Below are 115,728 nucleotides of genomic sequence, written 5' to 3'. Positions count from 1 at the left end.
CCTCCTTTTCCTATCCGGTATCTCAATCTCATAATTACTTTTGAATGTCACACATGGTACCACAACGGAAACACTGTTTAAAATAAAACATGACCGATTATTTGCTTATTTACTACTAAATGAACATCGTCAAATTGAAATGTTATTTTCCACATGTAGTAAAGCTGATGGGAAAGAAAAGTAAGGGAAATGGTCCAATCTCCTTTTCTGCAGGGATTTCTGAAAAGAAATCATCGCAAATGACTTGAAATATGCATTTTTTCCAAAGAAAGACAGGAGCACATTCCATGAGGCAGGGAGGATTTTGAAGGCAGCAGAGTGTATGCGGTGTTAGAGCTGAGTACGTCCTTCCAACTGCGATTTCGAACTGGTTTACCAGTTCTTTGGTTTGGAACTAGCTTACCACCTTGATCTTCACGTTCAAAGGTTTTCTGCAAAGACTTTGGTTTCTGCAGGCTTTGGAGCAGCCCCACAGTAACCCAGTTCTTTATGTCAAGCATGTGGGAAATATTTGGCCTAAATTGGTTTACTGGTTCACCGCAGGGAGGAAGAGGATTCTTGAAATGTAGGTATCTCCCTGCAAGATTTTGGATGCAGCTGCAGCTTAAAAATAAAGAAAACACTCATAAATCTTGCAAGTTACTGAATTTTTTTAATCACGGTCACACAGATCCATACTGGGAGCTATGAGAAGCCCCAACTGGTGCGATCCCCGCTGGATTCAGCTGAAATTCCCAAATAAACCTAGTCCCAAGGGATCACCTTGTAAAGAGTGAATTGTTAAAATGCTTAACTATCCAGACTGAGCGAGCAGGTCTGTCCAGCTTTCCTTTGGACAGCCATGAAGCCATAAAGCATTCCCCAATGGTTTCCAGGGGCAGGCAAAATTGCAGTGGGCCTTGTTGACATGCTTCAGTGCGTCTCAGCTCACCCCATAGCCCTTGTTTTAGGGAACATGATGTTGTTAAAGACAGTTTAACAGCATAGAAGTAAACCCTACATTAAACCAGCTAGCAGCCACGTACGCCTACTTCACCGCCACTCGGCTGTACAACCTTCCCTATGTAATGGGCATCGTTCTCTGTGCAGGAAAATCCTTCCCATAAATGCTGTTAATCTCATTCTAACCATACTTCTGTAAATACAATGACATGGCCGATGGTCCCACTGAGACCACATTTCCCAATAATGAGGGAAATGGTATTTACAGGAAGGACTTAAATATTTCTTTTGTACTGGAGCATGCATTTTTGTACGTAGTATGCGAACCCCCTAATACAACTATGACTAATGTACCCATCTAATTAAATTTTTACAGCATTCCAGCATGTCAGTGTCAAATGTTTGCCTCCAGTTACCCTCCTCGTAACACTGTCAAATAAACTTTTGCTTTTTTTTTTTAATTTAGTGTCTGCCTCCCTCCTTCCACACCATGTGAAATCTAGGCAGCAGCATCATCTTCACGAAGACAGGAAAACTGCCTCCTGCTTCCTCTTGTCCCAGCAGTGACCCTGAGCTTTAACTTGCCATTTCGGATCTGCTATTCTGCACGAGGATCCCAAGTACTGTTACTCAATGCAAGGATTAGAATTTGGAGTTAGAAGACGATATATGCAAATAAAAGGGAAAAAAAACACGTATAAAACTTCATTTGGTTCATTTGCGGTTTTCCCTGCAGAAAAGTGAGGCTTCCCCGCTGACCAGATAGCTGCTTGGAAACAATTCGGGGAAAGATAAAACAGGAAAACAACAAGCTTAAGGCTGGTTACTGTGAGGACATCAAAGCCAGGTGAAAAGGTCCGTAAGGCACCTCTAGGTTATATCCTTCTCAATAACAAAAAGGTTTATGTTTGGGGATAAAGTGGGATTACTCCCCCAAATCAGGCATCACCAGAAAAATAAAGACATTGTTTAGTTCACTCTGTTTAATCATCCCTTTACAACGCAGGCAGGTCATCGTGCAATCTCCCCGAATCCCCAGGTAAGCACTAAGTTGTTGCCTTTAATTAGTCTGCAAGTTACAGTTTAAATGCAGCGGCCTGACATCTCAATTAGGTATGCAAGATAAGAGCCCAATAAATGATTTCTTAAGTCTAATATTCTACAGTGAGGCCTTCTGGAGTACCGACACAATGGGTATTCTTCTCGCCGTGCAGCAGATGCAAACAGTGCATGTCGTAAAGGGGCACCGCATACTGCTTTAATCCCTGAGTTTAAATGCTTGCTATTTGAACAGGTTCTAGAAAATAACCCTTCATTAATATCATTAGGAGCAGACTGGGGCCAAGCCCATTAGCTGCCTAGTAGCTCTAGATATTGTTGAATCTGCATGACAATAAAACGTTGTTTTGGGGAGTTTATCAATCAACTGCAAATGAGCATTTCAGGTTGAAAAGTTTCTCCGGCAGCAGATTTTCACCAATGAGTAAACCAAGATGAAATCCAGGACTTGTGGTGGTGCCAGTTCTCCCCTCCTCACGGGGAATATCACAGACCAGGGTTTGACACAAACCTGAGCTCCGTGCCCCAGGGTTTGCGTTTCATTTTTAGAGAATTTGGGACACTTATTTGTCTTGAAAATTGTTGAGTTTTTGCCACTTACAATAACCACCAAGCAATATCAAAGGCATTTGTAAGTATGATGGGGCTTTTCGTAGAAGCAACTGGGCAAAATATAATCCAAGAAATTATTACAAACAAGTCAGGCTTGTTCTGAGGAGGCTGAAGTCTTTTTTCACTTGGACCACAAAACAAGCTTTAGGTTATGTCAAAAGAGATTAAGAGGCAATAACGCAGCTCCTAAAATCAGGGTTCTGTATAATCTTGAATTTGGTGCTTAGGTTGCCAGGTAAAGTGTCTGCAAACTGTTCAGTGCCCAGGAACGGGATTCATAGAGGTGGGGACAGTCAGCAGGGGACTGCCTATGCGGTCTTAGAGGGAACGCCAAGGGAAGGCGTGGACTTTTTAAAGAGTTAAGTGTCTCCCTCTGGACCAAACAGAGAGCTTTCCTTTTTTTAAAAATTCATGGGTTTGGATCTTCCATGAACATTGGAACGCGGAATCTCCCAGAAGTGGAGAAAGGAGAACTCTTCTCAGCCCGTAATGGGGCTGGAGGGACCAGGCTGGGCAAGGCAGGATGCTGAGAGCACCGCTTCCCTCCTGTCCTCCGCCTGAAGGCATTCAAACCCACATCTCTTACCTCACCCTGCTCAGCTTCCTCCCCACGCGAGGACCATTTACCGCCCTCCCCATGGAAAGTGCCCCCCTTCATACGGAGCACCTGCAGAGAGAAGGAAACCCATGCCAGGACCCCAGCAGATTTTAGGTTGCTTCAATTTAAGGAGGGGGAAACACAGAGCATCTTAAACCAGTGCATGAAAAACCCAAATGCTATCTACAGTTCAACATTTGGTGATTAAGTCCTTTGGAGAGCGTACCCGAATTGCCGTGTCAGTGGGTAAGCAGTAAGCTGGTTCGAACAAACAAGTGCATTTCAGCAGGGGCTTACTCATAAAAATTTTCATATCTCATTAACTAGTTGATTCTGCAAACCTCCCCCGCCCCTTAATTTTTTTCCCCCATCTCTTTCCCTTGGCATGCTTCCTATTTCTCACAGCAGCAGCTGCGCACAGTTGAATAGTAAATCAAACACCCTAAAAACTGTTGTTTTAATACAATGTCTAAGATTTCCCAATTCTCTTTTCCCCCCTTATTTTTCTTGATAACCATTCTGGCTCATCTTTGTCTGGTAGTAAAATAACTAAATCTGGTAGCAAAAGCCTGACCTGTATTTTTATTTTTTGTAGAAATTAGTGGGTAGGTTAGTAAGTGAAAAGCAAGTAATCCACAAGCAGTTTAGATAAGTGGATATTACAGGCTTGTGTTGTTAATTGGTATTAAATACATTTTTTAAATTACATTTCAGTAGCAAATGACTTTTCTCATCAGACTCTCTTGTGGCAGAGCTATTTCTTTCTTCATCGTGGTTAAAAGTCTTTGGAGAAATCAGTGTACGCATCCCCCGCAGCCTTCATTTCATCCTCTCCCTGGGCCGTGCCATCTGGCAGTGTCATCTTTCTCTGAGTCTTCGGGTGCCTCTGTTGGCCTGAAAAACCTTCTGAAAGCAGGTTGAGTTCACCACGTCTTAAGAGACGTCCTCTCTAGGACAAAAGTACCTTCACGGGTTCCCGAAGGTGTTTGGAGGCTTCCCAGCCCATGGTGCAGCTTCAGAGGTGGCTTCCTGGCTCGAGAAAGGCTGAATGAATCCCCACCGGCAAGGCTGCAGCTCTTTGAAGCAGATAGCTTGCAGTAATCAAGAGCACAATCTGCTGAAGAAGTTATTGAACTTTTGTTATCTCTGTACAGCTTGGTTTGTCTAGTGTGGGACGCGCAACTTCGGGGTTAGTGTTCACATCTCTGATTACACACAGCGCTAAGGGTTTGGGTTTTTTTTCTGGTTTGTTTTTAATCTGGGCTGTGCAGTGGAACCAGCCAATGGTAAATCCCTCTCGGAGAAATGCTGTCTGTTATGAGTTAGGAGGAAAACTGTTTTGATTACGCTTGCGACGTGCCAACTGCAGATGCAGTGCCAGTGACACCCTACTAGTGCGGTGATACTGCGCGCGGGGGAGAATGTCCTTCCCTTCACGAACAGTCTTTGTGTGCCCTTCTCCTGTGAGAGGGGGGCTGTGGACACCGCCGGAGGCAGGGGCAGAGCGTGGGGCGGGGGTGTACACGCAGCAATCGCATCACGTTCGGCAAGCAGCCTTTTCTAATAAGCCTCCAAGAGCAGCGGCAAAATCCCCGTGTTGCTGTCAGTGCAGCTGGGCAAATAACATGGCCTTTGCGACACGCTCGCTGACAAAAGCCAGGAAATTCAAAGATAAGGCCAAGACCACATCCTTGACTCCAGCCATTCAGAGAGAGAAGAAAAAAAAAAAGAAAAAAGCAAAAATGTTGATGACAAGCCTGAGAGAGGAAACACCAGCCCTAGCAGTGGGTCCTCGCAGATTCTGAGGACGTCCCTCAGAGCTGGGCAGGGAGGAGATAGCCACGGCCACGGGGAGCGCAGCGCTGTGGCTGTTAGTTGTCTGCTCACTCCTGTAAGATGGCTCTGGTGGGAACAGAAGGAGGTGCCCAGTACCCACTGGAAGCCAAAATCTTCAGCATAGTCCACACTGCAATTCTGTATGCCCTGGCTGAAGCTGGGAACCCTTATGAAGGGCTGGAGAGGCTCTAGGACCAAGAGAAGATGTGGAAGTGTAACGTAACCTCCTGGCTGCCCACTTCTCTCTTTTCGTAGAAAGGCATCTGGGGAAATCACTACTGCTACCTCTCTTCGTGCTCCTGCTCCCTTTTTGTGGGACATTATGCTTTTTGTGGCTTTTGGTCTTTTGAAGTTAAGTTTGTTATACAGTCTTGGTGAGTGCTTTGTGGCTTGTGGCGGTGTGTAGGCGAAGAAAAAGGACAGGGCTGTGCCGAAGGCAGTTTGGTCTCTGTTGGTAGAACCGGCTGTTAAAATCAAAGCCAGTTTCCTAAACCATCTTTAAAAACCACTCCAGCAAGCTCTGCTCCCTGCTGCTCGATGTCCCTGTCTTCTCGAAGCCACACCACCCATGCTTGTCTTGGCAAATGGCTCGCTCTCCTCCTCCTTTGCCTACTGAAGTCGTAATTCCAAAGCCTCCACCCATGGTCCCATGCCTTGCACCGGTTTCTGCTGGTCTGGCAGCACGGCCAGCAAAAGATCAGGGTCGGGAAAGGTCTGCAGACCTTTCTGGGCTAAATATCTGTTATGTGGGACTGGACTGACCGACCGACCTGAAGTACATGTGTTAACAGTGTACGGTACTGCAGCCAACATTAATGATTTGTGGACAGGCCATAGTATTTCAACTAACCAGATTAATACCTCATCTGGTAAACAAATTCTGTGTAGCAGTACAAGTTGCAGGCTGTCCCCAGAAGACCATAACAACCGCTCTACAGCCATGACCATCTAACTAGCAAATAAATATTTGGGCACGCAGGCTCATTTGAAAATGTGGATTATTTCCTGAGAGGCTGTGATGGCTCCTCTAGGTAAACACTAGCTCAGGGCACTCTCTATAAAGCAGTTTTTTGACCTGGTGGACCTTGGCTGGCAGGCAGGCATGTGTGCCCGGGCAGCGAGCCGGCAGGCTGGGCTTCGCTGGGAGGACAGCAAGCCCCAGGCTGGGGGAAACGTCTCGTTTCATCAAATAACGTGTCTTCCCCTTCCTGCCTGGCTCCTCGCTTCTTCTCTGTTTCTCTTCAGAGAAGATAAAGGTACTTTTCCAAGCAAGGAACTAACGACATGAGTATTTAAAAAGCTTTAAAAAATGCTTTAGAGTTTCAAGTTAGAGTTTGTCAAATGAAGCTTTAAGAAATAGTATATTGGGGGTCCTTTTCCAGGGATGTTAAATTTTGCTTTTGCATTTAAGGGTTGTGTTTCAGCGGACAACTGCCTTCTCCTTCGCCCCTCGCGGGACACCTCCATATTGGCTCTGGAAGGCTCTTTCCCTGCGCTCCGACATTTTGTCAGTCGAGTTGCTCCAAAAGACTTTTCCAAGGCAGAGGGAAAAGTTCCGGAAATAGGTTAAGCATTATGCTCCCATTAAAAAGATTGATTTGGTATTGAAGTTAGGGAACCGGATAAGCTCAGAGGAATACGAGCAAGATACGGAGCTCTGGCTCCCTTAGTGGTGGCTCCCTCAGTTAGGGCTTCGGTGGCTCGTACCCTAATCCCCGCAGACTGTCTGGTGACTACACTGACATCAGCTGGCTTCGGTCCAGGGCACGGGGAGGTGTCCGTATCGGAGGATTCTCCACCAAAACAGACTCCTTTCTGCTGAAATACCCCTTGAATCCGAGATCAGAGCCCCTGGCAAACGGCTAAGCACTGTCCTTGTTTCTGTCTGTCCTTAGAGGAATAATCTTCATGCCACAAGCACAGAAGAAAAATGTAACCCCTGAAACCCGAAGTTGGGTTTGTTGGGACAGGTGATATTCAGAGATCCTCGGTATTCTGCACGGTCAGCACAAATTGGATTTGCGACTCTGAAAATTAAGGCACTCGATTTGTGTCACTAAACACTGAGATTTAGGGCTTTGCTTTAAAAAGAGGTTTCAAAGATACCCAGAAAAGGACAAGCCTGTTTTAGATGATGTTAAGTCCTAACTGCCCTTCTGTGGTTTTGAAAGATCTTTCCCACTCTCCCTAAATTTGAAAACATTGTCTTCAAGTGCTGTCAAGCTAGAGCTCCTCAGTAATGCTAGAATTCACTTGAAAGAATGTGTTTAAAAATGAATACGCTCAAAGATTATGCATGGATTCATATGCATGGATTCAAAGACATTGTCTCATAGACAACAACGGCAGCACATTGAATCTCATATTGAGGAATCATTTCACAGTGCTTTACTGTAGGTTTTAGTCCTATCTCTTTGCATCTTTATCAGAAGCCCATATATGTCATCATTCATCTCTCTCTCCCCGAAACAACAGAATTACAGAATTTGCTTGCTGAAAAGTGTTGAGGTAAACTTTTTTTTTTTTTAAAGTGATCCCTCTGGCTCTAGAAGAAGGGACCTGCGTGGGGGTTTGCCCTTTGAGGGAGGTGAAGGGTGCAGCTGGAGTTCAAAACCATCCAGATTTGGGTTTTATCTCGTTCTCCCCGGGCCTACAAAAGCACAAGAAATCAGGTGAATTAATCTGTCGTGGAGTGGCGGGGGGGGAGGACACGCTTTGCCACAGACACCAGATACACAGTTGTGCTCAGGATGTTTTTTGCTATGAGAATTTACACTCTGCAGGGAAGGGGAAACAGCGGGAGGAGGGCCAACTCTCGTCAAAAAACTCAAGTCTTTGCAGATCTCCCCTGCATCCCCGCATGGAAAGGGTTCTTGGGGAGATTTTTAGAAAATCAACAGCAAGAGTCTCTTCTTCCCAGCAGTATTTCTTGATGATGACAGAGCCCCTCTTTCCCTTCCCCCCTTGCTATCAGCTGGCTAATCTGCCTGCACATTCTGACACACAGCTGCGAGAGATGAAAACTGTACTGTTGATAGATGAAACTTTGGATAAGATTACATGGTTTTGAATATCTTGATGACATATTTGTCTGAAAAGTCTTTTAGAGGACAGCCTAATATAAATGCACGGAAATGTTTCTAATGACTAGCATTTGTCTACGTACTTGGTTTGGAAGATTAACATTCACGTGTTCTTCGACTGTCATTTGCATTTGTATGTGGAGGCAAACTTTTCAATAATCACTTCTTCATGCCGAGAAGAGTTAACAATTTATTCAAAATACACAAGGCCAAATTAGTCCCTTCTGTAAGGCTGGGAGCTCTGGTGGAGTTGCACCAGCGGTGGATTTGGCTTCCCTGCGCCCTGCAGCAGCCGCGGCTACGTGCCCGGGAGACGGCACGCACTGACCTTGCTTGTGGTAAGGACGAAAATCCCCCCGTTAGAAAGACAGCGCACGCTGCAGAGCAAAATGGGGGCGGGGGAGAAAACCCAACCACCCAAGGTCAGGTCAATCACACCTTTCCTCTGTTTTGCTGTGCTGAACTCCGGGTTGTCTTCTGTTTTGCACTGACAGATGAATGCAGTGAGACTTATTGTAGTGGTTTTATTCTTATTTTCACAACACCCAGTAGTGTGGTTGGACCTCCAGAGGCCCATTGTTCAGCTCGGGGGAGGGCACCTTATTTTGACAAGTATTGCCACTACCAGTAAGAGTGTGGCTCCTGGGTGCTTTTCAGTCCCGCCCTGGCCTAAAGTTTTCTGAATTGTAGGATTTCGGGTGCCTCGGTCATGTTAGACAATTCGCCTTCAAAAAGTCTTGAAGAAAAGAAGCTTCCATTCCTAATGTATGGAATTACTTCTGGAAACCTGGCCCCATTCAGGCCACAGCCGGGATGTATCTCTATTTGTTCACCTCAGTTTTGCCCTGACGCAACAAATGTTGATGGAGGAACTTCTTTACTGAGGGTCCGAAAGGGGCTTTGGTGGACCACACATTGACGTGGACCTTTACATTGTCCACTAATCATGCAAAAAATAGCTAGAGCTCGTCTGTGCTGCAGTCATGTGAAGTCTCCGCCCTCCTCCTTCCTGCAGGCAGCATAAAATTAAGATACTCCTCAAATCTGGCTCCTAGATGATACATTCCAGATGTCTGGGCTAAAAAAATGTAACTCAACACTATAGAGCTGCGCTTCTGAGATGGTGGGGTGTCCTCCCCAAGGGCGTGCAGAAAAGGGGGCTGTGGGGAGCCACTCCATTCACAACACCGGACAGGACTCAGCACAGCTGGGAGAGGAGGCGGCACGTGGGAAGGGGAGTTGCAGGGCTGAATATTTTATGAAACATGGTTGGGGTGAGGAAAGACAAACACTTGCAGAGACTGGTGGAGCCGTGCATCCCCGAGGGCTTTGGCCAGTTGCTTAAACATAAGTGAACCCTTCGATCTGCCTTTAGTGAGCTCAAACCAACTCCACGAAATCAGCAGGTACCATCGTGCACCACGAGCCTTGTTTGTGTACTGATGCTGTGGCAGATACGGTCCTTTGGTTACGGGAGAAGACTCTCGCCTTGGTGTTTGTTGCTGGCTGCTGTTCTGAGCTGCGCGCAGGTTGTGCAAACCCTTAAGGAGGATGCTGCACCCTCCACTGACTGGGGAAAGGCGGGAAGAAAACCTCTCAAGACCATCCTCTGCGTGAGGAGAGTGGTGAGGAGGACGGCAATGCACATCCCAATGGGCTGTTCATCTGTCCTCTTCTTTAACACGCACTAGTGCGTCATTTTCCAATCACCTAGTCTTACTACTGTGAGACTTCTGGTTACAGATGAGGTATTTTAGCACAGAAGAGTTATTTAGAGATAAACTTCCCTTAATACTTGAAAATATCACAGTTACCTGGTTGCTTCCTCTTGAATACTGCACGTGCTTCTTAAAAGCCTTCTGGGTTGAGGGTGTCTTTGTCTGGCGGTGCTGTGCAATCACAGATACATTTTGATTTTTGCTGTTTCTTCACATACCACCGTGTCTCTGTAGACATGCACTGACACTCTTTCCCCTTTCGGAATATGTTGACATCTTGATGTCTTCTCCATCGACTCACACTGACACAGTGTTAGGGACTTTGTGATGACACTGCAGCCCACGTTAGTGAATGGTGAAATAGCCCTGTCACAAACTATATTATGAAATATCAAAACTGTTTAAAAATGTAGTTTTCCACACACAAAAAAAAAAAAAAAGGAAAAAAATTCCTGAGGGCCTTGAGCTTACCTTGAGGACGGATCTGCTCAGTTCTATGTGAATATGGATACTTAAGTAGAGTGTTTAACCTATGACAAATATAAAGAAGGGTTTAATGCCTATACATTATCAAAATTCACAGTAGCTAGGAATGATGTTCTTGACTTGTGCATGCGTCTTATGATATTTGTCCAACACAGGCACTTTAAAACTCTGGTTGAACTGATATTTGATACTAAATGTTTTGGGTTTTTTCTTGATATGAAGCGTAATAACCAAACTTGAACTGGCCAAAACCTGGGTGGTTTGTTTTTTTTTTCAGTTATGAATACTCTTTATGATAAATACGGAATCAAGTCTTCCTCCTTTCAGAAATGGTGGCATAAATTACTCCAGTGCACCCAGTTAATTTCTTCTGAAAATGACTCCAGTACACATAATTAATTTCTGCTGAAAATGACTTTGATGCTTGACAGGGTTTTGTCAGAGTTTATTAATGAAGACCTCACTGTGTATGGCAACAATTGGTTTCTCTGTTTCTTTTGACAGTTATGAGAATCTAAAATAGGTCAGGTGAAGATGGGTGAGATTACCCAGACTTTCCTTCTTTGCTACTCTTTTTAACCATTGAAAACTGCAACCAGTACGACAGAAGCCTGAAGAAAATAATAGCTCTAAAAGAGGTGCAGCTGTTACAGAGGATTTTTCCCATTAATATTCGGGACCGTCATTGGATCTGGGATGAGATAACTTGGACAAATCAACAAGTTAAGACAAATAGTTTTGATTTCTTTGTTTGTTTATGGAAAAAAACACACATTTGCTTAAGAATGTTGGAGAGGTGATTTTTGTCTCTTAATCCAAAAAGTGATTAATAGTAGGGCAGGCAGACATGCAGTTGGAATTTGACCACGCAGGACAGAGTTCATGAGACAAATTCAACCCTAGTTTAAATGCTACATGGTCTAACGAGCCTCAGTATCTAGTTATTTTCTCAAATGTCTGCCTCGCAGACACCTCGGATCTGGAATCGGAAAATCCAGCTGTGCTCTTGCTGCTTCTCACAACACAGTGTAATTAGAACGCGCTGATAACTCTGTTGATGCATGAGAGATAAAAATCCATTCTACCTCATGCTGGTGGTAAAAACGTGGTTTCATCAGGAAAGAGAGCAGATATGAATTAAAAACACACAGAAGACGACAGTATCATTTTCACCAACACACTTCTCTGACACCACCACCGTCAGCACGTGTTGTACGCTGCCGCTTGATGCCTCGCACGGCATCCGTCTCGGCCATGATTCAGGACACCGCTGAGAATAGAAAGAAGTGTCCGCAGCCCTGGAAACCCTCATGTCAAGAAACCATCTCCCCAGTGGCTCCTGCGGCAGAGGTCTTCATGAAGAGCTCCTGCTGCTCCGGAGTCAAGCCTTTCATGGAGCTGATTTTTCTTGTTCATCCCGGGACAAACTCGTCACACGGCTTTTTTATGAGCAGGGGACATGATATTTAGTCGGTTTTTCCATGCTAAGAATTTCATGTTACCTATTGTTAAAGACGACTGAAATAGGTTATGTACACATCAAAATGAGTGAACTTTTACCTTTCCTATTGCAAGTTATCCGTGACATCCTTGGAAATCATTGACTTCTCAGCTATTGACATTGTTGGGGGAAGGGGAAAAAGGTTCATCTTGCAAGAAATGCTGACTCAGAGATTTCTCAAGAAAATCTACTTTCTTAGCTGAAGAAGAAAGATTCATTATTTGCCCATCTTGGCGAAATCTAATTGTGATATTTATATTCTGTATTAATTTGATTCGGTAAAGATTTCCAACGTAGGCAAAGAAGCCAATCGTAATAATTTGTTCTGAAGCTTTTATTACTATTGTGTTTTGAATGCAGGTATTAAAACAGCAGTGGAGCAGCAGATGCTATCCCTTGCATATTGCTAAAGATGCTACCTATGCAATTCCTAAAAGCACGAGCCCTTCTGATGGGAGGAAGCAGCAAAACTCCCCTTGACTTCAGCTGGGTATGGATTTCATCTAGTACATACGGGGCGGCGTTACTTGCTAAGGAACAGTTAAAGTCATTTGCAAGGTTTACAGTAGCTTGGACTTCTCCTTTATACTTTGTACTTTACAAAATAGAGTCGCATCCCATATATAAAAGTGACTGCTTTGCATTAAAGACAAGTTTTCCTTTTCAGTTGAACGAACCTGCTTAAAAAGAGGAGCCGGTTTGTACCAGTAGCTGTGGCTATGTTTTTTCTACACTTCCAAATACTCATTACAATTCCTACTTATTTTATAGCAATATGACACAATAAACATTTCTTTTCTGATTAAGGGATTGAAGGAGAACTGAATTATAAACAGTATTAATAGAAGAGGGAATTTCTATCCTGTGCTCTGTGGGCCTGAGTTTATATGACCTTAAACAATCAGTCTGAAGAAGTCACATCAGCTGCTGTACACATTCCACATTACTGAGGAATTAAATTAAGCAGCTTTAATATCTGTGAAATGGCAGAGGCCTGAAAGAGAATCGTTCCAATTTATGGACTTTGTATCTGATTTACTAGTGCATGTCTAGCAATTTCGGAGCCACCAATTGCTTTAAGACCACCTCCAAAGTGTTTTTATCACTTACAGTAAATGTGATAGCATAATGTTTTAATTAAACATTTAAAGTGCATCAAACAAATTTTATTGATGCTGCCAGAAAAAAAAAAAGGAGAAGGGAAAAAAGAAGAAATTCTGCTATTTGCAAAATAACCTGATCTACGCACCATGTTGTGACCCCGGTAAGATTGCTCTTAAACACTTCAGCTGGTGTCTATAAATTAACAAAAAGCTTCCCCTCCCCTCCAGTTCCCTCATTTTCCATCCCCAGCCTCCAAATCGTACTTTGTGCATAAAAACGTGGTAAGAGCTTGTTGAAAGCTATTCAGCTATAATATCAAATGGTTGTGAACACTGCATTTATTTTTGCTCCTTGAACACAGGCCTGATATTGAAATGATATAAAAGTCCCAGCAGCACTTTATATTGATGTTGGCATTAAAAATGCTTTTTTCCGTTAGTGAGAGAGGAGTTCCCCCTTAAAAAAATAAAAGCCAATACCAGGCCTATCAAAACTTTATCATCCTGTTACCACTCGGGCACCGTTTTAAATATTCACAGCTGAAGCTGGTTTTCATTAAAAATCCTTTTCCCTTTTGCACTGGGGATCACAGACCTGACAGGGATCCAGAATTCCTCGAACCCTTTAAAAAAAGGAGAAAAGCGGGCATTGCGTTGACATCACCTGAAAAGACGCGTTCGGATTTCGGCCCAGTTCGCCCCCAGTTTCAGGCGTGCAGAAATGATGCGGGTTGGCAGGGGCAAAGATCGGCCCTAGGAGCACCGCGGTCCTTCTCACCGCCTCCTCCAGTTCTGCTCGGCGCTTCCCAAGAAGGTGGACCTCGGGGAACGTGGCACAGCAGCTCAGTGCAGAGAGGCTATTTGCAGAGGGCTAAATTATGATTTATGCTTTATGGCACCAAAACTACAGGCATGTTACTTGTGTACATAATCGAACTCGGGTTTTCCTAGCGAGGGGATGAGTATTTTGTCTTCCTGAGTAAGCATTCATTTTAGAGACTGATAATCATGGCAGGTTCGCTTTCCTACATGTCTTTTCTTACGTACATCTGTCGTTGGGTATGAGAGAAGAGCTAAATACGGTGGGTCATAATATGAATGGAAAGCATATTTCTGTACCATACCAAACAGACTTACAGATGCTGGGGCCTGGAGGTGGGTTTCTAAGCAATTCTTGTTAAGGTCAGTACTGCCTGCTAACAAGCTGATACACAAATATAAAGTGCATTTCATGTGTATTATATTATATTATGTATCATAGAATCATAGAACCATTTAGGTTGGAAAAGACCCTTGGGATCATCGAGTCCAACCATCAACTCCACTCTACAAAGTTCTCCCTTACACCATATGCCCTAACACCACATCTAAACGACTCTTAAACACATTCAGGGATGGTGACTCCACCACCTCCCTGGGCAGCCTATTCCAGTGTCTAACCACTCTTTCTGTGAAGAATTTTTTCCTAATGTCCAGCCTAAACCTACCCTGCTGCAGCTTGAAGCCATTCCCTCTTGGTTCTGTCACTAATTACCCGTGAGAAGAGACCAGCACCAACCTCTCTACAGTGGCCTTTCAAGTAGTTGTAGAGAGCGATGAGGTCTCCCCTCAGGCTCCTCTTCCTCAAACTAAACAGTCCCAGCAACGTACCATCCACAATTCAATTTGCTCCATTTTTTTCAAACCCAATGACTATAAACACCGTGCAGTTGGAAAGGAAAGGAGCGAGGAACCCAGTAGCTGTTGGATCTGCCAGGAAACGATAGGCAAGGCAAAATGCCATCGCAGAGCCGAGAACTGGCTGTTCCTGGGAGGCTGGTCTTACTTTTGTTAAGAGGGGAAAAAAAAAAAAAAGAAAAAGAAGGAGAAGTAATTTCATCATTAGGGACCAGAACCCTTATTTTTGCATGTCGTTCAATCACGGGTTGCATGAACGCTGCCGTGTTGTCTAACACAAGGCAGGATAATTATTTTAATGGCGGTAATTCAGCGATGTGAGAACCACCACAAACTCTTCATCCTTTGTGATCGCCGGTCATGTACTGACTCACCCCAGCTCCGCTTGACTGTGCCTCGGAAGACAGATCGGCGGCAGGGTGTTCCTGTGGCTCACGGTTACCTTGCGGTCCACATCTATTTTTGTATCTGTTGTCTCCTGCTTTATATTTAGCTCTTTGGGCATTCTAGAATTTAGCATAATGGAGCCCAATCAATGATGTGAGCCACTGAGCAGTAACACAGGGTGAATATGAAGAAATAATAATTGTGGCTTTCAGCATGAAGGTGGAGACGTTTTTCTAGAGAAAAGAAATAAAGACCTCAGAAGAGGGGTGCAGCATTTCGCTTCATATTGCTTCATCGTGCATGATTTACCATTGTGTTCTAGGGGACTGATTTTCAAAAAGAATGAATTTTGCATTAAATTCTGAGTATGGTTACTGCAGAAGATAAGATATTTGCCTATTCAGATGATGAGCTGGTTGCATAAGTGATCACATCAATGGGTAATATGCACATTCAGTCATAAGGAAAAATTTGCATGCCCTATAAAGACCTAAAAGTTGAACATCTGGCCTTTTCTGTGGCACCTCAATTTTGTGTCAACGTCTTCTCTTCTTTGAAAGGTTTATTCCTAAAACCGTCAGATCATCACTGTCTTGATACAACACGCGCTGCACGCTGCTCCCAAAGGAGCCAAGCTCAGCTGGGGTGGGAACGACTTTAATTGTTCGGCGTTACAGATGTTGTGCTAGCCCCAAGGTCCTGGAGTTGCACCTGACTGGACACGCGTGGAAGGAGAGCTGGTGCTGTTCTCCTGCCATGCAGGTGGGACTTAGGACAGTCTGTATTTTGTCCTAATGGAAAAGCGTCACTAAATTTCTATGGTGGCATGCGCTTTATGTAGGATTGGTAGCCAACGGGTATCAGACAACAACTCTTTCTCATATTTTCCAGAAATATATAGTTAATTGTCAGTATGAACTGTGAGGAAAGAAAACCTAAAATGAGGTTAGATTAAGTCCCAGGAGCCGTTCCTTTCCTCTTAGTTTTGCCCTGCAGCCTGCTCACCTAACCGGTGTCCCATCCTGGAGCTTTCTGCTAGGTTTTCTGCTAAGACCAAGAGCTACACCCATCCAGGATGCTGTATATTGCGATATTATTTTTCTATCCTATTAATTGGCAAGCATGGTGATGAAAAACGCTCCTAGGCAGAAAGACTGATGTACCAAGCACTTCTCTCGTCTCTGTTTACTACTACCTGGCTGCTGCTGCTGAAGAGCATTGATATGCTACGGGCGTTCCCTCCTCAGAGCAAGTCTCACGCATCTTGCTGTCTTTATTTTTGTAATTTTGCCTTTACCCCAACCACTCCAAGCCTCTGAAGAAGTTTGGACTTGGACTTTGCAGCTCTGGTTATGAGTCATAGCAATATTTTCACACATCCCAGTATATTAGTTAGGGGACTTGCGAAACAGAGGAAGGACGGAGAGTTATTAGCTGAAATTCCCAAATGAAGGGCCAAACGCTGCAAAAATTCCTCTGCTTTTATTCGGCCCTAGCTGAGACAAAACTCTTGTGTAGCATCAATAAATAGTTATCTGCTAACTAATAAAAGATAGTTATCTGCTAAGTTCCACTCACCAGACGTTCAGCCTGGGTGGCGATGTTAGGGGCTCTCGGCTCTTAGACTCCCAGCCTGGGTTTGCAGGACTACCGCTCAGGAAATTAAATCGTGTTAGGCTTGAACCACATTTTTTAAACGTTTAAAATGATGAAGAAGCTACTGCTCCTGATTGGAAGCCCTGCTTCTAATCCTGCTGGCTGCCGTCAGAGTCTAAAGGAGGAGGATTGTCTCCAAACCTGGGTATTGTTAAAAGTGGGCGATATGGAAGATAACGAGGGGGGTGGGTGGGTTACGCGTCCCGCTTATGCAGACTCTTTACATGCTTGTACTTCTGACCCCAAGATCAAGGTGCAGATAGCGATGTATGTGAAGTTTAGTTATCTTTCAGAGAAGCCACAAGAAGCCTAAAACCGAACTTTTTTTTTTTTTTTTCCATGAGGAAATCCTGTAGCAGCCCAGCTCTGCTGCGGTGGCTGCAGCTTTGCAGCACCTTTGCTGCAAATGGGCGTCGCAGGAATTCACGCTGGGTTGCTGGCTCGCCTCGCCGTCAGAGTGAAATTTCTACACAGACAGAACAAAAAGCCTCTCTGAAGAAGGGTGCTCCGGGGGAAATGAAAGGACAGGCCTGCAGGAACTGTCACCTCCGCTGATCTAACAGCAGTTTGCCCAGCTGAGGCTTGCCGTGAAGTGTTTACTCATCTGCCTTAGCCCCTGGAAAATGAGAAGGAGGTTAAAAATTAATCTTTGCAGCTGGCAACTGCTGGAGTGAGTTGACAGGGTGGTGCAATTTTTTTTTTCCGATACCAGGAATGGTATGGAGCAGTGGAGTGACCAGACATCAGGGTTCGCGTGTGGTAGCCTGACCCATACAACTCAAGGCACTACCTGACCTTTGTGGAATTAAGTAAGTGCACCTTTTTTTGCGCTGACCTGTTTCATTTTGGTGACACGAAGGTGTTGGTGTCCTGGTTCTTCACCATGACAGTGCCCATCCAGCTACGGTCAGCCTTGCATTCCCAGCTGTACTTTGCAGAATAATGTGGCACGATGGATATCTTTCCTTTAAATTTGCAAGGGCAGATTTACTAATAGCAGGCTATTTGGGTCGTCTGGAAAACTATAGAAACCTTATGGTATATCACCCCCCTTATTAGTGGCTCCTAGCGCTTGATTTTTGGATCGTCGCCTGCGAAAGGACACAGCCAAGTGCTGCTGGAATCAACTTTAGGCTGAACCTTGAATTTCAGGCAGATAGAAAAAAAAAATAAATTCCTGTTAGAAGAGACTGCAGGGGATGGAATCTAAACCTGCTGGGGCTAAACTAACACCGGCAAGCGCTCGCCTGCCACTACGCGAGGCCAGTCTCTAAGTAGTTCGGTAGTTACCTTAACAGCTATAAAAGGTGTAAATCTGTAGAGGGGACAGAAGGAATAAAGAGAGGAACTGCCCTACCCGTCTCCTGCTCCGCAGGGAATAACGCAGGCTACATTCACAGTAACTGATCCCAGGAAATGCTCTAAAGGGAGAGAAAAAAGCTGTGACTGAAATCTCTGTACAAATTACAGGGAGACAAGTCTGTGTCTCCTGCTCGCTCTCTCGGTTTAATTCCTGTGCTGTGCAAATAAATGAGATCCACCATTGCTAAAGACCTTTAAGCCCCTTCATACCTCATATTAAATACAGAACTAAACAACTTCAGGTACGGAAAGACCCCCTCCGGCAGCACCACGAGGTTATGACTGTTTCCCCAAAACAATAAATGCATTTAGTGTCTGATAGGTGTGTATTGTCTTAAAAAACATCTCAGGCTTTATATGAAGAAGAGGGAACAGACCACCTTCTTTTTGTTACGAATACAGGTAGTTGTAGAAATGTGTTCACGCCCTCTGTGGATGCCTCCCGGGGGCAGGGGCAGTAGTTTTTTAGCTTTCCACGAGCCAAGCTGATCTCGAGAGCAGCGGAGAATAAAGCTGAAATGGGTAGTTACGTTTCAGGCACACAGAGCGTATCGCGCGCGGCCATTAGGGCAGGATTAAATAAACATAATTAGAGAGATTCCCTTCTGAAAGATGGTTCTGCAAAAGGATTCAAGTGCACACCTATTCTGCACCCTGCTTGAAGTACTGATGCTGCTCCACCGCTGGAAGCGAACGCCTTTTGAAGGCAGTTCAGAGCCACCGTGCAGTCGCTTAGCTTTATAGTTTGCTAGCTGCATGTCACCTTTGAAGGCCGGGAAATTGCAGTGGCAGTACCGTGGTTCCCAGCCGAGTGAAGCAGACACTTGACACATTTCATCCCGTGCAATTAAGGGAGAAAAGCAGAATCGGGGGGAAATTCAAGCAGCATTTTAGCAATAGACCACTCCCTTATCAAGACGAAGTACAAGCATCAGCCACAGATATATATATATATATGGAGGACTGATGCTAAGCACAGACAGTAATAAATGCATGTGAACTTTGCATGAGAAAGCCTCACACTTAGAAGACTTCGTTTATTGCTCTTAGTCATTTACACACATCCTTCTAAAGCGAGGAAGCTCAAACGTAATCAAAGCCTGTGTGCAAATTACCAAGTCAAATGCTGTTGTTCTGTTCTGTTCTCTTTTAATATCGGAGCGCAAACCTCCCGGTGCAAAAATAAAATCTTGTGATAAAATGACTAATACATGACTAAAGCCATTTTTCCATTGTGCAGGCATAGCTCTGGGGATCATTTGTTTTTCATGGTAGATCCCTCAGACAGTGAATTCCTCTGGTGGTTGGGATTATATTAATGACCAGGACTGTTAGTCACCTCAAGGGAGCTGAAATAGGATGCCACTCTGGTTGCCATTATTAATTCCAACTGCAGGTGTGAAAATTAATTTCGTGGGTATTTTTATCATTTCCTTTTAGTTAAGGATTAGAGTTTCCGAATGACCCAGACTCCGGATGGAGACAAACCTGAACCGGGTCTGCCCAGCGCTGCCGTAACAGTGAGCTAATCCTGATGGAGTAGGAGTTAAAAAAAGGGCTATAAGACTTTCCATCCCTTGCTTGGTGAAGACAATTAATGACACTGAAAGATATCAGATGTCATCATGATATACAGTTCTTTGCACCAAGACTCTGTAAAGCAATCCAGTAAATTGCAGGTTGTTTTCATTTCTGTGGAAGAATAACACATTTGCCAATAGTGGGAGAAAAAAAAAAGGAGAAGTTAAATATATCAAACCAAATCAAATGTAGCTGATTAGAAAGCTACAGTTCCCATTTGCTGGCACCGGTGCTGTTTGCACATAGATTTTCTGACAGATGCTGCTCTATCTCCATAGTCAAGAAGACGGGCCAAGCTTCTGCCACAGAAAGCAAACCTGGCGCCGTTGACCATCGGTGGAGTTGGGCCGTTGACTGTGGGGAATGGGAGGGGAAAGGCTGGGAGGGGAAAGGCTGGGAGGGGAGCTAGCTCAGCTTGGCTGGAGAGGACAGGAGATGTCATCAGCTGGATCCATTACGGAGGGGCAGGCTGGGAAAGGGGGAACACCATCCTCCCCCCCCCAGTTCTGCCCATGATTAAGCCTTAAGTCCTGCCAGTTCAACCGGCGAAGGTGTTGGCTCCAAACCTGTCCCGTATCCATTGACACCTCCCCTGCCAGAGCTGGATGAGTAATGCCCAGAAGATAAGCAGGTTAGGCCAGATTCACTCAGATAATTAAAGGTTGGAGGTAACGTAAGATCCTTACGTGCTCTTATACGTACAGCTCATCTGGGGTTTTGATTTATAACACGTTACGCTCGCAACCACCTTTCATCCTACAGCTCTCATCACGTCTGAGGCATCCCTGCCGCGTGGGCACGCGCTCCGCCTCCTCCAGAGATGGACGCTGAGAGGACCAGAGGTCCTGTCCGGCCCCCTTCTCGTCTGCCACGGTCAACCGCCCCCCCCCCCCCCCCCCCGCCCCCATCTGTCTTTATCCTAAGCCTCTCCTTATTGCTGCCCTGCAAAAGCCTTTTCGACCCCATCTCTCTCCCCTCGCAGCCGTTCCCGAGTGCACGGCGCGGGGAAAAGCTGCCGTTCGGAATTGGCTTCACTTTGCAGTGACTGCGAGAGACGGGGAGGGCTCCACGCCAGCCCTCCGCCCTTATAATGAACCTTTTTAGGTCATCTAAGCCAAGAACCTTGTGTTGCTAAAGACCCCATCAGTTACTTTGAGCAGCTATCGTATTTTACTGTTTACACTGAATAAGCCCGGAGCGTGGCGCGCAGCCCATCGCATGCAGTGCAGTTTATCACCAAAAATTAATGTCCGTGCCATCTCTCGCTTCTAGATGTTAAATCACGGATTTGTTTAAAATGTACTGAAGTCTGTAACTTTTAATAAAGACCATCTCAACCTTCGCGGTTACACATCAAAACACCACGTCGGAATCACGCCCTCCTCACCACTTGCTGACGGCTGACTTTGAGAACGAGATAGCACACAAAATTCACTTATTTTTTCATGCTGCCGCTGCAACCGTTCCTCACTCTTGAAACAACTTAATACGGAGCGGAAGGGAGAAAAGCAGCGAGGATTTTTCTGAGCTAAAAAACAGGCACAAATGCAGCGTATATGTCGCGGGGCATTGTCAGGACAGCTCAGACACGTAACATTAATGTAACTGCTTTATTCGCTTCCCTTAACTAACATTAGCTTTCTCCTTCTGTACAGTTTTCAGGTGAATTTGTGCACGAGTTTTTACCACGTTCTTAATTTACCCGCTTCAGCTGATTTCAGAGCAAATGCCACACTATATAACCGAACGTGATCATCCCAGTTATAAATGATAAATTCCACCATAAAGCTTGATAAAAATCTTTATTGCGGTTTCAGATTTTATTTCTTTTAGATAAATAGAGATTTTTATTTTTTTTTTTTTTTAGGGTCAAAACGTCTTCATTGATTTTTACATTTAGGCAAAGCCGTTCTTGAAAAATTAGTAAACCAGGACGTGCCTGGTTGAAACCGGCACCGTACAAATCTTGTGACACCAACCTTTAGAGTCACCTGCAGCTCTGCAGTTGCAGCTCTGTGCCGTCTTCCCTTCGGGCAGAGGAATCCTTTCTGGATCCTAGGAAGTGATTTGGAATATTTCTAGCATTTTACAAACGTCAGAAGCAAGCAAATGAAAATATCCTGACTGCTAAAAAGCTGGCCCTTCCTTCAGGCTCTGGGTACCCGGAGCAAATTCACACTCTCAGGTGTAGCATCGATGCTAATGCTTCCGTATAGTGACTCTCAGGTGTTTGCGGGGGAATAAAATCAAAGCAGCTGATAACACCTCGCAATTCCTAGAGCTAAAACGCAAGCCCTCTCGGATGCTACACAAAAGCAAACCAAGAAGTGTGTTTAACCCTGCCTCTTTCAAACTCCTTTTTTCCTAATTTAGCAGCAGAAACTTCACACATCAATGAACAGAGGTTGTATATTTAGGGTCTGTGCAGACTGGCCAAACAGGAGGCTTTATAGGACAAAAAAAACCCCACTTTTTTTTTTTCTCTCCTTTTGCCCAGATTTCAAACGCGGCAAGTCTGGTGGATGCGGTAACACTAATGCAAAACTGGAAAGTGAAGAGAGAGGAGAAGCAAGTTTCATTAAGAGAGAGAATTCTACATAAAATATACCGGAGCTGATGGAGGAAAGGAAGAGACAGCCAAGATGTTCAGCTGCAAGTGGAGTCCAATTTGATGCTCAGCGTGAGTTTAAAGGGAAGATTTTCTCAGCCTTAAAATAAAAGAGCAGTATCAGCCGCGTACGGGGCAGAAAACTGTCGGCACAGAAATGGATTGTACCAGGCTCAGGAAAAACCGAGAGTGGCAAAAGTAGCTCATTTTGCTGCGCTACATTTATAGATGTGCTCATTTGAATGCTCCCAGGAGGACTTGCTTTTATGCATCCAGACAAAATACACAGGCATCCTCGCACGCAGCATCGCGATGAGCAAACCCGAGCGGAAGGGCCATCCACCACAAGTTAACCGGGAATTTTGCCTTTGCATTTTGGGGAGCAGACCGGATCTCCTGCCAGCAGATGCGCTCATGTCTTTCGTTTCTCGCAGCGCCAGCCCTTTGGCATAAACAAATTGCCAACATCAAGGACCCGATCCTGCTTCCACTGAAATCAATGCAAGTTTTGCCGTTGGTTTCAACGGGATCAAGGATTCGGTCCTGCAGTTCTTCACGTTGATAGGGCCGGGGTTTTCTCTGCATAAGGAAAGTTGCGTTAATACTGCAAACTAGGCGTAAATTATATTGATTATTTGGACTTAGAGCCAAGCATAAAAACAGGATTAAGGGCAAGAGGGAAAGAAATGTTTGAGAACGTGAGTTTAGAGCAGCGTACGTTGATGGTGTGTGCCGGGCCGGCAGGAACTGAGCCGGAGCAAAGGCTGCAGTGGCACAGGCTCCGTCAGCCAACTCCATCGGGAACTACTTGGGGGGAACAGGGAGAAGAAATTCCCCGTGGAGATCCTTTTCCATCTGCTCCTTCTAAAACAAACCTTCGAGTCACTCACTCTCTATTAAAAATAAAGAAAACATTGACAGAAGGAATTATTGTCACATATATACACACGCGTAGTAATTGATGCTCCTTCTCCGCCTCTGCTGCTTTTCCCTCTTCTCCGACGCAGGGTTGTTCGGCGTTTCTGTAGCACTACTGGCAAATCAGAATTTATTGTGCATATGTTTGTGTTCCACTTAATAAAAAATATACCTATATTTTCAGATAAACTTTGTTAGTAATTCATGAGGTAAGTGACTATTTATGCTAATAAGGGAGAAATATATTCTCAAGCATAATGCATTACATAAATTTGAATGCAAAATGTTCAATTATGAAGTAAATACAGGTAATGCAAATAGTAAATTACATCCAATAAAAATATATAAAGAATGTGTCTTCAAAGGGAGAGAGGCTTTTATTTGCGTCTGTGAGTTGTTTAAAGAGAAAAGAATTAATAAATACTGAATTACTCTTACGATGATTTAGCTCATAATTCACCAATCCATAACGACTCCCAGTAATCAGACTGTTGTTTCATACCCTCCAATATCAGGCAGGACTGTTTCCTCAGCAATTTTATCCCTACCAGATTATCTCGTCTGATTCTATTAATTCTCTCCCATAAATCTGCTAACAGTGATATGTGATTTACTTACCCTGTTAACTGATCTGAAGACTGTTAAAAGGATTTATCTAGCCCTGCACCTAGAAGCAGTTTATGCCTTATCACTCTGTTACTCTGAAGAAGTCTTTCTGAAATCAATTTGGCCGGTTTCATAGTTAAATTCAGCGGCCACTGTTTAGTTCTGCACCATAAAATAAGACACTAGACAAACAAAAGCAGCAGTAACTGTACGTAATGCGTTGGTCTTGATATGTGTTTAAGTTATAACAAATGACACTCTGAGTCCATATAACTCATAACCTGCACGTTCGCTTCAGCTAAATCTTCTGCGTTAGGGACACATGCTTCAGCCATGGAAGGTCTTGCACATGCTGGTCCCAACGCAGGGCGATCCGAGTGTATTTGGAGTTAATGTTTCACGTCCCCACATCCCCCCCCCCTTCCCCCCCTCCCCCCCCCCCGCGTGATTTGTCAGGAAAACTCTCCCGCAATAAATATACATTAGTTTGAAGGCTTAGGAAGCAGGTCAGCGGTGAACCGGGAGCAAGCAGGGCTCCACGTTATGTCGTCGAACAAAGATGCTTCAAAACAAGCCGGAGCAAGAGGCTGTGAGAGGGACGCTGGAGTTTTCCCTCTGCCTGGCTCGGGGCAGGGTTGTTCCGAACAGCGCTGGGAAAAGGGAGCAGGCTGGGGGAATTGGCCTGCGCTAACTGTGGAAAAACCGAAGGCTGAATAGCTCTAATTGAAATGAAAGTGTGTGATTGTTATGGAAGAAACACTGTTAATAGAGGACTGTAAATGTTTAGACACCCATTGTGAATAGCCAAATAATAAAGAAAAATACTACTAAAATGAGAATTATATAGCGTAGGGAGGAGAATGTTGCTTCTGAAGGTTATCCAAAAATTGCTAATAATCTTTTTTTCTCTACTGCGCTGAACAGCAGAGACATTTTGGTGCAGCAGCTCTGTGCAACAATCACACGAGAACAATATTGTACAACTAATAATTTTACTTGCTGTTCTGGTAGGTCAGAGCTTCAATTTAATTTGCAGCACTTGCTTACATTGGTACCAATTAAGAGATGGTCCCCATTAGCTCACACAATTTCATACTCTTTGTCTAGAGTTCAGAGTTTACTCAGGAAATTTACTCGTTTGCAAATGTAGCACTTTGAATCCTCACATCCAAACAAACTATTTTATGGGGCTGGAGCCACATTTCCACAGCCATCTATCAAACGGGCGAGCGAAATACCGCAATTGTACGTTCTGAAAAGCAATAACCTTTTCATTTCAAAATATTAGCACGCATTTTATGCCTCTCCTAGGTGAGCATGTTAAGTGATATACAGTACCACATTCATCTTGCTCAGGGAAAAAACAAATACAGGGAATTGGACTGTCCTGGGGGAGGTTTATGCTGGGAGCCTGGAAGTTTTGTTGATTCCAATGACGTGAAGGAATAGGAAAGCCAGCCCGAGTAGTTAAGTTGTATTAACTTTGTCATGAATCGCAATCTGTAAGATAAAGCTAGCAGATGTCCCCGGCTCTGTGTGTGCGGGTGTGTTTCGGGACCATGGCAGAACTATGTTTTAATTTTGCTAGCAGCGTCGGCAGCATTTTTTTAGCTTCGCGGAATTGCCTCTCTGATCACTTCTTGATGTAGTTATCTTCCTAAATTTGCAGTATGCCCTACCTATTTTAGCTGCCAGGAACAGTACATGCTGTATGACTTTCAGATGTTAGTACTGGCACTCGTGCCGATAATGGCATAGTCAGAAGATGTTATCCATTCGTAAATCCACTAGCCAAGTACTATTTCCTAAGCAGAGATTCTTTGGCTATTGCAAATGATGGTTTTCACAGTCGGTGAAAAATTACCCGGAGACTTGCCCGCACCTACAAAGTAATACCCTGCGCGCAGTTATAAATAGCAAACTCCGAGGGGGAAGGGACCGGGAAAGGGGAGAAGGAAGGATTTGAAGTACAATGTTCAAGAAGCTGGTTTAATATATGACCAAGTGTCAGAAGTCAGGTTTCTGAGAATTACTTTTCAGATAAACAACTTTATAGCACCGCACTTAATCTTACTTACTAGAGACATCTCATTTATCACGGAATTACAACTAACTTTAATTCTATCGATATTCCCATAAAGCCCGGTCGGAAAATCGAGCCTGGCAGCCCCGGAGGCTGCGGGTTTCCCCGGTTCCCCGCGGCGGGGGGGGTGTGTGTGTGTGTGCAGCCGGGGCCGGGCGGGGACCGCGGGGGTGTCCGTGCCCCCGACGGCGGGGTCGGTCCCGGCTCCCCGCGGCCCCGCACCGGCCGGTCCCGCCTCGCCACTGACCTTTCGACGAGAGATGGCGCTGTCGAGGTTTAAACCGAGCCGATCCGCCGCTCCGCGTCCTGCCCGCCGCCGCCGCCGCCACCCCCCTCGGCCCCGGCCCCAGCCCCCTCCCGGGGCGGGGGGACGGGATGGGACGGATGGGGGGGACGCGAGCGGGAGGGGAGGCTAGAGTAAATACAATTAGTTCTAAATGTATTAAATTAATTAGTCCGGGCCAGCAGGCCAAGTGCGCGGGGTTTGCAAACTTGCAGGGCTTTCGCACCTCTTGGCGGGGGGGGGAGGGTGGAGTTTTGGCGGAAGGATGGAGGAATCGATGCCCCGCAAAAAAAATAAAATAAAATAAAAATAATAATGGGTAAATGAGCGGGGCGCTGCGAGGGAGCGGAGCGGAGCGAGTGACCCGGTGCCGGCCCGGGGGAATCACCGGCCGGCGACAGGTACCGGCGCCTGGCACGGCGGAGCCCCCGCCACGCCGCGTCCCCGCCGGGTCCCCTCATCCCCTCCCCGGCTCGGGGAGCTCCCCCGCGCCCCGGCAGCCCGCCCCGGGGCAGGAGGAGCGTCCCCCGCCGCCGCCGCCCCGTCCCGCAGCCGCCGGGGCGGTGAGCGGGGCGGGCGGGAAGGGGTTAAGGCGGTCCCCAGCTGACAGTCAGCTGATGGGGCCCTGATTGACAGCCCCGAAAAGTTTCCTTGTTTCTATTATGCTAATGAGGGCTGGGACGGCGGCCGCCCATTGGTCCGGCCGCCGAGTCAATTTCCCATTTGACGTCAGGAGCGCTATAAAACTCAGCAATGCTTTTAAACTCTCCTGCTGGATGAAACCTTTAAAATATTTTTCATCTTCTTGCTGTAGCTTTGGGGTCGAGTTGTTTGTTGGGTTTTTTTTCCCTCTCTCTCTTTTTTTTTTTTTAACAATTATTATTATCATTATTTTGGTTGCGATATCGACTTTGATTTTTTTTTTTTTTTTTTTTTTTGTCTTCGCTCTCTTTTTCCCTCCTCCCTTCCCCGATGAACCTCTCTCCTCGCTCTGCACTTTGCAGGAGAAAGCCCAGAGGAAAGGCACCATGAAGTGTTAAAAATAACAAACCAAAAACAACAACAACAACAACAACAAAAATTTTCCTCGCAACACCGCCAGCTCTAACACTTCCAGCTGCAGTTTGCAAGCTGCGAAAGAGAGAGAGAGGAGAGAAGGGAGGGAGAAAGGAGGAAAAAAAAAAAAGAAAGAGAGAGAAAAGCCACCACCACCCTTTATGCAAAAGGCGAATAGCAAGAGCCCCTCGCTCTGATGCATCAGCGGCAGCGGAGACTCTGCGAAGGATAACGCGGAGCGGCAGCCGCCGGGGCGGATCGGAGCGGAGGCTGCGCGGGGCCGCGGCGAGAGGCAGAGGCGGGAGAGCGCGGAGCGGAGCTCGCCAAAAATCAAGCTGGCTCACCCGGTGGCAACTCAGAGCAGTCCCCTCGCTCCCGGAGCGCACCCTTTCTGGAGGACTGTCAGCAGCAAAAGGATGGCATCAGAACTGGCAATGAGCAGCTCCGACCTGCCCACCAGTCCCCTGGCCATGGAATATGTTAATGACTTCGATCTGATGAAGTTTGAAGTGAAAAAGGAGCCGGTGGAGACCGATCGCATTATCAGCCAGTGCGGCCGCTTGATCGCCGGGGGATCGCTCTCTTCCACCCCGATGAGCACGCCCTGCAGCTCGGTGCCCCCGTCCCCCAGCTTCTCGGCGCCCAGCCCCGGCTCCGGCACCGACCAGAAGACCCACCTGGAAGACTACTACTGGATGACGGGCTACCCGCAGCAGCTCAACCCGGAGGCGCTGGGCTTCAGCCCGGAGGACGCGGTGGAGGCGCTGATCAACAGCAGCCACCACCCGCTGCCCGGCGCCTTCGATGGCTATGCTAGAGGGCAGCAGCTGGCCGCCGCCGCCGGCGCCGCCGGCTCGGTGCCGGCCGAGGAGATGGGCTCGGCGGCCGCCGTGGTGTCGGCGGTGATCGCCGCGGCGGCGGCGCAGGGCGGCGCGCCCCACTACCACCACCACCACCACCACCCGCACCACGGCGGCGGCGGCGGCGGCGGCGGCGGCGGCGGCGGCGGCGGGCACCCCCACGCCGCGGCGCCGGGCAGCGCGCCGCCCTCCTCCGCCTCCTCGGCGGCCGGCTCCGGCGGCGGCGGCGGCGGCGGAGGCGCCGGGGGGCTGCACCACCCGCACCACGGCGGCGGCGGCGGCGGCGGCCTCCACTTCGACGACCGCTTCTCCGACGAGCAGCTGGTGACCATGTCGGTGCGGGAGCTGAACCGGCAGCTGCGGGGCGTCAGCAAGGAAGAGGTGATCCGGCTGAAGCAGAAGAGGAGGACCCTCAAAAACAGGGGCTATGCCCAGTCCTGCCGCTTCAAGAGGGTCCAGCAGCGGCACGTCCTGGAGTCGGAGAAGAACCAGCTGCTGCAGCAAGTGGAGCACCTAAAGCAGGAGATCTCCAGGCTGGTCCGGGAGAGGGACGCCTACAAGGAAAAGTACGAGAAGCTGGTCAGCAATGGCTTCAGAGAAAACGGATCCAGCAGCGACAACCCTTCCTCTCCAGAGTTTTTCATGTGAGTTCCCACAGCCTTGCCACCTTAACTAAAAGTTCTCCCTGTGAGTTTGTTGTTGGGGGCTTTGCTAGAGCGACAACCCAGCTTGCCACCTTGTATTGCTTTTTTTTTTTATAAAGAAAAAAAAAACAAACAAAAACTCAAAACAATTTTAAAACAAAGTTGGTTTTTGGGTTGGTTTTTGTTTTGTTTTGTTTTTTTCTTTTTTAAGGTGGGCTGGCTCCGTGTTGGCCAACCTAAAGTTCTACATGAGTTTCTCTTCTGTTTATTATTATTATTATTTTTTTATTTTTGTGGGGGCTTGCTGTTGTGGTTTGTTGTTTTTTTTTTTTTTTTTAAATTTAAAAGATCCAACTCGCCACCAACTCAGTTCTTCATATGAAGCTTGCTCTTCTTTGAAACCTGCCATCCACATTATATATATATATATTTTTAAGTTCATGAGGGTTTTTTTTTTCTTTTGAGCTTGCTGTGTCCAAAAAAAGTCAGTTTTTTTTTTCTTTTGCCATCCTGAGTTCTTCATATGAGATTTGAGCTTTGCGAAAAGAAAAATAAAATTTAAAAAAATACAAAAAAAAAAACAAAAACAAAAACAAAAAAATACAAAAACAATGTGAAATTTTTAGACTCCAGCTTGCTGAGTTCCATCAGTTTTTAGCGTTGTTGTGCAAAACTAGAGATATGCCTAGATCAACCTGCCAAAATCAAGCCTGCATCAACCTTCGGTGTGTTCATGTGAGTTTTGGCCTTAATCTGCCAAACGTGAGACTTTAGTCTGCCATTAGAATCCCATACTCATCTCATGCATTACGCTTGCTATTTTGTCTTAGCAACAATGAACTATAACTGTTTCGAAAGACTATGAAAAAGAGACATTATATTAATAAAAAACCCTGCATGCTGGTCATGTACGGTATAATTATTTTTTTTTTTCTTTTGCTTGGAAATGGACTTTTGGAGACTATTATGGCATGGCATTCATCCTTTTGTTTTATTGCCTCATCACTTTTTTGGGTTGAAAGCAAAAAAGTGCAACCTTTGATCTTCCTCCTCCTCTTCCTCCCCATTAAAGTTTGCATCTGCTCTAAAACTGCTTTGAGTTACTGAAAACTTCAGACTTCCTTTTAAATGCACTGAAGCATTCCCTCTCAAAAAACCTGCCAGAATGGATTTTGATAACCTAATGTGGCAAAAAAAAAAAAACATGTAAAAAAAAAAAAAAAAAGACACAAAAAGAACTTTGGAAAGACGTTCAAAAACAAAATTCACATCCCACTTGGGGGGGGACATTGAAACCATGCTGTTGCCTAAAACAGTCTAAAAATTGATTTTAAGTGATCTGCCCCATATTTTATTTTTTTTTTCCTTTTGCATTTGGTCATTGTCAAATGTGGAATGCTCTGGGTTCCTAGTATATAATTTAATTCTAGTTTCTGTCATCTGTTAGCCCAGTTAAAATGTATGCTACAGATAAAGGAATGTTATAGATAAATTCGAAAGAGTTAGGTCTGTTTAGATGTAGATTTTTTTTTTTTTTTTTAAGATTGATGCACTAAATTGTTTACTGTCGTGATGTAAAGGGGGGTAGAATTTGCAACGGGACTGTTTTAAAAAGTAGTTTATGCAGCATGTGCTTGCAACTTAAATATAAGTTGGGTATATGTAGTCCTTGCTATACCACTGACTGTATTTGAAAACCAAAGTATTAAAAGGGGGAGGCACCCCTGTTTATATCTATAGGGGTATTTTACATTCAAAATGTATGGGTTGGTTTTTTGTTTTTTTGGTTGTTTTTTTTTTTTTTCTTCAAAATTGAAGTATTTGGGACTGAATTGCACTAAGATATAACCTGCAAGCATATAATACAAAAACAAACAAAAAAATTTACGAACCTGTTTAGAACGCTAATACAATTTATGCAGTTATAAAGATGGCATTACTGCACAGTTTTAAAATGATGCAGATTTTTTTACAGTTGTATTGTGGTGCAGAACTGGATTTTCTGTAACTTCAAAAATTCCACAGTTTTAAAGGCAATAATCAGTAAATTTTATTTTCAGGGACTGATATCCTGTCTTTTAAAAAAAAAAAAAATGGAAAGTAAATCTTACCACAATAAATATAAAAAAATCTTGTCAGTTACTTTTTCTTTTACATATTTTGCTGTGCAAAATTGTTTTATATCTTGAGTTACTAACTAACCACGTGTGATGTTCCTATGTGCTTTTCTTTCATTTTCGACTCTATGGTTATATCAAAAGAGAGAATAATCTACAATAATAAACTGCATTTTTTTGATTCCGTACTCAGTTTCTTAGTCTGTAGTTTAAAGTTCGGTAACTCCGAGAGCGGTACTTCAGCGTACTGCCTGGCGAAGGGGTGATGCTGATGGGAGAGCTGGACTCCGTAATGTTCAGGCGGGGAGAAGGAAAAGGGGTAGCTTCGTGTAAAACAGAAAATTTTCGCCCGCTAGAAATCAAGCGATCTTTCAGGTAGATGAAAAACGTGAGCTTTCAGGTGCTGCTGCTGCCGCTGCTGCCTTCTCGCTACTGCAACGGGCTCAGTTTCAGTGACTCAGATCATCCCACCAGGTTTTAGGAGATCTCAAAGGGGAGGTCTGCTTAAAAACCTGATGACATGATACGGCCCTGTATTTTGATTGTTTTATGATGGAGTGAAGTGAAAGGGAAGACTTCACATCCTCTTATCATCTGATCCCAGCAAAGCATGCCTGTCTCTACTAAGAGATGACACCGCATCAGGCTTGGCTTGTCACAGAGCCACTTAACGCTAGATTGAAAGATTTCTTGCCATTTGGGTCCATGCTGCCTCCTTTTTTTCTTTTCTTTGCTTTCCCCCTCCCCTTCTTCTTTCATTTGCCCTGTGGTTTTCTTTTTCTTCCTTTTCTTCTTTTTTTTTTTTGTTTATTATTTTTGCTACAGGCCTTAGAAAGCCCAGAGAGAACTGAGGAGCAGAGAAAAAAAAAATAATTCAGAGGACTTCCTCCAACTTTTGAGAGTTACTTGTCCTAAACAATCAATCCAAAGGTTAATGTGCTAGAAATGTTCGGGTCTCCGAGCCCCTCTTCGCCGTGGTTCTCCATGTCAAAGGGAGTTTCGACTTCGAAAGGCTCCTCAAACCCTCGACCCAGTTCGTTTAAAGCCACCTTCCCCGAGAGCCTCCGAGTCCCTTTGCAGAGCCCTCTCCCCCTCTTTGACCGGGATTGTCTGCCCAATTTATTTGAGAAGCGGGGGCCTCTCCGAAGGATGCTTCAGCCGCTCCCAGATGGGGGTTTTCTCTCAGACCCCAGCTCATAAACCCAGCACTTTTTTTTTTTTTCTTTATTTTCCGCCTCCCTGCTGTTGGTGCAACTTCTTCCCAGCTGTAAGGTCATCCCTGCCGGGTGCTGGTGGCACTGAAAGGAGAGGACCTGTTGCCATTGCTCTGCCCGGCTGGTCCAGCCCGTGTCTCGGACCCCATCCTGCCTTGTGTGCCGAGGTCAGGATGCGGCCCCGACTCCCCCCTGTGGCGCCTGCACCCACGAGTGCCTGCGTTAGTGGGCTCTGGGTGCTGCTGGAGGTCAGCCTGCTCCTGCTGAGGTCCCCGTGGAGGGGATGGATGCCCGGCCCTGGTGACAGCCAGCGTCGGTGGCTGCGGTCCCCAATGCCGCACCTCTCCCCTCCCCGGCACCGGGCCACCAACCTGCCCTTTGGCATCTGACCTGCTGTTGCACCAGGGTTTGAGTAATGGTTCAAGCTCCAGATTCTGGTTAATTCGAGTTCCATTTTCTGGTTAATGTTTAATCTGTGGGTAAACTGGTTGCTATTGGCCGGGCAGAGAATTATCTCCTCTCGTAAAGACAGGGCTGCTTTTTTATTTCTTCTTCCACCTCTGGGCTGAGCCTTTACTGATGCCCAGGTTTTTTCACAGGGGGTGACTTAGAGGCGTCGCTGCCGCCCTTGCCGAGAGCTCCCGAAGGAGCCCTGCCCTAAGGAAGGGAAGGGACAAGGCCTCTCCGCGGCAAAGCCCCCGCCGAAGCGGGGCTGCGGCCCCCGGGGGTGCAGGGAGCCCCAGGCCCTCGCAGCGGGACCCGCTTCTGGTCCAGCCTCATCCCCGCCGCCCCTCTGCGGCTCCGGGTTTCCTCGCAGGCAAAGTTATAGGAGCAGGCGCTAGGATTTGAAAGGTCTTGTGAATCGACTGAGCCAGGGGAGCGCTGCTGCCTCCCTGAAGTATCTTCTTTCTCAGAGGAAAGAAAAAAAACCCCAGCACCCTGTTTGAACAGTGATAAGAGAAATCCTTCCTAGAAATAGCCCGAGTGCAAAAGGGAAAATTCCCATCACACGCCCAACCTGAGAGGGAAGAAAAAGGCTCTCTCCCAGTTTGGCATCGTTACGACATGTGGCAATCTTGCTTTGCAAATTAAAAATACAAAAACGCAGCCTTCCTTAGGCTGCGCTTGAATTTCAGCCTGACACGCGCCAACTGCCCAACTGAAGTTGGGGGGGGGGGGAAGAGATGCAGGTTTTAATGTTCACTAAAGCGAAGCGAGTGTTGGGGTTCTCTGTGTGAATCGTTGCAGGGGAGCGCCCACCTTTGCTTGCTGAGGACTAATTGGAACCGCTCTGCTCTGAATAACCTACATTCATTAATCACCCCTGGCTTGACTCTGGCCTCGATCCTGCTCCCATTGAGCTCGGAGGTACAATCCCTGGGGATTTCAAAGGGGAGCAGGATCCTGCTGTTCTCCCGCAGGTACCTCTCCGGCTAAAGCCAGGGGAACGCTGCCCGAGCCAGGCAATCCTGTGTCAAAAGGTGCGCGGGGTCTTAATCCCCCCCCCCATCACTAACGACATCCTATTTCTCCCATAGTCCTATGGTGCTTTCCCATTTATTAACTACATTACAAAGAACTTTCATGTGACCGGTGCCGGGAGATACTCGCACGGAGAGCGGCCCTTTGCTGGCTGGGAAATGGCGTGTGCTGCGGCTTGGCCCCCTCCGGCCTCCCCATCCCACCTTACCCTTAAGCCTTTTTTTATTCCCCCCCCCTAAAACGAAACATAACCCTCTGCCCAACCTCCGGGCTTCTGCTGAGCAGGGTCCAGGAGTATTTTTATGTTTGTGCTGCAGCGTTTTCCCTGCTCGAGAAATGTCATCCCGGACCGCATCCGAGAGAGAGAAAAAAAAAAAAAGAGGGGAGAAGGGAGGGAAATATCCACCAGTGTATATTTATTTTTTGAACAATTTCTCGCCACTGCTGGGCAGGCGCTGTGCGAGAAGCGCCCCTTTGCAAACGGCAAATTTCTATTTATTAGAAAGTCTTCTTCACCTCTTTAAACCAAAAAACCCCTGCGCTGAATCAAAATGCCACTTGCAAACTACCCCCACGCGAAACATGGCAGCAAATTTTTAGTTTAAAAGATGAACTTTCCTAGCTCTTTTTTTCCTTTCCCTGCCGAAAGCTTTTGCGCAGCTGTTTCCTCCCCCTCCCTCTGCGTGGTGTGTAGGAAGTTCTTGATCTAGAATCATTCATAATTTTAATACCAATTTCTATTTGACATAATATACTAATATCAGATAGAGAGTGTAGCTGCTTCCTGGATTTAGGGAGGAAATGATGCATATATCAGAATTATCTGCTCAGATGCCAGAGCTACATTGGTGTCATTTCAGCATGTGCTGTATTGAAAGGAAATCCTCTATATTTATTACTCCCATCATCAGAGGAGCTAAATGGACCCACTGTTTCTGACACCTGTTCAGATGGCTGAATTTAAGATTTCACGCAGGGGGGGAAAAGAAAAAAGTAATAATCCTACATGCTTCAATGTTAGGAATTAAGATTTTTTTTAATAAACTTTCTTCCCTCCCTCTTGCCGAATCGCTGTGTTACGAGCGGCTGCCATGAGGCTTGGGCATTCCAGGGGTAGCTATGGAGAGTGGGATAGATTTTGTTTGCTCAGCCAGGACAGAAAAAACCCCAATCCTGCTTGTACACACACACACTCGAGCTGTCTGTAGTCAAGTGCTTCAGATATCTGTTTTAAGTGCAGGTCTCGGTGTGAATAACACGAGGTAGCACACCCCGGGACACGGCAGGGGTGAGCGGCTGTTGAAAGAATTTGTCTTTTCGGGAGGGAGCTGAGCCACTTCACCGCTTCACACTTTTAAGGCTCCTCTAATGAATTTTTTGGGCACGGCAGATACAAATCAATAGATTAAAATACTGTACACTCTGCCGCATCTAATTCTTGACTGCCTGAAATTGTGGGGGAGGACCGAGAATAACATTTGTCACTCTCTGAGGGCTGAGTGCATTCAGATTTGTGAGCTCTAAGCCGACACCAGGCAAAAAATAGTCCAGGATGTGACTTAACTTTTCAAGTGAAAAGCAAAAGGCCAGGGATCGGGGAGGCTGAAGCCGGGTGTAACGGCAGATAGGCAGCTCCAGCCCCAGCCCCAGCTATCTACCACCGTATCAGGTTGACCTGGCACAGTCTGATAACGTCTCAGTGCCCTCGATGGAAGCCGCCTGTATCTTATCGCTCTCTGAAGTGATCATTGCTGTACCCACTCTTCTTTTATTTTATTTTTTTTTTCCCCCAAAGTCTTAGCTTTTAAACCCGTGCCACTTCCGACGCAGGAGTGTGCAGGCCCATAGTTGTGGTGCAGCGATGGGGATGGAGATCGCTCTGCCTCTCTCCTTGCTTGCTTTGAAGCGCTGTGGGCTTTGTGACGTGATTTCCTTTATTATATTTTTATATTTTTAAAATTTTTTTAATGCATCTCTAGAAGATGTCTTGCAGGGAGGGAATGGAAGCCAGAGCAGAAGTTTGCTGGAAGTGGTGTTTCTGCACCACGCAGGGAAAAAAAAAAAAAAAAAAGGAAAAAAAATACACAGCAAACAACAAATCGAGCAGTGTCTTCGAGTTTCCAGCGGGGGTAGGGAATGGAGTGTCCCTGGTTGCCGCTCTCAATTGTTAATTCATAAAGAACCACAGTCCTGAAAAATGTTCTCAGCAGCTTGTCCCCCGTTAAGGCAGAAATGTCAATGGCTGCGCACGGAGGCGTTAAGGCTCAACACCCCGTGTCAGCGCCAGCTCTGGCATCTCCCTGCCTTGGGTTTGGGTGTTAAACTGGGGTGTCCCCGAGGGCAGCGGGGTGTCGGGGAGAGCGGGGTGCCCTGGGGGTGGGGGGGGGACACACACGCCTTTGCCTCCCCGCTGCCCGCCGGCCGGGGGAGAGCGGCACATTTTGGGGGAATACTGGTAGGGATTTTTTAAACCCCTGCTTCCAGCAGCTCGAAAATAACCTGGGCGGGGGGGGGTGTCTATCTAAGGGTGTGAACCCCCCCCGCCTTTCTCCCCCTCCGACCTCTCTCCATCGGCAGCCGCGGGGTGCTCGGCGGGACCCCCGAGCTGCAGCCGCGGGGTTGGGGCGGGGGGCGGCCGCACGTCGAGGGGGGGGACAGATGGTTTCCCCGACCCCCCCCGACCCCGGGCACACACCCACCCCGGGCCGGTAGCACCGGAGGTGCTCACACACACACGGGCTGGGGGGCTGCCCCCGCCCCGGGGTCCCAGCACAGAGCTGGGGGGGGGGAACACAGGGACCCGGGCGGGGACGGGCGGGAGGGGACGGGGAAGGGTGAGGGCAGCAGCCTTTGTTTGTTTGTTTGCTTGTTTGTTTGTTTCTAAATCCAATTCCTGGAACAAAAGGGGAGTCTGTGCCTAACTAAAGGATCCCTCCGCGCATCCCAAGCTTAGCCCGGTGTGTCCCTTCAGCTGGCCGGCCGGCCCCTAGGTATGTCACGGAGCACTTCCCGGGGATTCTGCTCACAGTCTTCCTTTTTTCTCTTTTTTCTTTTCTTTTCTTTTCTTTTCTTTTCTTTTCTTTTCTTTTCTTTTCTTTTCTTTTCTTTTCTTTTCTTTTCTTTTCTTTTCTTTTCTTTTCTTTTCTTTTCTTTTCTTTTCTTTTCTTTTCTTTTCTTTTCTTTTCTTTTCTTTTCTTTTCTTTTTCTTTTTTCTCCCTTTTTTCCTCTCCTTCCTTTCTCTTTTCTATTCTCATTCTTAATTTTCCCCCCTTTCCTTCTTTTTCTTTTTTCTTCCTTTTTTTTCTTTTCACCTGTGGTCACATGGAGACTAACCTAAACCCCACTGCAATCAAAGGGAGCTTTTAAAATGACGTTTTGGATCAGGCCCTGAGGTCTCTGCAGGGAGCAAGATTGCGGGGGGGCAGGCAGGATTTACATTTCATGGCTTTTCAAGAATCTGAAGTATGGAGAACAGCGCTTTCTGAGGCTGAGTTTCCCAAGTCTATGTGGACGTATCTCGGAATGTGGATGCGATTGAGTCTAAGGCTCTTTTCTATAAGAAAGCAGGCAGATCCGCTGCCCTGCAGCCCGAACCCCGCTTCTCCGATTTTGAAAGAGAAGTTCTCGCCAAGGCCTTGGCCGTGGGCTGTTGTGACGCTGAAGAGGATGGGGATAGAATCAGGTTTATTTGTCGGTATCAGCTTCTAAAGCTGCGGTGCTCTCTGCAAACAGCCCCTGCTCCCTCCCGTGCTCGGAGCTGTTGCAGTGAAACGTTAGTGACAATGACAATGAGCCCGAAAGTGAACCAAACAAGACCTAACATTTTTTTTTTCTCTCTGCTTCCAAATTCCCTGATGAAAGCATTTTAATATGCAGGAAGAGCTGCCGGAGCCTGCGATGCGATTCAGTGTTTTGTGGTGTGGGATGAACAGATTTTTCCTTTCCGTAGGGTTTCCTCCTGCAAAGTCATTGTCAAGGAGGGAATGCTGTAAGATTAAATCTGGTTAAAATACTATATTCATGTCACACCAGATACGGTCTCCAGACTGTGCACAGTCTTTCAGCTTCCTTTATTGTGAAATCCTTTTAAAATAGCACAGTATAGAGTAGAAAACTTATTGAAGTATAACTCTTGCACCAACTCTGTCAGATAAAGTGAAGGGAAGTGATCGGCCTTCTTAAATTAATAAATCTCCTTAGCGTCTCTGACTGCCTTCACACTGTCTTACTTTCTTTGACTCTTTTCTTATTAATAAAGTGATAGTTAAATAAAGCATCACTAAATAAGTCGATGCGCCTTGCCGGCGAAAGCGGGTTGGTGCCATCCCGGTCCAGGTCTCCTGCCGTGTGGCTGGATGGCAGTGGGTTTGGAGCAGGGGTGGTCACAGCAAAGGCTGAGACTGCTAAGAGCAGGCTGACCGCATCGCTTCCCGGATGCTCTTCAGGTGCCAGGCCGGAGCACCGATTCCTCTCCAGCCCCCGCGCGTTCATAAGAGGATGGATTCACCGATTGGCACGAAAGAAGAGGTCATCTTGAGGGAAAACGACAACAAAGGTTTACGGGAGGCACTTGCTTTAAGAGATCCCAGGCCGCGTGCCAAGCGTTGCATTTAAGGAAGCATTGTCCCCTTTCTCAAAAAAAAAAAACAACCCACCAAAAAAAAAAAAAAACCCAAAAAGAAAAAAAAAAGGGAACGTTGCTTTCAGCAGCATGCGGGGAGCGTTTCGGCGCGCCTGTCCCACCTTTGGGTGGGATGCAGGAAAGGGATCATTCAGCCGGCACCAGACCTGCAGCGGACTTTTGTTTGCAAAGCCGCGGAGCTGATCTGGAATCAAAAAGCTGAAAAAGCACCTAGAGTTTGTCTCGCTTCTTTTTTATCTATTTGTTTATTTATTTTTGTTATTTTTAATTCAAACCGATGAGACTCGTGGTTTATCCTTGCTCTGATGCTGCTGTACGCTTACAATAAATGGATGGAGCTGAAGCGTTCCTGCAGGCAGTTTATAGGAAATATATGTATATGCCCGTGTATGCACACTCGGGGAGAGCAAGTTAACTGTAAGGGACACACAACAAAATATCCATATTTAAGAAATGTGGATTGACTCGCTGACTTATCTCACTTATTGTACAAAGATTCACTCTGCGTTGAATTTTTTTTTTTTTTTTAAATTAGATTTTAAATATGTGTTGACAGGGTGAATTTGTACAGTGTGAGTAACCGCAGGGAGAAATGACAGCTCTGCTTTTGTTATTAAACTACTGTCTGGAAAATAATGGAGTGTGTACAAAAATTGATTATTATTTTGCCAATTACATTAGTGCAGCTAATAACAATCATTAAGAAAGAAATACAGAAAGCTACAGGCTTTCAGGTCTTAGAAGCTGATATTCTCTGGTGAGGCAAAAATATGTGTTATTAAGGTAATTTGTCAGTAAGAGTCTCCTGTTATTAATGAGAAGTAAAGACTAGACGTGTGAGCTAGAAATGTTTCACTTCAAACTGTGTTAATTTCTTCTTCACTCGCTCACAGTTAATAAACAGTACGAGAGACTTTCTAAATTTAATTTAGGATTTGAATATAAAAGGTCCTATTCCGTACCGTAGTGGCATGACAGACGCGTTTTAAAATGTTAAAAAATTCCTCCTAATAATGGTTTATTTTAATATATTTACTAAATTAGGTACCCGAGAGAATCATCTACAACGGTGATGTGAAAATCCCTGTTACCTGAGGTCCAAAAAAAAAAAAAAAAAAAAGGTATGTTTTCATTTTCATTAGTAATTTCAGGAGGGGGTGGGAATTTCACTGCTCTGTTTTCTGCTGCGAAGAAGCTGCTTTTTGGTCCAGCCCCAGGGAGCCAGTGACAGTGCGTGGTGCAGCTTCCCGGGCTCTCTCGGCTGAGGCTGACTTTCGGGTGCCTACAAGAACCCTTTGCAGTGATGGGGCTTTGTACTTCTGTCAGCCAGGCAGCTCTCCCGCGTCCCGCATCTCACATATAATCCTTTGCAAATGTTTTCTTTCCTTTTCTTCAAATGCTAGCGTTCAGACATCAGCTACGGGGATTAAGGCTGGGTCTTCTGAAGATCTCCCTCAGATCTTGACGAAAATCATGAGTCTGCGTTAGGCGACTTCTCTACTTACAAATTACAATAGAGTTTAATTCGCGGCACCGCTTTCCTCGGGAAATTCGCGTTCGTTCAGTCTGTCAACATTGACCGAAAAATACGCCGCTAATGAAAATGTGGGAATTAAACTTCCAGTCCCTTCCCCTGCCAGACTCAAACGGGCGCTTTATTTTTTCCGTGGAATCTGATTTTTATTGACTCTAAAAAATACTAAGTGGCTTAAACGAGCACCAAGGTCGCAAGGACAGGTTCCTGTGTGACTTTTTTTTTATGAAACCTCCTGTTTTAGTTAAAAACACAGGCTGCCGTACGGCCTGCCACACTTTGATCAACAGTTGTGTGCTATTAGAAAACAGCTGAATTTGATTAGCTCATGGAATTAAGTTTGGTTTATTATTTGCTATTTTTTATGGTTTAAAATTTGAGTGAGGGCAGGGAAGATGTAATTGGTGCTCTAGACTCTACGTTAACTGGCACCGAGAGGAGTTTTTGGAGGCGTGTAGGCTGCGGGAATAAGTTTCTCAAGGAGTACCAGAAGAGGTTCATTTTGAGCCTGATGCTCCTCTCGCTTCCCCGAGGAACACCCCGGGTAGGGTTTTGCCCGCAATGCCTTTTTTTCCCCCTGTATTTCACCCCTATAAATAAGAGGGAAACCAGACCACTTGGGTTCTTTTGTGGGGGCTTAAAGCGCAAGATGCTTTTTGCAAGAACAGAGCCAAGTCGTGATTCAGCTGAAGTAAATACATTAAATACGTATTTTCATTGCAAAGGTGCAGCACATGTTCCACCACCCTGTTCCTGGTGCAATGGTTCTAATTTCAATAATCCCGTAGGAAAACTTTTGTGGTTCCTGTAATTTATATATGTGACTATTAGATTTATATAAATAATCTAAGTGATATGCGTTCTTGTTACCAATATAATAAAAAAGTAAAAAAGTTTTTTTCCTGATGGACACTTGTGATCTCAGGACTGGCTTAGCCTGCTGCTCTCTGGGACAATTCCTTGTGCCTTCATTCCAATATTTTGTGGTTACGCTTTCACATATTCTAGGAAAAAAAAAAAACCAAACCAACCCACCAGCAGCAAACCCCGTTACTTTTAAGCAAATAGCTCTCGGGTCTCGGAAGAGTTAACGAACTTTTATGGCAAGGTTCAGACAGTTCTGACCCCTATGGTAATATTTCATCTAAGGTTACTGTTGGGAGAGAAATCAAATTTCAGCTGTGAACGTGATTGACAGGTGAAAGCAAGAGAGAGAAAGACATCTGGTCAGATGGGGAATTTGGGAAGGAGAAGGACAATTCAGGGAAGTGTCTCTGTGATATTAGGAATAATAAGCTTAGATATAAGAACTCCAGTCCTCTGCGCTCTCTGGAGGCGCTTTTACTTGATATTCATGGTGGTGGTTTGGTTGGGGGAATTTAAGGCTGTACATTTATAGTAGTGGACAGTGGTCTCCGTGGTCTAACTTACTAACTCGACTCCTTTGAAGGAATTATGTTATTTCTGGCATACTTTTAGCATTTCAAGGCAATTCATTTTACGAGTGTGACTGGAATACTTGGCGGTTGCTGTTTGAGAGGTTCTCGCCACGATGTCTCTGGCAGGTCAGACGGCAGCAGGTCCGAGCAGGTCAGTCGGTGGTGTCGCTCCGTGCCCTCGAGCCCGGGGCGATTGCTCGGAGTTTTCAGATTAAGCGCTGCGGGATGAAATTTGTGTTTATGATATGCGCTGTTATACCAATAACAAAATTAGTTGCTATCCCATAAAATACCACCAAGGGTACATTGTGGGATTTTACAAGGCAACTGTTATTTTCCAAGGGCTGTCTGTTGGCCTATTCCATCTCCTAGCAGCTCCGGCGAATGTCCCTCACAAAACGTACATAACCCCAGGCATATTCTATTCTACTTCAGTGTATTTTGTTTGGTGCAGAAGAGCTTTTCCATCCTCCAACAGTGTAGAACCAACAGGAACAAAATATCCCTCTAATTATTTCCTGATCAGTGTGATGATGTCGGAAAGCAGAATTTGGTTCTGGCATAAGAAAATGTAGCTGCGATTTTTTGCATTCCCTTAAAAATGGAATGTGAGAAAAAAAGAAAAAAACCAACCAGGTGGTTTTTATCGCTGTATGTAACACTTAATGTTTCAGTTTTCGAAGAGGCTCTGAAGGACTTTTGCAGAGGTCCAAGGGCAGGATGTGGCAATGGTGGACCCTGAGATCTAAACTGCATCCTACCTACATCTCAGGTGGGAGGAAAGGTCCCAGGTGGGCTCCTGGCCCCACTGCAGGCTTTGGTAAAGTCCCTGTTGAGTTCCTGGGGGCCACGCTTCCACCACAAAGGGAATGTCTACAGGGAAGTCTGTACTAATAAAAAGCAAGATTTAAACTCCTACCACGGTCGCTGCACTGTGAATTCCCTGGATGTCCTCATTCATGAGTCAGGGTGTATTTCTCCCCCTCCTCAATGTAGCTTAGACTGATTTCAAAGTAAAAGAAATTAACTGGGAAAATCCACTTTTACTCTAGAGTAGGAGTGTCCTCCCAGGGAATGGATAGCACTGCAGTATAGTTTACTCCATAATTTCCCCATATGGATGAGCCCTAAAACTAAGGGGAGAATAAGGAGCAGTAAAGAACAGAAATATATTTTCCGTTCCTTTTCCAGTTTACCTCTAAGACCTTTCACACAGGGGAAATCATGGCACTCTTAAAGTATACATTTACTTACTTTTCACTGCTATTCCTGCCTTCACACATGCATTTTTAAAAGAGATTTGTGTTTTGTGCAAGCCCTTTTGCATCCTCATACCGTTCGTGTGTATTTTTGATGTGCAATCCAGTCAGACTGTTGTTTGTGACATCATTTTTCTTTTCCTGGCAACAGCCCGTGATGTCAAACCGCCCAACTTTACTATAAACCAGACCTTGTCGCCTGAGTTTTATTCTCAGACCATACATCTGGTAAAACTGGAAATTAAAGCGAAGAACTGTGAAAACAATCAAATTTCTTTGCGTATGAGTAAGTTATTTTTGACTTGCCGTTGTTGAATTAGAGCTCCCTTTAAAACGTCTTTATTTTCTGAAGCTGATATCAAGATAACTTCCATGAAATATTATTGGCAAGTTTCCCGCTGCCGTCAATGGCAGCCTTGTATGTATTTTTCAAGCAGATGTGCTATATTAAGTCTAAATGAGAATCTTTTATTTCAAATGGGGTGCAATATGTTATTCGTGATAAAAAAAATGGGTAGTGACCTCTCTCCCTTCCTTTTCTCTCCCCAAACGTATTTTGTACAATTTACAGGTCATTTTACGCAGGTAAAAAAATGTTCTCAAGTATGTAAAAAAAGCGAAACTTCACTATGTCTCAAACTCTTTTCTAGCTCATTCCTATGAATTTGAAGTATGAAAACATCATGAGTCTTTATGAGCGAGAGAAAGTACATGCCGTATGTGACAGTTTTTACTCCCCCCAAATTCCCAGTAAAGTAAATTTAATAGTTTTCCCTGTGTTTAGAATAAGCTCTAAAATATTTTCCAGTGATGTGGCTTTTGCTGTTGTTTAGTTCTAATAGAGGATTTTAAGTTCGGTGCTAAAAAAAAGAAAAAAGATTGAAATATTTTTAACGTCTCTTCTGGGTTTTCTAATTTGTGCCGCTTACCAAATGATTCACACTGTACCAAAATACAGGAGATTGATGAGACAGGAAAAGTACTGATTTAACATCCCACATATAAAATTACTTCTCAGGCTTCCACATATAGTCCCGATGTTTAGAGAGTGAAGAAACCGGGAGCTGGGAGTTACAGTCTGACTCACTTGTGAGACTTTGACCCAGTTATTTGATTCGAGATTCAGCAAAATACTGAAGCACTTTAAACTTGTTATCTTAGGTTTCTTCTAAAGGTCTGTTACCGTTGATCTCTTTATATCTCGGTTTACACGGTTATAAACCTAGATAATTAATTCTTACCTTCTAGGCTTTTGTGGGAATTAAAAAATAGCTGTAATGTTCCTTGAAGCCTTTTAATGAAAGCTGGTGTATTGCAGTACTTGTCATTCACCCTCGCGCATACCCGAGGATGAGAAACCCTTGGTGTTGCCCAAGTCCCGTGCACCGGTTCTGCCGGGATGAGAATTTCGTCTCCCGAACGCACCGGGCCACGAGGACAAAGATCAGGTGCTTCGGGATTTCGGTTTTCTGAATTACACAGGAATCATTTGAATGAGTCAAACCGTAAGCAAAATCACGGCTCAGTTATGTGCCCCCCCCCTCTCTCTTAAACGCAATGTGTCCTTAATACCTATATGCGCACACATATATATGGAATAACTCTTGTGCACCTGCAAGACACGCAGAGGTCACGCTGTCCTTGTAATTCCTCCCCTTCCTGCCATTACCTTTATTTCCCAAGGTTCGAGCCATTACCATTCAGCAGTTGTGCAGCTTTTCTTTTCTTCCGTCTCCAAATTATTATTGTTTCCCTCCTACCCCTCCCGATCCGTAATGGAGTCCTCAGCTGTAAATTTGCTAACGGTAAAGGTTTTTGCTTGAAATGTTTTGAAAATGCCGTGGGAAAAAATAAAAATAAAAATAAAAAAATAAGAAAGCCTATGAACAACACGCTGTGCCATGCTCCGGCGTTGCACTTCCACGGGCAAGATAATAAAGATATTAGCACTCATATAATTTCAGATAGGAAATGAAACCAGACATGAAAGAAACACTAGCTCCAGCTGTTGAGTGGGAATCAAACTAGCTTTGGGAATTACAGGTACTGTCACCGGAGACAGCCCGACTTCTGAGAAATGACCTCAGGTGTAGGAGCTTGCTGTGGCCCCTTGCAGATATTAACACCTAATTAACAATCTGCGAGAGCATCCTACATCTTAATCACCAGTGAGGTGAGAATGACAATCACAAGGAGGAGAGAAGGAGAAGGGAAATGGTAATTTTTCCTCGGCATGCGTCGTCTAATAACCGTGGTTATTCAGATGCAGCTAAATGCGATTTCCTTTTAGTCATTTCTGTCTATTGGAAGGCACAGTAAGTTCATTTGCTAGCAGGTAGGCAGCGGAGGTGAGAATTGAATTGATCTGAGATACTCTGAAAGATTGACCCCGAGGTCATTCCTAGTTTAAATTGGGAAGTAAGGCTGAGCTCGCGTCTTCCCTTTCTTCTCTCCCCACTCCCCCTCTTTCTGTGTTTCCCGGCGTGTTAGGCTGTATTGTGTAATTATTTAAACATACTCTGATGGTGGGGAACCTTGTTCCCTCAAAGTTAATCAAAATAAAGGGAGCTTTTGTTAGCGGTGATAGGTAATTAAATAGCTGGCTCGGTGTTGTGCAGAGGCATTGTGCTGGGTTATTGACGGCCCAGAGCCAGGATCCCCAGCCCTTCTCTGCACAGACCAGCCCGTCAAACTCACCGAGATTAAGGCCCAAGCTCAATTAAGGAAGGAGGGTGTGAAGGTGTGTAAATGATTAACGAGGCCAGGCTGTAAAGGAGAGGGGTGCGTGGTGGTGTATCCAGAGCCTCCCAGAGGAAAGGCTGTTTCCCTTGGGAGGGCTGAGCCTTTTAAAGAGGAGAAAAGCACGTGTGGCATTTCTCCTTTGTGCCTGCCATTTCTCTGGCTGCGCTTTTCGACAGGGAAGCGTTGGATGGGAACAACCCACTTACCCAACTTCAGCTCCACTGTTGACACCTGGGGCCACATTCTGCTCCCAATTTACCCCCTGCAAGTGGTCAGGAGCGTGGGGGAGCTGATGGAGAGGCTCCAGGCTTAGGCCCGTGCTGGAGGGCTGGTGAGAGCAAAAAGGCAGCAGGAAAGTAAAGCAAAGGCTGGTTTTCCTTGGTCCCACCGAAGCCAAGGTAAGAGCGTCTTCCCTGCGCTCCGTGGTGGTGCTTCGGCTCCCTCCTGTATCATTTGGGCAGGATGCAGTGGGGTTCTAATGCAATGCCTTTTAATGGATGCTTTTATGGGCGCTTCCAAACAGCTTCTACTTCCAAACAGCTTTACGATAGAGTTAAAAGGAGAGGCAGGCAGGCAGGGAGCGAGGAATACATATGCGTGTGCATCTTGTGGACCTCATTCTGCATTGGCTCTACCCCCAGCACTCCCTTTGCCACGCTCAGTAACAAGCTCTTTTCATATCACTTGAACCGAAATTATATTATAATAAGGAAAGAATGGCAAAGTGAAGACAGCATTATATTAACCACTCAGCTTCCATGGAAACTCCCATCATTTTCTTTCCCAATGACAAGAGATAATCGCTGTGTTTTCTGTTATGCTCACTTCTTCACCCCTTTGAGCTTTGTTTTCACGTGTTGGCCTTGCACTAAAAAATACAACTTGACATCTTGTGTCTTCTCAGCTAAAAAGGTATCAGTTCCTGGACTTAATGTCAGCTGTACCCAGATCAAAGGCAAGAAACATAAAAGTTGACATATATTATTTATTTCATGGTTTACATCAATGATGTTCCTCTCTCCTCTTTTTTTTGTTATTATTGCTGATGTTTTGCCCATAATGTTGCACTCGCTTCTCAAAAGTGTTTGTCCCCTACGGACAAATATTCATATTAATGTAATCCATCAGCAGTTAACAAATGCCATCCTGCTTCGGCATTTCCCGTACACCCAAAACTCCCATTGTTTTGGCAGGAATCTTTGGATTGGGCCCTTGGGTGGGAATGTCGGAGCCGGAGACTCTCTCCCCCAGCCCCAGCAATGCAGGGGGTCGGAGCAGCGCTCCCCGCGGAGTGGGAGATGCTGCATTCTCTCCCTGCGTTGTGAGCCGCTGCAGAGGCGAGGCAAATGCCAGGCTTTGAGGGGAGCAAGAGCTCGAAAAAGACATTTTTTTTTTTTTCCCCCATTTGTTTGTTTTTCCCACCCCCTTACCTTTCCCCATCTTTTTTGCCTGCCTTCGGAGTTCTGAGTGAGTCATACAGGGGCTGACTTATAATTGTGGCCAGAAAAATCATCTGAGATCGGTCAGAAATGCTGCTCCAACCAGTGCATCCCTCTGACCGCCCAGTTTAGTGTAAAACTTTCCTTCCCCCCCCCCTCCTTGTCAACAGCTGTGGCAGGTTTTACTTCCTGAGTTCCAGAATCAGCTGAAATGCTGAGTCTGATTTTTTGCCCCCTCTGCCACCACCCTCCCACAAGCTATTTTTTTTCTGCAATGAAAATAATAATGGTCGAGAGAGATCCTTGGGATTTTTCGGGTTTGGGGTTTCTTTTGTTTAGTTTGGTTTTATTTTAAAGCTTGCTGACAATTGTCAAATGCTCACTCTAGCAAAGAAGTGCTCGGAGGGTATAGCCCCGCTCTACAGCCGATGAGTAATTTGCAGCCCTCCTTAGAGCCCAGCTATTCGGCCAATGTGTGTTGCTTTACTATTTCTTTAAAATTTAATTGGGATCAGGCAATCGAGTGTCTCCAAATTTATATTTTTTTTTTTTTTTGCCTCTTCAGGCCTGCAATAAAGCCACTTATAATTTATAATCAAAGTTTGGTCTCGTTAAACTAAACTGTAAAACCGACTTCGGGGTTTCAGTTGTAAAATAAATATATGATAAATATTGCGGTGGGGCTTGAGCAGCACAGCTAACAACAGCACGGTGAAAGCATATACACGCACATATATATATATTTTTGTGTGTGTGTATGTGTATACGTTTAGTTCCAGAGGTAAGAAAGATCTAAATAATAGATAACTGGAAAGTATTCCTTCTTGGTAGAGCAGAAGCTAAGATAGATTTATAGCCCAAGTAGTTATTTTAAATGCAAAATGAAGTGTTAATTTATTAAAGTCATTTATGCATCAACGTTATTTTTATGTCTTTATTTATATTTTTCGGTAGTATGGAGCGATGTCGTATGCATCCTGGGTTTCTCTGTCTGTTGACTGTAGCGTTCCTTTGCTTAGATTTTTTTTCTAACAAGGCAGCTCATTTAGAAAGAAATGTTTATGTGAAGTGCTTGTCAGTTGGCATTTTTACTGGTGTGCTAACCCAAAGGTAAAATATAAAGGCACGTCTTTTCCTTGCTGGCTTGTTGCTACTAGAAGGGTTCCTCCCTTGTTAGCTTGATAAATAATTTTACTAGCGGGAATCTGCTGAATTTTTATGCTTGCTGTCTATTTTCTGCTTGCTGCAAATAAATTCCAGCACTCAGAGGGCACTAAAACTCCAAACACATGGTATTTTCCCATTTTGTTGCTGGTTGCCTAAAATATTTATTTCATCTTGTGTTTTTAATTAAATCCCTTCTTTTTAAAAAGAAAAGGGGGGAAAAAAACTCTCAAGTTTTGCAGTTATTTCCAAATGAAGGTTTCAGTCCAGATTGTCCTTAGTGTAGTCTTGAGTTTAAATAACACGTTATCCCAGGTAAAGTAAACGGGGAGTGTTAAATCAGTCATCATTCCAACCACCTAATGGTTTTCAGATTAAGTGCAAGGATTATTGATTGACATATCATCCATTCAAGCATTTCTTTCAATTTGTAATGTACTTCTAGTTTTCACAGTTTGCAATCAAGAAAGCTGATTTAACTCGCAAAATAAATACTCTAGTTCGGCGAGGCAATGCACCAAAAAGGTTTAGATTATGGATTGCCATGGCATATACAGCAGGAAAAAGTTTGCAAGACATTAAACTGGGGAGGCGCAAGTGGAAGAGGCATTGGTTAACTTCTTTCATTTATTTTTACGTTTTTCTTAAAGGGATTTTTTTTTTTTTTTGCAGTTGATGAAGCTTTATGCATGTTAAAATTGAATTTAATTCAAGCAAGCGAGAACCAACCCCCAAAATCCTCTACTTCTTCCCCCCTCATAGCAAACTCTGCATGTCGGAGGGTGCATCGCCGCTGTCGCACATCTGGAGGCTCACTTCTCCTCGGCAGCATATCCCGACTCAGTGTCCCGTGTTCCGGGTTTTGGGGAGCTTTGCAGACCGGAGTGGGTTTAGGAGCTGGCTTTTGCGAGGCTTTGCCTTCAGTAGTGCCAGTGTTTTGATCTGCCTGAGGTCAGTCCCTCCGGCGATGCTGCTGGTGGCAGGGAAACAGATTTTTTTTTTTTATTTTTTTTTTCCTACCAACAGCATCCTTCCCTGTGGCTTCTGTGGGGCAGCCCCACGTTTTCCTAAACAGTCGCAGGGATGCAGGCAGCATCGCTCCCTCACAGGTCTGCACAGTGCAGGGGACGAGCACTTAAAGGACCAGGATGCAGAAAAGGTGGATAGGGACTCTTTGTCGGGGGGTGTAGTGACAGGACGAGGGGTAATGGTTTTAAACTGGAAGAGGGGAGATTTAGATGAGCTATTAGGAAGACATTCTTTACTGTGAGGGTGGTGAGACACTGGCCCAGGTTGCCCAGAGAAGCTGTGGATGGCCCATCCCTGGAGGGGTTCAAGACCAGGCTGGGTGGGGCTTGGAGCAACCTGGGCTGGTGGGAGGTGTCCCTGCCCAGGGCAGGGGGGGGTGGAAATAAGTAATCTTTAAGGTCACCTCCAACTCTAGCACATTCTATGATTCTAAGCAGGCTCGTTACACGGCTGCCCCGTCCCATGCCCACCCCATCCCCACCAAGAAAAGCCTGGCTGGGGGCAGGAGAGTCAAGCAGCGTGCCCCGTTCAGGCTTTCCCTCAAACAGTAGAAAGCCACCTACCCTTGAAGATGCCAGGCAAATCCACTCAAAATTTTAGAATTATTTACGTATTTTTAGCACAATTCGTCTCAAAGCAATCCTCAAACTTTGGCTCAAATTCTTACATTCTTACACCAACCACCCTCCCATTCGTTTACTTATTTCCATAAGAATGAGGTGACAGATCCGAGTGGTGTAAGCCCATGCCGGCAGCCCTGCAGAAATTCATTTATGTGATCACATCCCAAAGCAAGTAATTGGGTAGTGGGAAGAAGTGATGCGCCAGCACTGAACAGATAAGGGAAAAGCTTGGGCAGTGGGGAAAATTACCCTCGGGGGCTCCGCCGTATAAAATCACAAATGAAATAGGGTTACAAGAAATCTCAGGAGTGATGTAATCCATCCCCGCGCCACGAGGCAGGGTCAGACAGACCTGCGTTATCCCTGACAGATATTTGCATAACCTGTCGTTAAAGCCCCCCGCGGAGAGCGTGACGCCTCCCTGGCAGACCTTCGCCACCGTCCCTTCTCAAAAGCATTTCTCCTTGTCTAACCCGTGGCGCGGGTCCCTTATGTCCTGGTCACCGCTGACACCGAGGACAGCCCATTCCTTTCCTCTTCACGCTGACCCTTTGCATACTTGAAGGCTGTTGTTATGGCTTGCTGCAGCCTCCTTTGCTCCAGACTAAACAACTCCACGTTTTTCAGCCTTTCTTCATAGGTTATGGTCATGACTTTGTTATTTAATATCTCGTCTGAAGGGTCCACGTACAGTCAACTTGCTGGAATTCAATTTACCTGTGTTGAAAAGGACTGTGAGGATGCTGCCCGGAGGCTTTACAACGTCTGAAAGGGGAATAATTTAATTCTTACTCCGATAATTTTTCTTCTGCAGGATGGAGGGTAGGGAGCATTTCTTTACCTGGGAGTGTTAACTGTAGTCTCCCCGCGAATTTACTCTGGTAACAGGAATATTGTAGTGCAACGTACAGCCAGCGTTTACTGACAGGCTTTAGGAAACGTGTTTTAACATTTTATAATTTTATGTATAAAAGTAGAAATGGCAGATAGGGTGCAGCCTCTACAGTTGCAGGCAACACCTTGGGGTGTGCCTTCAAGGTGCTACGTGCATGCAAGCTTTGTCACACAGATTTCATTAATTTCAACAGCAGCCCCGCAGCTACAGCCACCACCTTTCCCTCTGCTGGTGTTGCTGGTTGGCTCCAGTGTTTCAAAACCTTCCAGCTTCGACGTACGTTCGGATAGATCCAACTTTTCCTTCCTGAGAGATGGAAGTTTTCCCAAAATGCCACTGATGAAGGTGGACCAAAAGGGATTTTTCGGCCATCTGCACAGACCTGGGCTTTGCTGTTGGCTCTAAGTCGCTTTTTTAAAAGTTGGAAAAGACACTAGTGCTCTTTCTATGAAGATTAGCTTTGCTCCTTGGAAAAAATGAGGGGAAACAGATCCTGCTAATTCTGCTCTTCTCGTTGTATTCCAGTGTCTTGTCTGGGAGGTTGGCGGGGATATGTCCAGGAGCAAAACAAAAGAATTTATTTGCAAGAAAATATTCCCCAGGCACTTTGTAGGGGTTTTTTTGTGTGTGTGTATGGTTGGACTCAATGATCCCTTCCAACCATGAAGATTCTATGATTCTATGACTTTTCTTCTGGGACGTGCTGGTACAAATTGCCTCGCAGTGGGATTAATCAGCACGGCAGAATACCAGGGAGCAACTCTTGGAAGTGGTTTTAATTTTTGCAGGATTTTAGCTTCCTGATTTAAGTCTTAACCAAACCCTGTGTTGAAAGGTGCTAAGAGGGTCACAGTGGGACACACTGCCACTTCACTTGTATAGGCCACACGGCAGTTCTGGAGATGGGATGTGACAGTTTTTACAAATAATGGATGAAGTTTACCCTTGAAGGACAGTCATGATTGGGGCTCATAATACGCATTTGCGAGAGGAAGATAAAAATGTCCCTTTGTGATACAAATATCCATGATACCATCTCTCTTGCTTCATCTGAGGTTCCACCTCTACTTTGCGTTGTACAGCATCCTCTTTCTTATAAAACCTTTGTGGACATCTGTATCGTTGTACAGCATCCTCTTTCTTATAAAACCTTTGTGGACATCTGTATCCCCTCAGCAACCTGTCTCAATCAGCTTAAAAAGTTGTCTCATCCAAAAGTATAAACTCTCTGTACACAACGAAAGCGTATGCAAAATCAGGAAAAGCGGCTGACAAATCAAGTAGACATTTTAGCCTAAGTATTTTCTGGCTCTAAAGAAAGATCTCATTGAGAGATATTGGTGGAGCTCAGCTACGTAGGAAGTAAAAGGAGAGTGACCTTGCTGAGCCATTGGCTCAAATCAGAGATGTAGCAGCAGAAGTGAAAATATATGCTTCCTTCTCTAAAGAATGGAGTTAGGGACCAGTTTTTATCACAGGGAAGAAGAGAGAGAAAAATGTATTGTCTTCCTTTCAGTAGTTCATTTTTCTTTGCAAAGTGATTAATGCATTACTATAGCGAATTTATTGTATAGCCTGATTACCATTGCGTAATAAATCTAAACAACTGTGACTGTCACGGTGATAAGGCTGGCATGATTTTGTCTCTTTTAAAAAAGCTTTATAAGTTAAGCTTAACTTTCAGCTTTCTGTGTTTCTGGGATAAAATTTATTTTGGCCATTACAGCTCTATCTGTTTGAAACTGCACCAAAAGGAAATAAGTTGTTCAAAAGGATGGTATATTATTGGGAGAGTTTTACCTTCACTCAATTTGCAAAAGAAACTGAACATCAGCATTAAAATGGAAATGGAGTTCAGGAGAAAATAATAACTCAGTTGTTTAAAAAAAAAAAAAAGTTGTAGCATTTAAAAGGGATTTTTCAAATATCAAGGATGGACAGCCCAATTAAATTAACTGCATTATATTCACAGCCGTGAACACCTCGGGCTGAGCTTTTCTCAGGCTAGTGGAGTTCACTGAGGGCTTGCCTGTGCCTGGATGAGAGACTTCCAGGGAGCTGCGGGAAGAAGAGCTTGTGACTAATTAGAGCCATTTTCTCTGAATCGTGGGGAAATTGATTCTCCAGCGTTAGTGCTGTTACTGTGCCGAACCAGAGGCTGAGCAAGCACTGGGTTCCAGAAGGTTCTCTTGGCCGTGTGGGCATTACCTGCTGTCCAGGCTCCGCTCCACTCCGTCGTTCTGGACGTGCAGACGGGTTTTTTCTCTTTCCTGCCCTCTCTCCATGAACATGCACGAAAGGGCATGGCACCTCTATACTAGAAGCCATTCATGTATGTTCTACCTGAATGCTGTGGCGAGGGCTACTCTCGTGAAAACACCCAGCCTTTAGGAGGGCGTGATGTGGAAAGAGATCTAGTACCCAAGCATGTAGGTGTCCGTTCAGGCAATGCATCTCCCATCAGCGAGGAGGTACCGATGCAAGGCATTAGCAGGGTGTGTTGGTGCCAGGGGAGCTCCCATGTCCTGGTTTTTCTCCTCCTGCCCGTGCTTGTCTCTTCCCCTCTCCCAAGGCTCCTGCCCACCACCGTGACGCTCACCCTCTTCAGAGCAGCACCAGCTGCTTTGATGGCAGCAGAGAGCACTCAGGCGTCTTTGTACCTCTTCGTCTGTCGTTGCTTTGTCTCCCTCCAGGTCTTCTGCACAAAATTTGGGATGACGGCAGAGCGTGTGGGCAATTTAGCTGGTAGAAAACTCGTCTGACTCCCAAGCTGGGTAACAGCTGTAAGTTGGAAGCTGCAAATTGCTTCCAAAAAGGTGCAGGTGAAATTTCTTGCATAGTTGTATGAATTCTGTAGTGTAAAGAAAGACAGCAAACGGATCAAGAGTCACTCCAGACTTCAACTAAAGCCTGTTGCAGCTGAACTCTAGGAAAAACACATTTGGATTGGGAGCTCCAGAGCAATTTTTTCTTTTGTAGTGAGGACGGGAAGGTGGTAAAGGCGACAGTCTCTTCTCTAGCCTCTGAAACCCCTGTATTATCTCTTTGTGAAGGAGGTGTCTTCGTTTTCCATCTCCGAAGTCCTCCCGCCCCACAGACTTCTTGTTTCCATGGGTGTATTCTTGATGGCCACGATGGGAAGTGATCCCCCATGGTGATTGTGAGGTGGTTGGAAGACCTTTCACTTTCCAGTACCCAGGTGACACCGTGCCCATTCACAGTCATCAGTGTTGCTTGATTTGGATCGGCAATACTGGAGTTTGGGTCTGGGGGACTGAATTTAGCCTCTCAAAACCATCAAGGATTGCAGCCAGGACTGGCACTAGCTGGTAGCTGATTTTCAGAAACTTGAGTGTCTTTGCCTGATTTTAAGTCCCTGGATGCCTGGCATGTGTTTTTTCTTCTTTCACTTGTCCTCAAGTTACATTGTAGACTATCTTGAAGCCAGTAGGGTTCAAGGGTTCAAAAGGTCTCTATTTAGATATGAATTACGCCTTTCAAAGAAAAAAAAAAAAAAAGAAGGAAGTTACTTGGTGGTACAATCTGGTGCAGTCAAGGATCATGAAGGGGGGGGAAGCTAAAGCTTTTGCACAGGCTTCCAAGGGCTCAAAGGCTTCTTTTTTTCCCCAGCTATGTTGAACATCTTGAAAATAAACCAGCATGTTTCAAAAGAGAAGATAGATGCGTCTGTTCAAATAGGCATTGCGTTTGGAATCGGTGCCTCTGGTTGTTAAACAGAATCCTTGTTTAACATCCTCATTAAGAACTGTGACTTGCCACCAGTTTTATGAAGATCAAGTCATTTACTTTTAAAGTAAATTAAAGCAAATTTCTCTGTGGTGACAAGTCAATAAAACAATGGAAGGCTCAAGATTTTCAATCACCCAACATCTGTTCCTTGTTTTCCTCTAGATGTAAATGCCCTGTGTACAGCAATAGGTGAACAGAGCGAGAGCCAATCGGTGTAACGTTGGGGTTTTTTTTTTGGTTTTGGGCAGTTTTTTTGTTGGTGGTGGGGGAAGCGTGAGTTTGGGGTTTTTTTTTTTGTTTGGGTTTTTTTTTCCCCAAATAACACTGTAAGCCCTGTCCGTTTTTGGAAAGGGTAATTTTATAGCTTCCTGTGGCAGCAGCATGTTCAGAGCTCCATCGACACGGGAGCGGCCACAGTTCTGACGCTGTATTTCATTGCTGGAAGCACAGTAAGCTGTTGTAAGTGGCGAACCATTTCTCAGAAGCCCAGTCAGCGCAAATGAGATCCCCCATCTTTTGTCCGAGCCACCCACACCACCAGCAAACACCTCCGAAGCAGAGGGTACTCGGATGCTCTCTGAGCCGTGGTGGGAACTAGGTTGTATAAAACCTCATTGAAACCACTTCCACGTTGTACCCACGCTCAACCTGTTTGTCTTGAAACGCTGTCTCAGAGAGAAGCCAGCAGATGAAAAACAAGGTATTAGACCCATTTTACGTTTCAACAAGTGCAGGATGCATACTGCAACAGTGTTTGTTTTAAGTGTTCTGGAGGTTTTGGCATTTGGTGGTGTGAGAATTGGCTCCCCGCGGTGTGAAGTATTCACATGTGGATTCGGGCTGCGTGGGAAACGCTGGCACCGTGGAAAAGAGAGGGGGAAGCTCTGCTGGGAAAGTGAGAGGGGGCTGGATGTTAGTCACTTGGGGCAGAAGTCTTTCCCTATCTCCTCTTAAGAAGGCGGTTTGTCTTGGACAGCGTAGCATTGCCTTTTGGAGTGGTTGAGGAGGACAGGAAGTCATTATTGGATGCACATGGAAATTAGAAGCTCAAATCATTTTAGAGATATTAAAAAAGGTCAGTGAATGTCCAGAGGCCTTTGCTGCTCAACCTATCCCACCCTTTGAAATCTGCCTGCTCTCACACATAGGGTTATGGACCCTGCATTCGGAGGTGTAGGTATGCCTTTTATCTTACGGTGTCTTCTTCTGAGTCCTCAGGTTCAAGACCTTTGCTGGGAGTGGTTTGCCCTCACTCAGATCTTTATGGGGCCAGGAAATGGGCTGCTCTACTTTATGGGAAACCAGTAATTAGGTCTCACCAAATTCAAGGTAGCTGGCTGTGGGGAGCAGGCAACCTGTCCTTCGCTAGTTCTTCTAGAAAAGGGCTGAGAAATTCTTTGCATGCTTCTGTGATGCTATGCTAGATTTTAATACACCCAAGTACATAGATTCTTTGAGCAATTCTGAAATCTCTGTTTTCTCCAAAGGATAAGGATGTTGTGATTGTATCACCATATTAAAAAAAAAAAAAAAAAAGCCCTATGAGATTTTGAATGACAAAAAAAAAAATAAGGTAGCGTTTGGTACATCCCTAGAAATTTTTTGCAATTGCTGTCTGTATCGGTGCCTTTTGCAGCTTAAAGACTGAATATGGGAGGTATAATTTTAAATAGCTTTCTCTGCTTTCTTCTTGTCCATGTAAAGTGATGCCACGCTTAGCCAATGGCAGAGGCAGATGAGTCACCCAGCCAAGATACAGCTTTCTGGGGTATGTTGCTCACGATCTGTCATGCAAAAAAAAAGTGATTGTGTTTGGATATAGGGGTTCCTCCTAAATCCCTCTTTTCCATAGTTTCATCGGACTTTGGATGGATCCTTTGCTTGCAACTGTTGTCATCATGCTCAGGCTCGTGATATCCAGGAGACGTATGTCCAAAGGCAATGCACAGATGCATCTTTGTAGGAAAAGTGCCTCCTGGGCAGCGCTGGCTGCCAGCGATGTGCCGTCAGCGCAGAGAAGGAGCCCTCTGTGGGGAGGGTCATAAACCACTACAGGAACAGCGATGCTGCTCCCACCGGGGACATCCTGGCAGCTTCTTGCACCAGGGCCCTGGCAGCACTGAGGCCAGGTCTTTTTAAGAAAGCTCCTTTAAAATTGAAAGCCTTTATTTTATTTTTTAAGTGTCACGGTGTTTTTTTTTAGATGCCAGGTAGAAACCAAGGGGATCGGGCCATCCAGGGCCAACTTCCTTCATCGTACTGATGACAAATAGAGACGAACTGCCAAGTGCAGCACACAATGACCTTAATGGAGACCTCTGTCTTTCCCATGAGGTCAGAAGCCCCGATCATTCCTGATGTGAAATGGCCTCTGAGAGGTTTCTCATCAGGGAGGAGGTCTCCTTGCATTGTGCAGTCAGAAGCACTGAGGTCTTCCTCCAAACTGCGCAGAGATCTCTAGGCCTTGGCAATCACTCTACATCCTCATGGTCCCCGTGGCCTTCCCAGAGCATCTCCACTGGCGTTTGATTAACAGGAAGGTGTCGTAGCAACAGCTCCCAGTTTGGTACTCCTTATTGCCATTTTTATTATTACTATTTTGTTAATTTTACAGGGCCAGAGGTGCGGGCGTCCATCCTTGGCTCTGACCCTGGCACCTCCTCTATATCTCTGTACTTCTTGGGCTAGCTGTGTATATAGAGGGAAACTGTGTGAAGACCTCAGAGCCAGCCACTGCCCACTGCTCTTTCTGCTTCTCCTTTCAGGATCAAATCAAACTCTCACTATAAACCCGGTGGAAAAGCTTCTTTTGACTTTGATGTGATAGTCCTGAGCTGTTACCATGAACATGGAATAGGTGTGTTAAAGCACAAATGAATTTTCCTCAAAGGCAACCCTCGTTTTGTGAGTAGCTGAGCGTTTCCTGCCCCAGGGGAGGCTCCCTTGATTTCTCTTGGCTTGAGTGGGAGCTTTGGTGCTCAGCTCCTCCTGGGAGGCGCTCAGCCTTGGACAGGATGGGGCCTTTTTGTGTGGTGAACCATTTGGGGAGCTAATGCTGAAATGCAGTCATGTAGCTGTTTGAATTCCCAGGTCATACAGTTTATCTGGAGATCCGCTCAGAGGCGAGCGTGAAATAATAATGCCTTGCACTTCCTGGGTGCCTTTCATCTTTCCAAATATTTATTAATTAGCCCTCAAAACGCCCCTGCGAGGCAGATAAGAGATGGATGGATACGGCTCCTTTCACGCACCAGTGGAACCGAGCAGCTGTCTGGCTGTATAAAACAACGCTGCCCGCAGATTGGGGCAGATTAGGAAGTAGATAACAAACCTGGACCTTGTTGAGGGTGCGGAGAGAATTTAGCTAGGCAGAATTTAATTACCACTGCTGGAGCCTGGCCAGTAAGTCAAGGCTCACCTCCCTCCTTTCAGCGCTTTCGCTGTGGAAGTCTGTAAGTCCATCAGGTCCTCGTCCCCTCCAAGGGGTGATCTGGCACCTTGGTCTGGCTTGGGTGGGTGTAGAGCTGGGACCAGAGGATGCTTCCTGGGGCTCTTGTTTCCCCAGAGATTCTCCCCGGTGCCTTCTATCGCGGCAAGTGAAGCCCTGTCCCTTGCACTGGGATTCCCCCTCTGGTATCCCCAGGGCAATCCGGAGCCGCACAACACCAATTCCCTTTTGTTTGCTTTTGCGGCATGTAATTCTAGAGCATAAAAACGTTGAAGCTAGAACTCCAATTTTACCTATTTTGTGTTAATGCTTTTTTATAAATCTCCAGACTCTCTTTAAAGCTTCACAGAGTGCAATTTATTGTAAAACTACACTTACTCCATTTTATGCCCACTGTAATTGCTTGTTTCATCTAATTCAGATTATACTCCTGTATAAGAAGGACTAGCCCAAGACAGAGAGAGATGAATTATTAACTGAGAAAGTTTGGGAATTAAGATTTTAAACATACATACTAGATATATGTGTAACATTCAGAAATAGATCTGAAAGGCCGTATGCAATATGCTTTAATCAAATTTTGAAAAGAAAATGACCAACACATCAAATCTTGAAAAGGAATTGACCAATGAATCAAATCTGGAAATGAAAGTGACAGATAAATCAGGTTTAAAAAAGCAAGCAACCAATACATCGAATTCACAGTGTGTTTATTAAAGTGAGGAATTGCTTGTCTGTGACTGAATCTGCGTGCTACAATCATGCAATTAAATACTTGAAATTCTTCACGAACGCATTATCTGTGCAGGTGTACACACACGTGCCTCTGTATACGTACACAAAGTAAACACACCTATCTCTCTGCAGCGCTTTGAGCCACACTAACAGCGTACAGTGTTTGCTTAAGTCCCTTAGGTGTGCCAAGGATTTCAGTTTGAAGTCTCTCCATTTCAATATGCGCGTGATACTAGACCTGAGCAGCTCGTGATTCCGACTCTTTTAAAAATGGTAATTGTTTGTATAGCCCAGATTTTAAAAGGTGTGAGACGTGCCTCGCTCTGAAAGCGTTCTGCTTTTGTTTTCTGATTCTAATTGTACAGTAGCAGCAGCACAAACTCCTGTGGCTAATTCAAAGGATTTTGACAGACAGCTTGGGCCCAAAGCATATTTTCAAGATCAAGACTATAAAAATCTCACTATGGAAAAATCATCATTTGCCTCGCTGACTTTGATTTACATCTGTGTTACAGAGCCATGAAATTTAAAATAAGATGACCTAAATTGTCCTGTAATAATGTGGGCATGAACGTATACTCCTGGTGGCAGAGTTTCTCTGTCACTACACCAAATGAAATCTAGTTTTTAGTGCCAATCAGTTAGGCATCATTAACCCTTTAAGAAAGTTATTAGCATTCTCACAAAGCTTTTCATCATGTAACAAATGTTTTCAGACTAAACTTGTCGAGGTCAAAGAATCCAAGCCAGTAAGATTTAGGACTTTTTTGTCCTCTGCAATAATCTGTATACGCTCTCTATCATGCCGGATATAAATTATAAGCAGTGGTTTTAAAAAGCTTGCAAAAACGTAGCGTTTAAGTTAAAAAAGCAGTCCTTCATAAGCTGTCCCCAACTTCTACTGGAAATATGTGCTCCTCCCCCTCATCCCTTTTTTGCTATATAGTAGAAAAATTGCTCTGTACATGAATCCTTCAGGATCCAGGAACGAAAATTGCTTTGCATTTGCTATTACATTATGGCGCTCTTTCCATTCTGATTTTTTTTTTTCTCTTCCTCAGTTCATGTTGTTCTTTTCGCAATAAGTGTATGTTTGAATTGAATTGAAGCGCGGCATATTAAAGAACTGGTTTTCATAGCTGTTTATGTCCTTTCATCCAAAGAAGTGTGAGAAAAGCAATCAAGGTTTCAGATTGACATGCTAAAGCAAGAACTATCAGAGAAAGCATCTTGCCGTTGGAGTGCTGAATATTTGCATAACTAGTTTGTTTGAATTAGTCCAGCCTAAACCAAGCTATTTATAGAACTAGCTTCAGCCTGTGGTCAGGCCTTTAAAGAATAACTGATTTAGTTTCAGGTAAAGAAATTATTAATCTGTTCCCCCCAGCTTTACACCTCTGAGTATGTCAAAATGTAGCATCTATAACCCTGACTCAGTGCGTTATTCAGACTTTCCATCACTCTGTTTTTCAACAGATGGCATCTAGGTGACTTGCAGTCTTACGGGTGGGATTGGTGATGTGAAATAGAGGAGCTTAAAAAGCAATTGCGGAGACAGGAGGAAAAACTAGAAATTAATATCACCGTAGGAAATGCAAGGCAGCCTCACATGGAAGTGAAATTCTCGATTGGAAGCTTTTACATCCAAAGCGGTGTTTGGTTTGTATTTATTGCAATATAACTATAGTTACGTATTGTGCTCGGTAATTTCTCTTGCATTTCGCTCACTTGGGATGAGCTTCCCGCGAAAGACAAGTGAGTAAGAAGCTGCGTGACTCGCTGCTCCTCGGCTCACAGAGAGCACCGCATCCTGCAGCCAGGATTTGGGAAAGATGGTGCTTGTGCAGCTCAAGGAAAACATCCTGTGGTTTTTGGTTCGGAAGAGCTCACGTTAACATTTCGCTGATGAATCGATGTGACCCACGGGACAACCTGGATTACTCACTGAAACACTCAATGTGAATGTGTGTGAATTCAGGCTGGGTAAACAGTCACTTTGAAGGGAAGGATGAGAACTTAGAAAATCAAGAGTACAATTCACATGGCTGGCTGAAAGAGATGTTCAAGTGCTGTTGATGAAGCTAAGCAGTATTTATAATGGATTTTCGTAGTAGTAGTAACGCAGAGAGTAACTCTCTCTGTGAAAGGGGCAGTGGTAGCGTTAAAGCGTCAGCGTCGTGGGCTACATCAGCAGAAATAAGTTGCCACGTTTGGGCTAGGACATAATTTAAGGCACCACTTTCCCTTCCTAGCTTAGCTCTGAGGTGGTATTCAGTATGAATCCTGCATCATCAGTGAACAGAGATTCATAGTCAACTCCAGGTAATCGGTGCTCGGAGTCCTACAGAAATTCCCATGGGAATACGTTCACCTGTGCTTGCTGGATGTGTGTTAGCACTGTGGGGCACTGAGGGCTTTGAAAGAAAGCACGGATACGATGGGTGATTTGCTCTTCCCAGTGCTAGCTCTGCTGCTTTTGTGGACCAGAATTCCCAAGTAAATAAAAATGTAAGTTGATCTCCAGCCCCTATGATTTCGGTAAGACTCTGCTTTATGCGGCTAAAAGTATGGACTTAACACTTTAATGAATCAGGATCTAAATTCACATCTTAGTAAGACCGATGCTCAAGAAAGAAGAGGTTATTTGTCTGTCCTAGTGGAATTCTTTTTGGCACAGCACATTTTACAGCTCTATGTAAATTCGCAGTGGTGTATGAAATACTTTTCCCCGTCATAGACTGTCTTTGTCACTACCTTCTCCTAACCTTTATCTCAGCAGAAAAGAACGTTTAGAAAAGCACACTTAAAAATGTGTGCTAAAAACTTACTGCCTGAAAACACAGAAATTGTTTTAACTAAACCTTTTTGAGGCTTAAGGAACTTCAAAAAGAAGTTGGGAATCATAAAAAATTCTGAAGGTATTTCTGGGGTGGGTTTTTTTTTTTTGTTGCTGTTTGAAAAATGAAAGTAATGGCTTTAAAATACGTGCGCTGAAAAGATGAGGCTTTTGTTCTGACAGCTTGTACATCAAGTTTCAGCGTGATGGGGTTTGAAATGGTAAAAGTTAGAATTTGATAAAACAAGCTTTTGGGGGTTCGTTCTCTAAAAGATTCCTGCATGCCGCATGAATTCAGAAAAAAAATCATGGAAACGGAGTGAATTTTTTTAACTGTATGCAGCTGTTAAGAAAGTAAGAGTGCAAAATGTACTTGGAGATATTGTAATGGCAGGAATTTTGCGGTAATATTGTCACTGTTGAAATCAGTTTATTTGCTGCGGTTCTTTAAAATTTAGTGTGTAATTTCAACCTTTCCCCAGCACGGAAAAGAATGTTTTTGAAGTTTGATTAGTTTCCTCCATTTTTGTACTCTTTCCGCATTTCCCAAACAGCGTGGCAATACCTGATAAAACGTGAAAGGTTTGGGGTTTTTTTTTCTAAGTGGTTTTTAGAAGTTTTCCCTGCTGTTTAACATCACTGGGATGAAATACCTCGCCATCAATGAGCAGAACAGAAAGATACTTTTCCCGTGTCAGCGGTTATCACCCAGGTCCCAGGGCTGGGGGCAGAGGGTCCGTGGGGTCCGGTGGCAGCCGGGGAAGCCGACATGGGTTTGCGCGACGTGAGCGGTTCCTGGGGAAGAGGCAGTGCCTGAACGGGGCTGAGGAGAGTGCTTGGAAATTTAGGGCAGGTATTTCGAGAAGCGGAGCCGTGATGCTCAGCGGGAGCGCGGGGCTGGAGAGGGGCTGGGGGGGCAGCCCTGCTGCGAGCCAGGGAAACTCGTTTCTTCTGGCTGGTGCTAATCGCTTGGGCGGTAGGGAGGTCAGGGGACGTCCCCTGTCCTCACCTCAGGTCAAGAAGAAGGTGGAAGGCAAATAAACCTGTTCTCCCCTCTGGGGTGATCCAGGCTGGTGGGTCGGGTCCTCCCCAAAGAGGGGAAGAGCAGAGCCTGAATTTCAGGGGCGGGGGGGGAAGGGGCTGGAGACGTCCGGCCAATATCCATATTCCTTTCTTCTCAAAAAGCTTAGCAAAACAAAATCGAGAAAGAAAAGGCTCCAGCAGCAGGGAGTGAACGGCTGGAATTTCCTTAATATTAACTGAGCTTTAGGCAGCGAGCCTTAATGTGGAGAATTATTTTTAATTAATAGCTTTTCCCCTACTTTGGAGCTCAGCGGGAGGATCTTCTTTGCATTGCACAAGGAGGGGAGATAGGAGCGGTCCTGGTTTTGTAACTGATAACTATTCCAGGCCAACTGCATTGCCTGGAATAACTTTGTATTCAGAAAAAGAACAAAATGTTACATCAAAAGATACCTCCTTCTGGTTCTTGGATTTAAATCGCCTCTCTAGATAAACCCCGCAGCCCGGCCAGGAATGAGTTGATGGATTTTTAAGAGTCTCCTGGCCAAATTATTCTCCCTCTCCCTCCCACCCCTGTGTTATCAGCATGGCATTTAGCCCTGCGAGGGGACCTCTGAAGGATGCTGGGCAGTCACGGCTGCGCCAGGGTCCGAGGGCACGGGGCTTGTGCGGGGCGCCGGGGTCCTTTGCCCCCCAAGCTAGCCCAGATCCAGATGGAAAAAGAGGCAGGAAGGTGTTGTGAATTTGTATTACTTTAACACAATGGGTTTGTTCAGAGACAGTTTTCAGGCAATAAATGGCTCCTTTGTGTTACTTCCCTCCCCGCGGTAGCTTTCGGAGCCGTATATGTGCATATCATTTTGCTTGTGTATTAACAAGCAGGAAGGCTCCCCAGCTCCAGGCTCCCTCCTCCTCCTCTCCTCCTCCCTCTTCTTCTCCCCGTCTTCCAACACCCCCCCTGCCCCAGCACAATTAGAAAAATAATAACGACTTGGAGGGGGGGGAATAAATCCATTCTCCTTGCTTCTCTTATTCTGAGGACTGTCAGAGTCTGGGTAGCGCGTCTTTTTATGAGCGCCTTCATGGGAGTCGGGACATTTGCTTGTTATCCTGTGGCACTGTAAGAGGGTGATCGTCATGGACTATAAAGTAACGGGAAGTCTCACAGCCCCTCCAGCTCTGTAATGCAGTAGCTTGCTCACACAGGAGAGAGGGATTTATAGCGTTGCCTTGTATTTTTTAACTTTTTTTCCCCCCCCCGCTTTTTATTTACAACCTAGCCCAACAGTTCTCACTTTGTCCCCTGTCTCCCCTCCCCTCCTGTCTTCATTCTGCCTCTTCCTTTTGGTGTATCGGAGTCCCAGCAGGGTCAAAAAAAAAAAAAAAAAGTCAGTTTAGGTGGAGGAGCAGCACGGATAAAGGTTGAACTTTGAGATGTGCACATCCCCCTATGTCTTGCCTAAGTAGAAGCAAGTGAGGGATAAATATCTGTTTTTCTAGGCTGTGGGGAAGGCAAGGAGAAGGATGGAGCTGGGAAGGCGAGGAGAGAATATGAAAAAAAGAGTGTGTTCCTTGTTATCAAACTTGTCAAGCTATCTTCCTTATGAGCTTTTGTTAAAGCCCAGTGTCTTTCTCTCATTTAAATAAGTATAATCTCTGAAGGAGTTTTGAGTTGCAGCTTTTCAAAGCAGTGGGGTGTAGTTCCGTTTTATTAGCTGTCATTGAAGATCTGATGCAGTCACGTCGGAGGCTGTAAGTGCCTTGATGCTGTCAAGCCAAAGCGGTTGTGAGCGAGGGTGGGCGCCTGCCGTCCCCGGCACTGCCTTCGGAGCCAGAGTTTTCCAGCTGCTGGGGGGCACGAGCAGCGCTTCCCAAATCTTGGCCCGGATTCGGCGGCATTTGTGTGGTGACCATGCCCTGGGGTGGTTGAAGCATTAGTAAAGGTAGAATTGGTATTTACCAGAGGGAAGACTGTGAATGATGCAGGCATCGCCTTAATAATTAAGCGGCTTTTGGGAGACATTGTCTCCCTGTTAGCATTGGAGCCTGGTCCCCAGGTCCTTCCCGTTTGCTCTGATAAAACGGCGTGGCATTGCGTCGCTGACTGCGCCTCGGCTTTGGTATTATCTGCTCCCATTGAAACAACTCCCCCAGAGGCTGCGGCCACGAGTTAACCATCTGGGGTCAAGAAGAGGACATTAAATATAATCAGCAACTCTCTTAATCTTAGGAGGAGAATCCTCGTTTGCTTGAACGTGTGTGCTGATCAAAGTGTGATAGGAGCCAGGATGCCATACAGTAACAGCTATTTCCCAGGAAGGGGTGGTGTTTTTTTTTTTTCTTCCCCCCCACCTCCTCTTTGTAAGGGCAGAAAGGAACACCAGGAATTTTGAATCGGTGGAACTTTTCCTCTTGTGGTTCAACTAATGCGGTGTCTGGAATCGACTGCACCTGACCAGCGCTTATACATGTTAACTATCAGCTAACATAATCCGAAGCCTTAGGAAAATAGGTTGTAGCACAGATGTAAGACACTGAAGGAAGACAGTAATTTTTTCCTGTAGATGGGAAATGCATATGTTGCCTCACTCACTTGTCATTACTGAAACTATAGGTAGGGACAAAAATAGAAACTACTGACAGCTTGATTTCTTCATGCTGGCACCGAGCTACAGCGGAGCTCTACAAGACCCTATAAATATGCAAGCGAAGGGAAATCCTACACAAGTGCTATCATACTGCTATAGGACTGAATAGAATTAGCTTTATTGCAACCAAACAGTATGGACAGAGTCTGCTTTTCAGAGCTTCCCTATCTCGCGAACAATGTAAAATGTGAACCAAAGGCAGCTAATCTGGCCTGTTTACTGGGAACAGTTCCAAAATATATTGTTGGAAATGACTAGAAAAAGCTTTGCACTGCACAGCCCTTATGGTGCAGCCCTTTCTTCCTTTTAAAGTGAAATGTCCTTGCAGAAATTAAACACTTTTTTTAAAAAAAAAAAAAAAAGTGGGGGGCAGGGGGAAAGGAAAGGGAAAGGGATCACTGTGGCTTAAAGCACTTATTAAAATTTGTGGAGGATGCAGTGTGCATTGAAAATGCTCCCCCTCCCCCCCCAAACCTAAACCAACAAAAACAAGCCAACCCCATGAATAGCTCTTCCTAGCTTCCTGCACGTTGAATATGTATGTTAAAGGACAAGGAGCCAAGATTCGCTCTGTTTTGCTTTGCTTGGAATATTTTTGCTCGTTTGATATATGAAAGTCAGGGGCTATGCCAAGGAGAGGCTGGCGAGCTGGCCATCGCCGAGATTTCTGCTGATGGTTCACAGTGGTGTGCAGAAGCAATATGTGTCCCACTGTGTAAACGATGCTTCCTGCACCTACGAGTAGGGTTCAAAAGGTTTGCACGGCAAGAAGAGGAAAAAATAACTGCTGCTGGGGCTGTGAGCAGAGCGGCTGGGGTGAAACAAGAGTCAAGCAGAAATCAGAGGAAAAGGGACCCCCAAAATAGGGAAGGACTCCTTAAGCGTGGGCTCCTGGAAGTTTTCATGGTTGTTCTTTCGTATTGTTCTCGACAGAAGACATTATTTGTGCCATCTCGTGAGCCCTGCCAAGTATGTCTCCTCTCAAGAGGACTCCATAATCCTCTTACTTTCATTCACATCTCTAAAGCGGCTACATCTCCCTCATTTTTATAAGCTGCTGTTGTAAGTTTGCTGCGTGATTTAGCTGCTCTCGCTTTTTTTCTTTTTTTTTTTTTCCGAGATGGCAGCCGATTTTGGGCTCTTTCTTCCTTGTTAGAAACGAACGGTGTACACAACTACAGAGTAAACATTTCTATCTTCCTCCTGGTTCAAGCAAAAAAAACCTTGACCCCCGTGCTGGTGGAAGTGAAATGTTTCCAAAACACACAGGCGACTGGAGAAGTGACTGTGTTTAAACCCCTCCAGTTTAAACACAGTTATCCAGGAAACCATGACCAGGAGAAGATGACTAGTCCCCGATGAGAGGTTCAGCTCGGTAATAATTTGTTGGCCAACTTGTATGTTATTGTTTTATTGTCAGTACCACGGAGCACTTCCCTCTTAATATGCACGATAATAAAAATCCCACAGAAGTTTAAATTGGAGTAAGGCTCAGGGATCAGGCTTAGCTGTGATCTGGGCTCGTTGATTCTCATATCAAATCATGTCACCTTCATTAATAACTGAACCATTGACCCTGAAACTCAAGCAGCTTTCCTCCGATTTCCTAAAATCATGAGTTTTCATTCTGTCAGCTGAAAACTCTTAAGGGACAGCATGATTTCCACCAGCTGAGGATTTGAACCTGTCCTCCTCCCTGCTTCCCAGCTTTTCCGCTCTAAGCTGGTTCTTGTCTTTTTCCACACTGGTGTATTCTACCCCAAATCATGTGAGCGGGGCGATAGGAGGAGGGGTAATGGTTTTAAACTGGAAGAGGGGAGATTTAGATGAGATATTAGGAAGAAATTCTTCACTGGGAGGGTGGTGAGGCACTGGAGTAGGTTGCCCGGAGAAGCTGTGGATGCCCCATCCCTGGAGGTCTTCAAGGGCAGGCTGGATGGGGCTTTGAGCAACCTGGTCTGGTGGGTGGGGGGTTGGAACTAGGTGATCTTTAAGGTCCCTTCTAACCCGAACCATTCTGTGACTGTCGTGTTGTCAGTGCCGTACATCTACCATCGTGTGGGGCTGAGCGAGGGCTCCTGCCCACCCAGGGGTGCGGGATGCTCAGCGAGGGGCTGGGTATTACACCCAGACCTTTAAAAGGCCTGAAGGGAGCATCGCCCCTCTCCCTTTTGGGTTGTCTTTTTTTTTTTTTTTAAGAGGTGATCTTTTCTTCTCTTTTAGAGAGCTGCCGTTTCTGAATTGGTCTGGTTGCTGTCAGTATTCATAGCGGGGGGAACGGACGCACCTATTATTTCATTGTGCTGTCCCGTGCGCTCCATCCCTCCCTCCAAATGTCTCCAGAGCTGCTAGAAGTGGAGAGAGTAGTGGTTTAATTTTCTGTTGTCTTGCCAAGTTAGAATGGGATTAAATGCTCTCAAGGTCTCTGGACTATCACTTTACCCAAAACATCCATCCCAAGCATTCAAAGAGGCATAGAGACTCTGCATAGCTATTTATTTTAAATGCCTGATTAAAATTTCATGAAAACAGGAAGTCAGGGGAAAAGAATAGATTGCAAGAACGACGAAATCCAGGGCTTTGTCATTTTTAGCTCAACAACACACAACAATGAAGGAAAAACCCAACACCCAGCACGTTCAATTGTAAGTACGGGATATTTTCACAATCGGACCGAGGCCACTAATAGCATATTTTGTCATTGGCAGGGGAGTTCATGAACTAAGAATGAAACAGATTTATTTTTTTTTTTTGCTTATTACACAATTTTGATTCTGTTTATAAATTGTCACCTTAAGGGAACCTAAAGCGGCTATACATAAACCCCGCAAACATTTTTGGGGTTTTTTTTGATGCGCCATTTTCTTTTTTTTTTTTTTTTTTTTTAATCTCAGCAGCAATAAATATTGCAATACCACATCCTTACCAGTGCTGCAGCTCTTCTGTCCCGCTATCTTTCTGGCTTTTCCATTCTTAAGCATAATCTACCAATCTGAATAAAGGAGGGGAGGGACACCAAAGACTGATTTTTCTAAAAATCTGTCACATGCAAAGGATCTTCATGGTCTGTCTGCCTTCTAGAGAGCGTTTTCCTTGTACGTGGCTTCTGTCCTTCTTTTACGGGGAAATATCCTCTTTGCTGAAAAAATATGAATCGGAAGTAATGTTTAGACAGGCTGCGTTATGAAGGAGTTCAGAGTCCGTTGAAGTCGTCTTGCCTTTTGAGGCTTTGGGTGGCAGGACCTCCATTAACAGGCTGCAAATGCCCCTCACCCGTTTTCCAGTACCTTTGTCACTTTGGCTACCCGTAGGTAGTCGTGGGGCACTTCGGCAACCGCGGTGTCCCAATCTGTCCCAATCCCATCAAAAAGAGATGGGCGTTAAAATTCTGCGTTAGGCTCTCGCTGCAAAGACAGCATATGTAGGGAGCTCAGCTAGGGCAGCCGTTGGCTCTGGGTATGGTGTCATTATCATTGCTTAATGACAAAATAAGTTTTCACTTGCCGGTGTCAAATTAATCCTGTCGGTATAGATGTCACTGCGAGTGCATTGCTCAGTGTACCTTACAATGTGCATAATACCACGTCTCCTTGCTTCTGCTTCACATCATGTGGTCCTCTTGGTGCAGATGCTGTTCAGCCACTTAAAGAGCTGTAACACTACCAGGGGAAAGAAGAAAAAAAAACAAAACAAAAAACAAAAACCAAAAACCAAACCAGTATGACATACTGGAATGAATATGATGAGCCTAAAAGCTTGGAAGTCTTCCTTTGTACATCATTCTTGCTGCAAACAGTCGCAGCCTTGTGGATTCCTCTATTATTTCAGGTGTAAAAATCGTCTTGAAATTTGACGGGGAATTATTGCTAGAGTTAGTTAATTGGCTGGCTAGGTCTATGTGTGAGTAGAGGTAGCAGGGAGTCCACAAATGACCTTTTCCCTTGTTAGATCGCTCCCTGGCCAGCTGGGCGTTTGGTATCCTGAGGTGAAGAGTTTTTTTTAAATTATAGTTTCATGGCTTTGCCCCCCTTTACAGGGCCGCAAGTTCCCCTGCGCTCATTCATCGCAGCGAAAAGGGGAAGAGAATCAGCTGCAGCAGAATGTCCCTTACGCTTTAAGAAAGCATGGCGATAATCACCGGGAGACTTTTGCAAAGCAAAATACCGTGTGGCTCGGTCCACGCCTGCACACTCCAGTCGTCCCCGCTCCGTGCCAACATGTCACAGGTGCACGCCACAAGGGACAATGCAGCAAATGTAATTGGGAGGCAGGTGGCGGTAGCTTGGACTCCGTAACACATTCATCCCAAGGTGCACTTGTGCATCTGTTAATAAATAAAAAAAAAAAAAAAAAAAGACGACTTCACTTTCTAATTCAGTTGGTTTAAGAGAGATTTGAGGCGGAGGAAAACAGTTCCCATCTCCTAAATACAACAGAGAGAAAGTTCCCAAAGGTCCTTAGAGACCGGGAGGAGCTCAGGGAAAAAGCGAGGGGTTGGAGGTTCACATAGAAGCGGGTCAAGTGTTTTTTTAGGAAACTTGACAGGGCTTTTCCCTCCTTTGCTATCGCTCTAATATCAGTGCGAGCTTTTCCTTTTTAGATATCAGCCTTTTGTAACCGTGTTAGCACAGCGGACTCTCTGCTCGCCTGTGCTCAGCCTTCCCTGCATCTTTCCAAGAGCCAGAGCCGAGCCTCTCCTTATGGGAACCTTTGTATTTCTGCTCCGGGTCCTAACAAACTGTCTTTATTCCTTCTCTAAAACAACGACAGGACCCCAAAATGCCTGAAAGTAGATCTCCCAGAGCCGAACTGCAGCGCTCTCTGGGGTGGAGTATAACAGCTATAGCGCGGCATACAGCATCCCTCTATAGGGGAGGGCGACTGGTGCCAATTCTGGCCAAAACTATGGGGAATGGGATTCAAACGAGCGCACACGCGATGTTGCTGACGGACGAAAATGAACAGCACAGTGCTGCAAAAATGCGCGTAGGTTTTAGTAGCCTTTGGTGGACAAAATCCTGCTTTTATATGAAGGATATGTAAACAAGGCAAACAACATAAAAAATACATCACACGCTCTGAATGCCAAATGCTCCATAATCCCTAGGAGGGGGGTTTCCCGGCTGTTTCGGTTCTGAACTCGGCTGCTCAGCTCTCCTTTCAATCTGGAGCGGGGTCTGGCCGTATTCTGCAGCGACGTGGGGGGATTTGTGCGGGGGGCTGCCGGGAGGGTCCCTTTGCTCCTCTCTCCCCAGCCCAGCTCCAACCTCTCCCGGCCGTTTGCAGACTTTGTCCCCCCCTCCCGCGTTCCCCAGCGACTCCTCGGCTGGCGGGGCAGCCAGGTTAACCGAAAGTGGAAGGTTTTGATAACCCGCGGCAAATGTTTTCTGTCTCCCAGAAGAGCGGCTGCGCTGGCAAACAATTTGCAGAAGACAGAAGCGGAGATCTGGTTTCATTTTTTTGGTGCGGCTCCTACGGTTCCTAGCTGTAAACCCTTATCAGTGGAGTCCTTGTATAGCTGCTCATCAGCAGAGACCCTGCAGGCGAACGCAGTATTATTGCTGCATCCCATGTGGCTTTTTTTTTTTTATTTTTTTATTTTTTTTTTATCAGTGCTGTTCTGACTTCTCAACCTTCTGGAGACACTGTAATTGGGTACTTTGAGTGGCTTGGCTTCTTTTATAGCCCACGTTAAGTTTTTAGACTGGGCTTTGGAAATAAAACATAAAGTATAAAATAAAGAAAATAAAGAATAAAATAAATAAAAATAATAAAAGAAAATAAAATGGCGGGGGGGAAAGTAACTGTCTGTAGTTAGAAGAAAAGAAGTTCCTAATAAATAAAATTCCGCTTTTATTTCTTGGCGTGATCTAGGACAGCTGATGGAGATTGACACTCTAAGTTACATGAATGTTTGAAACGTGTAAAGAATCCTTTATAAATTCAGCTCTGTTTGCGATGATGCGCTTTCCAAATTAGGATACTGCGGAGCAGATTGTGAAACGATGATTTACATGACTTGAGGATTTTGCTCCCTGTGATTAAACACAATAGCACTTCCCTTGGTTCCCTTTAGAATGCATTTTTTAAAAAAATGTATTTAAAAGTATGTATAAATGTATTTAAAATAGAGGTTACTTCAACAAGAGTAAAAATATCGGGCAAAAAGGGCATTATTGAGTGCTGCGTAAAGTACTGCAAAGCACCTCTAGAATTGCAGCGTTCTAAATGTGGAAATAAATGTCAAAATTACAACTAAGAACAATATTCAACACGCTGTTTTTTTTCTTTCTGGCAGGAAAGTGAAAGCATGGAGTTTTGTTGGCTCCTCCTTGCTTTTGCAAAGGCTTTAGCGTTGAGCTTTTACCTAGCTACGTGATACACTGCAGTGAAATGCGGAGAAATTCGGGATTAGATGTGAGTGGTAACATCGAGTCAATTTTACGTTGGGAAATTTAGAGCGTGCCAAACGGCCAGCTACATGGACAAAAGACTAACATGAATAGGTTAGAGAATTATTAGCCTCTAATAATAGATGATATACTATATATCAAGTAATGACTACTTATTATCCTGCGTTTATCTGTTGCACGATGTCCTGTTTAATTACCTACCCTGCCGCCACCGAGGCAGCTGGTGCAAGAAACGCTGCAAAGCTCATGCCTTCTTCCCTCGTAAAATGGAAATATACTCCCAGGCTGTGCCCTTATAGTTGTTAGACGTGGGTTTCCCAGGAAAAAAAAAAAGCATCCAAAGCATGTCTTTTTTGGACAGTAGTTTTTAAGGGAGGTTGATCTTACTGAAATCTTCTTCAACGTGCTTCGAGCCGGTGGAGAGAAAACTCCACCAACTGACCCCGACTGCGGCTCTTCCCTTCAGATTTTAGTTCCTTCTGCTGCTTGTCTCGGTGAGGAGCAGATAAAAATAGATTGTTAGATGAGGCTGTTGCTTTTAATTGTATTCATAACGAGCGTTTGCCATCCTTAATTCAATAGTGCAGTGTAACAGGGGGGAGGGCAGGGTCTTTTAACCTCGTTTGCTAAGGAAATGAGGCATAGAGCATCCCACCACCCACCCACCTGGCCCCAGTCCTCTCCTAACAACGCGTGAGTGCCTTGCAGGTGGGTTTGAGAGGGGAAGGACGTTACAAAGGCCTCATGAAAGCAAGAAAAAGCTCCATGTTGGTGTCTGCGCCAGGGACCAGGTAAATTCAGTCTTTATCTATGCTGATGGCAGCCCGCGACCAGTCGCATCCCCTGTTTGCTGGGGAAGAGCAGGACCAGGGGAGGCGGGCATCAGGTTTGCTGCTGGAGCTGGGCTTTGGGATGGGCAGCACAGGGCATAACTGGAGAAAATCACTTCTGCTCACAATTTATTTTCCGGAAGGAGCATAAATTCTGTGAACCTCTTTTTGTGCTAATTCTCCCCAGAGTACCGCCAGTGCAGGCAGCCTCCTTACTTTGATGAAATCAGGGCAAGAATGAGGAGCTGGCTTGCTTTCCGGGAGCAGGACAAAGCTCAGCTGAAAGTTTGCTGCCGTGCTTTCGGACCTGCCATGTGGCAGGGCACCTTTCCCTTGCTGTGCCCCGAAAAGAGCAGCTCTCCTCCCTGCTCCCCTCCCTCCTCCATCCGCTCCCGGAGCTGGCAGCGCATTAATAAAAAAATGTAAGTTTTACGGGACAAAGTAAATAAGGCAATTCATATATCATTCCTAAGACACACAGAAAGGAGGCAGAGAAAAATAACCACCCGATATTTCATAGGAGGATATTTCCATGAGTCAGCTCGTTTTCAGGTTTCTGGGCTTCCAGCTGCAAGCTCTGCTGTGTTGGCTTATCTTCTACTTGAGGCCTGGCATGTGCCAGAAGTAGCTTATAATTGGCTGTGTTTCCCCTTTGTAAATGGTAATAATAGAGCCTTTATCAGCAGAGAACGGCGAAAAATTTGGATGTCTTTAATTTCATCACAACTGCTAATTTTTTTCAGGCCTAATATTACACGCCTAGATCTCACGGCTCCTTGTTCTGGTTGCAGAGCTGGCAACGGAGGGGATGATTTTTGTAGGTGGGATATTGAGCCGCCCTTCAAATGCTCCCTAAGCTGCGGCCATAGAGCTGAATTTATCCCTTAACCCTTGTGGCGTGGGGTTCATTAACCCCGAGGCTTATGGAAAGTTGCAGTTGTTGCTGCTCGGCTTGGCTGAGAGGGGCTGACGCATTTCTTGTGGCAGCCCTGGTGCTTATTGCAGGGCAAAAATGCAAGGTGTTTTGAATGTATTTTAATTCATTTAAGGGTATTCAATGAACCGACCTCAGCCTTCTACACACCTCCTGAGATTGCTTCCTGTGGATTTCAAAATGACTAAATTTAACTGGGAAAAAAAACCCAAACCAGCTAATTCAGTATGATTTTTAAAGACAACTATGCAAGCTTTATGGAAAATGAATTTTACATTCGTACACGTTAGAAGAATATGGTTGATCACAGGCGAGGAAGGATGTCACAAGTTTTATTTGGCCAGCCACAACTTGAATTTTGAATAAATCTTTTCAAGCCGTTAAAAAAAAAAAAAAAAGTATGGAAATACATCACTTGATGCATTCGAATCACAAATATGTTTGAGGGGAACTGCAATCTGCTCGTGGATGTTCTGTGAATAGAAAAGATTTCACATGTGTTTAATATATTCTTTTTGGGGAATTAATTGTCCACCAGCACTGACAAGCGTGGGGGATGGAGGAGTGGAATGGGAGCGATTTGCAGTTCTTAGTGGGAATTAGTGGCATGACTATATTATAACAATCATAATTAAGCTTTGTACTTGAACAGTGCCTTTCCTTGGGGAATCTCAAGGCACTCTGTCAAATTTATGGGGAAATCCCGGGGAAATAAGTGATTTCCCTACAGATCTGCAAAAATTCAGTGGCGGAGCTGCAAGCAGACCCCAGGTCTCCAGGCTCCTGGGCGCTGGCTGGGGCTCGCTCCCAGCAGGAGATGCCTTATTCCTCCGTCACGGCCCGGCTCTGAGCTTGGGGGTGCCATGTGTCGCGTCCCTGCGGGTGCAGAGCGGTGTCCCCCCTCCCGTGGGTCTGCCTGCAAGGGACACAGGCAAGGGGTGGTAGGGAGGTGCAGGCAGGGACAGGCAGCGCACAACACAAGGCCCTTTCGGCAGCAGCCTGAGCTTAAATGGGCTGAAAATACCAGTGGGAAAATGCACTTTGTCACTGTATAACCCTAGGGAGGTCCTGACTCCCCCAGGCCTCAGTTTACCCCCCTATACAGCTAATATGATGGCACTGCAGGGGGGCTTGTGGAGATTTTCATTCTCTTTGCCACAAAAAAAAATTAAAAAATTGGGGAATCTTATCTAGGAACGTGGTGCATTCACCGTCACTCAAAGTACTTCGTCAAGGCCGAAGTGCTTACCAGAAAAATATAGAATCGTAGAATCTTCATGGTTGGAAAAGGACCTTTGAGATCATGGAGTCCAACCAAACAACCTACAGTCTCTGCCACTAGAGCATGCCCTGAAGTGCCACATCTAGACGTTTCTTAAACACCTCCAGGGATGGTGACTCAACCACCTCCCTGGGCAGGCTGTTCCAGTGCCTGACCACTCTTTCAGTAAAGTAATTCTTCCTAATATCTAATCTAAACCTCCCCTGCCACAACTTCAGACCATATGTTCTACTTTATCTCAAAATTTAGGGTCTGTGCAAGAAATACACAGGGAAATTATTTGTCATGAAGGAGGAACTGATGAGTTGATCGCAGGGGTCTGTTCTGTTTTAAATCCCCAGGGTCAAAAATCTGTGCAGTTTGATGTTCCTAACATGTTTTGAGATCTTCAGAGGCAAGGTCCCCTTGGAATCAATAGGATGAATTAGCCTCCTTGGGTAAGCTGATATGAACTTTGTGCATTAAGACAAGGAACATATTATGTTATTGGTTTGTTTGTTCCCCTGGCTGCTTTCACCAGTTTGTGCAGCCTGGTGAAAAATCGAACAAATTCACTTTTGACTCCACGGGCAGAGCAGAGCCGACACTAAGTCCTGCGTCTAAGTGGCTGCAGAGGATGACAAAGTGTTTAAAAGACAACTGGACTTATATTATTGAGCACGTTTAAAGTACGCAGCAAAACCTTAAGCACTGATTTGGTGTTTTACTGGAACCAACAGAGAGATTTAAAAATAGTGGTTACAGGCTGAAAAGCGCAGCTGCGATGAAAATCCCTGTATTTGTGCTGAATAAATCCTCTCCCTCCTGGGAGCGAGCTGTGTGGGGAGGGGAACACAGTTCCTCTGTTGATAGGTCCAGGCTTGAATGGATGGTTTTGGGTGCGTGTGGAGGAGCCTGTCAAGAAGCCATGGGGAATGCTCCTCTGGATGGGAGCACGTGGGATTTTGGAGGGAGCTGTGTGGAGAAGTCCCTCCCCTCTGCCCCGGGACCAGGGGTCCCGGCGGTGGCATGGCGAGGGGCATCGCTCTCCCGCGGCGCTGCTGGCATCTCCTCAAGCCCTGGGGCAGAGGACCAAGGGTATCCCACCAGAACTGGGACAGTTGGCAATCCTCGTTCTTGTGCAGACTGTGTGAAATGCACACCATTCCCCAGAGCTTACAGGCACAGTTACAAACGAAGCAAAGATGGCAGGAATGACATTCCCTTGCTAATTATAGTGTGGTCCCATCTGTATATTTGGTGTTATGTCACCGACTCCAGCCTGCTTCTTTTCTAGCAGGGGAATACTGCTGCAGGTCGAGGCTCGGCACAAAAGGCTCCAGACCTCTAGTAATGTTATAGTTATTTGTTTAACAGAGGCGAAACAGCCACCACTCTATTTTTAAGGGCTATTGGCTGGAAATCTGAGAGTATAGTGGCTAAGGTGCTTTTTTGGATAACTCAGCAGTCCATATTTAAAAAGCACTGTGGTGTGGATAAACACAACGGAGTACAGTGGCAGCGCATGTCATTGAACCTCGCTGGCTCCAGCGGTGACTTGCGCGTGGCAGCGAAGCTGTGAGGCCCCGTCCGTCCCTCCTGCGAGGAGAAGGTGGGAGAGAGCCAGCTCCCTGGCCATCAGTGTTCTTCTTGCCCGCAGACTTTTTGGGGCAGTGGATAGTCTGGCAAGAGTTTGGGCTGTAGGACATGTGCATCACCCTCCAGCAATTCCCCCAAAAGATAGGAGGACAGACTGGATCACCCCATGGGGTGTTTCCATTCAGTCTTCTTGAGGCTCTCATGAGACCTCCTTGGACCCCAGATAGTCCTGGAGTCCACATTCTAGTTTCTGCTGGTGGAAATTCCTGCCTCCTGACAGGAGTCCATATATCAAGATACATGTTTGTGCTTTAAGACCTTAAATTTGCCGATGTAAGGTGTCGTGAGTCCCTCCAGAGGAGCCCATGGGGTGCTTCGTTCTTGCACGTCGTACTTATGAGCCATACTGGTAGGCCTCGTGCTAAATCGTATAGGACTGAGATTTTTAATTAGGGTAGAGATGGGAGCCTCCAGATCTCATGTGATTAGAGAGTTCTCATAACTTTTACATTTATTATAAAGCCCAATTAGCATATTTCTTACTTTAATGTCTGTATTGCCCTGTTCAGCATTGGAAATCCAAAAATAAGAGCACTTTGCTAAAACTTGAAAGCATGAAGTGAAAATAGACCAGAAACAGAAGTAAAAATGAGCGTTCCTAATTTAGTCCATTGTTTTGGCTAAGACCAATGAGCAAAACATAGGCAAAACGAGGAAACACCATAAATAATGACAAGGAAACTAAAATCTGAAAACCCTCCACCTTACAGGTTGTAACAGAGGTAGAAAGGGTTTTAAAAAATGAGTTACCTAAGGTTGTAAGCCATCCCAAGCGCAGGCTTACAGGAGGAGGTGCAGAAGCACCGTGCAAGGCTGCGTCTCTCCGGGCTTGCACCTGGACCTGTCCCCTAAGCTGGAAGCCCCTCTGGCCCCAGGGGGGATGCTGACCCATTGCAGTGGAGCTCCTGTGGCAGGAGGGGAAACAGTCATTGAGCCATTTTATGGGTGAGGAGCTGGAACATGAAGGCCGCGGTGTCTCTTAAAGTCAAGGAGAATTTGTACCAGCAGAAATAGGCTTTGGTTTCTCGTCATGCAGGAAGCCGTTGGTGGAGTAGGAATTTAACAAGTTCACAACTTAACAAGTCCCAGCCTAGTGTCTGGACTACCAGAATAGATTTTTTTCTCAAATACCCCCAAACGCTCAATGCTTTTGTCAAATTTCTGTCTCTCTGTACTCGGTGTCAGCCTCAGCTTAACAATGAAGGTAGTCCCAGAAAACTTCTCACAACTAAGCAACCTATGCTCCCTGTTATGAAAGCAACCTCCTGCTGTCTTGTATATTAATTCTGTGCTTGCGGGGCACTGTAGAGGTTAAATCTTCTCTGCCTGGCGTGGTAATTTTCATTACTTTCATTTTTTGGGAACTTTCTCCAAGTTTCTGAAAGGCTTAACGCAAGCTATGAAGGCTCCACCTCTTTCTTGGCCCTGTAACCCATGAGCAGTTCAGCTGAGGCTAGGGGATTTGTGTATAATGATTTGGAAAAGTTGTGAGTATAAATAGAACGGAATTTGAGATGTTTTTCCCCTCTGTAATTCAACACTCAATAGCTTCCCCTTCCACCCTGCACATAAGGTGCTGTACCAAAACCATGGAAAGAATTTGTGGAGCTTCGGATCAAGGAAGTTCATAAGCTAGCCGGCTTTTCTCTCACTTGCTCTTTTTTTAAAATCCGATCGTGCTGTCTCCCCTGGGGAAGAGCATGGCCGGAGGACCTTACAGATTTTCACCAGATCCTCTCACCAGGAGCATTTGCCCCGGGGCAGGGCCGGTCAGGGCAGCCCTCTGACCTTCCCTTACGCACAGTGCGGGAAGGGCAGGAGCCTGGAATAAATGTTCAACCTGGGCTTTTTCCTTTCTTTTTTTTCTCCTTTCTCTGCCGGGTAGCAGTTACTGCCGAGGGAACGTGTTCAACCTGCTCTCAGCTCCAGCCCCAGCCTTCCTTTGCCTTCCCCGTCTCTCGGGCACGGCGTTGGGTTGCAGCACCTCTTGGCCCAAGCTCTGTGATGATGATGTGCCCGTCAGCCTGGGGACAAGCCCTGGGACAGGCATCCCGAGCTCAGAGGTTGCCGTCCCATCTGGCAGCAGCGCTTGGTGCTGGGGAGCCCTGGGCAGCTCGGTGGCGACCGGCTTGTTCTGAAGTGTCCCTTATGTTCTTTTCTTCTCTGTAGTCATCTTTGTCTTAATTTCTCCTGTGCTTTAAGCCCTGCACACAAATACAACGTAAGCCTTAAAGAGCCTCACTTATTCTAACAGAAATGTCAATGCGAACTCTGTGTAGCCCCTGTGATTGCAGCGCAGCGATGGGGCTCGGTTCGGCACGTCGTCCCCAAAGCCTGGTTTAACCCCCTCGTGCAGCTCCACAGTGACGGCCGCCTCGGGCACAGGGGAAGGGCCATCGCGGCCTATATTCGTGTACATTCATTGCCAGGCGTTTTGTTTTTTGAGTCTCGACTTCATTTTGTACCATGCTATTTGGGCAGGCAGATTTGCAAATCAGGCCCCGGCAAATATTATTTAAAGAACCCTCCACGCTTTCGGTAAAAACCTGAGTAAGTATTTGTTATATTTAGAGGCAATTCTGCTTATTGTCTCTTCTTACAAGTAAGCTTTTCACTGACCTAGATTTTGCTATGCCGTTTTCCATTTGCTGTCCCACGTTACATTTGCACAGAAGCAAAGTCTTTTGTCTTTTAGTGTTCCCTTGCACTTGCTATGTGGTCCACCGGCCAGAATCACGCTCGCTGGCCTGTGATGGCACGATCAGCTTCGCTGGAAATAACCCGTATCATTAAGGATCTTGGCTTCAAACTGAAAGTAAAGTGCTATTGTAGGGGAATCCTTAAGCTGAGCAGACCTGGAGGACCAGCCAGCAGCAGAAGAACATGCAAAGAGAAGAGGTTTATTTGTTTTCCAGCAGTAGGACTTTACAGAAAGAAAAGAAACGCGGGACAGAGTCAGAAACTGGCTTCCTTTCGGTCGAAGGGAGTAGTCCTCTCCCTGGGTGTACATTACAGCCAGCACTAAAAACACAAAACTACATCTCGGGTTTAATTCTGCTCTCAGTTTTAACATGTCATTAAGGAGATACCTGTATTGACAGGAAGAGTTGTAATGCTTTTGGGGAGTTGTTATTATCGTATTACACGATGATGGTGTTTATTGCGGTAGTGCCTTAGGGCCAAATTTACAAACATTGTGGATGGATTACATGGGTATTTTGCTGCGCAGAAACATTTTGCTGTGTGTTCATGTTGAAATCCTGTGAACTGGACAATGTAAACAAATTAACATTATCAGGGAAAACCTGTTTTTTAAGTCAACTTTCCCTGCAGACTAGACTTGGCCAAAGGACACTTGCCATAGCTTTCACATCTCCTGCGTCTCTGCGGTGTTCAAAAATGTTTTTACTAGCATATGTTAACCAAAAGCTCTTCCTTTTTGGGAAAAAAAAGAAAAACTAGGCATGTTTAAAAATGCATTTGATCCGACTAGCTAGCATATTTTTAAACACAGCCGTGTTATGTTTAACAGCGTGTTAGCACGTGTCAATTAACTTGTTTCCGCCGAATGCTGACAGAAGTGCCCCCCCGGCCCCGCGGGGCCCCGCAGCTCGGCCGAGTCACTGGAAGGCAGTGAGTGCCCACACCGCCGGCCCCACGAAATTCCCTCCCGCCCCCGACTTCTCGCAGGCAGTGTCAGGATGCTGGGCTTTGGGGGGGGGTGGGTGTGGAGGAATGTCTCCTTCTGCTGGCTGCGGTCTGGGGGTAACCACCCCCTGGCCTGGGAGGGGGGACACCCATCGAGGCTCATCTGCGAGCACCCCGAACGATGTCTCCTCTGAGCGCGTGGGCTGGGAGGCTCTCGCTGCACCCAACGCCCTTCCAGACAGAATAAATAGAGACTTTTTCTCACACTGTCATGAGATCGCACTCCTTCCCCGCGCCAGATATAGATGAGATGGAGGAGAAAAGGCGCACGTGCGCGTAGCCCCTCCGTCTCGGCGGTGCCCAGCCCAGGTGGCTGTGCCTGGCTGGTGTGCTTCGTGTGCCAGGTCCTATCTGTGGCCACGCAGGCTGCTCGCCTCTCCCGCTCCAGTCCACGCTGGCCCATGCAGGGGGAACATTTTAATCCCTTGTAGGAAGCAGCGGTGAGGTTTTTTTTGTCCAGGAGGCTGTCGCAGTCTGCCGGGTAAAGCCCTGGAAGCGTGTGAAGTAACCAGTCTTTTCCTGGCAGGACCTTCTTCTGCATCCTGGTCATGAAATTGTGTGTGATGAGAAGTAAGCGGGGTGGGAAGTTCACAACTCAGGTCTCAGCAGCAGCGTGCTGCAGGGACGCGCTGCTTTCCCACGAGGATGTGCCAGTGCCCATCCGTGCATGGTGGCTGCAGAAACCCAGGCGGGTGTTTGGCGGGGGCTCATCTGTCACTGCACGCATGGAGGGTGCGGGAAGGGTAAGCGCGTGGACATGCAAAAGGCAGAGGGAGGGATGGGAAGGAGGTGGAGAGGGTTTTTGCTGGTAGTGGAGGAGCTGTGCGGTTGTGTGTTATTGGTGAGCACCGAGGAGGAGGTGCTGGAGGGGTGGGAAGCTGGGTATCTTCTGGGAAGTCACGTTGGTGGGGAGACCAAAAGTCTCCTGGGCATTTACCCTGGGAATTTCTGCTGCAGTGGTTCGTGTAGTCATCCCCAGACTAGTACTGGCAGGGCTGGTGTCCCTCGTCCTGCTGCTCCCCCGGGGAGTCTGCATCCCTGTGCCCTGAGGCTGCGGGCTGTGTGGGGAACCCGTGTCCCAGCCGGACCCCGTAGGCGGGAGCAGCCCCCGGGCAGACAGACCCACCTCTGCTCCCGCTCCTCATCCGGGGAATGTGGGCAAACCGCCTTTCTCGGTTCGTGATTAGTAAATGCATGAATGATTCCCCTGTGTTCTGGTACAGCGTTAACAGGATCGGTAGAAATACCTAGCATAGACAGAGTCCAAAAATAGGTCCCCTGTCTTGCCAATGTCTTGCACATGTCCTTAACTTTCCTGCCCTGGGAAGGAACTCCTGGCACCCCGCAGGGCAGGAGAGTTTTTCCATTCACTTCAGCGGGTGCGGGATTTTATTCTGCGTTATAGACCGAGGGCTTTTAAAGGGGACCGTGTCCACTGGGCACAGTCAAGCCCTTTGTAGGGTTGAAGCGCTTTATATTTTTAGCGTTGACACGATGATCATGAGGGAAAAGCGTATGTTTTTCCCCTGCTCGGACGGCGCGGTCGGACGTGCTGCTCTGCCTATAGCTGCTCAGGGTCAAGTTGTTACTGGCCCTGGACCATTTCTTTCGGGTGCTGCACCTTCCTGCCACGCAGCTTGGCTGCCGTAATTGGTGTTGTGAAGCTGACCCACACTGGCCGAAACACGTTTTTGGAAGTGGTGTTTTATAAATAGAGAGTGTGGACAAAGGGTGTCTGCTCCGGAGTGGTTACGGGGCCGAGGAGAGGCGCTCGGGGCAGGGGAGGGAGCCCAGCATCTCCAGGTGAACCGGCACAGCCCTCTTCAAAACCGGCGACCGCGGTGCCGGCGGAGACTGCGGCAAGCCCCAGGCGAAGGGAAGGACGGAGAGGCCATGACCTGGGGTGTGGGCGCTTGGCTGTTTTCTCCCCGTGAGACCGGCTCCCAGACCTTTGCTCATGCAAACCCTGACAGATCCCGTCTAAATGAGTCGCTGGGAATGATGTGCTCCCGCCCTGGGCTGGGCTGGGGCTGGATTTCACCTACTGGGCTCAGGGAGTCGGTTTTGCTACGGAACGTAATTAAGAGCATCAGAACCTGGCACTGTGGGATCTAACCCATCCCTGGTAGTCGGGGTGATTGACGTTGGATCCTTTGATTTCTCCGGAGGCGTCATAATATTTTAAACTTATTATTAATTACAAGTGTATTAATCTCTGAATAGTATTAACAGTATTTCAAAATATTATAATTTTATCCTATCTGACCCGCTGGGGAAAAAAAAAAGTAGTTTTGGATGAACTGAACAACTTTATAGACAGTGTGCTTTATAACCAGATGGATTTTCCCTAGTTACTTCCATTTCTATCTAATATTGGCGGAAGATTAAAGATACTGAATCAATGGCTGTAAAAGCTCACATTAAAAATTTGCAGTGAATGAGAAGAGGAAAATTTCATTAGAGGCATAAATTGTCGCAACTGGAAAGCACGCAACTTATTTTTAGTATTCTACTGACAGTCATCCTTGAAAGTCTTTTTTTTTTTTTTTCCAAAATGTTTTCTTTTCTCAGATGGGGAAAAAAAAAATGAAGAAAAGAAAAATATGACCTCTAATATTTTGAAATATAGAACTAATTACAGTAGGGAGTGATCCTGATCCCACTGAAGTCAACTGTGGCATTCTTTATGACATTGCAGGATAGTGCCTCTATTAAGAAATAATAAGGAAATGAGATACTTTAAAGACAGGGGTTTAAAATGAACTGGCTCTGTTGGCCTCTTTTGTAAAAATACCTTAGAGCCACTTTTATCAAGTCAAAAAGGTTCATTGAAAAGAGAGAAATTAAAAGATGCCGCTCGTGGAGCCTGGCAAAATATGAAGTTCGCAATAAATATCTCTCCAATCCAATTATAACATTCAAATCAAGGAGAAAAAAAAATCATGAAATATAATGAAAGCTTGCTTTCTACTGAAAAAGTCTACTTGGAGGTGTCCAGACCTAAGGGAATTTCCAAGTCAGCATTATAGTGGGGAAAAAATGTAATGTAAATGAGAGTGAAATAATCAAATTTTTCTGGTGGAAATAAGTGCAGTTGTTTGATGTAATTTTGACACGCAGCATAATTTCAACATCAACACTGAAGTTTAAAGGATCAGTGTGTCTTCCTGAGATTTCTATGCAGAAAAGCCGTTCAACGGGAAAATCTAAATCAGACTTCGGTCTGCACGTTGGGCTGCGCTACGATAGAAAGCCTTGTATTATAATAGTTGCAAAGAGAAAAATAGAGATAACCCTTTTTTCCGTAATTTCTAGGCACCCTTTCCACTCGAAAAGCCGGCATGGTTATGGCACCTAAATCACAAGAAATGCGATGTGTGAATGTTTCCGTGCTCACAAAATCGAACTTTGTTTTGTGCCTCTAACGCCAGCTCAGCCATTTAAAGATGCACACCGGTTTGACAGTGAGTTAGCTACACTGGGCTCATGTCACCATGATCGTTGCAGATGTAATTTTTAATATCATGGGGATTTATTCCAAACAATTAAAACAATTAAAGCAGGGCACGTCTTCAGCATTTTACTCAATCTTGTAGCCTGTATGAAATATATTGGTAATTTTGGGTTCATTTCCAAACGGAGACCGATTCACACACCCTCACAGCCAAACTCAGCACGAGAACCAACAATTAAATGAAGCCTGAGATCCAGTCCAAAGCAGGCATATACTCCATTTAATTTTTAAATAGCTTAATTAATAGTTTCAGTTAAAGCAAAGAAGGGAAAATGGGTCAAACTATGTAAACATTGGTTAGAAAAACACACTGTCCAGCCAAAGCATTGTAGAAGTGCTTTTAAGAAGAATGGCCTTTAAATTTAATTTAAACATGGTTTTCTAACTTAGGTAAAAGCCCAGTTCAGACAAGGCCCAAGCCACTTCTTATGCCACAAAGAATTACCGAGGCATGCTAAGAGTTTATTTAGTCTTTGCTTGTTCCGAGGCGGTGTTTCACTCTGCAGTCATCATTTTCTCCTCGCTGTCAGCACGTTGTTACCTCTCGGCAGCTCGGAATTCACCGAGAGCCTCAGCACGTTTTGAAGCTGAGTTTAATCGCCGGTGGGACCTGTACGAATGCTACAAAACATTGTTCACAAATATTTACTGGAATTTTGAAATGAATTGGGGTAGACTCTGCTATTGCACTCGTAGTGTTTGCTTTCTGCAAACACCGAGGTTCAAGTTCTTATTGACACGGCTGTGATGGGTGGGCTCCCTTACATAAGTCCCAAGGCCAGGTGGGTGCTTCTGCGCCGCGGCAGTCGGGCAGTAGAAGCAATACCACGTGCCTTATCCGACCAGTCGCCGCCAACTAGCAGCCCTCAATTAATGAGTAGATACAGTTACTGATTTCTTGGTGGCTCCTGACTTCCAGAGGGGAAAAAATTATAAAATTCAGAAGATTTCTCTCTCTGTCCCAGAGAACGTCTGTATGCAGCGAAAGCGACGTTCTTTACTCACAAAATATTTTTTTGCAAAATTTCTCTTTGGCTCTTAAGTTTTGATTTAAATGAAACAAGGATAAAATCATTTGGAAATGGTTGAGAATGTTGTTTTTAAGGATTCTTTTATTTATTATGCAGTAGCATTTACATGACTCTCTCTCTGTATCTTTGTAGTTTGAAGTTTCTGCTCCAGTGAGGACAGTGAGTTCTTTGTAGATTTGCTGATTTACAGTTAAACTTCCAGGATCTTAACTTTTTGGTTAGGTCCATTTGTTTGGTTTTTTTGTTTGCTTTAATCTGATTAAGCTAACAAAAAAGCAGAAGAATGAAGAAAAATCATAGGTGATAACTATCAAGACTGGCTGGGGTTTGGCATTACGGTGCATTGCTTTAGGAAGCTGTCCCTGACACCCCCTTCAGCAGCACCTCATACTGGTATGATAAACTTTGGGAGTTTGAACCTAAATTTTGGGCAAGTTGTATCACACGAAAACGTTCCTCAAATTCTCCTGTTGCACCTCGATGTGTGCAGAGCAAGTCATGCAGCGCAGGTTGCCAACGTCTGAAGGTATCGCTGCTCTATGCCAGCCATCCCCTTGGGATGGTGAAGTCAGGTTTGGGGGAGAAAATCCACTGTCGGTGGCTTTTTATGGAGTTCATGGTTGGCGACTGAGACTGATCATTGTTTCGGCCTTCCTGAACCTTTGCTTCTGTTGTAAGGGACAGCGTATTCTGCACAGTGGAACGACAACACAGCTGGTTCTTCTCCCCACCTGCAGAACATCTGCAGAAGAAGGGAAACTTGATAAAGACCTTCATACTGAACGACATTTTTTACTGAGAATGTTCAAAATGCAAAACCGCAATGGGAGACAACATCCTTTTCATGGGAAACAAACAAACGAACAAACAAACAAACAAACGTTTTGGGTTGAAGAACAGCCCAGACGAGCTGGTCTTCTCCAGCTTGTCCATAAAGTCAAATGTGTCAAAGGGTTCTCTGCTAGGCAAGGGAAAGATGTAGGAGAGGATTTTATAAATGGCAGTTGGGCAATTAGTGTTAACCATCAATATCAGAATGGCTTAGATTGCATGATTAACTAGTTAGAGTTTTGAGCTGGCTGGTAATTTTAGATTAAATAGCCAGGCTGCCAGTGACTTGAATATTGATGAATATCCCGTGTTTTATTAATATGCATTCTCTATAAATTAGAGGCTTAGTACACAAAGAAGAAACCTAATGCTCTTGCTATTTTTCATTGCCACAGGTAGAGCTGAATAATTCATAGCAATTAATTTATTTCACTGATTTAGCCTTTTAGGGCGGGGGGAAGGAGGGGGAAGTTGAGCACAAGTAGTCTGCAGGTAATTTTTTTCATGTTTATTTATTATCAATAACTCACCAAAAACATTTGAAGACTAATTCTTAGTTGCAGAGCATTTTTTGTGTTCTGAAGTTGAAGAAATTGAGAGGAACTTGGTCAGAACTGCAAGCAATCCACCAGTCATTACAAGAACCCAAATGAATTTTAAATGGCAAAAAAAAAAAAAAAATCAGAGCTAATTGCAAATACAACCCAGTTAGGATCGGACTCATGTTGATCTGTATTGATTGGTGCCATACTGGTTACATCGCATATTTCTGCTCGTCGTTTGATTGATTGTAATTCTTTAAGACCAAGATTTTCTTGCAAATATTTTTACATGCACAGAGTTTTCGATCTGTAGTTAGTCTCTAATGCGTTTAAAATAGAATAGGTGAAATGTTGCCCCTTTTGAAACCAAGGGGAGTTTTACCATGGAAGACTTTCCATCTACGGATGGAAACGTTCCTGAAAATATTTTTTGTGTAGATAGAGCAATAACACGTTCAACACAAATGACATTTTGTAGTTGTGCAAAGCGTCAGAGTATGCAAATATAGATTTTTTTTTTTTTTATTTTTTTTTTTTTCTAGGTAGGGGGGAGGTGGTGCAGCGTTAAGTACGAGGTGAAATGTTGCAGCGCAAAGATAATTTGCCAATCCTGCAGCTCGGGGTGGCTGCAGCCCCGTTTCAGTGTCACGCAGTCATATCCAGAGCAGGTAATATCCAGAAAGACATGAGGAGGAGGAGGAGGCTGGATGATTACTGCCTCTCCCTTCTGCTGGTTCTTACAACACGCTGCACAGCAGTGAGAGTTGCATAGCACGCAATAAATCATTGCCTCATTATGCTCCTTCTGTAGGTTTGTTTAGGGCACCTACTCTAGTACCAGCTCCAGAGGATTATTTGTTCTTCCCAGAAATTCCTCTCTGACATAGACTTCTGTTTTGATTTGCAGAGGGGAAAAAAAAATAATATCTCCATGTCTTATTTTTAAAGTAATTTCTCAGCGTACCCCACGATTTGCATTACAGAACTGCCCAAGAAAATAATTCAGGCAATGTCTGGAGATGATTTTAATTTGTAGGTGGATGATTTTGTCAAGAGGAGGCAAGAGGTTAAAAGATGTTTTCATGTTTTTCTGACTTGTCAACATGAAATATTAGCAAATGAAACACAGGGTCTTCCTCCCCTCCTTTCTTCCTTCCTCCCTTCTTGCCTGCCTTCCTTTTTGCTTTCCTTCTTCGCTTCTTTCTTTCTTGTGTACACAGAAGCTGCTGATCCCTTACCTAACCAGATTATGCTGAGTTGTTCTCCATTGTAAAAGAAGCCTAAGTACCTCATTAAAAAATATTGTGAGGTCCTCATTCACTTTTTTCCGTATGTCTTTAGCCAGCCCTAGTCTACAGCTGGTGCAGGAGGGCACCGGTCTGGTTGATAGAATAAGGATTTTTGACACTTGGTTTTGATTTAAGCAGACAAATCCTCTTAAGAAAATGTGTTCATTAGTTGGCCTAATTTACTAACGAGGAGCGGTATTCAGCATTGCTGAGTTTGATAAAACGGTATTTATTTAGCATTGCACCAAGCGAATGCTGGAATAACCTAGATTGTACCTGCAATGAATTTGAACGGCTGGAGCCGAGACGTCCGCGAGCAGGTGGGTACACTGCAACACGGCTGGGTTTTGCTGCAGTGTGACAATATGATCTAGGATCCGATCCAGACTCCTTGGAAATCAATGGAAATTCTACCCTTGACTTCAGTGGGCTTTGGAACCTGCTCCAGTTGTGACAAAGTGGTAATGAAATGACTCCAACTTGAGGCGGGGAAAGAATTTTCTGGCTTAAGAGATTCAGCGTTTTGCATTGGTAGCTTTGTTTATGCTGAGGGGCCCTGACTTCCAATTTGAATGGTTTTCACACCTGCCTTGCTCAGGTCCTCCCTCCGCAGTTCCTTGAAAAGCAGTAGGATTCTGTTCCATGACCACTAACAGACATCCCAGCTGGATGGTAAAATTTTGTAGATGATTATGATGTGAAACTCAAAATCATTGTAAACTTGCTCAAAATGTGACCTGCCTTCACGCAAAAGCTCCTTGCGCTTTCTGAACCTTACAGCAAAACTGGATGTGTTCAAAGCCATAATGAAACCTAAAAGTAAGTCAGTTTTGTGTAATTTGGGGTTTCATTATACATACTTCTGCATCAGTGTATCTCAGAGACCTGGGTATAATCCTTATTTGATCTTAAACTCTTGCAAAGGACCTAGGAATAGAAGATGTGCTGAGGTCAGGACCAGAAGAGACTTTTTTCAACACCTCCTGCAACCTGAGTCCCCCATAAACATTTAGGACTCAGCGAGAATTGTACCCAGCTCTTCTTGATGGAAGTACAATGGTGACCTTCTAGATTGATTAAAGATGTGACATTGATTGACTTTGAAGGGAGCCACATCCACCCTTCTTCTGCCAAAAAGGCAGTGGCTGCAATGTGAAGCCTCAAGAATGGGGCACTGCTCCTCCAAGTACATGGAAGACATCCAAGGGTAACGGGATAATGCAGATAATGGGATAGGGTTCCTCCCCTCCTCTCCCTCAAATACCATATAGCTAGATTTTAGCTACCCAGACTCAGGCCGTAGGAGACTTTTCTCTGATAGCTATTTAAAAGACGAAATAGCTGAGGAAATGAGCTCTTTTTATAGGTTATGTAGGATGTTCAGTGGTTGAGAAAGTCAAAAAGGACTGGTAATGTTGACTCTGCAGGGACCTTTAATGGCGATGGGGGGGGATGACGCTGTAAGGAGCGGTGTGAACAGCACGGTGGAAGCGACGATGTGGTGGGGAAAAGAGCTTTATTCCTCCGGCAAACCCACCCCTCATGATTTTACATGCTGCCACTTTGGGGTGTCTAATTTGGGAGGTGCTAAAATGGCCCCGTTTTCTACAGATAAGCAGTATCTTAGCAATATCTGGTCTCTTCGAGGCACGTTGGGCTGGCACTGAGAAACATTGGCCTCCAAAATTACCACTTTTGAAAATCTAGGCCACTGAACCTGATATGAACTATCAGAAAGCAGAGACAAGGGAGCATTTATGTCGGAGAATGCGTAGTGGCTTGAAAACTACAAATCAAAATAATTCACCCTTTTATGTGTAAATCTCTTTCTCTTTGATACAAGAATTGAAAAGCTGTCTGGTTTCCTTGTAGTTTCCGTAAGAAAGCAGCATGCCACTGTACCCTCTAGAATGCTATTTAAGCGTTATTTAAAGTGCAGACCTGTTAAGGTCAAGCAAGCTTATTTGTATGCTAAAACTGAACACACCAAACCTTACACCTAAAACCAGCCAGCGAGGAGGTCTTGAGTTCCGTGGTTCCCTCCTGACAAGGGTACAGCGTGACAAATGGTGAAGCACCAGAAGATCAAAGCGCTTTTTCAGGGATAACAATAAAATCAGAGACAGAAAGACACCGAGTCCTGGTGCGGGGGTCTGCTGTTCCAAAAGCAGTCTTTCTCAGGTATGACACCAGCAGCCCGTTGCAAGGGGACGCAAATTGGCAGTAACAGCATCAGCAAATTTAGATCCGGTGTGGAGCTTTTTTGAGCCAGTAGAAAGAGTGAGGAGTCACTGCAAGAAGCCCACGTGGAAGGGATTACTGTAACTCACTGAATTTACCGGGAGCAGATTGAAAAGAAACTTTTCGATGCAGATATGGAAAGACAGTGTGATGTGTTTTGCTCATATTCCAGAGTCGCTTTCCTCTCTCTGAGCGCCTTAATCCAGATCCTGTTGAAGTCAATAGCTGTCTTGCCTTTCAGAAGGATTATGCCCCTAAATAGCTACTTTAGGAAGTGTACTTTGCTTGGTGATAACACAAAGCAGAGGGTGGATGATTAACACCAATTAGGATTATTTACGAGAACCTAGAAAACAATAGGTCCATAAATCATTGTCTTATCAATTGTAGTTCCTCCTGCGTAATTTAGTCATCATTGGGCAAACTGTGTGTTTCACTGTTGGTTAAGTAGAGATCTGACTGATGTTAGCTGAAGTTTGTGGAAATGTTGAAGGTATGATATGGACGAGGAAAACAGCAGTGTTACAAAAAGCTTCGAGTGGTTTTCAACATTGTTTATGTTATAAATCCCCTGCAGTTTTCCCCTGGGTATATTTAGTGTATTTAAGGCAACTGACAATAGTCCTGCTGCTCTTGGGTTACGCTTCAGTTGTGTCTCCACTGGTGTCTCAGTTTGGAGCATGGGGTGGTTTGCAGTGATCCCCTGGTTGTCTCCATTTGCTGGGCACTAGTCCAGCTGCAGAGCAGCTTCCATGCACACGGATTCCTTCCAGAGGCGGCCCAGTAGGGTGCTCTTTCGAAAAGCAAGCCAGGGCTTGGTGGGACATCCAGCTCTGATCCAAGGGGTCAGCCACACCACCACAAAGTCCTTCGGGGTGTACATAACCCTGCTTTGCAACAGGAAGGCTGTCAAACTGCCCAGAGCTCCCATGACAGCCTGGAGTAGAGCTTGTGCTATAGAGAGGGTCAAAATGCTTTATGTGACGCCCTTTTTGCTGGTGACTGTCAGCACTTGTGACCGCTGCTCCTCTTTCTTCCACCAAGACTTCTCCTGGTTCATTATCCTTTCTGTTTATTAACTGCTGCATCTTCTGTAGCTGTTCCTCCTTGCTGCTGTCCTTTTTTCTTCTACTTTTATCACTTTTTGTGATCCCTTTTCCAATTTCCAACCATAGTCTCCCAGAAGACCTGGAGTGGTGACGCCTGGATGCAGAGGAGATCACACTGCTTATAAATCTGCACCTTGAGGAGGCCAAAAGTTTCTTCAGCAGCAGGAGGTAAGCCAGGACTGCTGGTGGGTGTAAGGAACAGAGAGCAATCCCACACACACGTGAGAAGATGAAGTCAGCGTTCTTGAGGATGGAGACTTTGGGGCAGTATGATGGTCCTGTACAGAGAGCTTGAAGAGATCTTCAGGTGGGAACACACCACCCAACCAGCCGCCTGTTTGATTTAGTCCATGGACCTCTGGGTTCTGCACACCAGAGACTGAAAACTCTTGACTTACCCTAAATTTCCTCTTTGTGGACTTCTGATGTCATAGGAACGGCACAAAAAATTCCATATATCTGCTTTGCCATAACGTTTTCAGCCTGCTAACTTTCCCAGGACTACTTTCTGCACAAATTACTGGAACTTAATTACATGAGGCTTAATTTCAGTTGCCTGGCCAGCTTTAAAAGCATATATTCAAATTCGAACCACAAGGGCAGAATTTGGGGAGCCTCTTTGTCCTCTCACTTTGTGTTAGTTTAAATGAAGAAACTGTGCCTGTGAATCTCTGCTTTATGACACCTATTCCAAGTCAGTCTCCCTTCTGGAGAGACCTCCCAGGCTCCCAGCAGTTTAAGGGGGGAGCACAAACTACCCCTGATGTTATAGTTCATGTTTTTGAAACTGTGCAAACAATAGATATTTGTCTCCTGCTTATGCATTTTCTTGTAAATAAAATGTATTGAGACCAGAGATGAAGTTACACTGACTTTACACCAGATAAGAATTTGTATTGACCTTTTACACAGAAGTGTTGTGTTATCTGTACATTTCTCAAACAGATCTTGCAATGTTTAATTGCAACAAAAAAAAAAAAGAACGGAGATGGAGAATCCACGGAGGGGCACGGAGGAGAAAGGAGGTAAAAGGACACAGATGGGGAATGGTGGAGTTGGAGGATAACACCAGCTATCAAAGCATTATCTGAGAATTCCTGTGATTAGGGTTTATTATCTTCCTGACCCCACTGTTTCATTATAATCTGCTGCTTAGGTGATCAATAATGAATGGCCTCCAAATTTCATTACGTTTGCTCCCTTTCCGTAGAAGATTTTGCATCAGTTTAGTCCCCTCCATAAGACCTTTTTCCTCTTAAGGTGTGAAGACTTCATGTTTCTGCTGGGGTTGACTTGTTCTTTTGGTATATCAATGTTGTTATTTAGCCAGCAAGTGTCCCACAGCAGTTCATCGAGTAACACTTCCATCTATCACATTGGGATGGTCAAGAATACATTGCAGCTGATGTGCAAACACTGACGTATATCTGGAGTTGGGCACCCGCCTCCAACTCAGCAGATAAAAAACCCCTCCGAAGAGCCAACAAAAGAGGGCTTTTTTTAAACACCCCAACCGGCTAGTGGATTATCCTTAATGCGTTGGCAGCATGCCCCTTCTTTCCACTGCAGGAATGCTAGCCTGGCCCTGCAGTCCTGGCTGGTTTTTGTGTTACAGCATGCAGAAGAAATAGTGGAAGACTGATTGGTAACAGTTCATGGCAATTTTTTTTCTCTACAGCCCGAGATCACCTTATTTACCTCCAAAGAGGCAAGTATAGTGAGCAGCACCTCTCTCTGGGGAGCGGTCTTCCCTGGTCGGCGTGGCCATGCAGGAGAGGGCTCCTTGTAGGGCTGGCTGTTGTTTCTAGGAGCTCGCTGACATATCTTCGAGAGCTGAGGGCTCAGCTGCTTCTGCGTGAGAGAGGAGAGGAAATGACCTTCACCCAGCTGAGCAGGGAACAACAGGAAACCCTCACGGTCCCAAGCTCCTGCCATTTCCCACCCCCCAGAATCCGGCACATGGGGACCGTTTTGACGAACTATCAGGGGTTCTGTCAGGGTTTAGCCGCTGCAAAGATATTAGCAAAGTATGTTGATGATTCATGGCGAAATGGTGTGCGCTGATTTAAGTGATGGACTAGTCATTCTGTAATGGATTTGAGAATTCCCAATCAGATTGTACTTAGTTTTATCAAGCAGGAAGCTGGCAGGCTGTGTTTTAATCAACTGATAGCATCGCTTGGCGATTGGCATCCAGCTAGTGAACAGAGTATTTCTCAAAGACCAGCTCACTAAGTTGCGAACAGCATCATCCGCTCCGATCTTTCAGGTTTACCTCCTATTCATTCTGTTCAGCCTGTTTCTTTCCCAAATTAAACTTTCAGCTGGAAGTGCAGAAAGATGCCGCACATAGATCCTGCGCTGCTCTTTCACCAGCCTCGGAGAGGGAATGAATGAGGCAAAAGACATTTGCTCCATCCTCCAGGAAGCTATGTTGAAACAACCTCCTGGATATAGCACAAAATCCCAGAACCATGCAAATTCAAGGATTTGATGCTGGCACAATTTTTTGAGCGTTCACATTCCATAAGTGCAGTAAATCTATAACACAGGGACACACCAGGTAAGACATGGCCTTTCCCCTTTTGAGTCAGGCTGTTTTATCACCCATTGTCTATTTTATCACCTAAGATGTACCCTGGGTTCTGACCTGTGCCAATAGACATCAGGAACGGTTTCCTTTCCTGATGAAACACATCAGTCTCTTCATTACTTCTAGGAAAGTCCAGCTTCAGTTGAGCATCTTCACAGCACAAACCCTCAGGTGCCATAACTGATTTCCTACTCAGGATTGATGTTCTACCACAGTTATTGAGTTACGCAGCCACCTACACCCATGTAGCTGTACTCGAGCAGAGAGTCAAACCTGGGGAGCTGGTTTGTTGTGCCTAGCTCCTGTATAGTAGCTCCTGCGCTTAGCAACCCACCTCCAATATAAATATATCTGCTACTCTGAAGAGCAGGCTTTGAAAAGCACCAGAAGGGATCACTCCCCCATAAGGATTTTTTCCAACATTGCAGAGCTGTTAGGACTCCCAGGGAAGGCAAGTCCCATGGCACCACGTCGGGGAACTGCTCGCTGGGCTGCTGGCTGAACCGTATAACCCGGTTGGGTTAAAATTGGTCAAACGTTTGGGGCTCTTAGAAGAGGCTGATGATTGAAAGGACATAAAACAACCGTGCTCACAAAAAGTAATAAAAACGAAAGTGAGGTGTAAGTACCAGAGAGGAATGATTCATCGGGAAATTGTGCCCTTGAAATTGTATTGCAAATCCTGTGAGAGGGAGGAGGTGTATGTATGTACGTAAGGGGCAGATTTTGGGTTATCCGGATGAGTTGAAGATAAGATGAAGATTAACAATCAGATCTGTAATTTAAGGGAACATTTAAGTGTTTGATATTGTCTGCTGACCATTACACGAAAATCAGAGAAAATGAAAAAGATCCCTGTCTCCAGTGCCACGTCCACCTGCGCCCTTCACCAGACAGTGCCACCCGGCGCAAGAAAAGAATTAAGGTTTCTGATGCCAGAGCCATCAAAAGGACACGTGAAAACAAAGCTGAAAAAAGCCTTCTGTCTTCTCTCCCTGGATTGGAAAGCATACAATTTCCACAGGGTAATTTTCTGTGTAAACATTCCTATTTGTATGTTTTACAAATTAAAATAAAAACATATCTTGCAGACGTATTCAATAATTTAATTTTCAACCAAGATAATTAATGTATCTGAACTTTATCACAGAGCATAAGTAAGTGGGGAAAAATCCCCCAGCCAGATGTGAAGAGCCTGATCTTGAGTTTCCCACCAATGTTTCATAGATTTGGGTTCATTTATTGCAATGTTTGCTCACTTTTATAAAAAGCCTGATGATGGAACAATCTAATTTCCAAGAGCATCTCCAAGGACAGGAGGCCACATTACAATATCTCACATTATATGTCATTCAGGCAATGTCTCCCAAGTCATAAAACCTATGGAAAGGGAATGGCACTTGATTAGCAGATTCCTCCTCCTTTTCCTTTTTCCGATCATTTTTTTTCCCAGTGGAGTGTACTCCCCCCCGTGCTATCTGACCCCATGCAGGCAGGCTGCTCGTCTCCATTTGTAGAGAAACAGGCTCTGACGTTCGTCTCACCTTGCTCTACCTGACTCCAGGTCACACCACCTCATTTAGAGGTTGTTTTTTTCCTTCTGTCTCTGTGCTCTCATTTATATCATCCCACTTGTCCCTCTTCTGTGCCTGTGCGTGCCGCAGTGTGAACTGGCGAACTGGAGCACGGAACTGATCCAGCTGACAAAATATCTGAGAAAAACCCCCCAAGTTTCCGAGCAGTTATTTTCCTGGTCTGAATCACTGCACTTCTGTCCAAAAATTTGTGCTAACACCAGGTCAGGATGGGTAAAAAGAGACAGGACTTCTCCAGCCAGCATCGGTGCTAACTCATGGGCCTGTTGCCCTACCAATTTTTTTCAGCAGTTTCAGGGATTTTGATAAAGACATCAAGGAAGGCTTATATGGTCTTAAAACATTTTATTGATCCATTCATGTCTGCCCAGCCAGCCAGGGCTTCATTTTTTTAAGATTCCTTCCCTATTATCATGGAAACTTGCTAATTACTGTAGAAGCTTGCTAGCAACTTGCTTGAGACACCAGTTTCAATGGAGCAAAGCACTTGCAGCTTGCATAAATCTCAATGTGCAAATCCGTGGGGCCCTTTGAGTGAAAATGGGTTTGCTAGGAGATAATCTGTTGCTCAAGATATTATTTTAACATTCATATCTAAGGCCAAGACCTCAATCCTAGGTCATCAAGTTGACCACAAAGGCAGTAATCGATTGTGTGGTAAATCCATTCTAGATTGCCACTCCCACTGCGTATTTCTTCCTGTTGGAATTGTTCACCAAACTAGCTGGTCTGATTGATACCAGGTTATTGTGCCTACTGGTGCACTGACGACACAGCTTTGCAACAGGAAAATAATCTTGGTCTTTTTAAACATTGAGGGTAGCAAAAAAAAAGGGCAGCATCAGGACTAAACCAGTTCTGACAATTTCTCATTTCCATTTATTCAGAAAAAAGTCATAATTGAGACTTAAAAAAGAAAGAAAAGCCCTCCGTGACTTTAAGTGTAAAATCCATTTTAGTAGCAGGAAGCTGTTATATGGTTAGAGCAGTTATTTTTATTGTCTGTCTGGGTATAGTTTTTAACTGCAGGCACAGAATAAATCAATAGTGTCATAAAGCTACTCTCACCCTCTGCCCTTTCTAAAGGGACATTGTTCAGTGTCTGCGCTGGATGTGACACAGACTACTGCTTTGGTGCACAGAATTACGCCTCGACTAATGTGCTAAGGGAGAGCTTGAAGTGCGACACATACTTACCTGTATCTCTTTGTCCGTATCATCTCAGAGCCACCCGATTAAAGGCAAAATAAAACACAGATTCACACGCAAAAATGCACAGAAGCTCTTCATCGGAAGGGGGTGGGGTGGGTGTAATTCGCTCGCAAATGATATTTTCAATGAATTTGTCCATTCATAAATCATCCCAGGTGAAGTATTTCCAAGACTATCCAAGAAGAGAAAGCACGCAGTGATTCATAGGATAGTCCCCACAACTTAAACCTGATTGTAATCTGCTCCTTAATACAGCGAGAAGGGACGTAGCAGGATCTGACTGTAGGAGGCTAAAGCTAGATAAAATTGGCCTGGAAGTGTGCCTTTTTAATAGCAAGAGTAGTTAACGGCTGGAACAGTTGGCTTAGGAATGCGTCGGATTTAGCATTACTTTCAGTCTCTAAATGAAGAGTGAGTGTCTTTCTAAAGATATGCAATAGCTTCAGCAGAAGTTAGGGCTTTGATGCTGAAATGAGTGGGTGAAGTTCTTCAGCTGCGTTACATAGGAAACAAAACCAGACGATTATGATGGTCCTTTTCAGCCTTACTAATCCATTAAATCCTGGTTTGGGGCCTTTCACACGTTGGGGTTTAAAGCAGCCTCTTAGGTTTTCTGGCTGGTTTCTGCAGGCGATACGCGTTCCAGAGCTGGGTCTGACAAACTCCATCTAAATGGGTGTCCGGAATTGACACACTTTATAATTTATGTATAAATCACTGCCTTTGAATGTAGTTCCAGATCCATTTCCCCATGCAGCTGAGTTCACTTTGTCTGTTCCGTGCAGTGGGGATTTGTCTTTGCAAAGCAGATGTGCATCGGGAAGAGATGTGAGCTGAAATACGCACCATGCACTGCCGGATACCCCCAAGAACACTCACCCCTAACGTGGCCCACGGAGAAGGAAACCTTATGGATCAAATTCTTAGGAGAGTTATTGTCAGAAATGCCCGTTGTCAAGTTAATTCATCGCTTGTGCATTGCAACTTCCCCAGGTTGGCACTTCTGACAAAGGCATGAAAACTGTACTGGTGCTGCAAGTGGGAGGTGGAGACAGAGAAAATCTGTGCTCTGTCTGTGGGACTCCGTGCCGAGACAGCTCTATTTTCACATCTAGTCACAGGCTGATCGGTATTACCTCGGTATTTGTTTGGAGGACGGCTCTCGAGACATGGAATTGGAGCTTGCATTCAGGAAGATTAAAGAAAGTAACCCCCAAAATAATGCAGGTGGTTCCTGAAGGTAGCACAGGGCACGTGTAGCTTAGTGCTCAGCAGGCAGAGAGACCCCAGGAGTTTGCATGCTTCCACGTGCAGCATGGAAGTTGTTGACTGGGAATAACATTCATCTGGGTAACCTAATCTTTGTTTCCCTTCTCTCTGCAAAATGCTTAGTGCTGGATTTTGTTGTCTATAAATACTGATTTGGATTTCCCTTCCTTCCCTCCCCACGCTCTATTGAAAGCGAAGCCATCTCAGCCCAGTGCCGGCTGCTGACTCCTTCCCTTCGGCTCTTCCCCGTCCCCGCGCTGCGTGAGCTTGGTGGCGTGCGGCCCCTCGGCTTCCCCTGGGGACACTGGCACTTGGGAAGGAGAATAACAAACGTCGGGGAACAAACCAGACCCCAGCGGGTACGAAAAACAGTTTAGATAAAAACCCCGCATGAACTTCCCGGATTCTCAAACTTTTTCATAAATAGCCAGTGGCCGCCTGAATAGCAGCAAGCAGCAACAATAATAATAAATTACAGTAAATATCACGCTGCCATAAGTGACAGCAAACCAAACCCACTGCTGTTCAGAAATGAATTGGAGAAACTATTTCTTAATCTCTTTTTGTGTTATTCAGCCAGCTGTAATGATTTATAATACTGCGAAGAAGTTGCTGTATGGAGTTGTTTCTTAATCATCCGTCTTAGCATCTTGCTATTATCCGCGTCTGTCTGTGCTTTGGCGGGGGCTCCAGTGCGGCTCGATGCAGTAGTTTCACCGTCAGCTTCGGTGCACAGCAGCTGTACGTGGGCTGGGAATAAACTGATTTAATGCGAGGCACCTCTCAGCCTTTCTCTGGGACCCTGCTGCCTTTGGGGACAAATCTGCTATTAGGAGGAGATGGTCCGAAATGGGGAAATTGTGTTACGGGATCAGCCCCGTAACAGCACCTTGCGTGAAGGTGTTGCCCGAGGAGCCGCCTGGTTTGAGGCCATTTGGCTGTAAATAGTCCACATCCCGTGGACACGGGGGGCTTTGGTGCTGGTGTGTGTCGGATGGATGCCCTGCAGACGAGTCCTTCCCCCCCGGGTCTGCGAGCACACGCATTGTCAGCGCAGGCAAACGAAGTGGTGGGGGATAAATTGAAGTGGGAACGCGGTATCAATCGCCGCTGTCTTTGTCAACTTATTACCAAAGATTTATACGTGACGCAGTGAGGACTGCGCAGTGACACATTTTAATTTAATTAAATTTCCTGTTGGATTGATGTCTGATCAATCAATAATGTTAATGTTTTTGCAATTTAGAGATTAAAGCTTGGATGAGCGGATATTGAAATACTCTCACATCCAGCTGCCTGGGAATGTCTTCTGCTTCCATTTCTCAGAAAACCTGTTTTGGGTGAGGATGCATCCTGGGGTTTGCCGAGTACCTACACCAAGCCTGAAAGCTGTGCCCCATCCTGGCAGAGGGCGAGGGAGCCGTGCAGCAGTGTCACTCCTCGGAGAGACGGAATTGCACGGAGATAAGATCTGGGTTTTGTGCAAAACCTGTATAGCTCTGTGTATTTTCTCTCTGACGTTCAATATAAGAGCAAGTTTGAAGAATGGGGCACTGCTGGTGTGATGATTCCCTTTGCTACACTCTCCTCCTTCTGGAAATCGGCGGCGTAGAGGATTTCATGTGGGGTTTTTGAATCTAATGGCCACCAAGGCACCTGTCCTCCATGGGTCCTCTCGTCCCCTCTGGGTCCCACTCACTCCTCTGACCACCGCAGCAGCTGCCGCAATGAGTTCCCCCCATTTAACTTTCTAAGCTGCCATAAGGGGAACAACAGGATCCTGGTCTGGATCTGACTTTTAACACTTCTTGAAGCTCCTTGACTGCCCAAATGTCTCACAGGTGAGCTAATTGTGCTCCACCCTCTTCAGGCTGTGAAGATAAAGAGGTGCTGTAGCATGCCTACAGAACCTTTTTTTTTTACCCTCTCACTGCCTTGTTTCATTTAGTGCCTCAAATATTTTAGTACTGAGGTCAGGAAAGGCCTTAACTTATTCAGGGGAGTTATTCAACACTGACTTTTCCGTAAGGCCTTGGGGTCTTACACAGCCCTTCTTTAAAGACTTATGACTCAGGGTTAAAAAAAAAAATAAAATAAAAAAATCCACATTTTCAAACTTGTAAAAGTGTGAACCCAAATTTCAACTGAGTCACAGCCATGGCCATAGTCTCGATAAGTCAAAATAATTTGTTGGATCTTAACGCCATCGAAGCTTGGACGGTGAGAAATCCCAGCCTGGCTCTGCGGTCTGCAGGCTCAGATGTTCCTCTCTGCTCTCCAGGTTTGTACCATGGCTGGCTCTGTGCTACGCGGGGGGCTTGTATGTACGTTGTATTTAGGGGAGGCCTTAAAAGGGCTAATTTCTTACCCAGCTTTATTTGAAAACCTGTAAAATCTATGTGTGTTCTATCCCTTAAGGACAGTCTGGTGGCTGCTTGCTCTGCGCCTGTCCCTCAGACAACCCCCAAGTAACACACAGAGGGAAGAGGAGGAGAGAAAGGATGAGGGGGAAAAGAAAGAGCGGCTCATTTTCCACTTTAGCACAGACACCTGAGGGGTAGAAGTCAGCAGTTTTTTGATGGTACAAGAACTCGGTAACTTAAAACAGGAAGCAAAAGAAATAGCACGACCAAATAACTTTGCCTTGACCTCCTCGTAAGAGAGTCAATTACTTTCAAGTAAACTGGAACTTCTTGCTGGAATTTATTTGGATGTCAGTTGCTCTGTGCCTCATTAGGATAGCTATATTCAGAAATGTGCCAAAAGATCCAGGCAGGCTGTAGGACACAGTGAAGTTAATTTGGGGGGAATGGCAGTTTGCTCTGCAAGAGTCTCCCTTTGGTTTTTGGTGTACGTAAGGGAAGGCTTTACAAATTTGCCTCTCGCTATCGAAACACCCCGTACTGCAGAGTTTCTTCCACGGAAATTTATCGTGTGCGTTGGGTTTTGCTTCTTCCTCTGTTGTAAGCTCCACCAGACACCCACCGCTCCGGGCGAGAGGGCAGCCTGCCCAGGGTGCCCACCCATGGCTGGGGGGGGACGGTTGGCGGCGGGGGGTCAGTGCCGCCGTGTGTGGGGAAGGCAGGGGAGAAAGGGGTATTTGATCCTTGGAACAGACTGAGGGAAGTAACCTACTGCTAAATTAATGCCTTTTATAGGAGATCAACCTTTTTTTATGCTCAAGCCCTGATATGTAATGCTCTCCAAGGCTGGCGTACATAGGTAGGACTGCTGTAAGTTGGTCCGACTTGCTGAGAGATCATTGAGAAATCTTTTTTCTTTCTTTCTTGCTAAGCCCTGGGAAAATGGCGTCGTGTGGAGCAGCCGAAGTTTTTGCCACATTTGACTGCCGAGCGTTTGTGATCTAGAATTCCCTTTGTTGTTCAACGTGGCACCTCGCTCACCGGGGCACGCTGGGTTAGACCCCGGCTGGTTGGGTAGTTTGGGGGGATTTAACCTGGAAGGATGGTTGGACAGCATCGCCAGACTACTTCTTAGAGTTGTTCATCTTACCCTGAAGAGTAAATTCTTATAAGAAAGTAATTTATGATCTTGGAGGGCTGTTACTTACAAGCTAGTAAAATAACTTTAGCTGAACTTTTACTGCCTTCAGCAGCAAGAATCCGCGCTGAAGCCTGGAATGAGCCTTTTCTTGCTAGCTGTGATACAGCATGATCTATAGCGGAGCCACATGGGTTTTTGGCTCGCATTCATCTTGTTTCCACGCAATGTGTTTAAAAAGAAATAACTGATTTCTCCTTGCAATATTTACAGTCAAGTCACGTTGTTTCAGCAACTGCATGAGCTCTCAGTAATTTATGCGTATGTAGGATGAGGGTGGCTTCTAGCATAACTTGGGCACTCTGCTTGAGACCGGTTCCCTCAACTTTAGCTGTCCAGAAATTAGCCATCTCCTCCATGCCAATCATCCAGGATCGCTCCATCTTTGGGTGGACTAAATCACCCTTTTGAGGTAGTTTGTTCTCCTTGTTGACTGCATATGATGTTGGACCTCGTGCTTAATCTTTAGATCACTGAAAAATGTCATCACAAGTGTATTGTATTAGAACCGTCACGGTTTTTCTGCACCTTTCACTGCAAAGTGACTCCTACCTGACCGTGCCTCAGGCACTGAGTGCTGTTGGGTATCAGCTTCTGCATGGAAACGGGCTCAGTCCAACAGGCGGTGATTCTGGATCTCATCACACATTTCCGCCAAGTAATTAAAACCAGAGAAGCACAGAAACGCGGGCCAAAGCCTCCTGTAAGAATAAAAAAAATGACCGAAGCCCACTGGCTTTGCTGGTGCCACTCTGATAGCAGAGCAGAATTGGGTCCAGTTCGTCCCGTGTAAAGCATCCCTCAGGGATGCTGAGCAAGCCTTAGCTGCAATTTTCTGTTTAAATTGGGTCTTTCTAACCTTTAGAGGAAGAAAGCTCCTTTACCCTTTACCATATTCAGCGTGAGAGGAGATCTTCTGCAGTACAAATACTCGAGTATGTCCCAGTCAGCAAATTAGATTCTGGATTATTTCTTTTACACCGTGATTTAGAGCCTCTGCTTCAGGCCTCAGTGTGCATGGGGTGGGGGTGTGGTGTATACAGTGACTTTTAGCACTTTAATGCTAGCCACAAGTAGCCAAAGCTATGGAGTTTTGTGTTACACATAGGACAAAGCAACTCAAAGCCCTTTGCAACCATCTATCGTTGTCTGAAGGAAAAGCACATGTTTTCAGCTTCCATGTTTGGGAGCCGCTGGTTGCATCCCGAAAGTCATTGGATTTGTGAATATGCCTTCAAAAATAAAGTTTTGAGGAGCTGCCTGCCCTCCTGCTGCCATGCAGACCATCCTGAGCTGCCTGCATTAGGCTGTGACCACTTTTTGCTCATTACGCCTTCAAAAATTGGGAGAGATGAAAGCAAAAATGAACCTGTGGAGAAAGCCCCAGCAGAGTGTTCTTCAAGTCCTGTTGAGAAATGCTCGAAAGACCAAGGCTGTGTGGTTAGGTTCAGACCAGGAACCTCAAAAAGTGGTATGGATGATAGAGAAAAATGGCTAGTTCCTTTAAGGGAAAGAAATGCTCCGGTTTCTACCCATGTGCAAGAGATCTGGGCTTCCTAGGTGGAAGGGAAATAAAGAAGAGTAGAGTTATGTGTGTTGCGCTTTCCATGTACATTTTTAATTATGGCACATCTATCATTCTTAGCACTGCCTCGAGCAAAGAAAGATAAAACAGCAACAGCAATAGCGACATTTCCACACATGTAGGCAGTCTCAAAATCAATGGGAGTTTGGTATCTAAATACCTTTAAAAACCTGACCACCAGTTCCCTGAGGCCCCCCGTGAATATCACAACCTTAAATCCTGGTGGATGTACCGATGTTGCTCAGCCCATGGCGGGCTGTGTGTGTGTGCACTCGGGACAGCATTTGGTTTGTTATGTGAAGGGCTGGAAGAATGTTCCATTAAAGGTTGGCTGGCTTAAAGCTGCGCACCCTTATTCTTCAGCATCTCTTTGGTTACAGGTAGCGTTCGACCACGTGCCGGCAGTTCATGATAGGAATCTGGTGACCGTCCATGAATACATTGCAATAAATGCTCATTACCCACCTTACGTTTAAATATTTTTACGGGGGAAAATGCAAACCTTCACTAACTCTTGGTAGGAGAGGACGAACAAGGGACGTTTACGCTTATTCTTTTGCATGCAGGTAGAACCAATAAATATTCGGGCAAATTAAAAACCAGTTTGCGCTGAAGAGGAGGGAATCCACTGAGGTAGTTTGTGCCACGCGGTGGATGTGAATGAGAAGTCTCGCCGTGCCTCCCTTCCCGTCCGGCCGAGCTGGCACCGTGTCCTTGTCTGGCTGCTGCTCACAAGAGGTAGCTCTCCCAAGGTTAGGTTGCACGAGTGACTTGCTCAGCCAAGGTGACTCCTCTCATCTGTTACATATCATAGGGTTATAAATAACAGAGCAACCTCCGTTTGATCAGGCGGGGGAAGCTGACAGCCCCCTCCCTCCTTCGGGATGCTGAAACAGTCACACGCAGGAGGAAGGCAGCAAGGGCTGGCGTCTTTACTGCAAACAGAGGGTTGGGTTGGTCTTTCCTCCTCTTTAATTAGAGTTTATTGGTAAAGCAAACCCATTTTTCTGCTCCTGGAAAATCTGGGCTGTCAAGGCTTAATTCCTTGGGCCTATCAAGTGTGAGATATGTTTACCAAGTCCCTCCAGGATTAGCTGGGTTGCTATCAAAACCGAGGAGTATATTTCTATCAATGAAAACCGCTATGACAAGGTCTGTCCCCTGAGACAAATGGCCTGTTCCATGTAGGCTTTAAATAGGAGCAATAATGGTAGTGAGCAGCACTGAGTTGAATAATTAGATTGTTCTTCATAAATCCTCGAGTGAAGACTTCCAAGCAGGTCCATTATGTGTGTCGTATGTTAGCACTGAGCTTTATGTGGTGTGGACACCGCTCTGCGCCGGGCTGCCGTGATGGGTGAGTAAATCACCAAAGATTGGGACAGGAGGAGCACGGCTCCTTCCCCTCCTGCCACTTCCCCTACGGAGATCATCTGCAAACACCCGTATTATTTATTTTATTGCTCAAAGAGTTTTCAAGAGGACTAACTGGAGTGATCTCTGAATATTTATGTTTTGTTTGTTTATATTCAGAGACTGGAAAACACACATATTTTGTTCACGTTCCCAGACTGGTTCATTTACTGATTCACTTAAAACATCCTTGCAGATCCATTGAGAGATAACTTCTTCCTCAGAGGGATGCAGTCGTGTAATAGCAGCTCAGTATTATCTCCGTATATCCGTGGTGGGATTTTGTTTTGCCAACTGAGAACTGATTTTTTTTTTTTTTATAGATCTTTCTTTCTCCCTCCTCCCCTTTCAATTATTCAGGTTTTCTCTCTCGTTCTTGCTCTCTGTATTATTTATAAAAATAAATTCCAGGTGAGCAAATGTCATTTAACCCTAACTCTGGTAATTTTTGGACATTTTGGAGGGCACCCTGGAAGGCAGCAGCGGTTGCAGAGAGGGACGTACACCCACCCGATGCACGCGCGGGCAAGCACTTCTGCTAAACCCAGATGCGCTCCATTCGCTTAGAAGCGCGTTTGTCAGACCTGGTTAAACAATACTGGTAAAAAGAACAAGAAATCACGTTATTCCCCTGAGAACAGCGTCTATGCCTAACTATTTTGTCTGCCAGTAAGAGTCTTGTGTCACTGTAAGGTTTATAGGAGCTGACTGGCAAAGGATGCCCTGATTATAAATAAAACGCCCCTATCCCATCTCCCATGACTTTATGCGTTGGAGCAGCTGCAGGGCCCTTTCCAGTTACCTTGGCTGTGAAGACGTTGCGTCTGCCTTTGGACCAAGCCCTCTATTGTAGGTAGCTGATGGGTCCCACAAAGGAAGGGACATGTCATGCAATAGGGCCAGGAACAAGCCACGAGGTTTTGGTAAAGCTCATGGCCTGCTGTCAAATTTTTCAGCTTGCACACAAGCACTGGGACAAGGGCTGGGCTTGGTGGGACCCACGAGTTCTGCCGTGACCCACCGTGCGTTGGTACCAAGAGCGTTGCTGCCAGAGCATCCCTCACTTGGCCCTGATGGAAAAAGTTCTCCGGTGTCAAAATACTGTCAGGATAAACAGTGTTAAACATTTTACAAGGCAATTTAGGTGATAATCATCAGAGTAATAGAATAATATTACCCATATTCATTTAAAGGTGTGCTGTGCTTTCCGTTCTGATTAGCGTCAGAAACTCCTTGCCAGGCTATGAAAGTAGAGTGAGTGTGAGAATTTTTGAAGGCACATTCCTCCTCGCATCGTAAGAGCATGAATTCGAGGAATTTCCTATCCATAAGAAGTTTGCATTCCTGGGATGCAGTGCTTGCTGCACCCTCGAAAACCAACTTCCCCGACGCTGCAGCAGAAGCCAGCCCCGCTCCTCTCTGCTCTGCTTGGGCAGCCGCAGGGGAGTTGCAGATTTTCTTAGCTTGACCCCGAGCTGCGAGTGCCGAACCCAGCCAAGAGTCAGGCCACATCCGTCCAAAGGTGATTTTTCCGTGTGATGCCTGGGAATTTACGCATGACCTTGTTTCCCAAAATCTGGCCTTTCTTTAGGCTCGTTCTGCTTTGAGCCAAGCTGCCTGCAGGCAGGTTTGTGACCATCAGGATGATGATGTCTTCCAGCTAGTTTGTCCATGTCTAGTCTGAGAAGGGATCAAGTGGCATTTGGAATTACTGCATCAGGTGATAACTACGGTGTGTAAATTGATTTTTTTTTTTTTTTTAGGTGTGATTCCACCTATTTGAGAAAGCAGTTTGAGATATTTAAATATCGTAGGTTCTGACCTGTACATTGGTTAGGAGAGGAGACATCAAGCAGAACTCTGGGCAGATCTGGGGACTCCTGTCCCACCAGAGGCAGGCCAGAACACACAGTAAAATCCAGGAGTCCTGCACCAAAAGCAACCTATGTCCTACAAAGGTGGAGTTAGGTCTTCTTAACAGGGTCCAGGCAGGTAAAACTGGTCCCAATTTGGAGACGGGGCTGAGTCATCAGCCCCACTCCTTGTTGCACCCTTGGCTCCCGGCAGAGAGCTGCTGATCCGTACTGGAGCTGGGCTGAGGCACCCAGGACACTCAAAGGAAATGGGAAATGTGTCTGCGGACATTAGATGATTCAGGGTTTGCTGGCAGCTGAACAGAAGTTTTCGGGATTTCAATTTTGAACTCGGGCAGCTTTATTCCAACCCGTTCCCACGGTGGGCACCTCTGTCCTCTTACGAACCTGGCCTCGGTGCTCCCTTAGGACATGGCAGTAACGCCCCAGAGGCACGCTGGGGAGTCCAACACGGTCGCGAAATCAGGGCGTTTTGGTCTTGAAGACCATGTAAGTGCCTTAGGTGCATTGATTTCATCTTCCAGAAGGTAAGGTTCAATTTTTGAAAGGTTCTGGGAGGCACCTGCCTAAGCCAAAAGCTGGGTCGCCGCCATCTGATTTCGCTCTGGCTCCGGGCATCCACTGGCTGGTGCAATGCCAGGCTCCTTCCCCGTGCTGCCAGCCCCCGTGAAAATAAAGCCAGTGGGTTTTTTCATGCATCCAACCCCCCCCTTCTCTTAAGATTAGGAAATATTTGCTGCAAAAACACAAGGTGGTCTTTGCTCTTCGAAGATTACTTTATAAGCCTGAAATACCTCAGCCCCCCAAATGTTTGTAGATTGTCTGAATTTCCTAAAGTAGGTTTAATAAATAAAGACTCAAGACTGAAAACACGGTCTGTTTGCAGTAGGATTTCTCATTACGTTTCATGCCTATTTCAGCTTTATGAGGATACGCTGGTTTAACTCCTTTCTGATGCTGTTTCTTAATGCAACCAGATTTTCAAGATTAGTAAAGGTATATGAAACAAAAACCTGGAATTAGATTTGCAGAAAGTCTGTTATTTATACTAGATAATAGTCAGACGTTAAACCAAGACAAAAGACATAGCCTGTCACAATAACAAATCCATTTTCAAATCCATTTTCAAAGCAATCAAATCACGGCAGAAACTCAATGACAAATAGATAACAAGAATGTATATTTATGTAGTAACTTTCGCCCCTGAGGAATCCAGAACCTCCAAAAATATCAGCGTGGGAGGTGGCTCTGGGGTGCAGAGATCCCAGGGAGTGACACCAGGGTTTCGGAGCAGCCCTGGCAAGGTCACTTAGAACAAACCTGGTCTAAACCCCCCCCCCCAACCCTCCCCCAGCATCGCAGGAAATGCGAGTTCTGTTTCCAGCGGGACCGCTGTGCTCGCGTGGTCAGCATGCACGTGAATGAGAGGTGAACTTTGTCTCTTTCTGCAAAGGGCTGAACAAAAAAAAAAAAAAAAAAAAAGGGCCAAAAAAAAAAAAAAAAGGCAGTTTCCCCTTTTAAGGGCATAAACAGGATGAAAGTGCTGCTTCAGCCCGGGGTTGTCTCGCTGCGGGAGGCTGCGCTGCGCTCTGGATGCACAAGCAGAATAGTTTTGCCAGGGGATTTTTACAATCCTTTGCAAAACACCAATATTTTTACTCAATATTAATGGAAGCTTGACTCGAAGTCAGCTCGAGCTGCAGAACAGTGCTTATAATACTGATTTATGTATTAAATGCAGCTGATCCGTTATTTTTGTTATCTTGGTGTGTTTGTGTTGATGCTCGGTTTTCGTACAAACAGCAGCCAAGTGGCACTGAAACCAGCTTTGGACGTGGGCACGCGTGCGCTTGCCTTAGCAAACACGACTCGTGTGTGGTGCTTTAGTCAGGGCCCTGAAGAATCGGGCGTAAGCAATAAGCAGTGTTTCGTGGGACGTCGTCACTCCATCGGTTTCAATGCGACAGAGTCAACTGTAGCCAGGAAGCTTCTGCCGAGGTTTTGTGTATTATCTGCAGGAACTTTTCTGTCTTATCTGCGGAAAATTGATCCGTACAGTCTCTTTAGAGACCTACATCAAATATTAATTTTGCCTATTTGTTCAATGTAATTAGCAGGTGTGATTAATCAATTAATCAATCTGCGATTCCTATCTGTGCCGCAAACAGCTTGCTGTGCCACGCGGGGATACTGCCAGCAGCGACCCCACAAATACCCCTCAGCTCCCCATCGCAGGGGTCCTTCCCGACCCCACCCTGAGGTCTGCAGCCACCGAGGTCTGGTGCCACCGGTCCTTCTGGCAGCCCAGGGTGCCTGGAGAGCACCACAGCATCGGCAACGCCCTCGGATGAGGACTTTGCTGGCCTCATCCCCTGCAAAGCTGGATGGCAGAGCCAGCTTGCCTTGCCATGGGGTTTGTGGGCAGAAGGATGCTCCTAGGCAAGGGCTGGGGTGGCCCCAGCGGGTTCCTGGGTTCCTGCTGTGCAAATGGTCTGGGCAGCCCGTAGCTCCGGGTAACAACGCCTCATTTTGCCTATTCCTGGAGGGGACACGGGAGAAAAGAGCTGCCAAAAATGGATGGACTTTTTGTGGCAGGCTTTTGGTGACCTTCCCAGTTCGATTTTGCTCATCTGAGGGATGCAGGTAGGTCACGTGAAGTTCAGGTAGACCTGAAATTCTTTAAACGCTTAGAAATGCCAGACTTGGGGACTTTTGCTGAGTGGGCAGCAGACAGAATCCCAGCCCTATACTCAGGGACTCAATGACTTTTTAAATTTAGCTCCAGAAGTGGTGCTGGATTTCATGGAGAGTGGGGAGTCTGGATCATGTTGCACAAGGGAAGGAGCACCCTTGGGCGTTCCCATTGCCTGGAGTGCTTATCTGGGGGCAGTGGGAGGGGTATGACCATGGATATTAGAGGCGAAGCAGGCAGACATGTCCCTGTGCTGAATTGACAGGTACGAGACTCTGCATTTCCCAGTGGCAGGTGGCGAGGACCTGGCGGATCAGCATGGCAGGACTCAGGCTTTGCTCTAGCCAGGGGCAGGGGGTTGAACCAGGGCAGGTACAGGAGCCTTCACTGCAGGATGGGCACTTTCAGAGGGTCCAGAGTTTGCAGAGAACATGCTGAGGGACATTACTGCAGTCTCCAGCTTGCATAGGGTTCCTTCCAACACTGTGGTAGCATCTGCTCTGCTTTTTGGATGGAGGTGCTGGGTTACACAGCTGAAGGCTGCCTGAGTCCTCTCTGAACGACTGCCCCTTTTTCCGTGTCATATTCTGGACCACCTCTGTCCTGTCTTGCCTGTTTTTCTCTGCTTTCCCCCTACTACTGGGAGTTGTTCTATCTTGCTCCTTGCCCACCATCACCCTGGAGAACCTGGACCAAACTGTCAAGACAAGGTATGAATGTAATCCAGGAGTAACCACGTTAACGCCATGTGCCGACAGCTCCTGGGCCTGCCTTAAATCCTTTTCCAGTTCTGTCATCTTTTAGTTCAGCAAACACTATCGTCGTAATATATATCCCTCTGGCCAACCTGACCTTACCCTGGCCGAGGGTGGGGTGCTTTTTTTTCATTTATTGGGCTCATTGGGCCTGATTTCATTCCTCTGCATTGTCTGCTTTGCTGACCCAGGAAGATTCGATGTTCCACAAAGGCAAATGCCCCCCAGAAGATGAACTGGTCTTGGTTTCGGTGTGAGTTTTGGATTAGAACCGCCCAGGGTAGCACTTTTCTCAGAATAGTTTTTCTACGGAGTAAAAAGTATGAGTCTCCATCTGACGCCTTGAACTGTCATCGTAATAACCTCAAATATAGCTGTCTTCACCACATCACCGTCCTCCTCTCTGACCCATAAAGTTTTACCATTACAACCTGCCCTTAATCACCTAACCATTTCCTTAGTCTTTCAAGGACAATGGTTTTTATGCCATACTTGCTAACCTTACGTATTAGTCTACCATCCCAGGCTGCGTTTAAATGACTTTTCTGAAATCTATGTGGATTAGCTCCACTGCTTCGCTCCTGCCTGTTTTTCACGTTAGCTCCTAAAACAAATTCTGCCAGATTTGTCAGACAAGATTTACCCTTTATGGAGCTGGGCAGATACATTTTTTTATCAGTTCATATTTCCCCAGGTGTTGGGGGATCTCATCCCTGCTAACATCTCTAAAATCTTGCCTTTGATTAAAAAAAAATATTATATATATATATATATTCTGCAAGGTTTGGGGCCAGATTCTCAGCTGGTGGGAGTGAGAGTGTGTGTGTGTGCATCAGTTTTTATGAGCATTCATGTTGGCTGATGATCTACTGCAAATATGTCTTGGTTTCAGCCTATCTCTTCTCAAAGACGCTCAAAGATGTTTGCTTTATATCGGTTTCTCTTTACCTCTTTTTATCTCCAAGAAACGACTCAAAACCTCTGTTATTGGCCACTTAATCTCCCCTGCTGTTCCATTAAGCAGCGTGGGCTAAAAGTACGCGCTCTGTGCTTAGCCCTGCCTCCTTCTCCACAGTATGAGGTTGCTTTGGTGACTATTCATGCTCCCAGCTCTTCCCCGCCTGGCTGTCACTGGACACTTTGCTTCTGTGTCTGTCATCTTACCTCCAGGTTCCCCCATGAGCCGGGGGAAATCATTTCATTTCCCTCATTTCCGTCCCTCTCCCTGTGTTATTAAGCTCCTTCGACAACCTCTCGGTGGTCCAGCGGCCTCCCTGTTAATCTTCTCTCCTTTACCTGTTTAAAAGAAATCTTTTATTGTTTTTATTCACCCCGTGGGCAATTCTCTCTCTGTCATATTTGGTTTCCTAATCAGCTTTTTACATCTCTTCAGCTTTGCTTTATAATCCCTTTCATCCCCTTAATATTTGCCTTCTTACCCATGTCACCTGCCTCTTTCCTCTCTCCGATAGCTTTTATGACTTCCTCAGTCATCAGCCTTCATCGGAAACAGCGCTCGCCCATCCCTGCTTGCCCGAGATCGCTGTTTCCAAGTGCTACGCTCATTTCCTGAGCACGAGTTGCTGTATGTAAACGAGGGCTGGGTGAATAGGAACCCGTGCCTCTTATATTGACTTTTATTTCTTTCTTGCTGCTGTTTGCTCAAGAGCAAATGGCAGTATTCTCACATGCACTCATTGCTCCAGTTTGCTTCTGAGTAGCTCGCTGATTTTATCTTTCTTTCCATTGCAAAGTGAAGCCACCCCAAAGCAGAGAGCCACCATACAGACTGCCATGGATCCTTAAAAAAGGTGCAATAATTTTTGTTAGAGGGGCTTTAAATACTGGGGGACTGCGGCTGGCCCGTTCTGCTCTCAGAATAGCACTAAAACACCCTTTGCCATTGACACATCTTAAAACTCTTACAAAGAAAGTGGGTGGTGGATTAAGCGTAGGGAGGGACACAGTGAGAGTTAAATGACTTGCCTAAGGCCATCCAGCAGGTAAGTGGCAGAGAAGAAAACACACTCTGCTCTTCTCCCCGGGACTGTGTCCACTGAGCCAAGATAATTCCTGGCAAAGCAGCAACAGCGAGACCACAGAATCACATCATTACTCATTTGGTTTTATTTGTTCCAGCACTAGGTGATGAAATGCAAATGGTACGGGCAGATGCGCAATTTCAGACCTTCGGTACACGGCGACTCAAATACCGGAGCAGGATTTTCTCTCCCTCTGCAGAGCTGTGCTCCCCGAGCTGCACGGAGGCACGGAAAAGGGTATTCAGTGGGTTCACACGCTGAGGGAAACCTGAATTTGCAGAAACTTCTTTCTCCAGCAGCCTCGCTCAACGGCAGCCTAAAAAATTATATAGTTACACATAAATATACATAGATATATGTTTTAAGCAGTACAGGTTGCAGCCTCTATTGTAGTCTCTTCACCTTCAGGCTGAGGACTCGGGGAGGAAGGAAGAGGCAAAAAAGGAGGAGGACGCGGGGAGGTGGGTCCTGCCCTGCCCGGTGCCCGGCCGGCCCAGATGCACACATCTGGCAGCCCCTGTGCCTGGCGAGGGCTGCAGGGATGCCGATGGAGAGAGACACGCCGAGGCACGTCCCGCCGTCGGCAGGGCTGTCCCCTCCCTCACCAAACCCCTCCGGCCAGCAGCGGGCTCGGCGGCGGGACCTGCGGCGGGACCTGCAGCGGTGCTCGGGCAGCAGAGTGTTCTAATACATGTTTAAAAGAAAGAGTTGGCACAAAGGGAGGCAAAAAATGAGCTGCAAGTGTGAGAACAAGGACGAAACCACACTTTTGTTCCTCCTAATGCTCTTTCCCCTGCTTCGTGGCGATTAGGGCTGGTCAAAAACTTCGTGCTATTTACATTTTTGACAGAGCGTTTTTAGCTTTCTTGTTTTCAGGCTTTCTCACAAAAGGAAACGCTCCCAAGCCCATACAGCCTGAAGATCTACAAACAGTTCTGTGTATTTTTAACTTTTTTCAGTTCTGTAACAGAATTGTGTTGCAATCAGAAAGAAGATTCTTCAAGAAAAGCCGCTAATTAACATTTTATCATTATAATTATTTCCATCATATTCCCTCTGCTATATACAGGTCCTCTCTTTCATCATGCATTACAGTGATGTAACTCTGCAACAGGGCTTGTGTACAAGAAAAAGACAAAGCTGAAGGCTTAATTCAGCATCGCGAGCATGATGAAAGGAACAAAGGATGATGCAGCTATGCCCTGATCCTGCAAATACTTATGCACATGGATAACTCTGCTGCCAGGAGTATTTCTGCTTGCAGTAACCGTGTGCTAAAGTGTCAGCAGACTTGAAGTCACAGGGTCTGATTTAAGCTCTGCTGGAGTCAGTGCACAAACTCTGACACGTTTCAGCAGGGACTTTGCCAGTACTTACTTAGGGAAGCATTTTAGCACTGCTGAGTTTACTTGCAACCTAATCCTGAGCATGCACAGGCTTTCCCGGGCTCCGAGCACACGCTCCGGCTACTGGACGTGACAGTGATTGATGACTTGATTCATCGCTATTCTGTAAAATTACCTCTCGCGGGCACTGCCAGGTGGATCGGCACAGCTCAGCTCGGCATTGCCAGCAGCAGGGCCGGGCATCTCGCTGGCAGTGGGGCAGGGATGCTCAGGGATGCTGCCCGCAGAGCCGGCTGCCTTCTACAGGGCACAGGGTGCTGCTAGTTTTGTCCTGGTTGTCTCCAAAATGGTGTATCTGGTGAAGGAAACTCCCAGGGATGACACTACCAGGCCAGATAGGCGTTTTTCAACCCTGCGGGGGACATCTCTGCGCTTCAATTAGTCCCTTAATTGAGCTAGTTGCAGGGGAAGACTCAAGGGAGCTGAACACCTATTTCCTAACACCAAATCTAAAGACTTAGTTTGTCCCTTAAATAGGAGTAAATATATAGTGCCTCCATCAACTTTGCCACAGTGAATTGCTTAATATTTTCCTGCCACGGTAACGGTAGTACGATCAGACTGTGGTATGAAGTATATCAATTTATAATTGAGTTTTGATCCCGTGATTTTTTAAAAAAATTGCATTTTTATTCCAAACAGCGTGCATTTCCTCCAACTACTTCTAAAGCAAGTTTTCAGGCCAAATATTATAGACCCAATCCTCTTTTTGCCTCAGGTTTAAAAATGGTATAATCCCAACATTTCAACGATCTAAATTTATAGGGGGAGAAGAACAACATTAGGTCTACCCTTAAAACTAAACCAGGATGGGTACGTCACTTAAAAATAAATATATTAGGGGGTATCTGGAAGTATTAGCCCCGTATTTAAAGCCTGCTTTGACCCCACTGCCGTGGGAGGGCTGAGCCTGTGACTCAGTCTCTGTGTGAGCACGGGGGCAAGAGCCCTCCGCTGAGGTGTCCAGTGCTCTCCAAGGGCAATCCTGCTTCGTGGTCCTACCCCATAGCAGACCAAACTGTCACTATCACCCTAAACCTGAGCTTTGACCCTTAGGTTCTTTAGGTTCTTTGGCCTTTCTTTAGGATTATTCCAGACAGTGTTGTCAAAGCCAAAACTAGCGCAGCTATGTGGACCCTATAAGTAACTGCCACGGAGAAGCTGAGAGGCCCTTTTTCATGATTCTTCAGTAAACCAGACTAACCGTGCATCTAAAGTCATCCCAAAGGCAAATTATCTCTACGATCAAGGGACTGTAGTTGGTCTGGGCAGCTTTCCATCAGGGCCTTACAGCGAAAGCTACTGCAACATCCAACTTCTCTGCAGAGTGACTGGACACAAGTAATAAACGCCTGCGACTGGTGTTTGGCCTGATTTTCATCTCCTGACTCCTGGTCGAAATAAATGTGCTGTCACATGATATGACTATCCCATGAGACTTATGTATTATTATATCCAACTTGAAAATTAACTCTAATGCGAGTTGCACAGAACACCAATGAAAGCAACCATTAATTGTTAATATAAACTATTAATGAAACACCAGGATGAAGGTCAAAGTGCATGACTGAAACCTCCCAGCAAATGAAAGGATTATTTTGCCTCTTACTGAGCGTAATTATCATCTGAATTTCCTTGGCTTTCTGATCAAACCACTTCCCTCTGCACTGACCTGTTCCACCACTGCGGTAAATCTGCTCCCCAGAACTGGTATTTTCTTCTCATTGTCCACCAAGGTTTTTATTAGCATCCTGGATGTCTGCGAGGAGCAGAGAGCCGGCACCCTTTCGCCTTTGTTCCTATGGGAGCTTTTTTCCCCCCTTCCATTGTCCATTACTCACAATAAATTTGCATTGACCTGGCTCCCCATAAATTATCCTGTCTCCTGCTGGTACGTCCTTTAGCTGTCCCGGTTCACATTTTGCAGGTCCATGACGTGGTGGACACACCTGAGGGCATGCAGCCCGGAGGGAGTGAGAGCAGGCCCCTTCCCAGGTTAGACAGATCAAGATATCAGGGAGATGACAAGCTGGGGGACATTTTGGAATGACTGGCAGTCAGTTTTCCTTTCCTCCTGCGTGCGGCAGCGTGATCAGCCTCACCCAGCAGTTTTACTTCAGCAATTTCTCATACAGGCTTGGGCTGCTGAGATACTTGCTGGTGAATATTTTCATTTGTTTATTTTTTTCCACACACGCAGACAAAAAGTCATTCCCCAGAAAACACTGTCTTTTTCCATAAGAAACAGAAATCCCAGCAAACGAAAAAGACTGAATCCTAGGGCAGAAATATTCTGTTTTGGTGTGGTTTGGCTTTGTTTATGACAAACCCTAAAGAAATGTTTAGAAGTGCAAAAACCCAACTCTCTGTCATCGTTCATTTCTTTGAGGAAATTTCAGAAGTGCTGAGCCGACCCAAGATAGCTCAGGAGTAACATCTGTGGCTCAAAATTAGCTGTTTCTGTCCATGCTGAAGGTGAAGGTTTTCTTGGAGGTCCAGATTAACTCTTGTGATGTTGTCTTTACCCTGCCTACCTGTTCCATGCGCTGTTGGAGAGGAGCTCGTTGGCTAAAGTAGAGCTTTTGGCTCTGTGACCACCCAACAGTGATAGTCTGGGGTATGGGGACTGCAGGGGACAGGGGTGAGGCCATGCTGGGTGAGCTGAGCCCAGGTGGGCCACCAGGATGAGATAGGAGCTGCCAGGCTTGAGAGTTGCAGCAGTGCAAACCCATGCTGGGAGTTAGACATGTTTTAGGCCTTTTTCAAGTTTTCTGAGATAGAAAAAGTTCCTGGGATCAGCCAGTCCCAACAGCAGGGGTAGGGATGTTGCTCTTGGCCAACGTCACAGGAGACGCGTTGGTGGGTAGAGACCTGTGCTGGCGGGTGACTGTGTGAAGTTCAGACTCTTGAGAAATGGAAGTCCCCATGGCTGAGATTTATTGACTCAGTTGGCGGAGATGGTTATGTTGGTGAGGACTTCAGTCGGGCCTGCTGACCTAGTTAACAAGTGATATTATGCTAATGGGATGCTCAGAGTCTGACGCGTTTCTGTTTGCAGGTTGTCTGTAGAGTTACCTGATTTCCCATGAAGAGCATGACCCGTCTGCATGGATCTTTCTTGGTTTGGTTTCTTTTTTTTTTTTTTTTCCTCTGTATGCTTTTTATTTTTTTATTTTTTTTTCAGAGAGCGAGAGTACAGCTCTTGGGTTGCCTTTACCAGGGGAAAATATTGTGCCATTTCTGTTAGCATGGGCATGCGTATGTTGCTCCTTTGAAGAGAAGGTCCTAATGTGTTAAGGTATGCCAGGCTGTGACAAGCTGAAATCTCAGCTGAAGAGCCCTGTCAGATCTGTTCTCTCATCCATGCCCTCCCTCCGTTCAGACCCTGACCTTCCCCATCAGATAAGCAGCACAGATCTCGGCCCTGCGTTCCCTCTGCAGTCTCAGCTCATTAAAAATTCATTGCCTAAAGTGAATCTATTCTGTTGCTGCCGAAGTGTTATTTACCTCGGCCCGGATTTCCTCAGGTTCTGACAATTAAAGGGGGTCCAAGGAGAGGGCTGAGTCACGGGATTAAGGCTTGGGCAATAACTCTCTTGTAGCAAGAGACGATCATGTAAAGCCATAATTTCCCAGCTGCGTTCGGTTCCCCTTCAGTGCTTCATTAAAGGTGGTGACTCAACAGAAAGGA

The 115,728-nt window shown here is 45.6% G+C and overlaps 1 protein-coding gene across 2 annotated transcripts; it reads left to right on the top strand.

The window, feature by feature from the left end:
• Window positions 1–26,883: 26,883 nt before the first annotated feature.
• MAF (MAF bZIP transcription factor) lies at window positions 26,884–93,663 on the top strand. Of its 2 annotated transcripts, XM_063334665.1 has the most exons (3): window positions 26,884–28,659; window positions 39,159–39,235; window positions 90,107–93,663. In XM_063334665.1, exons 1-2 carry the CDS (start codon window positions 27,572–27,574, stop codon window positions 39,190–39,192), a joined length of 1,122 nt encoding a protein of 373 aa, XP_063190735.1. In that variant the 5' UTR covers window positions 26,884–27,571; the 3' UTR covers window positions 39,193–39,235; window positions 90,107–93,663. The 2 variants fall into 2 exon arrangements, with proteins under 2 accessions (XP_063190735.1, XP_063190736.1); XM_063334666.1 differs by lacking the exons at window positions 39,159–39,235; window positions 90,107–93,663 and adding an exon at window positions 36,378–36,408.
• Window positions 93,664–115,728: the final 22,065 nt, after the last annotated feature.

Source organism: Chroicocephalus ridibundus, chromosome 4 (assembly GCF_963924245.1).
Source record: "Chroicocephalus ridibundus chromosome 4, bChrRid1.1, whole genome shotgun sequence".
Classification (NCBI taxonomy): Eukaryota; Metazoa; Chordata; class Aves; order Charadriiformes; family Laridae; genus Chroicocephalus; species Chroicocephalus ridibundus.
This window is presented reverse-complemented; position numbering and strand designations above follow the sequence as displayed.

What these genes read in the sequence shown, in the direction of transcription:
- MAF (XM_063334665.1), top strand. Translation starts at nt 27,572, where the DNA reads ATGGCATCAGAACTGGCAATGAGCAGCTCCGACCTGCCCACCAGTCCC. An exon ending in TCCTCTCCAGAGTTTTTCAT is followed by an intron (nt 28,660 to 39,158) that starts GTGAGTTCCCAC and finishes TTACTAAATTAG; the next exon opens with GTACCCGAGAGAATCATCTA.